Source organism: Engystomops pustulosus, chromosome 6 (genome assembly GCF_040894005.1).
Source record: "Engystomops pustulosus chromosome 6, aEngPut4.maternal, whole genome shotgun sequence".
NCBI classification, from domain to species: Eukaryota; Metazoa; Chordata; class Amphibia; order Anura; family Leptodactylidae; genus Engystomops; species Engystomops pustulosus.
The window spans coordinates 117121284-117233410 of NC_092416.1; the positions used below are offsets into that span (position 1 = coordinate 117121284).

The 112127-nt window shown below is 43.7% G+C and overlaps 2 protein-coding genes and 2 long non-coding RNA genes across 5 annotated transcripts; 2 read left to right on the plus strand and 2 right to left on the minus strand.

Moving 5' to 3' along the window:
* The first annotated feature begins 322 nt into the window (after positions 1–322).
* LOC140066046 (uncharacterized) lies at positions 323–60613 on the plus strand. Its single transcript, XR_011848083.1, has 3 exons — positions 323–473; positions 60004–60142; positions 60434–60613. It is a non-coding gene; the product is annotated as an uncharacterized lncRNA (long non-coding RNA).
* Positions 13027–24588, minus strand: CYP24A1 (cytochrome P450 family 24 subfamily A member 1). Its single transcript, XM_072110667.1, has 12 exons — positions 24095–24588; positions 22920–23110; positions 20199–20292; positions 19290–19386; positions 18322–18413; positions 17962–18073; positions 17586–17731; positions 17253–17419; positions 16811–16889; positions 15358–15555; positions 15104–15220; positions 13027–14214 (listed from the first exon to the last, which is right to left on the minus strand). Exons 1-12 carry the CDS (start codon positions 24326–24328, stop codon positions 14191–14193), a joined length of 1551 nt encoding a protein of 516 aa, XP_071966768.1. The 5' UTR covers positions 24329–24588; the 3' UTR covers positions 13027–14190.
* Positions 60614–61899: 1286 nt separating the features above from the next.
* On the minus strand, positions 61900–64512 carry LOC140066045 (uncharacterized). Its single transcript, XR_011848081.1, has 3 exons — positions 64377–64512; positions 63897–63933; positions 61900–62495 (listed from the first exon to the last, which is right to left on the minus strand). It is a non-coding gene; the product is annotated as an uncharacterized lncRNA (long non-coding RNA).
* A 27393-nt stretch (positions 64513–91905) lies between these two features.
* On the plus strand, positions 91906–110663 carry PFDN4 (prefoldin subunit 4). Of its 2 annotated transcripts, none has more exons than XM_072110668.1 (4): positions 91906–92055; positions 96061–96168; positions 107343–107480; positions 110216–110663. In XM_072110668.1, the coding sequence occupies exons 1-4, from the start codon at positions 92032–92034 to the stop codon at positions 110345–110347; spliced, it is 402 nt and encodes a 133-aa protein (XP_071966769.1). In that variant the 5' UTR covers positions 91906–92031; the 3' UTR covers positions 110348–110663. The 2 variants fall into 2 exon arrangements, with proteins under 2 accessions (XP_071966769.1, XP_071966770.1); XM_072110669.1 differs by lacking the exon at positions 91906–92055 and adding an exon at positions 94879–94899.
* Positions 110664–112127: the final 1464 nt, after the last annotated feature.

Below are 112127 nucleotides of genomic sequence, written 5' to 3' on the forward strand. Positions count from 1 at the left end.
GCTGAATAAAAACACATTTGGAGAGAAAAGTCTTAACATTTAGATTTTTTCATTGATTGTGCTGTATTAGGGCTTGTTTTATTGCGGAATGAGATTTATTTTTTATTGGAATCATTATAAATGTGACATTTTGATAACTTATTACTTTTTTGTTTGGTTGGATACGCAAAAATCCTAATTTTTGGTATGTATTTTATTATATATTTTTAAGGCATTCAACGTACACGTCCGGCAATACCATATATGTGCGGATTGCTTAGTGACTTTTACTTTTTCATTGTATGTGTGAGTTTTACATATTTGCGGCTGCATATACGTGCCCATGGACGGCAATGGCGGCCCAGCGGAGGTACGGTACCACACATGTATGGCACCGATCCGGCATGATCTTTCTGCAAGTGTGCGGCCGTGCGACCCACTGTTTCCTATGAAGGGAGGAGGGGTAACCTCCTGCTCAACTCCAGCACACGGCGGTATGCACTATGGTTTTGAGTTTTGTTGAAAGCTTAGATTTTTAGTATCACAACTGTAAATGCTAATATTAATCTTAATTATTGGGTGCTGTGACACAGTATATGCTATAGTGTTGGGCAGTCTCACTCTTCTTAGTTAGCTGAATCATTAGGCTCAGCCCATACAAAAGAGCCAGCACTCCAAAGCACCAACTCCGCTTTTAACCTTATTATAAGTGAGTTGTCAGCTCTCAGTAAAGAGACACAACCGATCACTAATATGCGGTGTGTAAGGTATTGTTTTGTATATGATTGTAAACTACAAGCTCGTTTAATAAATCTTTTGCTGTATGGTAATAAGTTATTATGACTAAGCTTATGATGTTCAGACAGTGTTAATCTATTATGTGTGGACACCTTAAGAGCACTGCCCCTCTCATTCTCATACCTAGCCACTTCTCCCCTCCTCCGATGTCATCTCCTGCTGTATTCTCACCCCTGCTCAAAAAATTTTGGGCATTGAGTATGAGAACCCACTATGCCGCTCACTGTGCATAAAAATTGCTGAAAGAAGACCTTTTTGAGAAGACCTGTTGGATCTCACAGGACGGGGGCAGCAGTTTGACTCTTATTCTCTCCTCATTCTGGCAAGCTGCCAGGTAACATTAAAAAGAAATTTGAATAAAAATTGTTTCAGCCCCCAAAATAGAATTCTTAAAAAAACTCATATCCTAAAAATATACCACTCCATACACAGTAGTTTTTAAATTCTATGGGTGTCAGAATGTGGCAATCCAAATACTTTTTTTCTAAGTTTTAAAAACACTTCTTAGGGTTATTAAAACATTACAAAACTATATATAATTAGTATCTATTGTCAGGATTCAGAGTCTGTGGACCCTCTGGACCACCGCCAGAGACAGTACTAGCCAACACCTGGGACCAGAGTCGGAGGAACCTGGTCTTCACCAGAGCCTGCCACAAAGCGGGATGGTCTGGATCATTGATGGCAAACCTTTTAAACATCGAGTGCCCAAACTACAACCAAAACCTGCATATTTTTCGCAAAGTGCCAATGCGACAATTTAAGCGGTAACTTATTACTTCCTGCTCTGTCACATGTTTAAATTGTATAGGCACCTGAGGATACCAATACAGTAGAAAGAAGGAGAACAAGTTTGGATTATCATTGTAGCTTCCTTCTAGGGTCTTGGGCTGCCTGGGACTGTAAGAGGCCTTGAGTCCTGTTTGGCAAACACTACCCTGGGGTGATGGCACAGGTGCCCATAGAGGGGGCTATAGGAGAGTCTGATCAAAAATGTTCTCTTCGGGCTCCCAAGATCTCTCCTCAGACACAAACCCCTTCCAGTCTACAAGGAAGAACCACTTACCCCTCACGATCTTCATGTCCAGATTGCTGAGAGAAGCGGTTCAAGAAGACTGGCTTCAAGAGGGAGACATGGAACGAGTTTGGGATGCGCATAGAAGAAGGAAGGCGGAGCTTGTAGGTTACTTGATTTCTGCACTTGTTTACCCCAAAGGGACCCAGGAACCGGGGACCAAGTTTGTAGCTGGGTATCTTAAGCTGCACGTATCTGGAGGATAACCACACCTTGGTAGTAGATCAGCCCCGTTATCTTGACGGGCTGAGACGAAGTGGTGAGATAACAGCCCAAAGTATGGTTCACCCTCTCTACTTGACCATTCGACTGAGGGTCGTAGGCTGAAGAAAAGTCAAGGTTGACTTCCAGCTGGTTACACAAGGAACGCCAGAATTTGGACACAAACTGGACTGCTCGATCAGACACAATGGGGCATATTTATCAAGTCAGAATATTTCTAATTGCCCATGGTAACATTGGTAACATGGTAACATTTCTAGTTGCCCAATCACAGCTCAGCTTTCATTTTACCAGTGTTCATGAATATTTTAAAGTGGAGCTGTGATTGGTTGCCACGGGCAACTAGAAATATTCTGACTTTGAGACAGCTTGATAAATCTGCCTCATGTGTAGTGGAAGACCATGCAGCCGGAAGATGTGTTTGAAGAACAAACTGGCAAGCCAGGGGGAAGACGGAAGACCTGGAAGGGGAACAAAATGGGACATGCTCGATAACCGGTTGGTCACCACCCAGATGACAGTACTGACCAAAGAGACAGGCAGATCGGTGATAAAGTCCATTGCAACTTGAGACCACAGGCGACTGGGTATAGGCAACGGAAGTAACAGTCCAGCCGGTTTGAGACGAGAGGCTTTGTTGCGGGAACAGGAGGAGCAGGATCCCACAAGCTCCCGGACATCTTTTACCATGTCTGGCCACCGGTTGTAGCAGGAGATGAGGGCCATGGAACGTTGCACCCCTGGGTACCCTGCCACACGTGAAGAATGTCCCCAAGACAGAATCCTATTCCGGAGAGCAGGTCTAACACACATCTTGCCGGGAGGTAGCTGCCGAAGCTGCAACAACAGAGCTGCAACAACGAAGCTGCAACACCAGAGCTGCAACAACAAGCTGGTCAGGAGAATTAATGTGCCGAGGGGCTCAACATCTGAAGCACGGGATAAAGCATCAGCCTTGACATTCTTGTCAGCCGGACGAAAATAAATCAGCAGGTTGAAGTGAGAGAAAAACAATGACCACCAGGCTGGGCTGTCTGGAGGTATAACATGTTCTTGTGGTCAGATTACACACTAACGGGATGGAGAGCTCCTTCCAGAAGATGCCGCCATTCTTCCAGAGCAAGTTTGATGGCTAACAGCTCTCTGTCTCCAATCGAATAAGGGAAAAAGTCTTAGAAAAGAAGATACATTTGAAAGTTTGGCTCTTGGGCCCTTTCTGGGTGAGTACCGTTCCAGCTCCAACGGAGGAAGCATCCACCTCATGATACAAGGGTTTGTTTGGGTCAGGCCTAGAGAGCACAGGAGCCGGGGCAAAAGTGGACTTCAACTTGGAGAAGGCCTCTTCAGCCGCAGGAGACCAGGCACGTGGATTGACACCCTTCTTGGTGAGTGCCACGATGGGAGACACCAGAGTGGAGAGATGTGGAATAAACTGCCGGTAATAGTTTGCAAAACTAAGGAACCTCTCTATGGCTCTTAGGCCTTCTGAGCGTGGCCACTGAAGAAATGTAGACAGGTTTGCGGGATCCATCTTAAGGCCTCTGTCAGAAATAATGTAGCTAAGAAATGGAAGGCTGTGCTGGTGAAACTGGCATTTTTCCAGAATTTTTGGTATAGAGATGATTGCCACAAAGTCGACCAAGAACTTGGCGTACGTGTGCCTGGTGGGTCTCAAGTTCTGGAGAGTACACCAAGGTGTCATCTAGGTAGACCATGACACACGTATAGAGAAGGTCCCGAAAAATGTCATTCACAAATTCCTGAAAGAAAGCAGGGGTATTACACAATTCAAAGGGCATCACTAAATATTCAAAGTGCCTATCACAGGTATTAAACGCAGCCTTCCAATCGTCACCTTTGCGGATGAGATTGTAAGCATCATTGAGATCCAGCTTGGAGAACACCCTGGAACCGCGCATGCGATCAAAGTGTTCTGTAATTAACGGCAGGGGGTAGCGTTTTTTAACCGTGATCTTTTTCAGCCCGCTTTAGTCTATGCATGGACGTAAGGAGCCTTCCTTCTTGGTGACAAAGAAGAACCCTGCGCCAGCCGGAGAGGAGGATTTGCATATGAAACCCCTTTGCAGGTTCTCCATGATGGATTCGGACATGGCAGCGGTCTTGGGAACAGAAAGAGGATAAACATGACCTCTGGGAAGAGAGGCACCCGGTAGGAGAGCCACAGGGCAATCATTCGGACGATGCAGTGGCAAAGTCTCTGCTTGTTTTTTTAGAAAAAACATCTGCAAAGTCCCGGTAACAAGTTGGCAGACCCTCTAGAGACTTGGAAGACACAGAAGAAGTCAGGACCGGAAGTGGTGCCACCATGCATCGAGATTGGCATTCAGGGCCCCAATGCAGGATCTCACCAGGGGCGGACCGGAGCATGGAGTTGCAGCCATGCAAGACCCAGAAGAAGAGATGATGTGGAGCGAGGTAAGACAAAGAAGACGAGTCTTTTTTGGTGTAGGACTCCAACTTGAAGATGGATAAGTTCAGTGCGGTACCGGACTGGATCAAAAAGAGGCTGTCTGCTTACTGAGGAAATAACAAGGGGTTGCTTGAGGGGAACCACTGAATTGTGATGCTGGGAGACCAGCGCGGCATCCACAAAGTTCCCAGTGGAACCAGAGTCCAGAGACTTGCACGGGAGCGCTGGCACCGACACTGAGGACCACTGGAACAGTCAGGCATGGAGAAGTTGAATTCACACCTAGGGACGCTTCTCCTAGAAGCCCTAGGTGCCGTACGTTTGCCGTAGATAAAGAAATAAGCCGACATCTGGGACCAAAATCTAAGTGGTGCCCGGTTTTCACCTGAGCCTGTGCAAAGCGGGTTGGACTTGCAGCTGCATGGTACCACCAGATCGTTCCACAGATGCGACTTTGTCCGCGGTGGCAGCCAAGGCGAGGTACAAAGATGACAGAATTGTGGTCAGGGACAGGCAGGAGGTCGAGACAGGCAACACAGGATCAATGTCAGGAACAAAGGAGGTAAGGGCAGGCGGAACAGGATCGAAGTAAAGTACAGAACCAGGGTCACCAGGGAAATCCAAACATGGACACAGGGCAGGGACACAAGCTTTCTCAACGGCATAAGCATGATGATCTGACAGGGAATGCTGGGAGAGGTGGCTTTTAACAATTTCCTGGAAATGGCCCTCACCAATCAGCAGTACTTTGCGAGCCGGCACGCGCATGCCCTAGGAGTCAGGGATACACACACACAGGCGTGGGAACAGGAACAGGGACAGGTGAGTGGCGCGGGCGCTGAGCTGGCGGGACACAAGGGGCACGGGTGAGCCCGCGATATGGGTCGTGGGAGCACCCGTGACATTTACTCAGTTTTACTGCTGTTTTAGCTCCTATCACTCCCTAGGCTAGTCAGTGTAAGTTTCCAGAGTGTGGCCGGGGACTCTCTAAGTAGACACTTCATGATTTTTTTGAGTGCTGTGAGATGTGATGTGCTTGGATTATCAGTGTCCAGGTTTATATACACTTTCAATTAGCTTCTGAACATTCACTGGTATTTGACACATAGAAAAAAACAGAGATGAGACTGATCAGATATGAGAAATGATGAAATCCTTGAGATGCATATAACACACAATGACATTCTCAGTTCTGCTATCTCATCCATAACATACACTGTGAGCACTGCTGTGCCTCCCTAGATGAGGACCTTTTCTGCCTGTGGCTTGTAAATTTAATAACAGAGTTATAATTAGAGAATGTGTTATTTTGTTATCCTGAGTATATTTAAGAATCTTGTCTTCATGGGAATAAAAAGTAAAAACTGACAAAAACAACAAAAACAAGCCCCCAAAACATAATAAATATAGAAGTACCATGTGAAGCACCATGGAGTCTGGCAAAGAAAAGGTACCAAGAATCAGAACAACAGAAACGCTTGGCAGTGATGGCGTCAAATAACAACGTCCAGATCAGAAACAGAAATTGGATAACAGCTAAGTTGAATACTTTTACATACAACTACCACACCATTCTGTGCACAAGTACTGCCTTTGTGTGGCGAAAGGTACATTTGGTAACCAAGGAGGGACAGGGATTGAGAACTGTTTTAAAATAAGGGACTAGCTCATTTAATGTAAATAGTTCCTTGTCCCAAGTCACCTTCAAGAGGTTTTGTCTTTTTTTGGTGAACCATTATTATGTGTACGTGGCTTGTTTTGAATAAACTAGGACCAGTTCTGGACAAAATTTTAGTTTTAAGGTTTATGGTTTCATCCATACATGCAAAAAGCATATATAGTTCTCAAATAAAATAAATATTCCAGTACTAAATATTGCTGCGCCATTAACCCTACTCAGGGATTGTATCTGCTGCCACCAAGTCATAGGTTGTAATACTTTCTTAAAGGGGCTTAATGAAGTAGTGGAATTTGTTTGAAATATTAGCTTCAAAGATAAGCTATTTTGATCCATTATCTTTTAAAGGACTAGAATGATAAGTATTGGCACTTGTATTGCCTGATGGATTGGCGGAGCATTCTCCTAAATTTGACTTCTACTATGCTTTGACCTTGTGAACTTTGTGTTACTGCTTGATAGAACAGGTTCTGCTTGGTATCCTCGATGCTGTAGGCAGGTAGAAGTGAATTATGAGGGTCACACCAGGTGAGATCACCTGTAGTCGAGAAGGTGTGTTTGCACTTAATCTGTTATGCAGGTTCTTGGATTTGGTGATCCCTTGGAGTCTTCTGCCTCTAGTGTATTTTTCTCTGGTCAATTTGCCAGACTGTGGGTTCTGAAGAGACAGGGCTCCTCTCTTTTCCATTTGGGGACAGTTACCAAATGATTGGTGGTCTCAAATGCAACTACCTACAAAAGAGGACTTTCAAATCCTAGCCTCTGAGGTTACAGAAGCATGCAAATCAGCCATAACTAAGCTCAGTGGTTTGACATGTTTGAAAATGACCACACACATTAATATAATGTGCTTAAATTACTTTGTGAAGGAGTTTCTACTCAAGAAACTGAAGGAAGACTAGCCAGTTGCGCCCCCCCCCCCCCCGAGGTTTTTAAAATATATACAATGAGCCCTGATATTCAGCATAAACAGCAACCCACAAATTAAACATATTAGAGACGTGCGTTTATGTATGGATTCTAAAATATAGTTAATAGATTATAGTATATGATGCACTATCCCATTAATTTAGTTATAAATTGATCCCCCATTCTGGAAGAAAACCTGATGGATTCTGCAAAAGACCTGAGACTGGGACGGAGATTTTTCTTCCAACAAGACAATGATCCCAAACATGAGGCAGAATCTACAATGGAATGGTTCACAAATAAACGTATCCAGGTGTTAGAATGGCCAAATTCAATCGAGAATCTGTTTGAGAGCTCATTTGAGAAATCATTTGAGCTCGAGCTGTTTTCCAAGGAAGAATGGGCAAGAATTTCAGTCTCTCTGATAGAGACATGCCCCAAGTGATTGCAGCAAAAGGTAGCGCTACAAAGTATTAACTTAAAGTAGCAGAATAATATTGCATGCCCCACTTTTCAGTTTATTATTTTTTTACAAAAGTTTAAAATATCCAATACATTTTGTTCCATTTGCTATGGTCCTATCCTGAGATATTTATATCTCTAGACCCAAGAATGCTAGAACCTAATTAGACATATGAATATGATACCCTGGTGATACAGGTTCCAAAACTGTATTTGCCCTTGGGCTGAGTGGACCATAACTCCATAACCAACATATTGGTCTGAGTTTTATGACTCATTGTCTCCTGTTTAAGAAATAGGGGGAGATCCATGGAGGAATCACTGTGGCTGCAGAAATCTTTTGAAGCTACCTGTCCTGGAGTGAGAGTTAACACCCTAGCTATCTCAATTAGACGTTTTAAGCTGTGGCTGGGGGAAGTAAGAGATATGGGTGGCTTGACGAACGGGACAATATCTGGCATGTGGATCTCCCTAGCTCATCACAGCTTGTATGAACGACATTAGGAATATGGAACATCTTACAGCCCTACTTGGAAGCACAATGGAAAAGTTTGACTCTGGACATGGTGGGATGCATCTCAGGCCCATTTCTTAAATGGGATTAATTCTTCATGACGGACTTACACTTTTGACCTATACTGCCCACACATGCCTATAGGCTTACCATACTACTATTTTACTATGCATAATCTGAATAGTATCCAGGTTAATTTTTTCCTATTTTAATATACACTCACCAGCCACTTTATTAGGTACACCATGCTAGTAACGGGTTGGACCCCCTTTTGCCTTCAGAACTGCCTCAATTCTTCGTGGCATGGATTCAACAAGGTGCTGGAAGAATTCCTCAGAGATTTTGGTCCATATTGACATGATGGCATCACACAGTTGCCACAGATTTGTCGGCTGCACATCCATGATGCGAATATCCCGTTCCACCACATCCCAAAGATGCTCTATTGGATTGAGATCTGGTGACTGTGGAGGCCATTTGAGTACAGTGAACTCATTGTCATGTTCAAGAAACCAGTCTGAGATGATTCCAGCTTTATGACATGGCGCATTATCCTGCTGAAAGTAGCCATCAGATGTTGGGTACATTGTGGTCATAAAGGGATGGACATGGTCAGCAACAATACTCAGGTAGGCTGTGGCGTTGCAACAATGCTCAATTGGTACCAAGGGGCCCAAAGAGTGCCAAGAAAATAATCCCCACACCATGACACCACCACCACCAGCCTGAACCGTTGATACAAGGCAGGATGGATCCATGCTTTCATGTTGTTGACGCCAAATTCTGACCCTACCATCCGAATGTCGCAGCAGAAATTGAGACTCATCAGACCAGGCAACGTTTTTCCAATCTTCTACTGTCCAATTTTGATGAGCTTGTGCAAATTGTAGCCTCAGTTTCCTGTTCTTAGCTGAAAGGAGTGGCACCCAGTGTGGTCTTCTGCTGCTGTAGTCCATCTGCCTCAAAGTTCGATGTACTGTGCATTCAGAGATGCTCTTCTGCCTACCTTGGTTGTAACGGGTGGCGATTTGAGTCACTGTTGCCTTTCTATCAGCTCGAACCAGTCTGCCCATTCTCCTCTGACTTCTGGCATCAACAAGGCATTTCCGCCCACAGAACTGCAGCTCACTGGATGTTTTTTCTTTTTCGGACCATTCTCTGTAAACCCTAGAGATGGTTGTGCGTGAAAATCCCAGTAGATCAGCAGTTTCTGAAATACTCAGACCAGCGCTTCTGGCACCAACAACCACGCCACGTTCAAAGGCACTCAAATCACCTTTCTTCCTCATACTGATGCTCGGTTTGAACTGCAGGAGATTGTCTTGACCATGTCTACATGCCTAAATGCACTGAGTTGCTGCCATGTGATTGGCTGATTAGAAATTAAGTGTTAACGAGCAGTTGGACAGGTGTACCTAATAAAGTGGTCGGTGAGTGTATATTTATTGTTTTGACACATTATTTTACAGCTTAACATGTTGGGTGTTTATATAAAACTATTAAAAATGAAAAATAAAAAGTAAAAAAAAAATTCAAAAACTTTAAACAGCCCTTTGACACAGTGTAAGAGACACTGTACAGAAGGTCTGTATCATGGAGAGCAGTGAAGTACAGGAGCTCAAAGCTCCTGTGCTCCACTGCCTCAAGTATGGGGATAGGAGCGGGTACTTTGGTTGGATCCCTCCCACTGTAATGTGTGGGGCAGATATACATGGAGAATTTTTTTTTAATTTTAAAAATTCTCTACCCACCAGGAAGCCCTAGGCACTGTGCCCGCTATGACTAGCAGCAAATGTGGCCCCGGTGAGCAGTATATATTGTTTAGGAGGACAATGTTATTCTCCAGGTGACTTTATACTCTAAAATGCCCATGGGATTTGTAGGGGCACAGTGTGGAGTTGTGCTGCACAGAGCTGATAACATCTGGCTGTGAACTCAACTGTGATAATTCATGGATCAGTGTAGTAGTAATGAAGAGCTCTTCAAGATGGAGAAGATTGTCAACTACTAGATGCTACCAATACTCTTCAGAATGTGTCAGTCGTTGAGCAAGCCTGCCTATGGTGTTTTTAAGATTGTGAATGTCTAATTTTATTGTCCCCCTCATAATCTGTAAATGACTAGGTATGATGGTGCTATATAAATAAAGATTATTATTGTTATGAGGCTGCGTGGTGGAGAGCTTGACTGCATGGTTGAGCCCCCCGTCTCCTTGACATCATATCAGAAATATGAGAAGATGAATAAAAGTTGATTTTTTAGCAAGGTGAAACAAAGAGGATTCATACACATGTACAGAAATGGATGAGGATCTTTACATAACTACCCTAAATCCCAACAAGTGAGTTTAGTGTTGAGGAACAAAGTTCAGTAGAAGGAGAAAGGTTGACCATAGAGAATGTTGTTACGGCCTCTCTACTCTCCTGATATGCATCAACCTCAGTGAAGCACTATGGTATATTTCAGGATAACTAGCAGCTGAGCTCCAGGGGTAGTCAGCATTAGTGACCTCCTTTGTAGCTAGAAGATACAAAGCCAATAGGCAGTAGGACAATTCTGATTAAAGGCAGAGAGATGCCTTGGTGTTCTTCAAACTTTACTTGTACCTTCTGTGTTTGAGCTATAGTAAAAGCCAGTGCCATGTTGGGAGACCACAGAGGGAATGTTTTGTGCTTTGGTAGCAGATGCCTTTCAAGATCAATACAAAATTAGTGTTGTGAGTTGGAGAATAACCTAGCCAAGATTGTTGTTCTTTATTATACTTCTTGCATCAGAGAAGCTTATTGTGCTTTTTTGCCATAAAAAGAACTAAAATAGAACAGTTTGAAAGTATGCAAGTTTTAGAACCTGTTTTTATACCCCAATCTTTTCATGATACAGCCCCTTTAAATTTTTTTTTTCACTCCTCCCCTTCTAAAAGCCATATTTTTCTTTCTACATAGCAGTATGAAAGCTTTATATTCTGCTGCACAGTTTGGACCTTTTGTGGCACTTTTGCTTATCCAATTTAATGAGATAAAAAAAAAATCCAAATGCATTGAAGCTCTTTTCTTTAATGAAACAAAAGTGAAATATAATCAAAAAGAAACATCCAAATAACAATACAGGAGACAGTAATAATACATTTATGTACACATGTGCAAAAACATCAATAAATCCCCAAAACTATGTACATAGAAGTATATACAGACAATCTGTGGGTTACATACTTTTGGTTTGTTCTTAAGTTGACTTTGTATGCAAGTCGGAACAGTAGCTCTGGACAAAAATTTTTGTCTATCTTTGTGCCAGTTTTTGTCTTGCGAACAAGCATTATCACTAAATCTTTATTATAGACTAAAGGCTATAGACAAATAAAGCATACACAGAGCTTCACCAGAGAACACAGTGGGCAGAGAGGTCCGTCTGTAACTAGGGGTCGTCAGCAAGTTGGGTGTCCTTAATTCGACAACTGCCTGTATAGAAGAACCCAAACTTTATCACAAGCAGTTTGTGGCTAGAATTTGTTATTGCAATCTGCACTGTATGGTGATCAACCTATAGAAACTTACAACTTAAGATATATCGGAAAGCTGGTAGTTCTTGGTGCCTAAAGTATCAACGTGGGATTCACCAAGTTAAAATTGCATTGATTAATAGAACTGGTTATAATAGTAATAACTTTACCTATATACCAATATACCTCGTCTCTTTACCTTGTCTCTTTTGTACCCGCTTTTAGCAGGGTGTATAAAACTGCTTTCCCTCCCATATGGACATAGAAAGAACAGTAGAAGGAGATTTGAGGTTTCTAATGACTTAACAGTCACTTGATTGATTTATTGGCTTCAAGTGAATTATGAAAAGGGTTAATCTGCAGATGTGTACAGAACACTTTCAGAAACACTGGTCTCTGCAGGAGAAGAAAGGAGCACGGACTTTGCACTGTATCCAACAAGACAAAAATGTGCACCAAAAGGGGCGTGTTACTGCCAAGTCGCACCATGTGCCACAATTTTATCCATGTGCGTCATAATCGTGTCTGCGCGACAATTCTACAGCATGAACTAAGTGCACAAAAAAGAAAACGGTACACTCGGTCGAAGGAGTGCAGGGGGTGTCATATTTATGAAGAACGTGCACCACAATTCATGAATCTGGTGCACCCTGCCACTCCACATAGCATAGTTCGCAGTGTTTTTGATAAATGTGGGCCAAAGTGCAATAATGATTTACTGCATTGCCTACATGCGTTGGTATTGCCTGTTATCAGAGATAAACCTTGCTATACACATTGAATCCTTGACCTACAAATAGCAAAACAATATATATTCTGTAAATATTATGTTTCATGCTGGCTCAGAATCCATTTTCCGCCACTGAAGGCATCGAACTTTGCAGATTTCATAGATTTGTCTACAGCAGGGGTCGGGAACCTATGGCTCGCGAGCCAGATGTGGCTCTTTTGATGGCCGCATCTGGCTCGCAGCCAGGGCCAGGGCCGCATCTAGAACTTGGATTTTTAAAAAAGCCTGGCTTCCCCCCTCCCTCCCGCGCTGCAGACATAACATTACATAACATTAGCTGATGGCCCGATGCATGGTCATGTGACCGGAGCCCAGTAACTGCGTACATACCAATGACGCTCCGGTCACATGACCAAACACTAAGTCTGCCGGGACCTCGTGCTGCTGGAGCTGTGCCTGACCCTCTCCTGCAGCATCCGACTGTGTGAGGAGGGGGGAGGGGCTGCAGCTCATGTCTGCCGGGATCCAGCACAGAGAGCAGAGCCTGAGCTTCCTGTGCAGCCTCTGTACAGACCCCTGCACTGATATCCTGGGGGATCTCCACCACAGGCTGTAAGTGTATAAAATTAACTGTTAGTGGGTCATATGTATTTTACTGTATGTATGTATGTGTGTGCAGTATCAGTGGGTCATATGTATTTTACTGTATGTATGTATGTATGTTTGTGTGCAGTATCAGTGGGTCATATGTATTGTACTGTATGTATGTGTGTGTGTGTGTGTGCAGTATCAGTGGGTCATATGTATTGTACTGTATGTATGTGTGTGTGTGTGTGTGCAGTATCAGTGGGTCATATGTATTGTACTGTATGTATGTATGTGTGTGTGTGTGTGTGCAGTATCAGTGGGTCATATGTATTGTACTGTATGTATGTGTGTGTGTGTGTGCAGTATCAGTGGGTCATATGTATTGTACTGTATGTATGTATGTGTGTGTGTGCAGTATCAGTGGGTCATATGTATTGTACTGTATGTATGTATGTGTGTGCAGTATCAGTGTGTCGTGTGTGTGTGTGTGCGTGTGCAGTATCAGCGTGTCATGTGTATTGTACTGTGTGTGTGTGTGTGTGTGTGTGTGTGCAATATTAGGCCACATGCACATTAACATGGGGGCATTTTGCAGGCCACAAACAATGGGCTTTGTCCCATTGTCTACGACCCATCTGATAACGGTGGGGTGAGTGGTACTCTTCTCGTAAATGTCCATAGTAAATGACTGTGCGGGATACTAAGACGGCAGGTCTTACTCCTGTCGTCTTTGCATGTATGAGGAGGTTCTGCAGAAGCTGAGGCTTGTGTGTAACAGTGTCTCTCCATGCTGTACTAAGCCACCACTGGACTGAAACAATGGTAATTCCCTGTAAAATAAAAACTAGATAATTTATATTGGAGCTTGTGATGCATGTTTCTTCTGCGCAGGCCTGATAGCTGCCCCTCTCTCATCATCGGGTGGGAAGAAGACAGATCCAGTCATGCACATTAAAAAGAAGCCAGAGTGCTGGACGAGATGTTATGGATTGCAAGCTCGAATGTAAATTCTCTAGTTTTTATTTTACAGCAAATTACCATTGTTTCAGTCCAGTTGTGGCTTAGTACAGCAGTACTAGTCAGTGTCCCTTTAAACATATTGTACGGCTCTCGCCAAATTATATTTTAAAATATGTGGCGCTTATGGCTCTCTCAGCCAAAAAGGTTCCTGACCCCTGGTCTACAGGCTTGAATGTAAACATCTGCATCTCATCTTATCTGTGGTTCAAGGACTATCAGTTTATGCTGATGCCAGTTTTGCAGCTGAAGCCAGTAGAGACCAGTTTGTTCATCTTCTTCATGCGTCATTTAGAGCTGGGAACACACAGAAACCTGTTGAGATAACAGGGATGTTATCAGTAACCTTACATATGGAAAGTTTAATGTTATATCCCCTTCTACTTGTTATTTTGTTTCCCCATTACATTCATTTTTGGCTCTGGCGGGCAGGCTGCACATATCATCTCTGAACATGGTGAAGTACTCCATGATGATAAATCTCATTTGGGATTAACAACAAAATTTCCACAAACTCTGAATGACATGTAAACTTACTCCAAAAATTGCTGTGAAAATTTCAATAACCAGATAATGAAAAGATATTTAAAAAAACATATGCAATATACTGTAGAGTTTCTTTGGGAACCTATCCCCAGCTAAAAATGACCCTCTGGAGGAATAATTTTTTTAAATTATTTATTCTGTAAGAAGATTTAGTAATTCCAATATTAAGTTATGATAAGTTGGCCATATATTGCAGAAAATGTCCCTTCAATTCCAGGTTCTATTTATTTAAGTAGGGATTAGGCCACTCTCTTCCACAGTCTTAGGCCTCTTTCACAAGAACGTATGAAAACGTGCCCGGTAAACACTATGGTATGGGATACGGCCACATTAATTTTACATGCACTTATGGATTCATAAGGCACAGAAATACAGGACTGGAGAAATCATAGGTCCATGAGAAAGAGGCTTTAGCTGGGAGAGCTCTTTCATCCTCCAGCAGTTTGTTGAGCATGTGGATGCAAATGTCGATTTCCAGTAAGTGCATGAACTTGAATGATCTGTTTTATAACTCAGATGAGTCACAATTTTTCTATGTTATTTAAAACTAGGATCATGTAGTTCCTTGGACTAGCATTATACATGTCTAATGATGCATGGAAGGTGACCCAAAAACTACAACCTCCATAGTTGTCTTGAATACACAGTGCAGACTCACCTTGGGCTGTCTCCTGAGGAACGCCACTGGTAAATCTCTGCTGGGCATCAGTGTTCCTGAGTGAATGGTTTCCACAGGTTTGTCATCGGTGGCTATAATGTTATATCTTCGGACAAGCTGCATCACAATGATCAGACATAAGTGGTTGATGCAGAATGGCAAAAATGTACAACAGAAGCACTGACAATAGGATCCTGACAAATGACACACTGACATTTGGGGCTAAAAACAGTGGCACACAGACTGACACTCACCCAGCAGAGACCAAGTTGCAGCTGCAATTCCGCTAAGCGTCTGCCAATGCACATCCTTTTCCCAATTCCAAAAGGAACGTAAGCAAAAGGGTTGATTGTGTTCTTATTCTGTAGCCACCTCTCTGGGCGAAACTCATTCCACTCATCAAAACATTCTTCATTGAATCCCAACACATGGTTATTGATGGTGAGGACAGTCTGTGTGAGGGGACAACATTCTTGTTTTTAATGCACTGTACACAAGAACCATTAGAATTGGGAGGAACATTTACCACAAGTCAGGTGCACTCTAAGAGACCAGTTGTAGAGCCATGCAGTGTCATTGTAGGTGATAGCATGGGAGAGGTAAATGAAACTATGTAGTATGATAAGGAGAACACTGAAGATATCAGGGTAATAGTGAAGTGCATTGTGCCATATTAATAGCTATAGTATGCAGGGTACAATGTAGTACGTGAGGTAAAAGAGCAGATAGAGTACAGTTTCAAGGTGTAACATGCAGAGTCCGATAAAGTCAGATTGCAGTGTAGGGTGATAGATTGTGGTGCAGTATTTTTTTTTATATAAAAGGCAGCAGTGACGTTGGGGATAGAGTTTAACAGGAAGCGGTGTAGTGATTTAGTGAGAAGATTAGTGCTAGTATAGGTTGTGGTGAAATATAGTGACTAGTGATGTTAAAAAAGTATATTGACCCAACTAATAGATTCAGGCTTGGTGTGGTGACCTTGGTTATGGAGTAGTGTAGTATGCTGGGCGCAGATGTTGCATAGTGTCTTGGGTGACAGAGGAGCATGCAGTGTAGTGTCCTGGGTGATAGGTACAGGGTACTATTTGGTTATCTAGGTGATAAAAAAAAAGCTTCAGTTTAGTATAGTATGTTGGGTAAAAATCATTCTCAAAAACATGTCTAAAACAATTGTTAAATAACAACTCCCTGTTCTGTTTAGATTGGAATAAAGTCTTTGTAAATTGTTCAACTTCATGTGCCAAGAGATGTGGCAACAGAGGCATGTCATTACTGTATCAATCCTTTGTGGTTGTCAGATCTCTGCTCGTTATCAATGAAAGGTATGGTTTAGCACAGTGATGAGAAACCTTTGAGTGCCCAAACTGCAACCCAGGATCACCTTATTAATCGCACGGTGCTAACTCTACAATTAAAGCAGCAATTTATTTCTCCTTGATCTACCACAGTATTGGCTTACTAAGGAGAGGAAATCTGTATTATTTTTGTAGCTTCCCTCCAAGGCTCCTCATCCAGTCCGAAGCAGCCAAGGATATGTTGCTTTAAAATAGTACCGTGCATAGCACATCCTGGGCTGCCTGGGACTGCAAACCTGTCTAGTGGTCTTGTGCTGAGGCAATGTCAACAGAGAGGGCTATGAGTGCCACCTCTGCCATAACCTCTCCTTAGGATATGTGACCAATTTATCAAATTGATGGGAATACTCACGTCTTTGGGTAAAACATATTCTCCCAGGACAGTCTCTTTATCCAGAGTGCGGGTGGTGAATGGAACAGAAGGATTTATCCTTAAAGAAATATATTAACATTACTACAATGTGACATCATTACAATATGTCTCAGGTTATAATGTAAAGCCTACTCTTGAGAAGTTCCTAGCAACAGAAACAATAACACAAGTCAAACAACGACCACTTTCTTCTTGGATGGAAAATAATAAGACAAGTGATTTTCTTTTCAGTCTAAGATGGCAAACTCATGTGCAATGTGTCACCTGTTAGTTTTTTGCAAGTCTTATTGTAGTCATTTTACACCCTAAAGATGCAATTTCCCAATTTTTAAGTCACACAACACGTCTTATTGTTTTGTCCCAGGATATCAGGCTGTGAATGGAGAATAATAACTAATTAAAGAAATAAAGTGACTTATACCTCATTGATTCCTTTAAGCATGCCTTCAGATATGGCATATTCTTTATATCTTCTGCTGTCGGCACTTGGTCTGGTGATAGTACACTCTGAATCTCTTCGTGAAGTTTTTTCTGGATGGTTGGATGACGGGAGATATTAAAAATGGCCCAGAGTAAACTGTTAGCTGTCTGTTAAAGAAACAATGGAAGAAATGTATGTTTCATTCATGTATAATAAGAATAATAAGCTGTTTGTAAAACTTTTCCACCTTTATATTTTACTTTCATGGCAAGCAGGTGTCCCATTAATTCACATAAAAGTGCAAAAATTCAAAAACACAAAAATACTTCATACCGTTTCGACGGCTCCTATCAGCATCTCAGTGATGGTTGCATACATCTCTTTCTTGGAGAGTTTACTGTCCTTGTAGATGGTGCAAAGGAAGTCTTCATCATCCTTGCATGACAGCTTCATTAATCTTCTGTCTATGTGACATTTGGCTATAACAAGAAGCAACATAAATTGGAATATAGAAAGGAGATCTATATTTCATCCAGGCATGAAGAGCTAGACTGGTAGGAAAAAACATAACCTCCATTATATATATGTACAGCTGTCCACTAAGCAACTGTATTTAAGCCACCTATTATTTGTTATCCAGTCTCAGAAGACAAAACTGTATAGCACATAATATGTGACACAGTAGGAGACGTTTGGATCTAAAACATACCCGTTCTGAAGATACTGTCCCAAGCCTGGGTATGACTTTTCCAGATCTTTGTGTTGAAGCTTTTGTGTAATTCCACTGGTGTCACCATCATCAACCCAAACGTGCTCATCATCTGCCAAATTGTACATTAATCAATACAAACATAATAATATAAAAGGTAAGCATGCCACTTTAGACTGCTGTATATAATATCTGTTATACATCCTTGACAACAGGATTTCATGTAGGAGGTTTGATGAGATGAGACAAATCTGGCATAAAATATATTATTGAGTTTATATATTCTCATGTACAAGTACCCCTTCTGTCCACCCATGAGGTCTAAGTGGAGCCTGTTATAATTGAGGATGTACAACTTACTGTTTTTATAGCTGTTATAAAGTTCAATGCTTCCTCTCCTAGATTTGGCTGTAAAAATCCAAATCTCTTCTCATAGAGAACAAGAGAGATACCTGAAAAAAAAGCAACAAGGGTTAATAATTTTTGATAAATTTATATTACAATAGTAATAGAAAATATATGTAAATATATATGTAACATATAGACCCACATTTACTAAGGGCCCTGCAACAATTTTCTGGAAGACTTCACACATTTTAGTGCAGACTGCTTGCACAGGTATTTAATAAGTGTCTGAAACACAATTGTGGCGCACGCTGCACTAGACATCACGCAACACAAAGTAGAGGGCGTTCCAGATTTATCATTCAGACATAAGTATCAAGTCAGACATAAGTGTTTGCAAGCCTTTTGTTGAAGGTACACCACAAAAAAGTAGGTGAACTCTGTCGGGCGAGTGCAGGGAAGCCACAGATTCATGATTTCTGGTGTTCGTTCTTCATGAATCTGGCGCACCCTGCATTACACACAGGCAAACACACTTTTAGTGCAGTTTCCACTACTCTTAGTAAGTGTGCCCCATAGTATAGAAATATAATAATGATTTGGCATTTATGTATACAAAATGGGGATATTTATTGGGTTTTCATGCTAGAAAGCTGGTGTAGAAGCCCCAAAATAATTGCAATGCCTGGCAGTTCTTTTATTATCCCCTTTACGGCAGCTGCTCGCCTTGAGCCAGCTAGTAGCTGGCATAGTTTTGGCCACTGGACGAGTGCCGGCATATGATAAATCTTCCTCACTGTATATTATTTCTACTGATTAGAAATAATATATAGTACAATGAATAAATATGATCTACAGTTTATTAAAGCTGAGGAAAATAGAAAATGGCAATGGTTTTATAATAATCTTGTCCAGGTTTCCTGAGAAATCTGGGATGCTACTGATTATCCAATTACAATTTCCATGAAAACAAAATGACTCACTCTCAAGGGACCACTTGTTCAGCTCACAATACAAATCTGTTATGTTTCCGTCCTCTGTGCAGACACTGTCAAGTCTCCGAATAAAATCTTCCATAACCTGTAAGAGAACAGATGAAATCTATGAGAACTTTATGCTCTTCTACTGGAGTATGTTATAACTGGTATCACTACTACAGCTAGTAAGATGTTATCATGGAGGCCTATTAACTAAATGACACCCCATCTACTCCTCCCCATACCTTATGCCTCCTCACCATTTAGCACTTCATGTCATGTGACCAGGGGGATGTAATATAAGGTTCTTTTTCACCTAAAATTCTCTATCCCTTTTATGTATCTGATCACATAAAATCACAGAATACCTCTATGGACTTCTGGTTCTCCCCATCCTCCATGGAGGCATGCTGTGATTTCAGATGAATACGGTAGATACAGACATGAAGCAAATTTTAAGGGGAGAAGGACCATCACCCTGGTCACATGACATGAATGTAACACAAGGCACTGCGTATAAAATTTGAAACCATATTCCGATAAGTAAACAGAGCTTTATAATGTCAGTAGTCGAATGTTGGTAGACGGTCCCTTAGCACTAGTTCCATACTGCAGCGTGTCCTAGCAATGAGGCATATAAATGTATTATAATGTTCTGTAGCAGCTGAGGTTTACATACTGATGTTGTACAGTAGTTAAGGTGAGTATTTGAAGGTTCTGCAGCAGTGGAGTTGATGAGGTTCTGTAGTCAATAAATTGTGATTTTTATTCCGTTTACAGGCAATTCTGTTATCTAGGTTTTCATTATATCTAGGAAGCATTATTTCTTCCAGGGAAATTTACTTTATTGAAGTTAAATGTGGAATGGACCCTCACGACTCTCAGACCCTTCTATAAATAAAGTCCATTTCTCACCTCATTAATTTTTGTGTCCAATTTCCCAACTTCTGATGGCTTCATCAGCTTCTGCTGGAAGGCACTGCGTACCCTTTGCCAGTCTTTACCTTCTCTAGACAGGGAACAAATATAGGAAAATGTTGAATCCCAATCCATTGAAAATTTATCATTCAGCCAGCCAAAATCTGGAAATGCCTACTTTGTAATCGATCCCATGGTTTCTATGCAAATATAGCTGAAATTCATCAACTTTATAAATATTCCCTATGTTTCAAATTGTAATCAATTTCATGACAATGGCTTGCTGTCAGTGCATTATTGAGGCTGACAATATTTCCTACTATCATTATTTCACAGTTTATAACTAGCCCATACAATCCTCTGTGAAATTAGCAGCCAGGAGACCACTTTAAATTATCCTACTGGGAGGAGATCTGGGCAGCTAATATGTTTTACTCCCAAAATAATCCCTTAATGAGCGTTCTACAAAATAACAGACGTCATTTATGGGGTTTATGAAGCCGTGTAGTAAAATTCCATCTCTGCCATCTCCCAGCTGCGCTTGACTTTTATCTGTTACCACAGATTTGGTTTTCCTGTCTTCATGTACATAATTCATCTTAGATGACAAGATAGGAAAATATGTGGAATAGTCTCCACAGTTTATACAGACTGAACTCCTTGAAATATGTTCTCATCCCTACAATGTGGAATGTGTGATGCACAAGAGACGATCACCTCCCTGGAAGCCGAGTTGGAAAATAACATGCATGGCACAGACAGCAGGGCCAAGTGTCGCCTAAGACACTTTTATAAGACTGATGAGCACAAGGGCCATGTACATGAAAGCTGGGGCAATACTATTCAGTCCCGCTGATAAGAGCAATGCAAACCCAACTAGAACATGTGGACATCTCTGGATTTATCTACAGGGACCCAGAGAATGCTATGTCATATGGATTTGTTTGTTTGTAAATCATTCCGTATATAAACAATTTTGCAATGTAGACACACCATCTTCACACCATCAGAAATATATCATTAAAAAACCAGGAACTCATAGGCCCAGGCACCATGACTGTGGTAATCTTCTTAGATTTGATATCCATGGTTTACTTCCTTCTAAAATCAACCCTTAAAAGTATGCTAATTGGCCTGAAGGGCTCCTGGGGCTGTTACCAGAGCTGCTCAGTGCTGCTGCTTCCCCCTATTCTTTCCCTCCATCTGCCTAATGTATTCTCACTGCAGCAGAGGAAGTTTTAGTACATAGTGGGGGGAAAAGTGCTCTTTGAAAACTGTTAACAGCCTTTGAATATGCAGCATGGAGAGGCTCTGGAAACAGAGCGATTTGAGAAGGAAGAAGGTTGTAGATAACAAATATAAGACACTCAAAGATCCAGTAACTGTGACTATGGTTAAGTGCCCCTGGTTTATCAGGTTTGATTTTGATGGTAGAATTTCCTTTAAGATTTTCTGCTCCCTGTGAACTTTTACTGTGCACAGTTTTAGAAAAGTTTATCTAGAATCATTACATTTTTTTTGAAGGTGTACCTAAAAGGTAAATATGTTGTTATGATATAAATAATATATGCGAGTAAGAATGTTTGTAATATATCTTATTCAAGAATTATTCTCTCTCCTCATTTCCCTCATCCAGCCTCTTATCTGTAATAGTATCAGTATTCAGACTCACAGAAAGAAGTCTATGCATAAGAGCGTGAACAAAAGGCAGATTCCAGTAAGGGATTTATTTTCTCTTAGTAGATGCATTAGGTTTTAAAATGCATTTCAAGTTCATTGAGAGTCACTCCTTGCCAAATGCATATATACATTTGGATCAAAATCCCAGCCTTTGGTAAGTCACAACATGTTTTGTCTGTGTTTTACTATACAATAAAGTATTGGATTTCCCTCCAAAAGCTTCTAAAAATGAAAATTCCAGAAAAACACTTATGGAGAAAGAGCTGTTGGATGATCCTCTGGATGAGTCAGTTCGAGATGGATCACATGCAGACAAGAATCCAATATAATAATGGCAGTACATCCATAAATCTTGGCAAACCTACTGTTAAAAACTCTGCTCAGTTTTTGGTAAGGTAAAAGCTATTAAAGCTTTGGCATAGACTGTCTCCGGTACCTGACCATATCTGACCAGAGATGGACATACAATGGGTACAACCTTGTGTAGGAGCTAAGAGGGCCCAATGTAATGTAGTGTTCCTACGGTCTTATAGATTTATGTAAATACCTGAGCCCATAGGTTTCATGACTAACAAGTACTAAAAAAATTCCCTTTGGGATGGTATGAATAATAACATATTGGATGACAAGGAGCCTGTATTCTGTTATTGTTATGGACCACTCTACTGCCCATGTCCACCACTGTACCCATTATATAGCAAGGTACGGAAAGATCCCCCTGTAAATGCACAGGCTTGCCATTCACTGGAAAGCTAGATGATAACATCTGTAGGAGCTTTAATAATGACCAATGTTCTGTTAGTAAGTATGTATTCATTTGGATAGAAGTGTTGCAGGCAGAAATAAATGGGCACCATACGTACAGCAGCATAGTTTTCAGTCTATTGGACCCCTGACAATGAGCTTTGGGAAAACTTACATTGGTATATGCATGTGCCTAAACTTGGAACACTGTAATCTTCTTACATCATCTTTTACCTGTGTAATAATGTCTTTAAACGGGGAATTATATAGGTTGAAACTTCCAAACTGACTTACAGTATAAGGAGTCCATAGGCTTCATCCCGATAGTCTCTGTATGCCTTCCATGGCTTGATCTCCAGCCTCTTGGGATAATTACTTTCTTCCCTAAACAGAGCTTCCAGCAAACAAGGGGCCCCAATGTGTACTGAGTCAAAGGAGCCAAGTTTCATGCGGAATATTTTCCCAAACTGCTTGTGGTATCCAGCCTGAGGGGACAGGAGACTCATTAGAAGACACAATATTCATATATTAAATGCAGCAGTGACACAGTATGAAGGGTGACAAGAAGCCAGAACATACAATCCATGTTAGAAAGGATGGAGGAGGAGGAAGAGCATTTCTTAGTTAAAGATCTGTAATACAGAAGTTAGGTCTTTTTTACTGAATCTGTTTTCCTTGATTTTCTGATGAAAATTAAATAACTTTTTCTTCTGCTCATTTCCTTTTATTCCATGTACATCACCTTCATCATTTTTTATTTTTCTTTATCTCCACCTTCATTATTATTATCTTTACCTTACCCTTGGTCTTATTATTTTCTCTCATTAATATTTTTGTTTTTTAATTGCATCTCCTTTTTATCTTCCTTATTTTTTCTCTTTCCTTTATGTGTTTTCCTTGCTCTTGTTCACATGCCTCTTCTCAAACTTTGGCATTTTCTCCATCCCTGCATATCTTTTCGTCCTTCTCCTTACTTATTACTATGTTATGTTACTCCTATTTTGTTACGTTACCCTTAGATACCACAAGCATCTCATCTGCTTATAGAATCACTTATAGAAATGAAAAAAAGACATTTGGAAAAATGTGTACAAGTAATAAAAGGCAAAAATATAATTTTATCTAGTATAATAGAACAATATAATGTATTATAGAACATAAGGTGGCATAGCATAATGATAAAATTAGTATGATCTGTGAGATTAGATTATATCACATTACATGAGAACACATCATATGATTAATTTGAACATAGAAATGATATATTGCTATAATGTATCATATTCTTCACATCATATTGTATTACATTATAAGAGGTCACATTTCATTACATTATTCTTCATTGATAATCCTGCATATTTTCATTCTTCTGTATAGTATTTACCATTGACTATAATACTAATTATTTATTGCATGAGATTACTTGTCACAATATTTCCTATTATATGATGTTGCACAGTCATATTTACCAATGCCTGGTGTTGCCTCTTGAGTCCTCCTTTCCTCAGGATGTCCACCAGGCTTCCCAGGAGAGGCCAGTTGGTTGGGCCAGGCAGTGCAGACAAGGAGTGTGGGCAGGAGCCTGGGGTGACAGGGAGCCCCTGGGTTTTCAGGTCACAGGTCACTGTAGAATTAGGAATATTGTGATGGACACTTATGCCTCTGGTCTTCATCATCATCCACATTTTTAATCTTGATGCCATGGTGCAGGGACGTGCTGGGTGTATGCCTGGCTGTGATGGCAGCTTTTGCTAGAGTAGATGTATAAGGCTGCATCTTGTTTTGGAATATATATATGTAGCTGGTGTGTCAGAGAAATGTGCCGGTATACAACCCCCAACCAATGGGAGAGGCCAAGCAGCGTCAGAAGCCGGTCTAGTACTTTGAGTTCATTAAAGGGCTGTTTTCCTGGCAGGAGTAATTCCAGCTGCAGCCAAGTCCCAGGATCAAGGCGTTCTCCAGCAGCTCTTTCCTCAATGGTCAGCACGCACTGGCCCCACCCTTCTAGCCCTGAAAAGTTCACTTTCCTTCATCTGTTTGTGAATGTGACAATAGTGAGAATCTGACATGTGTCATATGTATATAATGCCTGCACTCAGTCACCGGCCTCCCACTCCACAGAGAAAGATTAACCCATAGTGCACAGAACAAATTACACCCGCGAGTGCGTGGTGTGTGGGAAGAGAAGTAGCAGCCAAACTTGTCATGTAACTCTTGGGGCTGCATTTGGTTCCCTTACAATACAATATAAAGGGATATAATTTACTGTGATAAATGCTACCTGCAGTCCTATGCAACAACACAAATAGCACAAAAACCCATCAAAAAACGTGACGCGCCCTGATGCCGGTGACAAATGTGGCATTTTTGTTGCCTTTTTTTTCATTGCGTTTTTGCATCCTTGAAAAACGAACAATATTTGCATATTGGCTTTTTCAATGGGCTTTCATCGCACGTTTTAGAGCGGTTGTGTTTTTGAAAATGCATGCACAAACAGTATAGAGAACAAGATCACTGCGTTTTTACAAATTCCAAGAGACACAGATGCCTGCAATTACTGCACATTAAGCATTATGCAAACGCAAGCAAACATTTTAAAAAATCATGCACAAGAATGCATCAATTTCCAATGCATTTGAAATCATGTCAGAGGGCGTGTTCACACATTGGGGAACATTTACATAAAGTGTCGGTGTCTGCATTGGCTTTGTTACCGACCTGCTCTCGGAAAGAAGATACATATTTAATATTGTGGAGCTGTGCACATACATTTCTTGCGCCGAGACTATTTTCTGTCCCTGGGACCAAAATCTGTCCCGAGCACCAGAAATGTGTCCAACAGTCCCTGCTAGACTAGTTTTCTTTTGGTCTACTTTCCGCCAGTTTTCAGCGCCCAAAGGGTGAAGACACACATGGCGTTTTTGGTCCGTTTTTATTAAGTGCGTTTTCAGATTGTTAAAAACGCATGCGTTAAAAAAGGCATCCGTTTTTTAAAAACGCACACGTTTTTGAAAACGCATCCGTTTTTGTCCGTTTTTCATTGCGCAATTTCGGAAAAACTGACAAAAACGCATGCGTTTTCAAAAAACGCATGCGTTTTTAAAAAACGGATGCGTTTTTTAACGCATGCGTTTTTTACGATCTGAAAACGCACTTAGTAGAAACGGCCCAAAAACGACCCAAAAACGCCATGTGTGTCTTCACCCAAAAAGGGCTGCGACACATATTAATTGTGTCTGAGTTTCCACTCCGCCAAAGCCACGCCCCTTTTAGGAGAAGAGTCGGAGCAGGCGGAAAAAGGCATTTTTTCTGGCGCCGCCAGCTAATAAATAGGTCTGAGAGCAGAACATGTGGTGAGAGCGCCACAAAACTGGCGGAAACGCCATAGTAAATGTCCCCCATTGCGTTTTGGTTGCATTTTACATACGCATTACAGCAGCTAAGGGGAGGTAATTTACCTAATTACATTTACTATTTACATGTGTGGACGGGATGTTAACAAAATACATATGTTAACACATTGTTAACACTTCTGTTAAAAGCGCATTTACATTGCATTTTCTAAACACAAATCTTAACCATAATGTAATTAGGCAAATCACCTCTCTTCAGCTGTTGTATTGCGTTTCAAAACACATGCATTTAAGGGTGATGTCACACATGGTGTTTTTAGGGTGATGTCAGACGTGGCACTTTGTCTGGCAAACGCAAACGCAGACAAAGCCACGCCCACCGGGGTGGCCCGATTGCATCTGCGGTTCTATGGAAACGCCTGCGATTGGGAACGAGCCGCCGGTGTTTTGCGCTAATGTAACGCAAAACACCGGCGGCTAGTTCCCAATTGCAGGTGTTTCCATAGAAACGCCGATGCGATCGGGCCACGGGCATGGCTTTGTCTGCGTTTACAAGCGCAGACAAAGCTCCACGTCTGACATCACCCTTAGGGCGCGTTCACACGTTGCGTTTTGACCTGCGTTTTCATTGCGTTTGAAACGCATATACAACAGCATGCGTTTTGTTAACGGTAATGTAATTAGGCAAATTACCTCACATCAGCTGTTGTATATGCGTTTCAAACGCAATGTGTGAACGCCCCCTCATGGTGAAGACACACGTGGCGTTTTTAGGCCGTTTTTGGGACGTTTTTAGTTTAGTGTGTTTTCAGATCGTAAAAAAACGCTTGCGTTGAAAAACACATGCTTTTTTTGAAAACGCATGCGTTTTTGACAGGTTTGACCAATTGTCTTAATTCAAACTGCACAAAAACGCAAGTGTTTTTCTCCGATCTAAAAACGCTCTACTAAAAACGGCCTAAAAACGCCACTTGTGTCTTCACCCTAGTGAAGTGTGTTCGTGTGTTTTCATATCGTAAAAATCGCATCCGTTTTTATCGTTTTTTAATTACGTTTTTTAATGCATGCGTTTTTTACGATCTGAAAACGCACTAACTAAAAACGGCCCAAAAACGCCACGTGTGACATCACCCTGAGGGCGCGTTCACACGTTGCGTTTTGGTCGCGTTTTCATTGCGTTTGAAACGCATATACAACAGCTGATGAGAGGTGATTTGCCTAATTACATTACCGTTTATGTTTATAAATGCAATGTTAACGCAAGCGTTAACAAAACGCATGCGTTAACATCGCGTTTACGATGCGTTTTGTAAACGGAAATGTTAGCAGCGATGTAATTATTCAAATCACCTCTCCTCAGCTGTTGTGTATGCGCTTCAAACGCAATGAAAACGCAGGTCAAAACGCAACGTGTGAACGCGCCCTGAGGGTGATGGCACACGTGGCGTTTTGAACACATTTTTTGGCCGTTTTTAGGGCGCTGTCCCACGTTGCGTTAGCAAACGCAGACAAAACCGCGCCCACCTGGGCGGTCCGCGGTCCGATCGCATCGGCGTTTCTATGGAAACGTCTGCGATGGGGTACGAGCCGCCGGTGTTTTGCGTTAAATTAATGCAAAACACCAGTGGCTCGTTCCCGATCGCAGGTGGGCGCGGATTTGTCTGCGTCTGCGTTTGCAAACGCAACATGGGACAGCGCCCTTAAGCAGTCCATCAAAAAACGCATGCATTTTTGAAAACGCATCCGTTTTTGACAGGTTTGACCAATTATATTTATTCAAACTGGTCAAAGGCCGCGGTCACACGATCCACTAGGCGTCCGTTCATAAAGCGACGCTAGCGCACATGGGGCGGTCCTCGGCCCGACCGCACATGCGTTAACAGGGAAACGCATGCGATTGATAAGCCGATCGCATGCGTTTCCCTATTAACGCATGTGCGTTTGGGCCGAGGACCGCCCCCTGTGCGCTAGCGTCGTGTTATGAACGGACGCCTAGCGGATCGTGTGACCGCGGCCAAAAACGCATTCGTTTTTTTACATACTGCATAAAAACGGCCCAAAAACGGGTTCAAAACGCCACATGTGCCATCACCCTGAGGGCGCGTTCACACGTTGCGTTTTGACCTGCGTTTTCATTGCGTTTGAAACGCATATACAACAGCTGAGGAGAGGTGATTTGCCTAATTTCATCACTGTTAACGCATGCGTTAACAAAACGCATCGTAAACGCGATGTTAACGCATGCGTTAACAACGCGTTAACGCATGCGTTTTGTTAACGCATGCGTTAACATTGCGTTTACAAACGTAAACGGTAATGTAATTAGGCAAATTACCTCACATCAGCTGTTGTATATACGTTCCAAACGCAATGAAAACGCAACCAAAACGCAACGTGTGAACGCGCCCTGACACATGCGTTTAAAAAAATGCATTGCAACAACTGCGGGAAATGCATATGCGATCGCCCCGAACACCGCCCACTGTGCACTAGCGTCATGTTATGAACGCGACGCTAGCGGATAGTGTGAACGCACCCTGAGGGCACGTTCACACGTTGCATTTTGGTTGCGTTTTCATTGCGTTTGAAACGCACATACAACAGCTGATGAGAGGTAATTTGTCTAATTACATTACCGTTTACGTTTGTAAACGCAATGGTAACGCATGCGTTAACAAAACGCATGCATTTACGCTTTGTTATCATTTGTGTTAACATCGCGTTTACAATTCGTTTTGTAAACAGAAATGTTAACAGTGATGTCATTAGGCAAATCACCTCTCCTCAGCTGTTGTATAAAACGTTCGTGTGTCATTACCCTTAAGCAGTCCTTCAAAAAAAGCATGTGTAAAAAGACGCATGCGTTTTTGACCACTATCAATTAAGTCAAAAATGGCTGCGTTTTCAAATGGATGCATTTTTTTGACGGACTGCCTAAAAAATGGGCCAAAAACGCCTTAGGTGATGGCACAAGTGGCGTTTTTAAACCATTTTTGGGCGTTTTTTTAAGCAGTCCTTTAAAAGATGGGCTGCTTAAAACAGGCAAAAACGAGTGTAAAATGCCTCATGTGCCGCCGGCCTTAGGGTGAAGACACACATGGCGTGTTTGGGCCGTTTTTGGGCCGTTTTTACTAAGTGCGTTTTCAGATCGTTAAAAACACATGCGTTAAAAAACGCATCATTTTTTAAAAACGCATGCGTTTTTTGAAAACGCATGCATTTTTGTCCGTTTTTCATTGCGCAATTTCAGAAAAACAGACAAAAACGCATGCGTTTTCAAAAAACGCATGCGTTTTTAAAAACGGATGCGTTTTTTAACGCATGCGTTTTTAATGATGTGAAAACGCACTTAGTAAAAACGGCCTAAAAACGGCCCAAAAACGCCATGTGTGTCTTCACCCTTAGGCCAGTGATACATGTGGCGTTTTTGTCCCGTTTCTGCCGTGATTTGGAATGCGTTGAAAACGCATGCATGTTTGCAAAAACGCAGTGATCTTCTCCCTGTTGTTTATGCATGTAACCGCAACAGGCACAAAACGCAGACCGCAAATGTATGTCTTCTAAAACGCAACCGATTTTAAAAAAGCAATGAAAATGCACCTCAAAAGCTGCATTAAAAAAACGCAGGGAAGAAAAAGCTAATTAAAGACGCGTTTTGGTTGCGTTTTTATTGCGTTTGAAACGCATATACAACAGCTTACCTGTGAGGTAATTTGCCTAATTACATTACCGTTTACGTTTGTAAACACAATGTTAACACATGTGTTAACAAAATGCATATGTTAACGCTTTGTTAACACATGTGTTAACATCGCGTTTACGATGCGTTTTGTAAACGGAAACGTTAACAGTGATGTAATTAGGCAAATCACCTCTCCTCAGCTGTTGTATATGCGTTTCAAATGCAATGAAAACGCAGGTCAAAACGCAACGTGTGAACGCGCCCTGAGGGCCTGGCCACACACTGCGTTTTGGTAGCATTTTCATTGCGTTTTAAAGCGCATTAGAACAGCTGAGATTAGGTGATTTGCCTAATTACATTATTATCATTTGAGTTTACAAAACAAAGTGTAAACTCTGCATTAACGCATGCGTTAACATTGCATTGACACTGTGTTTTGTAAACGCAAATGTTGACAGTAATGTTATTAGGCAAATCACCTCATCTAAGCTGATAAAAATGCAACGAAAACGCACTGTGTGACCGTGCCCTTAACCCCCTCACACTCTGCGACTGATAAATCCGCCGCAGAGCTATGAAGGGTGTATGAAGAGGGCTGATTGGCTCAGTGTAATGAATCATATGCAAAAATGCCATAAACTGCAATACAGTTGTATTGCAGTATATGGTAGGAACGATCTGACCATCTAGGGTTAATGTACCTTAGAGGGTCTAAGAAATAGTGAGGAAAAAAAAGTTTAAAAAATGTAAAAATTAATAAAATATGAAAAATTCAAATCACCCCCCTTTCCCTAGAGCTGATATAAAAGATAATTAACAGTAAAAATCACAAACACATTAGGTATTGGCGCGTCCCAAAATGATCTATCAAATTATAAAAACAGTTATTGCCAACGGTTACCTCCAAGACAGGAAATGGCGCCAAAATGTCCGAAATGCGACTTTTACACCTTTTTACATAACATAAAAAATGTAATGAAAAGTGATCAAAATGTCGCACAGTCCTCAAATGGTAGCAATTAAAATGTCGGCACATTTCGGAAAAAAAATCACATATCACAGAGCTCCATGCACCAAAGTAAGAAAAAGTTATTAGCGTCAGAAGATGGCAAAAAAATTATTTTCTTTTTCATACACATTTGTTTAATTTTGAAAACGTATTAAAACGCAATAAAACCGATATTAGTTTGGTATCACCACGATCGCACAGAACCAAAGAATAAAGTAGAGGTGTTATTTGGAGTGAAGAGTGAAAGTCGTAAAAACTGAGCCCACAAGAACGTGACGCATGTGCATTTTTTTTTCAATTTTTCCACATTTGGAATTTTTTTCCAGCTTCCCAGTACACCACATAGCATAATAAATAGGATCACGGGAAAGTAAAATTTGGTACGCACAAAATAAGCCCTCACACAGCTCTGTACATGGAAAAATTAAAAAGTTATGGATTTTTGAAGGTGGAGAGCAAGAAATGATGCATTGCGTGGAACACATGCTTAAGTAACATTGTGTTTTAGCAAATACAATGAAAACGCAATGTCTCTCAGCATGTGATAAAGGCTGAAGCCTTTGGAACGCGTCAAAAAGCGTGACGTAACGCATCGTGTGAACGTGCCAGTTCAGTCTTTCAGATGCAATTTTTGATGTCCAAACCAGAAATTTAAAAATAGCTGTAGTAGTCTCTTAATTATATGTTGTCATCCATTAGGGTAATGCCACAAGTGGGGTTTTCAACCCGTTTTTGGGCCCTTTTTACGCAGTCCGTCAATAAACGCATGCATTAAAAAATGTATGCGTTTTTGAAAAAAGCATAAATTTTTTGAATACACATCCGTTTTTGACAGGTTTGACCAATTGTCTTAATTGAAACTGGTCAGAAAGGCATGCGGGCCAAAAACGGGTTCAAAACACTATGTGTGGCATCACCCTAAGGGTGTTGGCACATGTGGCGTTTTGAACCCGTTTTTAGGTAGTTTTTAAGCAGTCCGTTAAAAAACGCATCCGGTTTTGACCGTTTTTTCCCAATTATCGGGCAGGCGCGGACCCCGCAGCCATCGGGCAGGCGCGGCCCCAGCAGCCATCGGGCAGGCGTGGCCTCAGCAGCCATCGGGCAGGCGTGGCCTCAGCAGCCATCGGGCAGGCGCGGCCCCCGCAGCCATCGGGCAAGCGTGGCTCCCGCAGCCATCGGGCAGGCACTGCCCCGTAGGCATTGGGCGCCGCGGCACAGCAGGCGCCGGGGCCCACCGGAGGATTCTCCGGTACTCCGGTGGGCCAGTCCGACGCTGCTTGTGTCCGTATCGCTACACCCAAGCTGACACACCTCCTCATCTGCCAGCGTGGCAAACTGACTGGGGTGAACCAGGCCAGGACCTGCTACTGTTCCCTTTTGTTTTGTTCTCTATATGTTTGATGTAGGCCTTTTTTAGGTGTTTTGCCTGTGTTACCTCTTCTGTTCTCCTCTGATAATTTTTTCCTGCTGTGTTTATGAACCTGGGATTTAAACTCTGTTGCTTTATGTGATTTGCAAGGTTTATAAAGAGACTCGGCAAAGGGTCAAACTTGTTAACCATTATAAGAATCCAAAACAAACGACCTCATTACGTGGGGCTTTTGTCATATCTAATAGTGTTCAGGGTCATTTGGGTGCGTAACTGCTACTTTGCATAGTAAATTTCTGAGATTGGAGGAATGTTCTTAGAAAGATAGCACTGCTAAATAAGGTATTACAAATTGATTGTATTCTGAACTTTATGTACAGAGAACAATCTTTTTTGATTACCTTTGATTTTTTTTCATTTTGTGGCCACAAAAAGAATGGAAACATTTGCGAAATACATGAGTAGTTATTGCCGGGTTTACAAAGTGCACTTGTGTGAGAATTGCATACGAAAACTGTGAAACTTTCAGTGATAGATGTAGTGCCAATAAACAAACCCACATGCACTCTTGTTATATGACTCATATGTTTTAGGCCTTGCTGGTACAGAGGCAAACAAAACTTTATCAAGAGGCCAAAGAGTTTATCACTTGTAATATGTGAATGTGTGAATCTGCTGTTTAGTGGTAGGTTATCAATTTTTTCTTCTGAAGTAAAAAAAGCTATCTCTGTGGGACACGGTGGACACCTAAGCAAGAAGCAGCAGGAAGATGGGCCAGATAACACTTTGTGTTTGCCACCCGTGCTTTAGGATCTGCATTATTATTTGTCTACCTTGAAGTCATAATTTTTATTTATTCTATGGCCTGAGGTGTACTGTTTCGGATCTGGGGGTTGTATTATTAATAATTAAAGTGGTTGGCTAGTTTTCAATAAATCTCTTCCATTAGACATGTCTCTGCATGTATATGTACCTGTGTCTTTGCCTCTTATGAAAGTTTCAGCCTTTCCCTGTGTACTTTACATATATATACATACATATATATGCAACATCCCCCACCGGGGCCTAGCCCTTGCGGTGAGGCCTAGAGACAGCCGGAGCCCGCGGTACCGGAGTGGCTGGCGGTTGCAGCCTAAGCACGCTATTGTCACGGTGCTTGGTACGGGGGGAACCGGAGGGCTGTCCTACAGCCTGGCAGGTCTCCAGCAGGGTGGTGTTGGCAAGAAAAGATGAGGGAGAGGCTGCTATAGCGGATCTCCCTGGGGCAACCCCTTAATGTCCCAAGTGTGAGTCTCTGGGTGATGGACAGGGTGCCGGTGATGAAGGCAGCCGTATTAGCAGGGACCAGACGGAGACAGAAGTTGAAGAAAACAACTTACAGTTCTTTATTTGAACCGCAGGAACCGCAGCAAACGTGCCTTTAACAGGTAGGTAGGATGCCGAGATGTGAGTTGGAGGGAGCCTCAGGAGATAGTTCACCAGCCTGGATGTAGAGGGCAGGCTGGGAGGCAGCTGTGTCCTGGTAGGAAGCTTCAGCTTGTCCTGTAGGGCTTCAGGTATCACCTTCAAAGGTAAGATGATACCCCTTTTCCTCACTACACTAACTCTAGTCTAATGCTCCACTCTTCAGAGGCAGGGGGTAGGCTCTTCCTGCTCTGGTATGGGCTAGACAGAGATTTCTCACTCACTCACTGATTCTCCTAGGATTCCACACTAGAATAATCATCTAATGTTCTGATCTGAGCTGAGCTCAGACTAAACTGTTCTCCAGAACATTCCTGGCCAGAGGTTCCATTACCTTCCTTTGGTCAGGTGGTGGCTGCTCCTCCAATCACATCTCAGCTTACAGAGCACAGGATGTAACACATATCATTGGACAACAGCATCTTGCATCATACAAAATACTTAACCTCTGCCTTGCCAGGCAGGATTCACCACTGCAATATCCCTATGTCCTATCAGAACCATGTTGTGTAATGGGATTACATGCAGGTGGGACGTATTCGCAAACCCTCTCTCGCCATTGCATCGGCGAGGGTGTTGCATACCCCGGGGGCAATTGAAAGAGCCGCCCTCGGCTCGACTACAGATGGTTTGGGGCACAGAGGGGGCTAAGGGCACTTCTGGGAAGTGCAGGCTATGTGAGGTGTAGGGACAAACCGCCCATGGTCCTGGAGACAGGCACCTGGGTTGGTGTCGGACTAAGACAAAAATATGTAGCTGTATGACAGTTGGTCGCTGACGCCATTAAACCGAACTGTACAGTAGGAAAGGTGTGGTGTCATGTCCTGTAATCCACTCCTTGCACCAAGGCCTGTATATTTGTTTTGTAAACACTTCTTCCCTGGCGGCAATTATATAAGGTGTCTATCTGCATTGCGTTAGCATATGCGACACAAGTACCTCCTGACTGGCATCCTTACCCATGTATGGGTGGCATCCAGGTGCTAACTGTGTAACACCCCCGGTCCCCTAAAGACCCGCAGTTTACGGACTACCCCCATGTGCAAACCTCAGTTTGAGGGATCAGGTAGTGGTCAGTGTTTTACATAAAAGACGGTCCGACACAGCCACACTACAACCTGTAAAGCCTATGAAAGGGTTAATGCAGACTACTGGCAGATATGACAGTGTGCAACAGGTTAATTCACATTGGCTTAGGAGCCCAATGGGTACACATCTTAAACGTTACAAACGTTACAGAGGTAGATAGGCTACTCAGGGTAGCACGGTAGTAAATGTCTCTTTCCTGCAAAGAAAAGGCATAAAAAGTGCAAACAGAATGTCCATACCTAAAAAGGAAGGCATTAAGTGCAAAATAATAAGTCAATAGACATAGCAACTTTTCCCTGGAGTATCTGGCAAAAGTCTCTCAGAAGGTCTCTACTGACAAAGTCCATCTTCTGGGTACAGCCCTTGATGTGGGGAAAAGTGCACTGAGAAGCAAAGGGTCTCCTCTATGTGTAGAGGGACAGAGTCCTTTGAAGAAATCTCTGCTGTGGCAGAGGAAGGGTGCTATCATAGCACATGACAGTGTATAATCTCTTGACTGAGATAAATAAGGGTAAGAGTCTCAGGAAAGTCTCTGGCTCTTTGGGGTAAGGACAGAAATATACAATATGTACACAGTACAGTACCTGAAGTGGGCTACCGCCCTTCAGGGGTTAATATTGCTGCTCAAGAGCAATGGCTGCAGGCATGGAAGCAGGAACTGCAGCAGGGACATCATCAGCCTGGGTGAAGAAAGCAGTGTTGAGATCTGTCACCTGAAGACATCTGGTGGTAGACACTGGAACTGCTGACCTGGAACACCCAGAAGCTGGAGCTGGGACAGCAGGGATGTCATCTGCGGCGGCAGGCATCTCAGCAAAGGAAGGAGACAGGCACTTCTCTGGCTGACCTTCTGTAGCTGGGGGCGCTGTGGAGCGCATGATGATGACCGCAGGAGCTGTAACTTCTTCACTGCTGACAGCTGAAGGATGGTTGTTCCTGGACTGACCTGTAGCTCTTGGGGGCGCTGTTGCGCTGGCGGTGGTAACCTCTGTAGCTGGCAGGGCGTTCTCACCGGACAGCCTGGGCCTCTTAGCAGGTGGTCCTGGATACTCCGCAGGACGATCAGCAGCATTAGATAAGGGGTAAGGCCCCTTTAAGAGAGTCCCTTTTGTAGCCGGGCCTCCTATGGGGAGATGTTGACCCTCTGCAGGGAGGCCGGACTGTACCCCAGCCGGGGCTAAGGGAGATATAGTCACAGTCACTGTGATATAGGCCCTGGGGGCCATGGTACTCACATCCGCGGTGGTCCTCAGGAGGTCCGGAATCGGAGGAGGCAGCCGCTGTGGAGAGTCCGCCATTGGAGACTGTGTACGGGAGACAGCAGTAAGCGGTGCAGCAGAGGAAGGGGCCCGAGGCTCGTGGGCAAGCCATGCGACACTTGGTTCTTCATCTCGGAGGCTGTGCGGCATGTCAGCAGGACAGGAGACAGCACGTGGAGAAATCCAAGATGGCCGATTAACCTCTCTGATGCTGGATGGCGGCTGCGCTGACTCTGAGGTACCTCGTGGGCTCTCACTGGCGTTGCAGCGCGGGAGAGTTTCGCGCCAGAGGGCGGAGCTTGAGTCTTTCCTGCCCGGAGTTGTGGCGGGCTGAATTTTCTGCTGCGCCACAGCGCGCTGAGGCAGGATTCGCGCCATACGTGCAGGGGGCGGAGCTTAGCGATGTCTCTGGGTTTCCCGCCAGTGAAAGTTTTGGCGGGCTGGAATTACTTGCTGCGCCACAGTTTCTGAGGTAAAAATCTTCAGGCGCGGCAGCGCCGGATGTAGCAGAGCTGGTACAGTTCTTGCAGGGATTAACCTCTTGAGTGCTGGAGCGGCGCTCGACAGCACGTGGCAGCAGTATAACACAGTTCAGTCCAGAAACACACAATTACTTGGGCCTAACCCGGATGGCAGCAGGGTTAGGCAGCACAGTCTTTTTAATAAAGGAAAGTCTTTAATGCCGGAATAAGGCACAGAAGTATCAATCCTGTTCGTGACGCCACTTGCAACATCCCCCACCGGGGCCTAGCCCTTGCGGTGAGGCCTAGAGACAGCCGGAGCCCGCGGTACCGGAGTGGCTGGCGGTTGCGGCCTAAGCACGCTATTGTCACGGTGCTTGGTAAGGGGGGAACCGGAGGGCTGTCCTACAGCCTGGCAGGTCTCCAGCAGGGTGGTGTTGGCAAGAAAAGATGAGGGAGAGGCTGCTATAGCGGATCTCCCTGGGGCAACCCCTTAATGTCCCAAGTGTGAGTCTCTGGGTGATGGACAGGGTGCCGGTGATGAAGGCAGCCGTATTAGCAGGGACCAGACGGAGACAGAAGTTGAAGAAAACAACTTACAGTTCTTTATTTGAACCGCAGGAACCGCAGCAAACGTGCCTTTAACAGGTAGGTAGGATGCCGAGATGTGAGTTGGAGGGAGCCTCAGGAGATAGTTCACCAGCCTGGATGTAGAGGGCAGGCTGGGAGGCAGCTGTGTCCTGGTAGGAAGCTTCAGCTTGTCCTGTAGGGCTTCAGGTATCACCTTCAAAGGTAAGATGATACCCCTTTTCCTCACTACACTAACTCTAGTCTAATGCTCCACTCTTCAGAGGCAGGGGGTAGGCTCTTCCTGCTCTGGTATGGGCTAGACAGAGATTTCTCACTCACTCACTGATTCTCCTAGGATTCCACACTAGAATAATCATCTAATGTTCTGATCTGAGCTGAGCTCAGACTAAACTGTTCTCCAGAACATTCCTGGCCAGAGGTTCCATTACCTTCCTTTGGTCAGGTGGTGGCTGCTCCTCCAATCACATCTCAGCTTACAGAGCACAGGATGTAACACATATCATTGGACAACAGCATCTTGCATCATACAAAATACTTAACCTCTGCCTTGCCAGGCAGGATTCACCACTGCAATATCCCTATGTCCTATCAGAACCATGTTGTGTAATGGGATTACATGCAGGTGGGACGTATTCGCAAACCCTCTCTCGCCATTGCATCGGCGAGGGTGTTGCATATACACAGCTTTCTCTATCTCACTGCTCTGGGCTGTCCTCATGGCATCACCCACTTTGTCTCTCTTTTCACTAATCATCCTTACTGATGGAGAATGGGTAAGGGGAGGGGGGAGGGAGCAAGATGAGTTATAACTCTGCTGCTACAACTCCTTCTATTCATCAGAGCTCAGGCTTGTAGACAAAGAATCCCGGAGAGTCTGCACACAGTGCAAAAGTAATTAGCAAGACTGCTGAATCACTTCATGATCACTCAGGGATTAGGCAGTAAAGAGACGGTGAAAATTATGGCCAGGCACTTTAATATTCATTGTGTGGTTTGGGTTCTGTATTTGTACTTGGGTAGTTGGTACTTGTACGGTAATGGTTACCAAGGTGTCTCCTTGAAGTTAAAAAGTATGATGTTGCAGCCCTCAGGCTGAGCACCTTTAACCTTAAGGAACACAGTAAGTAGCAGACAAGGAGGAACAGGATGCAGTTGCAATTTCTTTTTTTTTATAAAACAGCATGAGAGAGAAGAGAACAGAAGCAGTAGCTTGTCTTTGTCTTCCAAATGATACTGGTTCATCTCTCAAAGGAAATCTTTCCTCAGTAAGTAATTTACTTACATAGTAGATCTTGATGATAAATTCTCCAAGTCTACTAATCCCTAATCACCTTTTATTATTTTCTAAATCCTAACCTATATGATTTTATACTTTACTTTTAAGAAAACTACATGCAAAATCTTCTGGAGCGTGGAGTAGCCTCTGTTAGGCCCCAAGTACCCTCAACAGAATAAAACAACCCCCAACCCCCTGCCTGTGCCTGTGAACGCAGTGACACGGCCCACGCAGGAGGGAGACAATAATAAAAGGCGAGTCTTTGCCTTTTCATTTTTCCCCAGCCTCTGCAATGGTATATATCTGTTAAAGGAGTATTCCCACAAAGACAAGTTTCTTAAATGTACTCAGGATAACAAAATAACACATTCTCTAATTCAATATTAACAAAAATACAGCATTTCACAGATATAAGTCCAACCTGTCTCTATCAGAAGTGGTGTACATAATTACAGTTGCCCCTAGACACGACCCTGTAACTTCTGTCGGGGAAGCCATCTTGGATTTCTGTGTGACAGCTGTGCAGCTGAGATTTCTGTATCTCTCTGCTCCCGGCACTCTAGCCCAGCCCCCCTGCAGTCCAGGACTAGCTCACATACACATTCACTGACATCCTGCCGGCAGCAGCATGAGGAGAACTACAAGCTACAGACAGATACGTTTTTTCTCTGGGGTGGAGGAGACAGGCACATTAGATCTAGTGTGTTGTTGAAAAGCAGAGATGTAGGTGAGCTGACTGTGTCATTGTGTACAATAGGCATCTCATGGATCTCATCATCTCTGATCTCAACCATCTCTGCTCATGAATATTTTAAAGGGGAGCTGTGATTGGTTGCCATGGGCAACTAAGAATATGACTTTCAGACAGCTTGCTAAATCTGCCCCAATGTGTCCCTAGATTAATTGTTTTATGAACTAAATGAGGGCCCTGTCTCGTCTCTGGGTATATATTTAGTGGTAGTATGGGATGTTTGAATTCTTAGATGCTTTCATTCTGTGATTGTTTGCATAGCATAACATTCTGACAAGTATGCAGTTATACATTGTAGTTAGACAGGTAAGATGGCAAAGAAAAACAAACAATTATGTTTGTTTAAAAATCTTTTCTGTTTTCATGCTAATGTTTGCTATGGTTGTTTTTGTTTCCTATCGTCCATCTGTTCCACAACTACCAACTATCCACCCCATCCCTCACACCACGTACAGTCGGTCTACCCAGCAGTCACTTCTCACCTTACTAAAATCTTCAACCTCTCTCTCTTCTTTCAATCATACAATATTTGTTACCCCACTACTAAAGAAACCATCCATGGATCCATCCAGTGCTACTAACTCCCTTTCATCTCTAAAATCCTGAAATGCCTTGTCTATTCTCGACTAACCCGGTATCTCTTAGCTGACTCCCTCCTTGACCCACTACAATCTCGTTTTCTACCTATGCACTAAAGCTGATTGGTTTCCATGGGCAACTAGAACAGTTTTACCTCAGAAACTTGATGATAAATCTACCCCATTATATGTTCATTTAGTCAGTTACAATACTTCCTGCCAATTAATTTCTTTGGTTTAAAGGAGTTCACGGAAAAATGGCACCATTTTATGAAAGAAAGCAGCATGATTATGAACGCATGAATGTTATATCTGGACACTTTCACTCGATCTGTTCTTAATCCAAACAAAAATTCTGCCTACACCACAAACTGATGTTTTTTTTCCATGGCTCAGTGCTGTCTGGAATACCATCCGTGATTATTTTTTGAGTTTTGGATTCAATGGGGACCATTTATCTTTAGTCTGGGACTTTTCATCTATTTTTTTCTTTGGGGCTTTCTAAATTTATCTTAGGGGGTGATATATTTGGCATCTGCGTTTGTTGGCTTTTGAAGACATATTAGGCGCTACTATGAAAAAACTTTGCTGGTGAAAGAGTCATACAATTTTGCACAAATATTCAAACAAACCAAAAATATGCATAAAATAGATAAGATAAATGGTGAGATAAAAAAAGAAAAATGGAATCAAAATAACATTCCATTGAATCCTGTAAAACAAACGTTGTAGTATACAGATTGCTAGAAACTTAGATAGTCAGCGGCAGACTGTCCATTTAACCTACTAGCAACTTTCCAGGTGGCTGACTGGTCATGGGTTCTCTGTTATTATTCTGAACCCATTCCTAAATTTGCAGCCAATTCAGAGAACCAAGGCGAAGCTGGACTATGGCACTATGATCCAGATCCACCCATAGAGAGTGGCAAAGCAGAATTATGGCTCCCTGTTTTGCTGTTCACCATCTCTCAGGCCACAGTGGGCCTTCAGCCTGTAAGATATTGGAAGTAGAGAGCCTCTTCTTGAGCAGGTGGCTAAATAACATCCTGACCCCCTGCACAAGGTTACAGGTTACACAAGTCATAGGCTTTAATAGTCCTTTGACCTGGGCAATGCCTGTGACTTTGCACAGGTGGATGCAATGACATTATTGCAATGCCACAAGGTTATTATCAGGACCTGGGATCATGGTCTCAGTGGCTACTGTGAAGGCACCATTACTACAGTAAATGGTTGCTGTGGGGGACACTGTGACTCAGTCCACCCAAGTCATGTCACTAGGTTACTCGAAAGTGAGGTATTGATCCTATTCTGATAAACAGGGTACCTTCAGCCACCATGTCCAGCCACGCTCCAGCTCCCTTAGGGGGCTTCTGTCTCTTTCTCAAAAGGAGCAGGGCATTACCCAGCTCAACATGTCCTGCTCCCCACACCTGAGCAAAATGTCTTCCTGCTTTTACCCCAGTCTGTTCTCTGACTCTGTTCATATTCTATGCTTCCTGGTATCTGATCCTGTGCTGCCTGCCACAATGTTCTGCCTCTCCCTGACTCTACTCATATGCCGCCTGCCAAGGACCCGGACCCACCTTGAGTACCCACTCTGCCTGACCCATTGGTACCACGTACCAGTGTCTCTGGGCCAGCTGCTGTCTATAATGTGACCACCACAAGAGGTAGTGGCTGCGCAATCTCTCTGCGTATCCCTGTGTAGGGATGAAAGGGTGAATATCGGAGAGGTCCAGGGATAACGCCCTTAGTGTTAGGCCCAAAGTCAAACCAGTTAGATAGCACAGTGGCTTCACAACCCACTGCTTGTCACAGGGGGTAAGCTGGAAGTAAGAAAACAAAGCCAAAGGGAAGGCAAATCAAATCAAGGTCAGGCAGAATACACACACAGATAGGTAAACCAAGAAAAAGGTTTGTGAAATTCAGCCTGAATGAAGCTTTTTAACTGACTAATAAGCTAACTGATCGCAGCTTAACAAGGTTTTAACCCTCACCTTCCTCTCAGCCAGTACAGCAAATAGAAGATGTGACACTAAAGCTTTGCAGTGGAGGAGAAAGCAAGGGTGAGAATGGGTAGTATTCTATACTTCTGCCTTTCTTGCAAACAAGAATTTTTTTTCTTACCACCAAATGATCCATTTTAAAACATTTGTTGAGACATTTCTATGCAAGTATTCAGGCTGTGTATGGCCTGAAAATATGAAATTGAGAAGATTCATCTATCCCACACAAGAACTTATATCTTATTGTGTAACAGTGATGCCCAGAACAACTTATTCTCATAGTGTAAACATGTGGCCAAAGTAAAAAGTCTCTTAGATACTGTAGATATTGTAACATAATCTAAGCGATGGGTTAAACATTTTGTATCTGGATTTGTGGTTTTGACAAACTGTAAACAGAACTTTCAACAATTTTTTTATATTATATTTTTATGATTTGAAGAATAAACCTTTATGTGCTGTGCATGCAGTTACATCATTATATTACTATAACTGCCCCATTGTACCTTATGTTTTCAATTATAAACTTTTTTCCATATTAACCGGGCCCTTTCCTGTTTTTTCATGTCCATTTTTCACTCACCACCTTCAAAAATCTATAACTTTTTTATTTTTACACGTAAAGAGCTGTGTGATGGCTTGTTTTCTGCGTAACAAATTGCACTTCATAGTGATTGTATTAAATATTCCATGCCATGTACTCGGAAGCGGAAAAAAAATTCCAAATGCAGTGAAAATGGTGAAAAAACGCATTTGCACCATTTTCTTGTGGGCTTGGATATTACGTCTTTCACTGAGCGCCCCAAATGACATGTCTACTTTATTCTTTGGGTCGGTACGATTAAGGAGATACCAAATTTATATAGGTTTTATAATGTTTTCATACATTTACAAAAATTAAAACCTCCTGTACAAAAATAATATTTTTGATTTTGCCAAATTCTGGCGCTAATAACTTTTTTATACTTTGGTGAGCTGTGGGTGGTGTCATTTTTTGAGAAATTTGATAATATTTTCAATGATATCATTTTTAGGAATGTACGACCTTTTGATCACTTTTTATAGATTTTTTTATATTTTTCAAAATGGCAAAAAAGTGCCATTTTCGACTTTGGGCGCTATTTTCCGTTACGGGGTTAAACACATTGAAAAACCGTTATCATATTTTGATAGATCGGGCATTTTCGAACGCGTCGATACCTAATGTGTTTATGATTTTTACTGTTTATTTATATTTATATCAGTTCTAGGGAAAGGGGGGTGATTTGAAGTTTTAGGTTTTTTTATTATAATTTTTTTTTTTAACTTTTTTTTATTTTTATTTTTACTATTTTTCAGACTCCCTAGGGTACTTTCACCCTAGGTTGTCTGATCGATCCTATCATATACTTCCATACTACAGTATGGCAGTATATGGGGATTTTCCTCCTCATTCATTAGAATGTGCTATCAGCACATTGTAATGAAGGGGTTAAAACGAAATAGCCCCGGGTCTTCGGAAGACCCGAGGCTACCATGGAGACGGATCGCTCCATGCGCTGCTATCTTTTTGAGGCTGCCAGCAGCTTTGCCGGCAGCCATCGCTGTGATAACACCCGCGATCGGTGCTAGCAATATGCAGCAAAGACTTACCGGCTATGGAGAGGGCTCAGCCCGTGAGCCCTCTCCATGCAGCGCGAACTGGTTAAGCAAAAATGAAGCATGAACTAAGTTTCCAAAGTTAATATTTTTTCACTTAAAATTCTAAATAATGAAACCGTGCCTTGAAAAAGAAGGTGGATGATACTATGCCACCACCACTAAAGCTTCTGATGCCACTACCACAAGGCCAGCACATCCCTCACTTTGGAGTCTCTACAAACCCTAAATGACAGGCTTCCCTAGTCAGAGAGGAGAAGGAGCTGGAGGCCTGTTTTTCTGACTCCCGTCTACAAGGTATGATGTTCCCTACACTGTGCTGAAGAGATGCAACCATCTAGAAACATTGCTGTCTACAGTTGTCAAATCTGGTTATTCTGGAATAGATATACTGGTTTAATTGGAATCCTAGCTCATGCCATTAAGTCATGCTTGATGGTAGGGGGGCTGCCTTATAAGGTAGCAAACGACGTGTGGTTTTCCTTGTCTGATCCTTATTTGTATATTTCCCAGAATCTCCTAGTGTAGCATCAATGGCTAGAAGTCTCCACTCGCCTGCATGGCCGCCTTAATTGGCTAAACATTGGCAAAATTGGAAAACACCTTGGAAAACGTTTTTGCATACTTCCCAGAATTCCCTAGTGGAGCATCTATGGCTTTAAGTCTCCACATGCCTTTAAGGTGGCCTTAATTGGCAATCTCTCCATAAGGAGAACACCTACTGTCTGACCCAGACTCATTATCCTGCTGTCAATAAGAGGAGTGACTCATCCAATCCAGAATCTAAAACATATTATTTTCCTGTATACAGGCAGTCCCCGGGCTACGTACAAGATAGGGTCTGGAGGTTTGTTCTTAAGTTGAATTAGTATGTAAATTGAAACTGTATATTTTATAATTGTAGATCCAGACAAAAAAAAATTGGCCCCAGTGACAATTGGAGTTTAAACATTTTTTGCTATAATGGGACTAAGGATTATCAATAAATCTTCATTACAGACACCTTACAGCTGATTATTGCAATCTGGGACTATAGTAAAGTATTCAGAAAGCTTCACCAGAGGTCAGAGGGGTCTGTCTATAACTATGGGTTGTCTGTAAGTTGGATGTCCTTAAGTAGGGGACCACCTGTAAAAATGTTGTGTCTTTTGAAAGTCTGGGGAACCTTTGGCGTACTATTACTATTGTTGTTACTACTACTAGCAGGGCATATCTGACTTTGGCCACTGGTGCCTGCCAAGTTTTTACATTTTGAGGACAAGGTCTGAGTCTTAATTTTAGAAGTTGGGCCTTTCTCATATGCACACATTAGATGATTAAGATGAGAAAAACACTAGAACTGTAAATTATGTAAGGGTATCAGTGGGCACACTGTGTACAACTAAATGGGCATAGCACCAACAAAATAAATGTTTTTTTTGTCCTGTAAATTGCAGCCTCATCCTCTTGCACTATCAATAATGATGTGGTGCTCAAAGAATAGGGTTCTCAGTCCATTTATGACAATTAAAGACAGATTCTTTGGCACACACTTGAAGATTTGCTTGAATTTTCTTTTTTATTTTGCATCTTAGCCTTCACATTTATATGACTTTACATGACAAATTAAGTAGATCAGTAGCAGTAGAAGTAGATCAAAAGTAGCACACGCCGTTTCGGTCATCACGACCTTTGTCAAGTATGATCTATTCTGTAAACAAAATAATTGTAAATGATTAGAAGGCTAATAAAGTGAGGATGAGTATAAGTAAGGAAAAATAATAGGGTAAGTATTACGCTAAGTATATCAGTAAACAAAGAGTTTTACAATTATAATTGAAAATAAAAATAAGGAGATCATACAGAATAGATCATACTTGACAAAGGTCGTGACGACCGAAACGTTGTGTGCTACTTTTGATCTACTTTCTTAATTTGTCATGTAAAGTCATATAAAGGTGAAGGCTAAGATGTTGTGAAAAAATATTTTCATTGCAAAATAAAAAAGAAAATTCAAGCAAATCTTCAAGTGTGTGTCAAAGAATCTTTCTTTAATCATCCTCTTTCCTGTCTGGCACTGGTGACTGGTAGCAAAACACTAGACATCTTATCCCTGCCTCCAACTGTCCCTAATAAAATAAACTGCTGGCGTTATATCCATACTACTACTATCCCTGACCCCTAACACTAAAGTACAGTATGCAGATTGAAGAGATATCACTGAATCGCTCTGCTCCAGAGACACAGATCTGAGCAGCTATCAAGATGGGCACAGAATAGGGATCTGCTAAGTGTTTTCAGGTTTCTCCTTGCAGTAGTATACACTGGGGGAAATTACTAAGATTGGCACATGCTTTGAAATTCTTAATAATCCCCAACCTGACACAAGATTTCCTGGAATTATTAACTTCCGGCCTTTAGGTAATTCTGGCGCAGAGATGAAATCTACGCCAGGTCCAGCCTAGGAAAGATTTCAGCTATAACCAGCTATAACCGTTGCCACTTCACAAAAAGGTGTTGTGAGGAATGGAAAACCTGAAAAAAGTCACAATTACTTCCCTGTGCCAAAATTTGTATGCCTTGTTTTTATGCCTGGTATACCAGAATACTGTATGATAACTGCCCTCCATATGTTGGCTTATAGAAGCTGTCATTTTGCCTATGAGCCAATGAGGGCATCCCCTGACCCCTGTTCCTATCTTAGTTATGTGATATGGTCCTGACCTCATCCATGCTGCTTTTTGCTATGCTTCAAATTTCTCTCTTAGCAAAATAATAAATGGTGTTGACACCTATTGTGGTAGGTAGAGTAGTGGCAGTAGCTGGTAGAATATGAAAGGGGTTGTCTAGTCACAACTTCACAGGATTGAAGATAATATGCTACTGAGTAAGGGGCTCTGTGGTAGGTTCTCCATGAATAATGAGAAGAGGGGTCAGTTGAACCTCCAAATAAGCGACTGATCAGATATGCACCCTGCTGCTCTACTCTTCTCTATGGCACTGATGGACATAATCAAGCGCTGCCTTAAGATCACATTAAAAAGGGGCGGACCAGGCAGGACAGTACATGTGACCTTTACTTGGACCTCTTAGTGAGCTAGTAGTAGGCACTTCCTTATGATCCAACTCACTGGCATACATGCTTGATCAATGGTCCCTACAAAAAAATATGTCTGAAATCAATTACAGCGACGGGGGCAAGTGAAGTGGGGCAAGGAAGCAGAGAGAAAGAGGAAAGGTTGGGGAATTCATAGGCCTAATCCTTTGTTGAAAGTCAGGCACAAACAGTGGAGAAGGAAGAAGGAGAAAGTTCACATTTAGTACCTGGTTTCAGCAATTTTCATATGTATTCAAATAAGAATCCCGCAATCCCCAGCAAAGTCCAAAATAAGCCCATAATAAATCCAAAACAACACCAGTGGAGAGCACTCACTGGTGTCTGGGAGTAAGAGTCCTCCTTACAAGGAGATTGCCAGTTAAGGCTGCATTGCAGGTGCTTGGAGACTTATAGCCATTGATGCTTCACTAGGACAAGGAAAACCATGCCTCTTTTGCTACCTTGTAAGGCAGCCCCCTTACCATCAAGCATGACACACTGTAAGTAAGATTCTGTGGTCTACAGTTTGAACTGAACAGGCACAGAAGTGTTTCATCCTGGTAGGGGCATCTGTACGGAGGTGCCCCTACCAGGAGTAGGGAGCATCTCTCAGGTTGTGAGCATGCATGAATGACCTGAGAGGCAAGCCCCTTTGAATGGCTTGTATCAGGCTAGAGCCAAGAGGAGATAAATTTAATGACCGGATGATTGGTCAGTCCAGATGAAGTCAGTTAAAACTAGTTATAGTTTAAACTGCTGATTCTATTGGCAAATTGGTAATCACCATGTAATGGAATACTAGCATCTGGTCCACCTGGGAGATGGAACCAATCATACATCCATCAGTTCACATCTCTGTGAGCGTGCGTTCACATGTTGAAGTTATAACTGCATCGCAATCAGCTTTGAGGGGGTTTTAGGTGCAGTTTTGTCAATTGAACAGGTGAAAGACACGAACTAAACAAGTGAATGACATTTGTGGAGCAGGTTTCCCCTTCAAAATGAAATTCACTTGTTCAGTTCATGTCCCTCACCTGTGACCAATTGACAAAACTGCACCTAAAACCACCTCAAAGCTGATTGTGATGCAGTTTTAACTGCAACGTGTGAACACACCCTTAGGTCTTTTTTGTGAGCCAAAACCAGGTGAGGCAGATAGGTACAATGGAGAGACTGTGGGATAAGGTATGGGAAATGCCAGGGTCAAACCAGATGATATCAGGAACAGTGAGCAAGTAACTTAATATATTTTAGCCTTCATGAACTTTCTTTGCAGGAATTGTACTGTTCAACAGAGAATTGTGTTTTTCCTCCACTGTGATCCTTTTTACCTGATAAGGAATACTTTTAGAGATTTCAGCTTAAACCTCAGCACCTTCTGTTCTGCCCTGTGTCACTCACATTAGCAAACATATACCAACTATGCAATAGTATCAGGCACTTGTAAGCTGCAGTAGTGAAGGAGTTACTGGGAAAGTACCCACACATCCTTTGTAGCAATGGTCAAGGTTACTCATGCTGACAGGCTGTAAATATGGTGTGTGTGTCATCACAGGGCACTCTCCTTTTTTCATTTCTGGGAAAATAATTTGGTAAAGTCTCATTAAAAAATGTTGCATCCTCGGTCTAACCTGCAAGACTTTTTATATTAAAGATATTGGCAAGTGCTCTCATAAGATCAGTGTTGCTGTCAGACATTTAGAATTCAAAAAATTATCTTAGAACATTTGTCTTGGGTATACTTTGTGTTGTTAAGAGGCAACCCTTGCACAGGGCTTTTAGATTTAGGCTTATGGCAAATAATTGAAATCTTGCCAGTGGAAGAATTAACTTGCTGCAACACTGGTCACGCTCACAAATAGGACTGTACCAAAGAACGTTTTGGGCTTGTATATACTCACTGACAAAAATATGAATGAAAAAAACATGAAAAAAAATGCTTCAAGGATTTGTCGCATTGAATAAAACTTAAAATGGGGATGTGTACTAAAAGTGGCACCTGCCTCTGCATAAAGGATGGTAACCCTCTGGGAGCAGTCCATTCTTAATAGCTATGTCACTTTGGTTTAGATAGCGGACAATTCAACAAAATTAGAAAGATTCTCCCCTCATAAAATCCTTCAACTAGGCTTAATGTCATTGAGTGTATTGTAGATTTGTGGCTAGTACTTAACACTTTCCAAAAGTGGCTTCTTAGCATTTGTAGATTAAAGGCTCATACCCACAACAGTTTAAAAAGGACAACTGAGGCACTAAATGCATTATTTTTAATGGAGCAATTCAGATGTCTGTTTTTTTAGTGGACTATGTATCTGTTTCATTAAAAAGTAGAGCACGTCTGAATGGTTTTCATTGACCATTTGTTAATATAGAGGTCAATTTATCACCACATTAGTCCACATTTATCAAAACCAGTGCAAACTGTACTATGTGTAGTTTGCCTGTGGAGTGTGCAGGGTGCGCCAGATTAATCAAATGAGGCGCGTGATATTCATTCATTTGCACTGCCCTTCAAGTGTTGATGCCCTGAAGTTTTTGGTTCTCTTTGTTCATGCTGTAGAAATGTGGCCATATCAGAAACAAATGTGGTGCAAACTCCCACTAGGCACTAAGAAACCTTTTTAGGTGCACATTTTTTCTGTCTTGTCAGAGAGAGTGCAGCACGACAAAATATTGGTTTGCATATTCCTTTCAGTGCAAAGTCAGTCAGAAAACTGGTGCAAACCCTTTAATAATTGAGGGCCATTGTCTGGTTTCTAGAACTACTTTTTGAATCTTTTTTTGTCACATAAAACTGAGACTTTTTTTGTTGAGATTAATAAGATGTATCTGAGAGCAAAAGTTTTCTAGTTGCTTATGGCAACCAATCAGAGCTCAGCTTTGAGCAATCAGAACAGTTTTGATAAATCACTCCTAAAAAGTCTCAAACTGAGACGTAAAAGTCCCAACTTGAAAGATGTAATAAAAAAGTCTATTTGTTGATCCTCCCAGTGGGTTTAGTGAAAAAAAAAACCTATAGCACCAGGTGGCATCCAAGTAAATGCAGATGAGCCATATTTGCTGCAGATTTTCTACATGGATTTGTGGGAATGTGAACAGGATTTCTTGTTCTACCCAAACAGCTTCACCAAAAAAGCACTATTGCAGAAAATGTTTGTATGCAGTGTGATTAAGGGAGCACAGTACATAGCGTAGGCTCTATCTGCCACTAAAATCACTGGTTACCACAACATGACCTTACAACTTTATTTACACAATTACACAATTTACCTGCTCATTTTACAAGAACAAGGCATGTTTTTTGTTGTCTTCCTGATAACACTATATGTAATGGAAAGTGAACATAGGAGTCAAAGATAAGCTTCACCAGAAAAGTTGTTATATACACGTACTGTATAATCTTTCACCTACTGTATTTGAAGACAATATACATTTCTTATATGTATTGATGACAAAACAGTATGAATCTCAGCTCAGTATAAAATGCACCTAAGACTACTGATTTCCAGAGGCACCGACCAAAACAATGAGCTTTACCCTTTACACATACCTCCCAACTTTTGGGAAAGAGAAAGAGGGACACAAAGCCCCTCCCCCTTTTTTAAACCACGCCCATTGTCCCACCCACAGGCATAGTATAATATCGAACTTGATGGTCCCCACATGGTACAACGCCCCTTAATTTGCCCCCCTCCTTCCCGTGGACCAATATAATAACCCCTAATGCAACTCTGCAACATGTAAAACATATAAGACCCCCTAATTTTATCCTGCCTTTACATTTGGTTTTCAGCTTTAATTTTTCTCCCCAAACTTAAACATAATGCTATCTGTACTCCTACCCCCACCCCTACTCACATGGTGTGGTCCCTGTTCTCTATCCTCCTCCTCTAGTCTCCTGTCCTCCATCCTCCTCCAGTATCATCCTGTCCTCCATTCTCCTCCTCTAGTCTCCTGTCCTCCATTCTCCTCCTCTAGTCTCCTGTCCTCCAGCCTCATCATCCTGTGGCCTCCTGTCCTCCAGCCTCCGCATCCTGTGGCCTCCTGTCCTCCAGCCTCGTCCTCCTGTCTTCCAGCCTCCTCCTCCTGTCCCCCAGCCTCCTCCAGCATCATCCTGTCTTCCAGCCTCCTCATCCTGTGGCCTCCTGTCTTAAAGCCTCCTCATCCTGTGGCCTCCTGTCCTCCAGCCTCCTCCTCCTGTCCCCCAGCATCCTCCTTCATCTCCCCAGCCTGCTCCAGCATCCTCCTGTCCCCCAGCCTCCTCCAGTATCATCCTGTCCTCCAGCCTCCTCCAGTATCATCCTGTCCTCCAGCCTCCTCCAGTATCATCCTGTCCTCCAGCCTCCTCCAGTATCATCCTGTCCTCCAGCCTCCTCCAGCATCATCCTGTCCTCCAGCCTCCTCCAGCATCATCCTCTCCTCCAGCCTCCTCCAGCATCATCCTGTCCTCCAGCCTCCTCCAGCATCATCCTGTCCTCCAGCCTCCTCCAGCATCATCATGTCCTCCAGCCTCCTCCAGCATCATCATGTCCTCCAGCCTCCTCCAGCATCATCATGTCCTCCAGCCTCCTCCAGTCCTCCAGCCTCCTCCTCCTGTCCCCCTCCTTCTCATCCTGTGGCCTCCTGTCTTCCAGCCTCCTCATCATGTGGCCTCCTGTCTTCCAGCCTCCTGTCTTCAAGCCTCCTGTGGCCTCCTGTCCCCTCCAGCCTCCTCCTGTTCTCCAGCCTCCTCCTTCTGCTCCCCAGCCTGCTCCAGCATCCTCCCGTCCTCCAGCCCCCTCCTCCTGTCCCCCAGCCTCCTCCAGTATCATCCTGTCCTCCAGCCTCCTCCAGCATCATCCTGTCTTCCAGCCTCCTGTCCCCCAGCCTCCTCCAGCATCATCCTGTCCCCCAGCCTCCTCCTCCTGTCCACCGCCTTCTCATCCTGTGGCCTCCTGTCTTCCAGCCTCCTCATCATGTGGCCTCCTGTCTTCAAGCCTCCTGTGGCCTCCTGTCCCCTCCAGCCTCCTCCTGTTCTCCTGCCTCCTCCTTCTGCTCCCCAGCCTGCTCCAGCATCCTCCCGTCTTCCAGCCCCCTCCTCCTGTCCCCCAGCCTCCTCCAGCATCATCCTGTCCTCCAGCCTCCTCCAGCATCATCCTGTCTTCCAGCCTCCTGTCCCCCAGCCTCCTCCAGCATCATCCTGTCCTCCAGCCTCCTCCAGTATCATCCTGTCCTCCAGCCTCCTCCAGCATCATCCTGTCCTCCAGCCTCCTCCAGCATCATCCTGTCCTCCAGCCTCCTCCAGCATCATCCTGTCCTCCAGCCTCCTCCAGCATCATCCTGTCCTCCAGCCTCCTCCAGCATCATCATGTCCTCCAGCCTCCTCCAGCATCATCATGTCCTCCAGCCCCCTCCTCCTGTCCCCCAGCCTCCTCCAGTATCATCCTGTCCTCCAGCCTCCTCCAGCATCATCCTGTCTTCCAGCCTCCTGTCCCCCAGCCTCCTCCAGCATCATCCTGTCCCCCAGCCTCCTCCTCCTGTCCACCGCCTTCTCATCCTGTGGCCTCCTGTCTTCCAGCCTCCTCATCATGTGGCCTCCTGTCTTCAAGCCTCCTGTGGCCTCCTGTCCCCTCCAGCCTCCTCCTGTTCTCCTGCCTCCTCCTTCTGCTCCCCAGCCTGCTCCAGCATCCTCCCGTCTTCCAGCCCCCTCCTCCTGTCCCCCAGCCTCCTCCAGTATCATCCTGTCCTCCAGCCTCCTCCAGCATCATCCTGTCTTCCAGCCTCCTGTCCCCCAGCCTCCTCCAGCATCATCCTGTCCTCCAGCCTCCTCCAGCATCATCCTGTCCCCCAGCCTCCTCCAGCATCATCCTGTCCCCCAGCCTCCTCCAGCATCATCCTGTCCCCCAGCCTCCTCCAGCATCATCCTGTCCCCCAGCCTCCTCCAGCATCATCCTGTCCCCCAGCCTCCTCCAGTCTCCTGCTCCTATCCCCAAGAATGCCAAAATTACAGGTTTTATAATGTTTTTATACTTTTACAAAAATTAAAACCTCCTCTTCATTTTGTCATCTTCTGATGCTAATAACCTTTTCATACTTCAGTGTACGGAGCTGTGTTTGGTGTCATTTTTCGCGAGATCAGATGACATTTTCAATGTTACCATTTTTAGGACAGTACGGCCTTTTAAACAATTTTTATTACACTTTATAGCTTTTATATTTAGCAAAATGGCAAAAAAGTGTAATTTTCACTTTGGGCGCTATTTTCCGGCTTTAAATTCTGGGAATAACCGTTATTATATTTTGATAGATTTCAGACATGGTGATACCTAACATGTTTGTGATTTTTACTGTTTATTTCGTTTTATATCAGTTCTAGGGAAAAGGGGGGATTTGAATTTTTAATATTTTATTTTTTTAACTACGGGCACCAATCAAGGGGTTAACTTCTGTGATTGGTGCAAGCAACAATCACAGCTGTTAGTGATGGGTGATTGCAGCAAACCCCATGTCTGTATGAAGAGGGCTTAGCCCATGAGCCCCAGTCATACACCCTTGGCCGTAGAAGCCACTTTTCACCTTCCTCACACGGCTGTTTTTTCAGATCTTCCCTCACTATAAGTCACTATAAGTGGTATAACTTTGGAGCTTCATGTTGATTAAAAAATTTGCTGCTATGTTTTGCGGATATTTGGTTTATTGATGCGGCGATATCAAATATGTGGGTTTTTTCATGATTTATCAAGATGTGTTTTTGTACTTTATTTGGTATACGGAATGTTTGTGTTTAGGGGACTTTCACTTAAAGAGAACCTACCACCACGAATCTACCTATAAAGGTAGATCGGTTGGTAGGTGGATGTAAGGGACGTGAGGATAGCTCTTTTTAGAGCTAATCCTCACGTCCCCGCTAACTTTTGGTACACTTTATTCCCCTAATATGTAAATTTCGTTATGCGGCTACTGGGGCGTGGAGTAGCCGGCACGAGGCTACACAGCGCGGCTACTCCACGCCCCAGTAGCCACATTACTCCTCCTACCCTGTTGTGTACGGGCGCAGCTCCTCGTAGCTGCGCGCCCTCGTCTGACAAGCCGGCTACTGCGCATGCGCAGTAGCTCGGAGCTGGGACTGCTCAGCCGGCTCAGCCGGCATGCGCAGAACGCCATCATGACGGACGAGGGCATGCACGCAACAGGGTAGGAGGAGTAATGTGGCTACTGGGGCGTGGAGTAGCCGTGCTGTGCAGCCTCGTGCCGGCTACTCCACGCCCCAGTAGCCGCATAACGAAATTTACATATTAGGGGAATAAAGTGTACCAAAAGTTAGCGGGGACGTGAGGATTAGCTCTAAAAAGACCTATCCTCACGTCCCTTACATCCACCTACCACCCGATCTACCTTTATAGGTAGATTCGTGGTGGTAGGTTCCCTTTAATAAAAACACTTTTTAATAAAAAGTTAAAGTGTTTTAAACTTTTTTTTTTACGATGCTCTGATCACTTGTTCAAGCTCTTCTTCTTATAACGCAGTGTGATACAGTACAGATGTATTAGACTGTGTTAAAGCCGAGTCCTGCTAGGAGGCAGAACCCAGCTCCAGGAGAGGAGTATGCAACCATCGGAGCGGCACACCCTGGACACTTGTTCCGCTAGCGTTGTGTTATGCCTTGGCACGATCGCATATGCATTTCCAGAGACAAGTATGCGATCGGGTTATCGATTGCATCAGTTTCTCAGGAAACGCATATGCGATCGGGTTGAGATCCCCCTGTGCGCTAGCGGCGTGTTATGAATGCGACACTAGCAGAACGTGTGACCGTGGCCTGAGGGGTTAACACCCGCTATCGTAGGAATCTCCGATCGCGGGTGTTAGTGATCTGCTGACAAAAGCGGGATGTAGTACTACGTCAGGCTGCAGAAAGTCCTTGCCGCCCGTGACGTTGTACGTCAATGTTGGAAAGGGTTTAACCCCTTCAGGACTCAGCCTATTTTGGCCTCTAGGACGCCCCATTTTTAAGAAGTTTGTTAACCTTTTAGGTGTTTTATAGGGGTTAAAACAAAATGGAGGTGCAGTCTACAAATTGTAATATTTTTTGACAATGCAATCATTTTGGGTGGAAAATCAAACATTTGTAATGGGTTAAATGAAAAAATGGTGCACAAAGTGTGATACCCAATTTTTCCTCCCCGAGTACACGGATACTCTATATGTGGTGGTGTCCTGCTGTATGGGCGCACGGCCGGGCATAGAAGGGAAGGAGGCGCCATCCAAAGCAGATTTTCTATGTCACATTGTACAGGCTATTTCTTTTGCCACATGAGATGCACTATTCTGGTACATAATTTTGGGGCATCTATAGCTAATTGGGGAGATTTTATTAACTCTTTGTTGGTGGAGGAAATGAAAATCATCAATTTTTAGGAAGATTTTTTTTGTGGTTTTTTTTTGGCCGTTTACCATACTGTAAACACAGTATATTATTTTTATTCTATGGGTCACCACGATTACAAATATACTTCATTTATATATTTCTTTTATTTTTTTTCCCATTTTTACTGAATAAAAAGTAATTTGGCGAAAATGTTGATAATTTTAACATCAGCGTCTTTCATATGAATAACTTTTTTATTTTTTACCTCACAAATCTGGTTAAGGACTTATTTTTTGCGAGAATGATTGTTCTTTTTAGCGGTCTTATTTTAGAGTACATAACATTTTTTAATCACTTTTTAGCTTTTTAGCTTTTTTATATGGTATTAATTAAAAATTATCTCTTTTTTGGAGCAGTTTGGGGTTTTTTTTACGGGGTTCACTTTGCATATCTAATAACAATTCAGTTTTATTATGCAGATTGTCACGGATGCAGCGTTACCAAATAAGTGGGGGTTTTGTGTATTTTATTCAATTTTACTGAATAAAAAACAATTTGGAGAAAATCTTGTTTATTTTAGCATCACCATCTTTTCATATGCATAACTTTTTTATTTTTCGACTGACAAATCTGGTTAGGGGCTTATTTTTTGCGAGAAGAGTTGTTCTTTTTAGTGGTCTCATTTTAGAGTGCAGTACATTTTTTTATCACTTTTTAAAGCATTTTTTAAAGGTATTAATTAAAAATGTTTTTTTTTTTTGGAAATTTTTTAGCGTTTTTTTCACCGGCGTTTACCGTGCAGGTCCAGTAATGATTCTGTTTTATTATACAGATTGTTACGGACGTGGCAATACCAAATATGCGCGGGGGGGGGGGCTGTATGTGTGTTTTATACTTTATTAAGTGTTTTTATGGGAAAGTGACTTTAGGGGCTTATATTTTTATGTATTTATTTTTTATTTATTCTAATGTGTAAACGTTAGTGTTTATACATGCTATTACTTTTCCATACTTGAACCAGCGATGCTCTGATCGCTGGTTCAAGTCCAGTACACTGCTATACAGTACTTCTTCATTGTAGAGCAGTGTACAAAGTCTGGCGGTGCAGACGCATGCTCAGACAGTTTACAGTCAGACCCGGAAGGGATCTGACTGGCTGGGACATCGGGCAGCCCCGGAGCACTCGGCAGTCCTTGGGGCTGCCCAGAAGAGGAACACCCTTACACACCGCGGTCATGCTTGACAGCGGCATGTAAGGGGTTAACACCCGCGATCGGAGCCGGCTCCGATCGTGGGTGTTACAGCGCGGCGTCAGCTGTAATAGACAGTTGACAGCTGCTGCTTCTGGTGCCGGCTCCGCTCGTGAGCCGGTGCCAGAAGCGGGACGTTATACTACGTTCCAGTGCGCTAAGTATATAGCCGCAGGGACGTAGTATATATCGTCCAAGTGCGCCTAGGGGTTAATAGCTCGCTGGCTATATCCCTCTTGGTGTGGAGAAGGGCAAAATAATCGCAATGTCTGGCGGTTGGCAAGACATTGCGATTATTTCAGGGCTTGTATGTCACAAAGCTGCCATACAAGCCCTGATAGATGTGTCCTGTCACACACTGACCTGTACTTGTGCATGATGTCTTTTGACTTTCCTACCTCTTCCCTGCTGTGCAGATGTCTGTGGCTGCTGGAGGAGGGGCACATCATACAAGGTGCTGCTATTCTCCTCTGTGCTGCTCCCTGCACCTCCACAGCTTCAGGAGAAGCAGCAGAGGAGTCTGCAGGGTCTATGGCCGGGTCACACAGCAGCCGCTCTCCAGGTGACCATCCCCCCTGATGATTCCATCTCACACACTGCAGCTCACATAGGGGGGAGAGGGGGCTCTGCTGTTCTGTTCTGTGCTCTGCTGTGCAGAGCTGGAAGCTCAGACAGCAGCCGCTCTCCTGGTGACTCCCCCCCCCTGATGATTCCTCCTCACATGCGGCAGCACACACAGGGGGAGGAGGGGCTGCACTGGGGAAGAGGAGGAGGGGCTGTGCAGAGCTGGGAGCTTACGTTGTTTCCTGTGTCTCTACAGTCAGTGTCCCGGGACCAGGAGACGGGACAAAGTCTCTTGATCCGGGAAAATACGTAACAAATCGTGACAACCTCTTAACCTCCCGGGGCGGCGAGACAGGGTTAAAAAATCGTGAAACCGGGACGGTTGGGAGATATGCCTTTACATTTTCCTTATGATAATAACAAACTATTAGAGTCCCAGCAGAAGGTCCACTCCACCTCGTGACCAGTAAATAAAAAGCGATTGTTTTGTTAAACTCCTTTACTTCTGGCACTATGAAATCGTTGCTTGGAGTAGAATAGCCATAATAAGGAATTGATTAACCCCTTACCGCTCCGCGCCGTAGCTGTACTGCGCTGGGTCCCGCTAATAGCGCTCGGCGCAGTACAGCTACTGCACAGAGACAATGCCGGTTCAGCGCTGCACAGCCGAACCGGCGTCGTTAGCCGCGGGATTTCAACGGTAATCTACCGCTGACATCCCCGGCATTTAACATGCCTTCCGGGGGTCTTTACCCCACGATCGACCCATATCCCCCCCCCCCCCCCGCGACGTTTTCAGGGGGGGGGGGCGATCGCTGCTATGGCACCGATCGGGACCCCAGAGAAGCCTGAAGGCAGTGCCTTTAAGATGGCGTCTGTGACGTCCTCTTAAAGGCAAAGTGTCAGCCTATGCATCTGCATAGGCTGGCACTGCTAATACCCTGCAATACATCAGTATTGCAGAGTATTACCATGAACAAGTAATCAGATGATTGCTTGTTCATATCCCATGGTGGATCAAGTAAAAAATGTAAAAAAAAAATGTTTTTCAATAAAAAATAACTTTATAAATCACTAAAAATGGCCATAAGCCCCAAAACATATAAAGAGACATATAACGCTAAAAAAAAGTCTAAATCATAACACAAACCCCACATGTATAGTATCACCGCGTCCGTAACAATCCATAGAATAAAACTAAATAACTATTGAACCCATATGATGAACGCCGTAAAAAAAAAACGTTAAAAGCCCGCCAAAAATTATGATTTTTAACTATTATAGCCCACTAAAAATGCAATAAAAAGTGATTAGCAAAACATATGTACTCCAGAATGATACTGTTGCAAAGAACAACATGTCCCGCAAAAAACAAGCCATCAACCAGCTCTGTAGCCAAAAACGTAACAATGTTATGCCACTTGGAAGACGGCAATGCAAAAATGATCCCCACATTAGGGTTTTATTTGGCAAATTTAGTAAAACGTAAGGAAAAATATTCATGTCTGGTATCCCCGTAATCGTATCGACCCATAGAATAAAGATAACATGATTATTAGGCTATACAGTGAACACGAAAAAAAAAAGTTAAAAATCCAGTACAGAATTGACGCTTTTCTACTCATGACCTCAAAAAAAGTTCCTAAATTTTCAACAATAGGTGATACCAACCCCAAAATGGTAACACTGGAAAAACCATCTCATCACGCAAAAAAAATGCTGTCACATGGCCCAAATAACGGAAAAGCGAAAATTTTATAGCCTTCAAAAGGGGGCAACGAGAAAACTAAAATCCTGGCAGCTGCAGGGTGCTCCTTCCCTTCTGCGCCTCGCTGTGCGCCCATAAAACAAGTCATGGCCACATGTGGGGGGTCGCTGCACTCAGGAGAAATTATAGAACAAATTTTATGGTGGGTTTTCTCTTTTATCTTTTGGAAATGTGTAAATTTTAGGGCTAAATGAACGTATAACCGACAAAATTTGACCATTCTAAATTTCACCGCCATTTTGATTCAATTACTATGAAGATCTCAAGGGGTTAACAATCTTTGTAAATGCTGTTTCTGATAGTTTGAGGGGTGCAGATTTGAAAATAGGTACATTATATAGGGGGTTTTTGATGCTAAATATGTAAAATTTTATTTCAAACAGTATTTATCCCCAAAATAGTCAATTCTGAAAATACGGAAAATCGCTATTCGATTTGTAGGCCGCGTGACGTCAAAATAAATTACCGGTATCCAAACATTTCAAAAATTAAGGAAAATGTAAAGTAGACAAATGGTAAATGTTATTCGGCAAGTTATTTAGGTGGTAAATCGATCTGCCTGAAAACACAGTCATTTTGAATTCCGAAAATGGCAAATTTTTCTAAAAATTCATAATTCTTTTCTTTTTTTTGTAAATAAACGCAAAACTTATCAGCCAAAATTTACCACTAAAATGAAGTACAATATGTGGGGAAAAACTATCTCAGAATCACTTTGATAAGTAACAGTGTTCAAAAGTTATAACCATATAAAGAGACACAAGTCAGAATCCAAAAAATGGGACTGAGCCTTAACCTGCAAACAGGCTGCGTCCTTAGGGGGTTAAAGTTATCATCACAAACATAGTAGTTTAAGGTTTCTGAGCTGTTGGCTTTTGGCTGATGGAGTGATTGGGACAGTTTTATCAAACACTAGCACTAAATGCGCCTGCACATGGGGACTTATTTACTAAGGGTCCGGCGGCCGCATTTTTGTCGGACCGGCTTTCACATGACAAATCGAGGGGCGGGCCATCAGATGATCTGACGGATTCGGACTATGTGCGGGATTTAACATTTAAATTTGTCTCGCAAGCCAAGCACTTACATGCAGCAGGAAGAAGAAGGTGAACTCCTGCGGACCTGATCGGGGAAGCGACACATGCAGGAAATCGGGCGCACGATCATCATGAATCGTGGCAGATTTCATCCTCACCAGACATTCAGGATCGGGGATCGCACAGGGACCGGGTAAGTAAATGTGCCCCATGACGTTTACCATGCTACGTCAGGGGGCTGTTATATTGAATTGCACAATAGCCTAGGTCCAGGCTATAGCTTGCACGCCAGTGCTGGGTATGTCGTGCTGCTCTGCTGTTGCCTGCACCCCCCTTCACCCCCATTTGCTGGTGAGGTGGCATAAGAGCATAAATAGGCACAGTATTCAGGCATACAAGCCCCGATAAATGTTCCCTAGTGGGTAGGAAACGTGGTGCAGTAACACTTGTAACTGCTCATTGTCCATGATCAATGCAATAATGCTGGAGACCTGTCATTTTCAGACTTCACCGCCTGGCTTTTATATTTAGACATCACACAAAAATTGACTGATGATAAAATAAAACTGCATCCCCACATTATCAGGATAAAGGGCCATTGTTATCTGTACCCCACACTATCAATGGGATCATAGTAAAACAGTCTGTGTCACAGCTATATATATTCTGAGGCATGTTATTGTAAATGTCAGATTGCTAATGTAGTTAATAGTGGTGATCTAAAGTCATTGTTTTCATACATATTTTGTGTGTATTTTGAATATTTTTTTAAAAAAACCTATTTAACCTGTTTTTGGATTGTTTCAGGCTTTTTAGAACAATTATAATGTGAGCAAAGTTTCTGACTAAGTATAGCACTATAAACAGGAATGGACTGCACTATAAAACTGATGTCTGTGATGGAAAAGTGATAGAAGTCATCCAAGATTCCAATGCTTTATACATTGTAAGATCAATAAAGAGTAAAGTTCATGCGGTGATAACCTGATTCATTTATGTGTTGCTATTTAACTCCATATTATAGCAGGTTACAGCCCACTACATAAATTGAAGTCCTGGCATGTCATTTGGTGGTCACAGCTTTCCCAGAAACAAATATAACAAACTGACAGCTGGATTATTTTTTTTTAATAATGCAACAGATGAGGACAATTTATTGGACATTACATTCTACTACATATCCTTCTGACTCAGCCTCCTGTCTTCTAACCTTCTTCCCTGTCACATCTTTTGCCAGGCTGCCATCAGTGCCCATCAGACACAGTTTGCATAGACCAGAAACCAAACAGCGGAAACTACCATGACGAGTTTCTGAGAATCAATCACTGACCTCAGATAGAGCTGCAGGCGTTTTCATACAGAAAATATCATGCCCTTATTTATATGGTGGGTGGCAAAGCAAAGCTCAGATGGAAATGGCATGGTAAGCTCATCTGGGAACCAGATATTTTTTATGAAGTATACATACAGTACATACATATACAATACTGGGCATTTACAGATTAAGGGAAATACTATGAAAGCTTTAATTTCTCTAAAAACTACTATGAAATGATTAGTTGTTCATAGTCTTTAGCCTTTCTCCAGGATTTCCAGGCACAAACGCAGCACTTTCCAAAAGAAATTACATCTGTATTTGAATATTTTCAAAGTGGTATGAGCATTTTTTACTTATAATTATACTTATACTTCCTAGTGGCACAATATTACTGTATATTCCATTTTAAGAAAAAAAAAAAAAAAAAAAAAAAAAAATCGGTGGGGAAAAATACATTTATTTTGCCATGCCTGTAAAATGTGTCCTTACATGGACTTCTATCTTTTTATTTTGCAGAACTAGCTGATTTTTTTCATTGATACGAATTGGATGGGAAATATTCACATCAAAAACAATTCAATATGAAGATTCAACAATTATTGACTTCTGCATTACTTCCACAATTAAAAGAGTGTAGAAAAAAGAAGCAACATGCCATATACTGTATTCTGTCAGAATTTGTGTCAGAAAGCTCAACAGCAGATTTTGATCTGTATTTTTTTGGAAAATGTGGGTCAGCATGTGAACTAGTTATTGCTCATTTGGCTTTACAACTGTTGACTCATGACAGGATCAGAAGTGTCTGAGAGCAAAACTGTTCTAGTTGCCCAGCCTTCATTTTCCCAAAGCTGTTTGTTAATTGAAAGCTGAGATCTCATTGGTTGCCTGTCAAGGGTGCTCCTGCGACCCATCTCCCGGGTCTCAGACACACCCGTGTCCCTCTCCGCTGCTCTGGTCCCCCGGTGATCCACTCACCTCACCTGGATCCAGCGTTGACTCCAGTAGCGCAGCGCATGCGGCAGCTTCGAGAAATTTAAAGGGCTAACAAGGATATAAACATTGAAGTGATAGTTCAGGAACTATACTAACAATTAAAGCAGATTCAAGGGTCTAGATGCCTTTTTACACCTATATAACATTGATTGTTATGTTATATAGAATTGTTTCCCCTAAATCCCTTCCTCATCCAATCCCTACCCTTCCTTGGTTGAACTTGATGGACAAGTGTCTTTTTTCAACCGTATAAACTATGAAAGATGCCACACCTTGGGGATAATATACATTAATCATATCATAGATCAGGGATAATACAAAAAAGGAATGCTGCAGCGAATAGATAATTGATTTACAAATGTACAAAATTAAAGTTAGTAGAGCTTGGTAAGATTTTGCACGTTTAATAAGCATTGTGTCTACGGCAGAGCAAGGGAACAATATGCTTCCTGCTCTGCCATAGACCACAGATAACACAGGGCTTCACGTAGGAGTGGCTTGTGGTTAAGCTTCTGCAGTGAGGGTCGGGGCTCCTTGTCAGTGACGGCAGGTGGCCGGAGAGGTAGCTGATATTGCCCCGGGTAAGGAGCTGCATTCGGTCACCGACCTGAGGTAAATGTCTGTGACAAGTCATGCCTTGATGCAGTCAATGAGCAACCGTTTCACAGGTTTCAAGGAACTATGGTCTCTCTTCTTCGTCATCTTGAAGTATCTTGAGTCACTCAAGACTCCCTATTGACTGCTGTGCTGAGGTCATCTAGAATAGTTTTGCGCCAGTTGGGCAGGTTGAGCTCTTCCTACCAGAAGTTTTAGTGGGCTGTGCCACTCGTACAAGGATGTAGCTCAGTGACTGCAGACTGGGTTTCTTGCCAGTGATTTTTCTGCTTCGTAGCAAAGTTTCTCAAGGGGGTTGACGCTTTCCGCAATGGAGCTGAACTCCCACGGCACCACAGGGCAGTCTGATACACACTTCAAGTACAGTGGAGGCCTTATGGGTTAGGCAACAAAGCAGGGTTAGGCAACAAAGTTCAATAACATATAGCTCAGTAATGCTTGTATAAGGCACAGTATTAAATATCCTAGGGGGGAGGCCATAGTATGATAAAGGCTCCCCCCTGCGGCGCTCCAAGTGTATGCGTGTTAGGCATCCCCAGATAAAGTGGAGGCCCATGACGTTAGCAGCAGCCAGAGATCATGCATAGAGACAATGGGGGTCATTTACTAAGGGCCCGATTCGCTTTTTCCCGACGTGTTACCCGAATATTTCCGATTTGCGCCGATTGTACCTGAATTGCCCAGGGATTGTGGCGCACGCGATCGGATTGTGGCGCATCGGCGCCGGCATGCGCGTGACGGAAATCGGGGGGCATGGCCGAACGAAAACCTGACGTATTCGGAAAAACCGCCGCATTTAAAAACCGAAAAAGTGTCGCTTGGGGAGCACTTACCTTCACCTGGTCCGAGGTGGTGCTTTCCGGCGCGATGAGATGACTTTCAGCGCAGCAGCGCCACCTGGTGGACGGCGGAAGAACTACATTCATAAATCCCGGCCGGACCCAAATCCAGAGCAGAGAACGCGCCGCTGGATCGCGACTGGACCGGGTAAGTAAATGTGCCCCAATATGTAGAACACAACTTACAGTTTCTTTATTCCAGAACTTCAACATAGAAATCTTAACAGGCTGAGGTAGTTACCTATCTGACAATATCTGAGGAAGCTGGTTAGTATCAGTCTGGTATGAGAAGTTCATAGCTCAGGTTAGGGAACTTGGGGCTGGAGAAGGTAGAAGCTGCTTTGGCAACAATCTTAGGCAGACTCTGTAATAGCTGCAGCAGGCGTCATAGGGTTGGATTACCATCAGATAGAAGACAGCAGCAGAAGGCTGATGTCTGCAGGCCGTGCATCCTCTAGCAAGAATCAATAAGAAGTCTCTGGAGCATCCGCTAGCGATGGGTCGTTCGCGACCGAGCCGGCACAGAGTGTCAGCTTTTTTCAGTGATTGATGGGAGCCAGCTCCCAGGTAAGAGCTGATCCAGTGAGCAGTTTCCATCAAATTATACTAATGAGAGTTGGGCCAGGCAGGAGGACAGGACATCTGAGGTTTATTGGGGTCTTTCCTCCACCTGACCAGTCACTCTACCTGTTTGTAGTGAAATCACCCTGCACTAGTCAGTTTCGGGTGGGGAGCTGATGGCTCAGTTATCGCCACCCCTTACTGCCTGCCTCTGCCCCTGAACAGAGGCTCCTTCTATTATGTTTAATAGGGAGCCATTCAGAAACCATAAGAGACAACACTTATCAGTGAATGGAGCCTAATGATTCAGCTCACTGAAAAGAGCCAGAATCCACCTCACTAACATCAGCAAGAGGGTGTATAAGTTAACTTACCTCTGAGTGTGCCTGCAGTCATCCACCAATGACAAACCTGGAGGCAGAGCAGGATTGGCATTAATTAAACATTACTTCCTAATGGTTAACATGTAAACTCTCTCTTCCCAGGCACACATTATGCAGCTGCATTACCAAATATGGTCAGTAGATGTATCAATACCAAGAAATAAATATATAATTAAAAAGGAATGCATATATCATGACCGTGGCAATGTCGACTTAGTTACGTCACTTGCCAATCGCAATATGACCCTACTATTCCTCATCTCCCCACCCTGTCCCATTAAACACACAAAACACAATTCCGTTTGTTGGATAATTTTGGCCACAGCACATTACAGACATAACATAAACATTACATATTACATCAATTAACATGTTATATCCCTTATCAGCTCCCTCGAGGGTCTTTTCCCCTAATTATTCCCCCCCAAATGCAAAAATAAAATATCAGGAGGCTTATCCATTCTTGCAAACCTGTGGAACTCTGGCAGCATCTTCTCCACACCATACCCAACGAACAGTCGCCGATTCCCTTTAGGCCGGATATCTGCCCTCTGTGCTCCTCAGTACACGTAAAAAAGTGGCCTAAAATCCAGACCAGTCGGCCCTTGCCACCTGCAAAAAACCATAACATTAAACCGAATAAAAATACACCAGCACACACCTAGACCCCCTCACAACTCCATTCGCTCTCTCCATACTGCCGACACTCACCGCACCAACACACCCAAAATTCTACTCCCCTGCTTACCAGGTTCACGTCTTCCTCAAGAATGCCAGCCACCCTAGTCTTACTAGGCGCCATTAACTCCCAAATCTTCAATGCCCCAAAAAATGCCCATGAAAACGCCAATTTAAACAGCCTCAATTCAAACTCTGACTTACAAATCTGCTTCAGTGCATCACCTAGCTTCTCATGTAACGCAAACAACACTCGCCTTCTCTTATCCACTCAAACCTTCCCCCTTCTAAAAACCTTCAACGCTTGACGGACCAAAAAATTCTTGGTAACATCCCTTACGTGATGGTCAAAACAGACATGTAACGATTCACCTTCGTCACAAACCACCTCAAACGCGAGGCTCTACCCAACCAACATAACACTACAACGACCCGGTACACGTCCCCCCGATACCCCACCCAATCCTATACTATCATCCTCCATTCCTCTGAAACTCTGCCATATAGTGCCCAACTACCCTCTCCCAAGGATGCCCGAATTAACGCCCTGGCTTACCCAATACCGTCTCCCACATCTGTGCTTCTGGCACCAGCTGCCGGAACCGCTTCCACTACAATTGAGAGAGAGAGTCCGCTATTGAGTTATCCACTCCTGAAACATGAACTGTCACCACACATGAATTCAAATGCAAGCATTGCAGGACCATCCACTGTAACAACTTGACAACCAGCGGAGAGGAAGCAGACAATTGATTGCCCCCAACTATTTCCTCATTGTCGAAATGGAAACGCACGTTTTTGGACCGAAAATGATGCCCCCAGATTTCATTAGCCGCCAACTCCAAGAGGGCTAGATTCCTCACCAAACCCTCCTCAACCCACTCCTCAGGCCAGCTGCCCAAACACCATTTCCTTCGACAGTATGCCCCAAAATCTACACTGCCCCCAATCGAAATTCTCCACCCCTTCCCCCAGCATCAAAGAACGGCACTACAGCATCAAACAACGTTGTCAGGCATTGCTCTGCTATTACCCATCTAGTTTGTCCTCAGTTAAGATGGTGGATGTTGTCTCAACTGGGAGCCATCTTACTTCCTGTTTGATATATATTTCCTGTCCTGCTCAGTAGACATTGCTTGAGTATTGTGTTTAGCTCCTGCTTGGACAGTCCTCTTGCTTGGAACTCCTTCTCCGGATCTTTCCTCCCTTCTGCGATTTACCTTGCTGAACTACTGCTCCCAGACTGCTCACCTGGCTTTTGCAAGTCCTGCTTACCTGCTTGTTGTAGAACTACTGTTCCCAGCCTGCACGCTGCACCTACTGTGTCCACCCTTGGTGCTTCCAGTGTCCTGTCTAGTCCCTGTTATTGGATTCCAGCAATATATCACCAGTATTGTGACAGGATACTCAAGCCTTAAAGATGGAGTCCGCCGGGACTGGAAATTTGGAGGTTCATATTAAACAACTCCAAACTACTGTGACTAATATGCATACTGAGATGCAGACTTTTAAAAATGCATATGATGCCTTTATAGGACAGTCCAATCACACCCAGGTTTATGGACAAGCAATTCAAGACCTACGCAATACTGTGCAGACGCTGTCTGATAGGATAGCCCATTTGGAGAATCAGACTACACCACAGATTCCAGCAGCTACAACAGTGCCAAAATTGCCACCATTCAGATTTGGTGGAGATTGCGACAAATTCCGGGGATTCCTCAACCAGTGTCACTTATACTTTGTTGCAAATCCTACTCTGTTTCCTACGGACAAATCTAAAGTCTTGTGTATAATTATGTTGTTGACACATAAAGCCATCGCTTGGGCAAATCCATTAATTGAGACTGAAGATGCCCGACTGAACAACTTAGGGGACTTCATCGATGCTATGAGTCAGATGTTTGATGACCCCAATCGTGCTGCCACAGCTGAAGCATCATTACTAGCCTTGCACCAGGGCAGACGCCCAGTCACTGAATACGCAATGGATTTCAAAAGGTGGGCTGTCGACACTGATTGGAATGATGCAGCAAAATTATCTTTTTTCAGAAAAGGGCTGTCTAGCACCTTAAAAGATGAACTTGCTCGTGCAGAGGCCCCCGTAGAATTGGATGCCTTTATTAACCATTGCATTCGAATTGACACTCGACTGTCTGAACAAAGACAAGAGAGATGGGCTACCTGGAATCATGATATTAATCAACCTTCCTCTCTCCCTGTCTCTATCTCCAGGGAACCCCAAAGGAAAAATTCCCGGGAACCAGTGAGCGAGCCAATGCAAGTGGATTCCGTATCTCGAAGGGAAAGCAGTGACTGAAGGGAGCGTAGGCTGCGAGAGAACTTGTGCCTTTACTGTGGGAAGTCGGACCACTTCCTTATCAACTGCCCTAGCCGCCTACGGAAGTTTGTAGCAGCCCTTGCTGATCCTGACTTTTCTGAGGTAGAATCAACTGCTTCCGAAGCGGAATTACCTGAGAAGACCATTATCCATTCTATTTCTTCAGTGGCTCCTCATATTAAGAAGGAAAATAAAAACTCCCATTGCTTTCTGCAAATCAAGCTTCTGATTAATTCTCAGTGGATACCCACCTCTGCTATGGTGGATTCCGGAGCTAGTGGCAACTTCATGGACCTCTCTTTTGCTCTGAAGCATGGGGTAAAATGTTGTAAAAAACTCTCACCCATGGTAATGGAGACTGTGGATGGTTCTCCATTGAGTTCAGGGTCAGTGGATCAAGAAACAGAGCCACTTGAAGTCATTATAACACCCCATCACCGTGAAGTTCTACCATTCTTATTGATTTCATCTCCACATTTTCCAGTTATCCTAGGTTTGCCCTGGTTACAGGCACAGAATCCTGTTATCAACTGGGAAACTAAGGAAGTAAGCTTCCCAAAAGGTGATGCTCCTCTGGCACTCCAGTCTGAACAAAGTCTTGAGAAGTCAGTACAGGATGTCAAGACAAAAGAATTACCTCTTGTATACAAGGAATTTGCAGATGTCTGTGATAAACAAAATGCAGATAAGCTCCCTCCACATAGACCATAAGATTGCCGCATTGAGTTGCTTCCTGGTGCATCTATACCTTTTGGAAACATCTACCCCTTGGCAGGCCCAGAACTGCAGGCCCTTTAGGACTATATAGAAGAGAATCGAGCTAAAGGGTTCATCCGTCCATCTTCCTCGCCAGCCGGGGCTCCCATATTCTTTGTAAAGAAAAAAGATGGCTCACTAAGACCGTGCATCGACTACCGTGAACTAAATAAAATTACTATTAAAAACCGTTATCCTTTACCACTGATCACCGAGCTTCTAGAGAGAGTACGACATGCAAAGATCTTCACCAAATTAGACCTAAGTGGCGCCTATAATTTAGTCTGCATAAGACCCGGGGATGAATGGAAGACAGCTTTCAGATCACGTTATGAACATTTTGAATATCTCGTTACGCCATTTGGCCTATGTAATGCCCCAGCCACCTTCCAACATCTTGTCAATGATATTTTCAGAGATCTCCTGGACCAGTTTGTAGTCATCTATCTGGACGATATCTTGATCTTTTCCAACTCGGTGGAAGAACATCAACGTCATGTTATGCTCATTTTAGAAATATTAAGAAAGAATCATCTCTACATTAAGATTGAAAAATGTGAATTTCATCAAACTGAGATCCAATTCCTTGGCTACATAATTTCGCCTCACGGATTACATATGGACCCCAGCAAGATCAAAGCATTTAATGACTGGCCTACTCCTAAGAACTTGAAGGCGGTACAATGTTTTATAGGTTTGGCCAATTTTTATAGAGGTTTTATTAAGAATTTCTCAGAAGTAATTGTCCCTATCACACAGCTGACTAAGAAAAAGTCATGGTCTTTGGAAGCACAGGAATCCTTTTCTCGCCTGAAATCCAAATTTACAGCTCCTATATTAGTTCATCCCGATCCAGAACTTGCTTTCATCGTAGAAGTAGATGCTTCAGACTGCGCCATAGGAGCTATTCTGTCACAGAGAAGAGGAGAGAAAAGCTTATTGCACCCCTGTGCTTATTTTTCCCAACACTTATCACCTGCTGAGAAGAATTATGATGTGGGGAACAAAGAATTGCTAGCCATCATTGCAGCCTTTAAGGAATGGAGACATCTTCTTCAGGGAGCCTCACAGCAAATAATAGTTATGACTGACCACCGCAACTTGGAATTCATGAGATCTGCCAAGTGTTTGTCCCCTCGTCAAGCCCGTTGGAGTCTGTTTCTCAATCAATTTAATTTTGTGATCTCATATAGGCCTGGTTCCCGTAATGGTAAAGCTGATGCGTTGTCCAGAATATTTTCCAATGACTCTTCCACAGTTCCACCAAAGACCATCCTTCCTGAATCTAATTTTGTTGGAGTAATTCATAATAAAGACTTGCTTGAAGAAATACGAGTAGCCTATTACACTGACACTTTGTTATCTCGACCACCAGATGACTTACATTTAATGCTTAAAAACAAAATGTGGACTCATGGGCAACAGCTGTATGTACCCGAAACAGTAAGATTAAAGATTCTAAAATTAGTCCACGATTCAAAATTAGCTGGTCACAGAGGAGTACAGAAGACACAAGAATTCTTGTCCCATTTCTTCTGGTGGCCCAGTTATAAAGGGGATGTAAGAAAATATGTCACGTCCTTTGATATTTGCGCCAGATGCAAGACACCACGTTCCTCACCCACAGGCCTATTACAGCCTTTGGCAGTCCCCTCTCGTCCCTGGGGTTCTATATCTATGGACTTCATTGTAGACCTACCCCCCTCTAAAGGTAAAGATACAATCCTGGTAGTAGTGGACCGGCTCACCAAAGTTGCACATTTCATTCCATGTACGGGTCTACCTTCTGCGAAACATACCGCTGATTTAGTAGTCCATAATGTGTTCTGTCTTCATGGAGTTCCTGATGAAGTCGTCTCGGATCGGGGAGTGCAATTTACATCAAAATTTTGGCAAAGTTTCTGCAAGGCACTTGATATCAGGATCAATTTATCAACCGCATTTCATCCTCAGTCTAACGGGCAGACGGAACGCACAAATCAGACTCTTGAACAGTATCTCCGGTGTTATATTTGCCACTTGCAAGATGACTGGATAGATCTGCTCCCGATTGCTGAGTTTTCCTACAATAACACTCAAAACGCTTCCACCAAACAAACTCCCTTTTTTGCAAATGTAGGCTATCATCCAAATATCCTTCCAAAATTTCCCACCATGGCATCTATTCCTGCAGTAGAGGAAAGGATTTCTATGCTACAGCAGAATTTGGAGTTATTGAAAGGAACACTAGAGACCCCCCATTACAAGAAGACTGCAGATAAGCACCGTAGACCAGCACCAGTTTTTAAGATTGGGGATAAGGTATGGCTGTCCACCAGAAATCTGAAACTTAAGGTTCCTTCATCAAAACTGGGACAGAAATTTGTCGGACCTTACAAGATTATGGGGATAATTAGTCCAGTAGCTGTTCGACTCAGACTCCCACAATCTATGAAGATCCATCCTGTTTTCCATGTATCTCTTTTAAAGCCTGTCAAACCCAATCCTTTCCCGGAACGAGAAATTCCTCCTCCCAATACTGTGGAAAGGGGGCCATTGCAGGAAGACTCACCGGCGTCATTCCCCCTCCTTTCTTCCCCTTTCCTTTCCTTTAGCATTTTGCAACTCTATGGGAGGCCCCCCACATCCCGAACAGGCATGCTTGAATTTACATTGGCCATAGTTAAACAACCAACATAGGCCAGATTTTTTTCCCGTGGACCACTCCCCAGTCCCGTGCCCATCCTTGACCTGAGAGGACTGACATTCCATCCCGCCCCCCCTTAAAGGGCTGCCCAAATCCGCACCATCTGCACAATCACCCACAACCACAACCCAATGTCCTTTTGATCCCATTTTAAACTGGGACACACTGCTTTTCTCTGCCTGAACTGTTCATTGTACCTGAGCCACCTCTGCCTCACTCATAGAGTCCTGGTAGCAGAATAGGCCTGAACAATTCTCTGGCGCCTTTTCTCCAATGACGCTAGCCAAAATGGAAAAAGCTTGTGACCAATTCGCGGACGTCTGAGGTATCAACCGCCACCTCCACTTTTCCTCTTCCTCCTTTTTGCTGCCGCCCCTTTTCACTTTATCCAAGTTAAATTTGGCTAGCGGCCACAAGGAAAAAATTTCAATATACTTGTCGGGCCATATTTTTTCCTTTACCTCTTGTTTCAGATGCGCTGCCAAATCTCCTTTGTAGAACTCCGGAATCCACAAGTCACATCCCAGACTTTGCTTTCACCTCCAGCACCGAATCTTCCACATCAGGTCCCACTCCGAAAGACCGGCCAGTGCTACTGCAGCATGACGGACACCCCGAACCTGCTACCATGAAATTCTGTCCACACTGCTGGACATCTGCTCCCACCAACCCATCCTGGAAACTGCCGTGCATGTGGCCACCATTCTTCAGAACTACGCCCGGCAGCAGACTGCTGCCTGCATGCAGCACCTGGCTCTTCACTGCATTTGTCTCCTTCCACTGGACAGCAGGCCCCTCTCCTGACCGGCATATTGCCAGGAGACACAGCTGCAGTTCCCTCTGCATCCATCAGCGAAGGACAGGGTGAAGAGCACCTCCTCCCTGTAGCCCAGAAACATTGGCCTCTCACACCCGCTGCACTTTACTCGTGCTGTGGATTCCTCCCGTGGAAGGAGCCCGAGCCCCTGATGGTGGTGTTGAGCCCCGCGCCTGAAGGGATTCCTGGGCCTGCGCCAAGTGCGTGGGGCAGAATCGGGGCTTAATCTCGCCAGAGGCTGCAACCGCGTGGCTGGCCGGCCGTTTCCTATGGCCTTTCGCTCACCGCTGCTGCTCTGACCTGCAGCCCCTCTCGCTGCGCTGGCCTCCACTTGCCCTAACACAGCAGCTTAGTTTCTGTGGACCCGCTCTCTTTTTGTGCCCACTGTTGCCGCCCGGAGCTACTCCAGAAGCGCTGCCACATTCAGCTCTCCAGAGCTGCCTTTCTTGCTGCCCGATCTACTCATGGCGGCAACCATTATAAAATGGCGGCATTCGCTGTGGGCGCATTATTTTCATTTCCTCCCCCCTGGAGACCTATGCTGGCCCCATGGCAATGGACTCCACCCTCCATGCCCCGGCCTACCCCTCCACTCTGTTCCATGTCCAGCCTATCTTTTAAAGGAAACCTACATCACAGATCTACCATGAGGTAGATCTGGTGGAAGGTCTATCTATTGGATTGCAGCCCTATCCTAATTTTATAATACTTTAGTGCCCCCAAACTTTGTAAAACTTTTACCTTAGAAATGTGTTAATTATCTGAGCGGCAATCATCTGCGATGCTGGAGTTCTGTGCAAGCACGGTAGCTCTGGACTCGGAGCCGAGACCGCGCAGCATATATATATATTAACCCTATGCTATCCTTGCTATGCTCCCACCAATACTACTAACGAAACCACTGGCAACCAATGTATCGTACAGGCATCTCTCTCTATATATATGTTTATAAATATATATATTAACCCCTGCTATGCTCCCACCTGTGCTACTAACGAACAAACCACTGCCACCAACTAACAGCTTGCAGTCACCCCAGTTCCTGACCATCTATAGATTCTATATATTCTACCCGTCTCTTGCCGGTACTCTTGGTGGCTGTGGGTACCGGAGTAATGGTATTGGCCTAGGTATAAATTTGCCAAAAAAAAGGCAAACACTAAGGCCAGCCCTTAGAAATGAAGACTGACAGCACCACTGCAAATTATACAAAGTGACACAAAAAACACACTTTTTTTCTCCAATTTTTAAAACACAGTTGTTAACTATTTTATTTATTTATTTTTTTAAATGTGGGTCATCAACGGAGTCCATCAAATCCGAATTAGTCCACAGTGCGGTCCTCGAAGACAAAAATCACTTAGATTCTAGGATCTAGTTGGCCGTTCTTCACCTACATATCTAAGAATACCCGAAGTGTAACAGTAGCAGATTAAGTGTCCCATGAGCCCTGGGCTGTTCACACAAATAGGGCCCCCCCAGCGTTCAAAAAACATCTGCCCAGATGTTAGGACTTAAGCTATTACGCGACCGTGGCATTTAACTTGGCTGACAGGGGTCTCTCCCCCACGATCACCCCCCCCCCCACGCTGTCTTCGGGGGTGCTGATCGCTGTCATGGAAGCCCTGTGGTGACGGGATCTTTACTCGTTTACAACGTGCGCCGTAATAGTACAGCGCACATCGGGTGTGGGTGCATGCAGAGGGATCACGGGCAGACCCCTCTCTATAGCTGGTAAGTCTTTGCTGCACATTGCAGCAAAGACTTATTGGTAACACCTGCGATCGGTGCTAGCGAGTGTTATCCCATCGTTTGCCTCCGGAAAAGCTTCCGGCAGCTTCAAAAGGATGGCGGCGCCCAAATTTGGTATCGCCGTGATCGCACCGACCCAAAGAATATAGTAAACATGTCATTTGGGGCGCACAGTGTAAGCCATAAAAATCCAAGCCCACAAGGGTGCAGATGCGGTTTTTCACCATTTTCACTGTATTTGGAATTTTTTCCCACTTCCCATGGAATTTTGAGTACTGTCACTATGAAGTGCAATTTTGTTACACAGAAAAAAAGCTCTCACAGAGCTCTTTACGTATAAAAATAAAAAAGTGATAGATTTTTGAAGGTGGGGAGTGAAAAATGGAAATGAAAAAACAAAAAAGATTCAGGTCGTTAGGTGTTAAGGGCACAGTGTCAGCCTATGCACATGCATAGGCTAACAAAACGAATAGCCTGATATACATCAGTATTGCAGGGTATTATCATGAAATGCAATCAGATGATTGCTTGTTCGTGTCCCCTTGTGGAACTGATAAAAAGTAAAAAATAAAATTGTTTTGACGATCGGTCGCTACGACAGCCTCGGACCTTCCAAAGACCCGAGGCTGTCTCGTTTTAACCATTTTATTATAATCTGCGATTTGCTCATTGTAATGAATAAGGAAGAAAATCCCCATATACTGCCATACTGTAGTCTGGCAGTGTATGGTAGGATCAATCAGACAACCTAGGGTTAAAGTACCCTTTGGGGTCTGAAAAATAGTAAAAGTAAAAAAAAAGAATAGTTTAAAAAAAATTATAATAAAAAAACCTAAAAATTCAAATCACCCCCTTTCCCTAGAACTGATATAAATAAACAGTAAAAATCATAAACACATTAGAAATCACCGCAACCGAAAATGCCTGATCTATCAAAATATAATAACGTTTTTTCACTTTATTTAACCCTGTAACGGAATATAGCACCCAAAGTTGAAAATGGCACCTTTTTGCCATTTTGAAAAATATTTAAAAATTTAATAAAAAGTGATCAAAAGGTAGTACAGTCTGAAAAGGTGGTAGCATTGAAAATGTCATCAAAAGTTGCAAAAAAAATCACACGACCTACAACTCCGTACACTGAAGTATGAAAAAGTTATTAGTTCCAGAAGATGGCAAAATCACCCCCAAATTTTTTGTACAGGAGGTTTTAATTTTTGTAAATGTATGAAAACATTATAAAAGTGTGAGACACTGAAGGGGTTAACTGTGGATGTGCGGTATGTTTCCCCTAGGTTTTGCTATTATGCAAGGCCTTAGTGCTGAGATTGGGTTGTCCAGCACCTTGGACACAGGTGGTGGGAACAGCCCCAATCAGCCTAATAAAGCCGCTCAGCAGAGCTGGAAGGGTTGTCTCTCTGGAAGGAGGCTGGAGAGCACACAGCCTTGACCTCTGTGCCTGGAGCAGCAAAAGTGTTTTTGTTAGTGGTGAGTCAGAGAACCATTGTTTAGTTAGCACCCTGACGGGTAGGATATTATTTTGTTTTGATGCCTGAATGTGAAGGCTGTTTTATTTTGTTCCTGCTGAAATAAACACAGGCTAGACCTGTTTTGGACTGTACTTTGGTGTCACTGTCGTGAACTGCATCACAGCACCCCGCTACCACGGTCTCTACTGTGCCAAATCCTTCACATATGGTGCTTCGGATTGCGGGCAGTTCAAAAGACACACACCTGAAAGGCTCGCTACATCCTGCAACATTGCATGGCCTGCAAGAGGAGGCCAGAGCTAATCGGCAGCAGCAGCAGGAAGAGTCCCAGGCTAATCGCAGCTGCAGCAAGCCATGCTCCAGCAGCAGGAGGAGAGGTCCCGCCAGCAGCAAGCCATGTTCCAGCTGCAGGAGGAGAGGTCCCGCCAGCAGCAGGAGGAGAGGTCCCGCCAGCAGCAAGCCATGTTCCAGCTGCAGGAGGAGAGGTCCCGCCAGCAGCAGGAAGAGTCCCGAGCCATGTTCCAGCTGATGATGGAAAAGTTTTCTGGCATTATGGCAGCACCGCAAGCGACGACCGACGACGTGGAGGCGTATCTCACTGTGTTCGAGCGAGTAGCTGAGAGAGAGGAGTTACCGGCTGAGCAGTGGGCAGATGTCCTGGCACCGTTCCTGACCGGCGAGTCGCAGAAGGCTTACTACAACCTGAGTGAAACGGAGGCCCGTGAGTACCCCCAGCTAAAGGCGGAGATTCTGGCTCGTCTTGGGGTCACCATTCAAGTTCGCTCCAGCCGGGTCCACCAGTGGGCTTACTCAGAAAAACTACCCCCACGCTCCCAAATGCATGACCTGATCCATCTTGTCCGGAAGTGGCTACAACCAGAGGACTGCACCCCAGCACAGATGGTAGAGAGAGTGGTTCTCGACAAGTTCACCCGTTCTCTGCCCTCTCGGCTCCAGCGGTGGGTTGGACAGGCCGGTCTCACAAAAGCTGAGGAGCTCGTGTCCCTAGTAGAGAGGTATCGGGCTACGGAGGACCTTCTACTTACCTCTCCCACACGAAGCAGTGCCAGTGACAGGGTCACCAAACCATCTGGTAAGACTGCTACTGCGGAAAAGGGGAGACATGTCAGGTTGGGAGGGGGTTCATTGGGGGGCGTGGATACCCAGAAACCCATTGAGGCTCGTGACAGAGGTCATGGCCGTATCCAGTGCTGGCGGTGCCATGAAATGGGCCATATTGCTGCCAACTGTCCACTGTCAGTGGAGCCAATGGACTGCAACCAGACCCGGCGAGTGTCACTGTTTGCCCGGCCGGTTCTGGCGGCCGAGTCAGTCACGGATGCAGAACCCCAAGTGTGCATGGTCACAATCGGTGGTCACACAGTGGAAGCCTTGCTAGACTCAGGGAGTCTGGTCACCCTGGTACGGGGAACTTTGGTTGATCCTGGACTATACAGTGGGCGGAGAGTGGGAGTGTTCTGTATACATGGGGACACTCGCGAATATCCCACTGCTGTCATCAACCTACATACCCCTTGTGGTACTATTGCCCATGAAGTGGGGGTGGTGGGGACCCTGTTTCATGAGGCTATTATTGGCAGAGACTTGCCGGTGTTTTGGGACCTCTGGAGACGAAGACCCACCTCAGGTGCTGTTGCAGATAATGGACATCAGGTATGTCCGGCCTTGGCCCCTGAACCCTTTGAGGCCGATGTACCCACACCAGCAGTAGGGGTGACCCCATGTGATGAATTCTCTCCCCTAGAGGTCCTAGTTGGTGAGGTCGAGGGCCACGAGGAGGTGGCCGACATGCCGGACCTTGAGGTTTCCCGTGAAAATTTTGGGGCTGCACAGCTACAGGACCCTACCTTATTTAAAGCACGGGAGAATGTTAAGGTGATAAATGGGGTACTCCAAATACCAGGGGCTGACAAAATATACCCCCGAATGGTGATTGTTGGGGAACTGTTGTACAGGGTTGACCAGGTACGGGGTGAGGAGGTTGAGCAACTTGTAGTACCCCAATCTCACCGTAGGCTGGTGCTAGATTTGGCACACAAACATGTGCTGGGAGGGCACTTAGGTGCTGAGAAGACCCGAGAGAAGATCCTGCAGAGATTTTTCTGGCCCGGGGTGTGGGAGGAGGTAAGCCGGTATTGTAGCTCCTGCCCTGAGTGCCAACTTACTGCCCCGGTGTCCCACTTTAGGAGTCCTCTGGTACCGTTACCAATCATAGAGGTACCGTTTGAACGGGTTGCGATGGATTTGGTTGGCCCCATAGTCAAGTCCACAAGGGGGCACCAGTACATCCTGGTTATCCTGGACTATGCTACGCGGTACCCGGAGGCAATCCAGTTAAGGAACACCTCCTCCAAAAACATTGCTAGGGAGCTGTTCCAGGTATTCTCCCGTACAGGCCTCCCCAAGGAAATCTTGACTGACCAGGGAACCCCATTCATGTCTAGAGTAATGAAGGAGATGTGTAAATGACTCCAGGTTAAACAGCTCTGCACCTCTGTGCATCATCCTCAGACAGATGGCCTGGTCGCGAGGTTTAACAAGACCTTGAAGGGGATGCTAAAGAGGGTGGTCAGCAAAGATGGGAAGGACTGGGATTGTTTGTTGCCCTATTTGATGTTTGCCATACGTGAAGTTCCCCAGTCCTCCACAGGTTTCTCACCCTTTGAGCTGTTATATGGCCGTTCCCCACGTGGGCTTTTGGATGTAGCCAAGGAGACCTGGGAACAGGAGAGGACCCCCCACTGTAGTGTGATAGAACACGTCTCCCTTATGCAGGACCGCATAGAGACGGTAATGCCCCTTGTAAAGGAGCACATGACAAGGGCACAAGAGGCCCAGTCTAGGGTCTACAATAGGTTAAGCCAGACTCAGGACCTTTAACCCAGGCGACAGAGTGCTAGTTCTGGTGCCCACCGTTGAGAGCAAGTTCTTGGCAAAATGGCAAGGACCATATGAGGTCATGGAGAAAGTGGGGGAGGTAAACTACAAGGTATCTCAGCCGGGGAGGAGGAAACCCGAACAGATATACCACGTGAACCTCCTAAAGCCATGGAGGGAAAGAGAGTCCCTGATGGCCGTGGGAGTAGGAAAAGTGTCTGTCCCCAAGAAGGGGACACCGGAGGTAGGTGTACCCGATGCCAAGTTGCCTGAAGTACGGATCTCGGAGTCCCTCTCCAGGGCCCAGATTCAGGAAGCGAAGGAGTTTGTGCTCCGAAACGTGGATGTTGTAATGATGGCTCGGGGATACAGGGACAACAAACCAGACAGTGAGCCCTAAGTCTGAGCCCCCCAATGCTGTCACCTGCCTACTTGCCTCCGGTATCCTATTGATACGGGACAACCACGAAGACGATCCCTTCCTAGGTCACAGTGCAGACAAAGAACACGACAAACAAACAATACACAAAGGTAGCGAAGTCAGGTAAACCGGGTCACAACGGAGAGAGCAATATATAAGCAGAATCAGAAAGCGAGAGCCGAGGTAAGTAACGAAAGCCAAAGTCAGAATGCCAGAGAAGTCAATATAAGAACAAAACGCTGAAAGGACTGGGGAGCTGAAAATACGAATATTACCAGCGCTGGGGAACCTGTGCTGGGAAGTAATATAGGTGACTGGGGAACCTCCCTTCAAGGTGACTGGAGGAGAGATCTGTCATTCACAGCAGGTTAACTGTTGCTAGACTGCAGGGAAGCGGGTGTGGTGCAACAATCAACCCTGCAGCAATCTCAGTCTCAGTTCACACACAGGAACACTGAACAACCTCAACGCCTTCTAAGCCGCATACCGCGGACAGAAGACGATACAGGCAAAGACGTAACAGTACCCCCCCTTTTACGAGGGGCCACTGGACCCTCATTATTCCCACCTGGTTTAGAAGGATTTTGGCGGTGGTATATGTTGAGGAGACGTGGAGCATGGAGATCTTTACCAGAGACCCAGGTACGATGTTCCGGGCCATAACCCTTCCAATGGACCAGATATTGGACAGAGTTTTGTACCCTGCGGGAATCCAAAATCTTTTCTACCTCAAACTCTAGTTCACCTTGGACCACCACAGGAGCTGGTGGTTTAGTCACGGGTAACACGGGAGGGATATATTTTTTCAGAAGAGATTTGTGAAAAACATTATGAATGCGAAGAGAGCTAGGTAATTGTAACCTAAAAGAGACGGGATTAATAATTTCATTAATCGTGTATGGCCCAATAAATCGAGGAGCAAATTTCCCAGATGGCACTCTGAGACGCAAATTTCTTGTAGATAGCCACACTCGTTCCCCCACATTATATTCAGGACCGGGAGATCGTTTTTTATTAGCCTGACGCCGTTGGGTATCTTGGGCTTTCACCAGGTTCGACAGAACCCGTTCCCAGACTGAGCTCAGCCTTTGGAACGTTGCTTCAGCGGAAGGGTTAACAGACTCAATGTCTTGGCAGGACGAAAACTTTGGGTTGAACCCGTAATTACAAAAGAACGGCGACATTTTAGATGAGGTACTAACCCTGTTGTTTAAGGCAAATTCGGCGAGCGGGAGGAAGGATCTCCATTTCTCCTGGTTATCGGAAATAAAGCATCTTAAAAACTGTTCAAGCGATTGGTTGAGTCTCTCTGTCTGCCCATTAGTCTCAGGATGGAAAGCGGAAGAAAACGAAAGAGAGATTCCCAATTGACCACAAAATTCTCTCCAGAATTTAGAGACAAACTGTACCCCCCGACAATATTTTCTGGTATACCATGAAGACGCAAAATATTGTTTATGAACAATGAGGCCAATAATTTAGCACTGGGTAATTTCCTGAGGGGTACTAAATGACACATTTTCGAGAATCGGTCACAAACCACCCAAATGACAGTTTTCCCTTGAGAGACAGGCAAGTCAGTTATGAAGTCCATGGAGATATGAGTCCAGGGTTTTTTAGGCAGAGGGAGAGGTTGGAGAAGTCCCTCTGGTACTCTTCTGGGCACCTTAGACCTGGCACATATATCACATGCTGCTACGAACTCCTGAACGTCACGTGACCACGAGGGCCACCAGTACAGCCTTTCTAAGAGATACTTAGTGCCGGCAATACCAGGATGTCCGGCGAGCACAGAGCAATGGATCTCTTCCAAGACCCGGAGCCGAAGATTATGTGGCACAAACAATTTACCCATAGGAAGATTACTAGGCGCAAGATCTTGAGAGTTCGAGATAGCGGTGGCGAGGTCATGGTCAATAACAGATAACACAATACCAGGCGATAGAATCTTATCTGGGACAACCTCTGGGGTATTGTCGTTACCAAAGCTACGTGATAGAGCATCAGCTTTGATATTCTTAGTGCCTGGACGGTAAGTAACAACAAAATTAAAACGAGTAAAGAAGAGTGCCCAGCGAGCTTGTCTGGGGGACAGTCGTTTAGCATTATCTAAGTATAACAGGTTTTTATGGTCAGTAATCACAGTTATGGGATGTTTAGCTCCTTCTAGGAAGTGTCTCCATTCCTCGAATGCCCATTTTATGGCCAAAAGCTCTCTGTTACCCACATCATAATTATGTTCGGCAGAGGAGAACTTCCTGGAGAAGAACGCTACAGGTTTTAGGTTAGTGAGAGACTTTGATCCCTGAGATAACACTGCTCCCACCCCTACTTCGGATGCATCAACTTCAACTACAAAAGGGTGATTCAAATCAGGTTGAGTCAAAACTGGCGCGGTTACAAAACATCTTTTAAGCTGTGCAAATGCTTGCTCCGCCTCTGGAGTCCAATTGGTCAGATCAGCACCCTTTTTAGTGAGATCCGTCAACGGCTTAGCCACAACAGAAAAATTCTTAATAAATTTGCGGTAATAGTTGGCAAACCCTAAAAACCGCTGAAGGGCTTTAAGAGTGTTGGGATGTTCCCATTTCTCGATAGCCGTGACCTTGAGTGGATCCATACAAAAAGATTTAGGGGTGATGATATAACCCAAAAAAGTAATCTTTTGGACCCCAAACAGACACTTAGACAACTTGGCACATAAGGAATTCTTACGTAATCTAGAGAGAACATCCCTGATCTGTCGGATATGGGTTGACCAGTCAGGGGAAAAAATCAGAATATCATCCAGATAGACTACCACATATTGACCCAGGATATCACGAAAAATATCATTCACAAATTCTTGAAATACTGCTGGTGCATTACACAACCCGAAGGGCATCACACAATATTCAAAGTGTCCTTCGGGGGTATTAAAAGCAGTTTTCCACTCGTCCCCCTTTTTGATGCGAATCAGGTTGTAGGCACCACGGAGGTCAATTTTGGAGAACCAGCGGGCACCCACCACCTGGTTAAGCAAATCAGGGATAAGAGGAAGTGGGTATTGGTTTTTGACAGTGATGTTATTAAGTTCACGGTAATCAATACAGGGTCTAAGTCCACCATCTTTTTTCCCCACAAAGAAAAAACCAGCCCCCATAGGGGAATTCGAGGGTCGTATATGACCCTTTTGAAGGCTCTCTTGTATATACTCTCGCATAGCCTCTCGTTCTGGGGAAGACAAATTAAAAATCCTTCCCTTGGGATATTTAGACCCGGGAATGAGATCGATCCCACAGTCATAAGGCCTATGTGGAGGCAGGGACTCGGCAGTCTTTTTATCAAAAACATCAGAGAAATCAGAGATAAATTCAGGCAGAGTTTCTTCCTCTGACTGACATTCAGAGAGGGACAGCGTATTACAATGGGAGGAACACAGCGGATCCCATTTAACCAGTTCTCCAGTGGTCCAATTAAATACAGGATTGTGTACAGATAACCATGGAAACCCCAAAATGACATCAGCAGACAAGTTTTTTAAAACAAAAAACACTACCCGTTCGGTGTGGATTGCACCAACCTGCATGGTTATCTGTGGAGTTCTGAAACAAACTCTACCCCCCCTTAAAGGGGTAGAATCTGCCCCCACAACCAGGACAGGAGGATTCTGGTTAACCAACTCCAGCCCTAGGGCTGAAACAAAAGCAGAGTCAATAAAATTAGCAACGGATCCAGAATCAACCATAGCTTGTCCAGATATAGACTTATCATTAGCAAACAGAGACACTGGCAACAAAATTTTAGATACAGAGTCGGAAGATACCTGTGCGCCTGAGTGACACTCCCGAATACCACTCAGGCGCTGAAGTTTTCCGCCTGTGGCCTGGGTCTGGTAGGGCAGCCTCTCAGGAAGTGTCCAGATTCACCGCAGTAAAAGCAAAGACGATTCTTCTGGCGATGCTCTTTCTGGGTTTTGGCTCTCGCCGTGCCCAACTGCATAGGTTCTTGTTCAGATATAGGAGAGACAGAGTTTTTAGGAGAAAGTAAAGGTGACCCGGAGGAGTGACTCGCATCTACTCTATCTTTTCGTCTGTCCCGTAGGCGACGATCAATGCGGACTGCTAAGGCCATGGTTTGCTCCAGTGAGTTAGGATCAGGATGACCAATCCAGGCATCCTTTACAGGTTCTGACAGGCCTTTTCTAAAAAGGGCTTTCAAGGACGGTTCACACCAGTTCAAGGTTACGCAGTGTTTGCGGAATTCCATGCAGTATTCCTCCGCAGAGCGGGTACCCTGCGAAATAGACAGCAAACTGGACTCCGCAAGCCCAACATGATCGGGTTCTGAGTATATGGCCCCCAAGGATTGAAAAAAGCGTTCCAAAGAGGACCACTCCTCTGCGGCTGGAGGTAGTTTCAGGGCCCATGCCTGGGGATCCCCCTGGAGTAATGAAATAACCACCCCCACCATTTGAGTTTGGGAGTATAACGGGTTAACCCGAAAATAAAGCAAACAGGATTCCCTGAAAGTCTCAAATTTCTCTCTATCACCTGAGAATCGATCCGGGAGTAACATTTTTACCTTGTTAATACTGGGGAGTGGAGGTTGCGGAGCAGCAGGAGACGTGGCAGGGGTCTCTGCTCTAAACTGAGTTAGAACATGGACCTGGTTAGCCAGATCAGCCACAATGCCTGCTAGGCCTTCCATGCGATGCACAAGATCCGGGATGGAGCTCATCCTGGCGGATCCGGAAGACGTAGCAAACTAAGGATTTTTAAAGGGCTGGTAATAATGTAATGATGGCTCGGGGATACAGGGACAACAAACCAGACAGTGAGCCCTAAGTCTGAGCCCCCCAATGCTGTCACCTGCCTACTTGCCTCCGGTATCCTATTGATACGGGACAACCACGAAGACGATCCCTTCCTAGGTCACAGTGCAGACAAAGAACACGACAAACAAACAATACACAAAGGTAGCGAAGTCAGGTAAACCGGGTCACAACGGAGAGAGCAATATATAAGCAGAATCAGAAAGCGAGAGCCGAGGTAAGTAACGAAAGCCAAAGTCAGAATGCCAGAGAAGTCAATATAAGAACAAAACGCTGAAAGGACTGGGGAGCTGAAAATACGAATATTACCAGCGCTGGGGAACCGGTGCTGGGAAGTAATATAGGTGACTGGGGAACCTCCCCTCAAGGTGACTGGAGGAGAGATCTGTCATTCACAGCAGGTTAACTGTTGCTAGACTGCAGGGAAGCGGGTGTGGTGCAACAATCAACCCTGCAGCAATCTCAGTCTCAGTTCACACACAGGAACACTGAACAACCTCAACGCCTTCTAAGCCGCATACCGCGGACAGAAGACGATACAGGCAAAGACGTAACAGATGTGTTCTCTAAGTTACCGGGACGTACTGCAGTCATCAAGCAGGACATCATAACCCAACCCCACATCCGGGTTCACCAAAAACCCTACCGGGTCCCTGAAGCACGCCGGCTTGCCATATCCGAAGAAGTCAGGCAGATGTTAGACCTGGGGGTTATCGAGGAGACTAAAAGTGACTGGTCGAGTCCTTTTGCGTTGATTCCCAAACCTGATGGTTCCCTACGGTTCTGCAATGACTTTAGGAAGTTGAACGAGGTGTCCAAATTTGATTCTTATCCCATGCCCAGGGTTGACGAGTTGATAGAACGACTTGGACAGGCTAGGTTTTTCTCCACCCTTGACCTGACGAAAGGGTATTGGCAGGTACCCCTTACTGACAGGGCCAAAGAGAAGACCGCTTTTGTTACTCCTGATGGGCTTTTTCAGTATGTGGTACTCCCCTTTGGGCTACATGGGGCTCCCGCCACATTCCAGAGGTTAATGGATCTCGTGCTAAAACCTCACCGGAGATATGCCTCGGCCTACCTGGATGACATCATAGTTTATAGTAACGATTGGGAGAGTCACCTGGCCAAGGTGCAAGCAGTGGTAGACTCCCTGAGGGCAGCAGGGTTGACAGCGAACCCCCAAAAATGTGCACTGGGTCTGGAAGAGGCCCGTTACCTGGGGTACCGTATTGGGCGAGGTGTTATCAAACCCCAAGTAAATAAAGTAGAGGCGATCCAGCAGTGGCCACGACCTATGAGCAAGAAGCAAGTGAGGGCTTTCCTAGGCATAGTGGGCTATTATCGCCGATTTATCCTCGATTTTGCTACCATAGCGGTACCCCTGACTGACCTGACCAAGGGTAGCAGGGCGGTGATGGTAAAGTGGAGTGAAGAGGCTGAGGGGGCGTTTCAGCGACTTAAGACGGTTTTGTGTGAGGGACCGGTACTGATCACCCCTAACTTCACCATGACCTTTATTGTGCAGACTGACGCTTCTGACGTAGGCTTAGGGGCTGTCCTGTCCCAAGTAGTGGAGGGTGAGGAACATCCTGTGACATTCCTGAGCCGCAAGCTCACACCTCCTGAAAAGAACTATAGCATAGTTGAGAGGGAGTGCTTGGCGATAAAATGGGCTCTGGAATCCCTGAGATATTACTACTACTGACGGGTAGGATATTATTTTGTTTTGATGCCTGAATGTGAAGGCTGTTTTATTTTGTTCCTGCTAAAATAAACACAGGCTAGACCTGTTTTGGACTGTACTTTGGTGTCACTGTCGTGAACTGCATCACAGCACCCCGCTACCACGGTCTCTACTGGGCCAAATCCTCCACAAAAGCTATACAAATTTGGTATCCCCGTGATCAAACCGACCCAAAGAATAAGGAGATATCGTATATACTCGTGTATAAGACGAGTTTTTCAGCACAAAAAATGCTTTTACACAAGCCAAGTAAAAAATAAAAAACTTAATACTCACCCTCCGGTGTCCGGATCGTTGGCGCAGGTCCCGATGTTCAGCGTGAGGCTCCCGATCTTCGGCGCGGGTCCCAGCAGCTCCTCTTCTTTCTTCTCTGCTCTGTCGCCATCAGAGTCGCATCCATGCAATCTGTGGCGGGCGCACACTATGATGCGGCGGTGTCGCCGCTGATGACGGCATCATAGTGTGTGCCCGCCGCAGTTCGTATACTACATCGGGGGGGGGGTTGCTGCCTGGCTGTATACTATATTGGGGGGGGGGGCTCTCTAGCTGTATACTACATTGGGGGGGCTGCCTGGCTGTATACTACATTGGGGGGGGGCTGCCTGGCTGTATACTACATTGGGGGGGGGGCTGCCTACCTGTATACTACATTGGGGGGGCTGTCTGGCTGTATACTACATTGGGGGGGCTGCCTGGCTGTAAACTATATTGGGGGGGGGCTTCCTGGCTGTATACTACATTGGGGGGCTGGCTGTATGCTGCATTGGGGGGGCTGGCTGGCTGTATGCTACATGGGGCTGGCTGTATACTACACCCTCGGCTTATACTCGAGTCAATAGGTTTCCCCAGTTTTTGGTGGTAAAATTAGGGGTCTCGGCTTATACTCGGGTCGGCTTATACTCGAGTATATACGGTATGTCATTTGGGGCACACAGTAAAAGCCGTAAAATCCAAATGCACAAGAAAAGGGCGCAAATGCGTTTTTTCATCATTATTTACTTTATCTGTAATTTTTTTCCCACTTCCCAGTGCATGGCATGGAATATTGAGTACTGTCACTATAAAGTGCAATTCATTATGCAGAAAAGCACTCATAGAGCTCTTTACGTATAAAAATAAAAAAGTGATAGATTTTTGAAGGTGGGGAGTGAAAAATGGAAATGATAAAACAAAAAAGGGTCAAGTCGTTAGGGGTTAAGGGCACAGCGTCAGCCTATGCTCATGCATAGGCTGACAAAACTAATAGCCTAATATACATCAGTATTGCAGGGTATTATCATGACGTGTAATCAGATGATTGTTTGTTCGTGTCCCCTGGTGAAACTGATAAAAAGTAAAAAATAAAATTGTTTTTAAAAATTAGTTAATTAATAAAAAATGCCTATAAGCCCTATAAACATATAGAGACATACAACACAAAAAGTCTTACTCACAACACAAACATATTTAGCATCACCACGTCCGTAACGACCCATAAATTTAAACTGATCGATGAACGCCATAGAAAAAAAAAAAGGTTAAAAACCCACCAAAAGATATGATTTTTACCTACTTCATCCTACAAAAATATGCAATAAAAAATTATCAAAAAACATACCGTATATTGCTGCAATATGCAGCAAAGACTTACCGGCTATGGAGAGGGCTCAGCCCGTGAGCCCTCTCCATGCAGCGCGATCCGACCGCGATCGTCTTATACGCCGTCATTACCGGCGTATAAGACGATTACCGGCGTATAAGACGAACCCAGAGAAGACAGAAGATTTTTCTGTCTTCAAAAGTCGTCTTATACGACGGTATATACGGTGTGTACTCATAATGATATAATGATACTGGTACAAAGTACAACATGTCCCTCAAAAAACAAGCCATCAACCAGCTCCAGGGCCAAAAAAGTAAAAATGTTATGCCACTTGAAAGATGGCGATGCAAAAATGATAGATTTTTCCCCACATTAGGGTTTTATTTGGCAAATGTAGTAAAACGTAAGAAAAAATATCTAAGTATGGTATCCCCATAATAGTATCAACCCATAGAATAAAGATAACATGATTATTAGGTTATACTGTGAAAACTAAGCTAAGCTTTTACAAGCTAACCTGTAAAAGTAAATAAAAAAAAGTTAAAAACATTAAATAAAAACATTTTTTAATAAAAATAATTAATTAAATAAAGTTAAAGTCCCCTAAACACAAATATTCCCTATAAACATGCAATAAAGTGAAAAAAACCCCACAAAATCGCCAAAAAACCCCACATATTCGGTATTGCCGGGTCCGTAACAATCCATACAATAACTCAGAAACATTATCGGACCCGCTCGGCGAACGCCGTAAAAACAAATCCCGAAAAAAACTTGCCAAAAATGTACATTTTTCATAAAATCTCCATACAAAAATGTTCTAAAAAGGGTTCAAAAAAATGTATGTGCGCCAAAATGGTACCACTGAAAAGAACAACTCAACACGTAAAAAATAAGCCCTAAACTAGCTCTGTCAACCAAAAAATATTAAAGTTACGTCTCCGAAAATATGGCAATGCAAAAACAAATGAGATTTGCTCTATGTTAGTTTTTATCCAGTAAAATTGTAAAAATAAATGAAAAACTATATAAATGAGGTATCACTGTAATCATAGTGACCCATAGAATAAAGATAATATAGTATTTTTAGCGTACGGTGTACGACCCACAAAATATACGAAAAGAAAGTAAACCAAAATTGGCAATTTTCTTTTCACCCATACATTCAAGAGTTAAAGGGAACCTGTCACCAGGAGACCCACATTTAGCACTCCCCCAGTCCCCACAGAGCATAGTACATACACTGCCAAAGTGTTTTTGTATAAAAAATAGGTTTCTACAGAAAAAAAGATACCGTATATTCCGGCGTATAAGACGACCTGGTGTATAAGACGACCCCCCTACTTTCCTGTTTAAAATATAGAGTTTAAGATATATTCGTCGTATAAGACTACCCCTTTTCCAACGCATACAAAACACCGGTAAAAATTAAAAAAAAAAAACAGATTTGAATTTAACATGGTCCTTTTTTTAATTTAAATTCTTATGACATGCAGGTATATAGCAGGAAAACTGTCGCTCATAAACATACGGCATACAACAACAACATTACCATTACAGCACAGCCCCCAGTAGTATACAGCCCTGCCCAGCCCAGCATTAAAAAAAAACAAAAAAAACTTATATACTCACCCTCCGGTGGCCCCGATGAGCTGCGCTGCTACCCCGATGTCCGCGCGGCTCGTCTTCAGTGTTCCGCGCCGTCTTCTTTCTTCTGCTGGGCGCCGCCATTGATCTTCCCCGGCAGGCGCCTAGTATGACGCGCCGCTGCTGGGAAAAACATGGCGGCGCCCAGCAGAAGAAAGAAGACGGCGCGGAAGACTGAAGACGAGCCGCGCAGACATCGGGTGGGTGAGTATGCGCCCCGATGTCTTTTTGAGGCTGCCGGCAGCTTTTTGAGGCTAGCACCGATCGCGGGTGTTACCGGTAAGCCTTTGCTGCAATATGCAGCAAAGACTTACCGGCTATGGAGAGGGCTCAGCCCGTGAGCCCTCTCCATGCACCGGGACCCGACCGCCGCCGTGAATACACGGCGGGCAGGCGGGATTGCCGGCGTATAAGACGACCCCAGAGAAGACAGAAGATTTTTCTGTCTTCAAAAGTCGTCTTATACGCCGGAATATACGGTATGTCATATTGTACCTTTCATTAGCATCTGCTCTGTGACTAGGCAGTTGCCAAAAAGGAGGGACTGGAAAGGAGCAGTTCCCCCCACCCTTGGGAAACATGTGACCATTTAAAATATATGAATAACTCCCCTCACTCGGGACTGGCAGAAGAGGAGCAGGGGGCGTCACTAAGCCCAGTGATGGGTGTTTTCATATATTTGAAAAGGTCATGGAGAAGCTGTTCCCCAAGGGTGGGGGGGAACTGCTCCTTTCCAGTCCCTCCCATTTGGCAACTGCCTAGTCACACAGCAGATGCTAATGAAATGTACAATATAACATATCTTTTTTTCTGTAAAACCTATTTTTAATACAAAAACACTTTGGCAGTGTATGTACTATGCTCTGTGGGGACTGAGGGAGTGCTAAAAATGGATCTCCTGGTGAAAGGTTCCCTTTAATAAAATCGCATCAATAAGCTAATGACCCACTTAAATGAAGTATTTGTAAAGTACATCTTATGTCGCAAAATATAAGCCCTTATATGTCCAAATTGCCAAAAAAATAAAGATTGTATAGCCAATAAAAAGTGACAATGCATAATTGTCACTAATTTAAGGGGTTTTACCTTTATTTAGGCCTCTCAAAGTGATTTGAAACCTGAGCAGGTCCCTCAATAGCAGAATTTTGCGTTTTTTATGGAAATGTGAAAAACCACACCTAACGTTCAAAGCCCCATAACATCCTACAGAAATAAAAGTATGCATAAAAATCCATGTCCACAAAAAGAAGACATTTAGTGAATGTTAGTTATCAAGTAATTTTGCGGTTATGACTACCGTATATACTCGTGTATAAGCCGAGTTTTTCAGCACAAAAAATGTGCTGAAAAACGTCCCCTCGGCTTATACACGAGTCAATACTTGTAAAAAATAATTAAAAATGGACTAAAAAAAAAATAAACTTATTTACTCACCCTCCGATGGCCCCGATGCGCAGCGCTGCTCCTCCGATGTCATCGCGGCTCCTCTTCTGGCTTCCCGGCTCCTCTTCTTGCTTCCGCGCCGTCTTCTGTCTTCTTTAACATCGTGCTGGGCGCCGCCATTGTTCTTCTTCCATGCGGCGCTTGGAATGACGTCAGCAGCGGCGCGTCATACTAGGCGCAGCACGGGAGAGAACAGTGGCGGCGCCCAACACGATGTTAAAGAAGACAGAAGTCGTGGGGAAGCAAGAGGAGGAGTCGGGAAGCCAGAAGAGGAGCCGCAATGACATCGGGGGAGCAGCGCTGCGCATCGGGGCCACCGGAGGGTGAGTAAATAATTTTTTTTTTTAATTCTGGGCTGACTGTATACTACTGGGGGCACGCTGTATACTACTGGGGGCACACTGTATACTACTGGGGGGCAGGCTGGGGTGGCTGTATACTACTGGGGGCAGGCTGGGGTGGCTGTATACTACTGGGTGCAGGCTGGGGTGGCTGTATACTACTGGGGGCAGGCTAGGGTGGCTGTATACTACTGGGGGCAGGCTGGGGTGGCTGTATACTACTGGGGACAGGCTGTATACTACTGGGGGCAGGCTGGGGCAGGCTGTATACTACTGGGGGCAGGCTGTATACTACTGGGGGCACGCTGTATACTACTGGGGGGCAGGCTGGGGTGGCTGTATACTACTGGGGGCAGGCTGTGGTGGCTGTATACTACTGGGGGCAGGCTGGGGTGGCTGTATACTACTGGGGGCAGGCGCGTCATACTAGGCGCCGCACGGGAGAGAACAGTGGCGGCGCCCAACACGATGTTAAAGGAGACAGAAGACGGTGCGGAAGCAAGAAGAGGAGCCGGGAAGCCAGAAGAGGAGCCGGGATGACATCGGGGGAGCAGCGCTGCACATCGGGGCCACCGGAGGGTGAGTAAATAAGTTTTTTTAAAATTCTGGGCTTACTGTATACTACTGGGGGCACGCTGTATACTACTGGGGGTCAGGCTGGGGTGGCTGTATACTACTGGGGGCAGACTGGGGTGGCTGTATACTACTGGGGGCAGGCTGGGGTGGCTGTATACTACTGGGGGCAGGCTGGGGTGGCTGTATACTACTGGGGGCAGGCTGTATACTACTGGGGGCAGGCTGTATACTACTAGGGGCAGGCTGGGGTGGCTGTATACTACTGGGGGGCAGGCTGAGGTGGCTGTATACTATTGGGGGCAGGCTGGGGTGGCTGTATACTACTGGGGGCAGGCTGGGGTGGCTGTATACTACTGGGCGCAGGCTGGGGTGGCTGTATACTACTGGGGGGCAGGCTGGGGTGGCTGTATACTACTGGGGGCAGGCTGGGGTGGCTGTATACTACTGGGGGCAGGCTGGGGTGGCTGTATACTACTGGGGGCAGGCTAGGGTGGCTGTATACTACTGGGGGCAGGCTGGGGTGGCTGTACACTACTGGGGGCAGGCTGTATACTACTGGGGACAAGCTGTATATTATAGGGGGCTGGCTGGCTATATACTTGGCTGGGTCTGTGACCAATGCATTTCCCACCCTCGGCTTATACTCGAGTCAATAGGTTTTCCCAGTTTTTGGTGGTAAAATTAGGGGTCTCGGCTTATACTCGGGTCGGCTTATACTCGAGTATATACGGTATGTATGGAAAAAGAAGAACATTTTGAAGTTCGAAAATCAAGAATGCAAAACATACCACCAAAATTTTTCAACTAACATGAAGTACAAAGTGTCACGAGAAAACAATTTTAAAATCACTTGGATATGTTTAAGCGTTTCAAAGTTATAACCATTTAAAGTGACACAGGGCAGATTTGAAAAAATGGGCCGTGTCAGGAAGGTGAAGAGTGGCTTCTATGTTAAGGGGTTAATGGGTTTTCCCACGAATACAAGTTGGGCCCTATCCACAGGATAAGGCCTAACTTGCTGATCCGAGGGCGTCTTAGTGATGAGACCCCCACAGATCCCGAAAACGAGGGGTCCATTGGGTTATTACGTACTTCCATTGGACCCCTCGTCGCTCCATAAAAGTAAGGGCTTATTCACATGGCCGTCTGCGGGGACGTACATGTGGCCGCAAATTTCGATACGATTCGAGCCGCACACCTCAAAAAGATAGAGCATGCTCTATCTTTCTGCAAGTGTGCTGCCATGTGCCGCTGTTCTCTATGGAGGGAGGAGGTGTCACCTCCTCCTCACCTCCAGCACATGGCGGTATGCCCGCATACCGCGTGTGTATGTACCCTAATGGAGCAATTGGAGATCTCCGTCAGCTTCATAGACATGAATGGAGCAGAACAGTCATGCACGGTCGTCTGCTCCATTACTCCGTCGGAGGTACGTGAGACCCCATCAGACTCAGTACTAAGACCTCCACCGATCAGCAAGTTAGGCCCTATCGTGTGGATAGGGACTAACTTGAATTTGTGGTAAATCCCCTTTAATGCTTATGTATGCATGTTCATTTTTTCTGTTTTCATGCAGATTTCACATCAGGGCAGCTCAGTGCTACACGTAACATTAAAATAGCTTCATAATTCATTAATAAAATGCAAAAAAAAAACCTTATGGAACTAAGAAATGGAAAGTAACTTCAGCATGGTCACACCTGTATTATTTTTACGTTTTGTTCGGAGCACTTCACATAGTCTTTAACACTACACCTAATGATGCATTTAGAGCCGAGATGTCACTTGCAGCCTGCCCCTCCCTCTGTACTGTCCCTAAAGACATAGCCGGGGCGATACCGGATATTCTGTCTCATGCGGCGTTCATAGTACACAGCGCCATCTAGTGCACAATACGCGCACAACGTCGCCATCTCCGAGTACAGATCGTTATTTGGACCGTACCATTCTTTCTCCAATACATTGTATTTTCACGACGTATTTATCTCAAATAGTACTTTTAAACCTCTGTGAACAGTATTTTATACTTGCATTACTATTACTGCTTCACCTAAAAATATTTCTACTTCAGAATCCCATGTCTACATATAGTGAAGTGGTGAGGTACGCCCCCCTGCTGAGAATGGTTCAGTTCCAAGATGGCGGCCACCATGAAGAAAACGGTGAGGCAGTTTGGGGTGGCGGTATTTGAGGTGCAGGGGCTGCTATACTAGTGAAGGACGGAATGTGAGGGTGGGGAGGAGTTGGGGCGCCATTTAACAGCGTAGTAATGTTTGTAACCTAGTGTGAAGACTCCTCTCCCGCTATTACTGCTATGCGCAGCCTTTGGCATCTCTGTGGTTACATGAGACTCCTGAGGTTCAGGACAGAGGACAAGTGTCAGGGACAGATGCTGGGACTTGTAGTTCCCCATAGTGTTTGTAATGGTGGTGGACTGGCTTCTGAACTGGATATATGCAGAGTTGCTTTTGCTGCTTATCGCCAAGTAGCTTTATAGTTGATGTTTTACCCCTTGCAGGAAGCTGCCAGTTGTGGGCTGTAAAAGATCTATATCTGGGGCTCAAACAGCTGTTCAGTTGTAATTGAGTTGAAATTAACTCTTTTAGCCAAAAAATACTTCCCGGGATGAGAGCAAACGCAAAGACACACCAGTCTTTTAGAAAATGCAGACTCACAATCTTTATTAGCGCGCAGCCGTATATATAAAAGACAGTAAATCATCTCCATAGGGGCATGAAAAAGTGATAAAATACTGCAATGCTATAGGCCAGCTTGAATATCTCCCCATAAATTCAATTTCCCATAACATGCAGATGAACTTTACATATTATTTCTCACACAGAGCACCAGGGAGACAGTTAAGGCTCCGATGGCTCGTCCATGAGGCCAAAACATGAGATAAGCAGGTGCTGAAGCAAAAATATATGACATAACTGTCTCTCTGCTGATTAAACAAAATTATGTTTGAATCATGAGACGAATAGACATTTAACAATATGGCTTGCAGTGGTCAGCATGACCCCCGGGCTTAAGACAAAATGGCGTCTTGTAGAGAAATATATCTCTCACATGGGCTTAAGTACACTGGTCCAGTAACGTTTTTATATTTTTTATGCAGGTCACTGAAGAATAGTTATTTTGGTTGGACTTTTTATGGTTTCTATTTGGGATGCCCAAATGTATAATGGCTGAGACAAATATAATGCAGCAAACACCTGAAAATATATGGAGAGAACTCAGCCTGTGAGCCCTCTCCATACCTCCTTAACAGAGCTATGACAGATTAGTACATCCCGGGTCATTAAACGGTAACGTTTATGTGTAAGTAAAATACCCCAATAGGTTCACCCATACTGTACTTTATACTTTTAAACCATGTCACTAGATCAGTAATGGCTAACCTATGACACGCGTGTCAGTGCTGACACACGTAGCCATTTTCACTGACACGCGGCTGCCTGAGAATTAAGTTTCATCCTACATGATCAGGTGCAGTAGCCGGGAGGCTGAGAGATTGCACTGAGCTTCCAGCACTCCCCCCTCCTCCTCCTCCTCCCCCGGGCCGGCCCCTCCCCATGTGTGAGCTGTGCCTAGTGTCTCCAGTCAGCACAGGTATCAGCACAGGGCACAGCAGGAGAGGTGACCCGGCCATACACCCAGGAGGCTCCTCTGCAGCTCCTGATATTTGTGGTGGGGGTAGGATGGCATCACAGTCAGAGGTCACATTGCTGCTGCCTTGTGTGATGTCCCAGCAGCTGCCACCTCTACACTGACCAGCTCCAGAGCAGGGATGAGGGAGGACAACCACTCCCATCATACAGTGAGTAAGGTCAGTGCACTGTATGATAGAAGACATTTATCAAGGCTTGTGTGTCAGTTTTGTGACATACAAGCCCTGAAATAATCGCAACGCCTTGCAAATCGCCAGACATTGCGATTACTTTGCTCCGCACACCTTCTCCATGCCAAGAGGGCAATAAGGAAATGCGGACAGCGGTGCCTGCGCCCTCGCTATAACCTGTGAACTTTCATGACTGAAAGTTTGCAGGTTACTAAGCAATTTCACACCTGTCTGATTGTATGGCAGTACATGGTAGGATCAATCAGACAATCCACGGTTAAAGTACCCTAGAAGTTAAATAGTATACATATTTGTTATTTGAACTATAAATATCAAAAAAATATGTTTTTTTTGTCAAGGTGACACACCACCCGAGTTATGCTTGTTTTTTTGGCGAATTTTGACACACCAAGCTCAAAAGGTTGCCCATCACTGCACTAGATGGAGGGTGTGTGGATCTCCTTAGCACTTCCCTAAAACCTGTGTCATCTTTCTAGGTGGAGACTGTTGTTCAGGGAGAAGCTGTACTATAGTATTAGTATAGGTTAGTACTGCAGGACATTGGACGTCCTTAAAGGGCACCTACCACCACGAATCTACCTATAAAGGTAGATCGGGTGGTAGGTGGATGTATGGGACGTGAGGATAGCCCTTTTTAGAGCTAATCCTCACGTCCCCGCTAGCATGGCATAAACTTTATTGCCCTAATATGTAAATTTTATTAAGCGGCTACTGGGGCGTGGAGTAGCCGGACACGAGGCTACACGGCGCGGCTACTCCACGCCCCAGTAGCCGCTTTCCCCGCCTACCCTGTGATCTTCGGCGTGCAGCTCCTGGCAGCTGCGCGCCCTCGTCCGAGAAGCCGGAGTTCTGCGCATGCGCAGTAACTCCGGCCTCGTTCCCGAGATCGCGCATCCTCGGGCTCCGAGCGCAGGTAGATTCGTGGTGGTAGGTTCCCTTTAAAGTCCCCAAAGGTGACTGCTGGTGCCTCGCCTGAAAAAGCATTGCTCTGGCAGGAGGCCTAAGTTTATCAGTGTAGGGCCCCACGCACACGACTTAGTGCCGAGGCATTGAGCTAGCCGTTCAAAATGTGGCTCAGCAAACACAACCTTCTATTGTTCATGGAGCATTTCCCATCACACTGACCAAGCAGAGTATTTTAATGGTAATCAACTGCTGATGTCCTTTGCACTAAGTACAGTATGGGGATTGTACTTGCATTGATAAACTTTGATACTTGTGGCTAACCCATTCAAAAACTTAAAGGGGTATTATCAACTGGACATTTACAATGAATTTAATTCATCTGCCACATGCATACATTTTTTTCAATTGGATGGGATTAAAAATATAAATGCAGTCATATCGTCCCTTAGAAACGGAGTAAAAGCTGCCATTACCAACAGCTGTCCATGGTAATAAGCTTTGAATCCAGGCAGTCGGCCTCAGCGGATGCATGAATATCACTGCTCTAGGTTGTATCCTCAGACTGCTACATTTATGGGAAATTAAAAAAACCTAATAATTCAAATCATCCCCTTTCCTTAGAAGTCATATAAATATAAACAGTAAAAATCATAATCAAGTTAGGCATCACCACGTCCAAAAATGGCAGATCTATCAAAATATAATAATGGTTTTTCACTGTGTAAAAATAGCGGCCAAAGTCGAAAATGGCACTTTTTTGCCATTTTGAAAAATATAAAAAAAATTCAATAAAAAGTGTTCAGAAGGTCTCACAGTCCTAAAAATAGTCGCAAAAAATGACACCACCCAAAGCTCCGTACACCAAATTATGAAAAAGTTATTAGTGCAAGAAGATGGAAAAAATAAAAAAATACAAAAATTTGTACAGGAGGTTTTAATTTTTGTAAATGTGTGAAATAAAGTAAACGTGTCATTTGGGGCGCACAGTGAAAGCCGTAAAATCCTAGCCCACAAGAATACAGGGAAAATGTGTTTCTTCACCAATTTTATTGCATTTGAATTTTTTTTTTCTGCCTCCCAGTATACGACATAGAATATTACCAGATTACCATATTATCAGAATGAATATTGACCAAGGGCGTTGTTTCAGTGCTCCAGGGATCCTGATGTAAACAAGACCAACTATTATCTGGTCTATTGGATGACTCCACAGTCCTAAACTACTCCAGCATGATTTATCTGTGGCCTCTAACTCTGCACTAGCTCACTCCTAAACCTGTGTAAGCAGCATAACATTACTGAACTTCATCTTTATTTTTTAATAAATCCCTGTATCTTTCTGCAAGAGATGTACAGGAATATAGCAATCAGCAGCTATCCTCTCCTTTTTTTTTTGTAGGTTGCCGAAGATGTCAATGTCACCTTTGAGGACCAGCAAAAAATTAATATCTTTGCAAGAAATACAAGCAGAATAACAGAGCTGAAAGATGAGATTGAACTGAAAAAGGTAATATACTGATCATTGCATGAGAAACTGGGTTTGCTATGCAATCAGTCCCCATTGGCTATAATGTACAGACCTAAGAGTGCTCCCCACCACTCCTGTACTATAAATAGTGTAAACCTGGAGATAGTATTTTTATGATTTGTGGTAGAGGTTATGTTGGTCCTTCAGCTGCTGCTTTAAGAGAATTGCCACATGCGCAGTAGCTTTTTTAAAAATGTATTTATTTTTATTGGCACGTTCAACTTTAATGCAAGGAAAGTTGGCTGCTAATTGTATCTGTAGATACGGGTATCGTTAAGAAAATGCTTAAAGGACACCTGTCATCAGGTCTGTGTCACTTGTCCTGTCACCACTACCTGTTGGAGCAGCTCACAAGGATCCCATCCCAGCCTTTATCTAGTCAATTCATAAATCTGGGAGAGTCCCTTGTTGAGAAGGACCTGGGGGTACTAGTAGATCATAAATTGAGTAACAGCATGCAATGTCAAGCAGCTGCCTCTAAAGCTAGTTGGATCTTGTCATGTATCAAAAGTGGTGTGGATTCTCGTGATAGGGATGTAATATTACCACTATACAAGGCACTTGTTCGGCCTCACCTGGAATATGCTGTCCAGTTCTGGGCACCGGTCCATAAAAAGGATGCCCTGGAGCTGGAGAGGGTTCAACGTAGAGCCACAAAAATGATAAGGGGCATGCAGGGTCTTAGTTATGAGGAAAGATTAAAACAAGTAGATTTATTTAGTCTGGAAAAGAGACGACTACGAGGGGACATGATTAATTTATTTAAATATATGAATGGTCCATACAAAAAATATGGTGGTAAGTTGTTTCAGATTAAATCAAATCAAAAGACGAGGGGGCACTGTCTCCGTTTGGAGAAATCAAGGTTTAATCACCGGAGACGACAGGGCTTTTTTACTATGAGAACGGTCAATCTGTGGAATAGCCTGCCTCAGGCGCTGGTCACAGCAGGGACAGCAGGGACTCTAGATGCCTTTTTAAACCTAAATAACATTGATGGTTATGTTATATAGAATTGTTTCCCCTAAATCCCTTCCTCATCCAATCCCTACCCTTCCTTGGTTGAACTTGATGGACAAGTGTCTTTTCAACCGTATAAACTATGAAACTATGAAATTAATCATTATAAAATCATCTTTTCTTTATTATGTAAATCAGGCTGGTCACATGGTCAGAGGCAGTGATGTCACCCCTGTTCTCCCTCCCCTCTCCTCCCCCTGCTCATGTCTGTGTGTAATGTATAGTAAAGCATGGCTAGTGTGTGTGCTGCATCTATTGACATGCTGCATCCTCCTAATACACAGACATCAGCTTCACAAGTACCTGACATGTTCTGCTATAACATGGCTGCATCCTGGAGCTGTTGTATCTCCTATACACACACAGGCTGCAGGGGGTGCCAGCACCAGGAAGCACATCATTATACAGCCTCACATCATTACACAGGCTGTCAGTCAAGCACTGGGGGTTGTGGCTGTGCCTCCCACTCATGAATAAGCTGGACAACTTGAATATGCTAATGACTCATTGGACATTTCACAGGTCATTTGCATACAGCTTTTGGTTAAGTTTACAGGCATGTAGAGGGACAATTAAGGGATAGAGACAATGCTCTCTAATGGCAGTTTATGAAAATATATTTAGTTTAGAGGGTTATTTTGCCTGACGGTTCTCTTTAATGTCTTAACCCCCTAGCACTCAGCACTGTACTAGCACAGCACGGGGTCTCAGCGGTAATCTACTGCTGACATCCCCGAGTGACCTCCGTGGTCGGAGTAGACTCAGCGTGGCCGTGGCATTTAACTCTGTCCCACGATCGCACCGCCTACTCCTACACTTTTGATATATACAGTTTCCATGTTCTGACACTTGCTTTTGAAGTGCACAGTGATGGCTCCTGCATCGTTTTCTTTAAAGCTATGGCCCATAATTTAGCTTCCAGGGGTGCCTGTGGGAATGCTTCATTTTCAATCTGGATCCAATGTTTTCCCTCAATACCCGTAATACTTTGGCGTGCCTGTTCCAAAATTGCTGCGTTGTAATAGCTTATTATATGCGGTATACCCAACCCTCCTTTTGCAGTTGGGAGATATAGCATTTTAGCATTAGTGCGGGGTTTCTTGTTCAGCCATATAAACTTATTAACCCTTTTTTGCAATTTCCCAATATAATGTTTATTTACTGCTATAGGGACATTGCTTAAAATATAAATGATCTTTGGTAGAGTCATCATTTTAAATAACCCGACTCTTCCTACCCACGATATGTTATAGGACTCATATTTTTTAAGTTCTGCTTCCACCTGCTCAAAAAGTGGTACATAGTTTTCTTTAAATAGTTTAGAAATCGGAAAGGTTAGTTTTACCCCTAAATACGGGATATAATTATCTGCCCATGTAAACGGGTAAGCTGACTGTAAGAATTCCTTTTCTTTTGGTATTATTCCCATGTCTAATATTAGGGATTTGCCTGCGTTTAGTTTATAATATGAAACTCACCCAAATCGGTTCAGCAAAAGACTTACCGCTGCCATAGATTTTATTGGCTTAGTCAATGCTATAATAACATCGTCAGCAAATAGTCCAATTTTGTGCTTGGTTTTCCCTACCTGTATCCCTGATATTGCTGCTGATGACCTGATGGCTTGGGCCAAAGGCTCCATCATTAGGGTGAAAATTAGAGGAGATAATGGACACCCCTGACGAGTTCCGTTAGATATCGAGAATTGTTTGGACATGTAACCTCCGGTTAGTACCCATGCTGGGATGTGTATAAAGCCATAAAGCTTCTTAGAGCTCCCTCTCTAAATCCAAATTTAAGTAACACCTCCTTTAGATATCCCCAATGAACCCTGCGCCTTCTCCGCATCCAATGATAGAAGCAGAGAAGGCGTCCGACGTCTGTTCACATAGTCAATCTCCTTGTGCCATCTGATGATAGCCTACTCTATACAAAACCGACCTGGTCATGATGAATTAAGCCAGATAAAAATACAGCCAATCTTTCCGCTAGTATTTTAGAATATAGTTTTAAGTCGGAATTTAGTAAAGATATGGGTCTGAAATTGCCAGGTCTATCAGGTGTTTTACCTGGCTTTGGTAATGTTACTACTGTGGCCTTGAGCATTTCAATTGGTATATATCCTGTCTCTTGTATTGTATTAAACACCACTTTTAGTTGCGGTACCAGTATGTCTGCAAACGTTTTGAAATATTCATTAGTTAGAACGTCCGGCCCTGGTGCCTTATTCCTTTTGAGAGATTTTATAGCTGAGGAGATCTCCTGACTTGTAATAGGTGCTTCTAATTGATCAGATTGCTCTCTCGTTAGACATGGGATTTAGACTTTAAAAAATTATTTATGTTAATTATTTATGTCTTCTTTTTTGGGTTGTGATTAGCACATAAAGATTCCTATCTAGATGTATGGAGACTGAAGAATCCTACTGAGAGGGATTACTCATTTTTTTTCCCATCCTCACAAATTGTACTCGAGGATAGACATGTTTTTGGCAGATAAATCGCTATATGATAGGGGTGCATCCTCTAAAATTGGCATCATTAGCTGGTCGGATCACGCCCCAATATACAGGAGTATATCAGAGCAATATAATAAACCTAGAGCATCGACATGGCGGTTAAGCAATTACCATTTACTTGCTTCAAAGTTTTTACCCAAAAATATAAATGTGTTAAAGGAATTTTTCTCAGTTAACAGTACTAATGAAGTGAACAACACGGTGGTATGGTGTACTCATAAGGCCTTCATGCAAGGGCACTTTACTGGTATAGCAATTTCTGATTCAAAGGCAAGGAAGGAAAACAGATTTCACATTATATCTTTGTTAACGCATCTAAATGCACTTAACAAAGTTAAGTACTGTTCACACAGAGCAGATATGATTAAAAATCGCGAAAATCAATTACACCAGTTAGACCTACATAAATATGAAAAAGCTTTGCGAAAGCGTAAAGCTAAATATTATGGAATGGGGAATAGAGCAGGGAAAGTATTAGCGGAACAGGTCAAAAAGAGAGAAACTCAAAGTAAAATACCATACCTGTTAAATGACAAGAATGAGAAGGTGTTTGATCCCCAAGACATAGCTAATGAAATGGCAAATTATTATGCTGCATTATACAATCTGAAGGCAGATGCTTTTCTACTCTTGAACTGAAAACAAAGTTCATAAATTTTCAACAATAGGGGATACCAACCCCAAAATGGTAACACTGGAAAAAGCATCTTATCCCGCAAAAAAATGCCATCACATGGCCCCAATAACGAAAAAGCTAAAATTCTATAGCCTACAAAAGGGGCCAATGAGGAAACTAAAATCCCTGGCAGCTGCAGGGCGCTCCTTCCTTTCTGTGCCTCGCTGTGCGCCCATAAAACAAGTAACGGCCACATGTGGGGGGTCTCTGTACTCAAGAGAAAAAATTTGACCATTCTAAATTCCATTTTAATAACTATGAAGATCTCAAGGGGTTACGTAAAACCGATATTCGATTTGTAAGCCGGGTGACATCAAAATAAAGCCTTACGTTTCAAAAATGTGGCAAAAGTTTTCATTGTTTGTTTGATCGTTTGCTTTGCTGTATCTTTAACCCCTTAAGGACGCAGCCATTTTACAGCTTAAGGCTCAGCCCGATTTTTTGGATTCTGACTTGCTTCGCTTTATATGGTTATAACTTTTGAACACTGTTACTTATCAAAACGATTCTGAGATTGTTTTTTCCCCACATGTTGTACTTCATTTTAGTGGTAAATTTTGGCAGATAAGTTTTGCGTTTATTTACAAAAAAAAGAAAATATGATGAATTTTTTGAAAAATTTGCCATTTTCGAAATTCTAAATCATCACGTTTTCAGGCAGATAGATTTACCAGCTAAATAAGTTGCTGAATAACATTTCCCATTTGTCTACTTTACATTTTCATAATTTCTGAAATATCTGGATAATTTATTTTGACGTCACGCGGCTTACAAATAGAATATCGCTTTTCCGGATTTTCAGAATTGACTATTTTGGGGATAAATACAGTTTTGAATGAAATTTTACATATTTAGCATCAAAACCCCCTATATAATCTACCCATTTTCAAATCTGCACCCCTCAAGCTATCAGAAACAGCTTTTACGAAGATTGTTAACCCCTTGAGATCTTCATAGTAATTGAATCAAAATGGAGGTGAAATTTAGAATGGTCATATTGTTCCCTTATACGTTCATTTAGCACCAAAATTTACACATTTCCAAAATATAAAAAGAGAAAACCCACCATACAATTTGTTCTGCAATTTCTCCTGAGTACAAAGACCCCCCACATGTGGCCGTTACTTGTTTTATGGGGGCACAGCGAGGCGCAGAAGGGAAGGAGGGCGCTGCAGCTGCCAGGATTTTAGTTTCCTCATTGGCCCCTTTTGAAGGCTATAAAATTTTCGCTTTTTCGTTATTGGGGCCATGTGACGGCATTTTTTTTGCGGGATGAGATGCTTTTTCCATTGTTACCATTTTGGGGTTGGTATCACCTATTGTTGAAAATTTAGGAACTTTTTTTGAGGGCAGGAGTAGAAAAGCATCAATTCTGTACTGGATTTTTGACTTTTTTTTTTTTGGTGTTCACCGTATAGACTAATAGTCATGTTATCTTTATTCTATGGGTTGATACGATTACGGGGATACCAGACATGAATATATTTTCTTACGTTTTACTAAATTTGTCAAACAAAACCCTAATGTGGGGAAAAATCTATAATTTTTGTATTGCCGTCTTCCAAGTGGCATAACTTTGTTACGTTTTTGGCTACGGAGCTGGTTGATGGCTTGTTTTTTGCGGGACATGTTGTACTTTGCACCAGTATCATGTCTGAGTACATATGGTTTTTTGGTCGCATTTTATATCATTTTTTGTGGGATTGAAAAGGTAAAAATCATAATTTTTGGAGGGTTTATAACAGTTTTTTTTTACGGCGTTTATCGTGGGGGTTCAATAATGATTTACTTTTATTCTACGGGTTGTTACGGACGCGGTGATACTATATATGTGGGGTTTGTGTTATGATTTAGACTTTTTTTTTGAGTTATATGTCTCTTTATATGTTTTGGGGGTTTGGGGCATTTTTAGTGATTTATGACTTTATTTTTTTATTGAATAACTTTTTTTTTTACTTTTTCACTGTTATACCATGGGATATGAACAAGCAATCTTCTGATTGCTTCTTCATGATAATATTCTGCAATACTCATGTATTGCAGAGTATTATCAGTGTCAGCCTATGCACTTGCATAGGCTGGCACTTTGCCAGTAAGATGACGTCACAGACGCCATCTTACTGGCAATTCTTGCTAGTAACTCTGGGGTCCAGATCGGACCCCAGAGTTACCATAGCAACGATCGGCGCCCCCCGAAAACGGTTCGGGGGGGCCGATCGTGGGGGAAAGACCCCCCAGATACTTGTTAGATGCCGCGGTCGCGCTGACCGCGGCATCTAACGGGTTAAGCACCCGCGATCGGAGACAACTCCGATCGCGGGTGTTACACTGGGGTGCCGGCTATTAGTTACAGCCGGCACCCCGTGTTTCCCGATGCCGGTTCGGCTCTGATCCAGAGCCGAGCCGGCATAGGAGCCGTGGCGGATATATCCGCCACTGAGCGCTAAGTCACTGCGCTCCGTGGCGGATATATCCGCCGCGGAGCGTGAAGGGGTTAATCTAGCTATCCCATTATGGTAAAGGGTTGGCTGTTTGACATTTTATCATTGCTGTCCCTCCTAGAGGGTACTTTGAGGTGATAACAAAACTTTGAGGTGATATTTGCAACCAACAGAAGTTGCTCAGGTAGTGCAGCTCATCCAGGATGGCATATCGATGTGAGTTGTGGCAGGAAGGTTAGCTGTCTCTTTCAGCACAGTGTATAGAGTATACAGCTGATATTGGGAGACTTGGAAGAGCCTGTAGGTGACAGATCAGCAGCAGGACCACTACCTCCACCTGTTTTTTTGAAGGAGGAGCAGTGACAAAGCCCTGCAAAATGACATCCTGTAGACCAGTGATTTTCAACCTTTTTTAAGCCGCGGCACACTTTTTATACTTAGAAAATCCTGGGGCACACCACCAACCAAAATAGCACAAAATGACACTAAAAACCCCCTAGCGACCTCCCTTTACTAATAAAAACCTCTAGTGGCCTCCCTTTACTAATTAAGAGCCCCTAGCGGCCTCCCTTTACTAATTAAGAGCCCCTAGCGGCCTCCCTTTACTAATTAAGAGCCCCTAGCGGCCTCCCTTTACTTATTAAGAGCCCCTAGCGGCCTCCCTTTACTTATTAAGAGCCCCTAGCGGCCTCCCTTTACTAATTAAGAGCCCCTAGCGGCCCCCCTTTACTAATTAAGAGCCCCTAGCGGCCCCCCTTTACTAATTAAGAGCCCCTAGCGGCCCCCCTTTACTAATTAAGAGCCCCTAGCGGCCCCCCTTTACTAATTAAGAGCCCCTAGCGGCCCCCCTTTACTAATTAAGAGCCCCTAGCGGCCCCCCTTTACTAATTAAGAGCCCCTAGCGGCCCCCCTTTACTAATTAAGAGCCCCTAGCGGCCCCCCTTTACTAATTAAGAGCCCCTAGCGGCCCCCCTTTACTAATAAAAAAAAAAAAGATACAAATAATAACCTTATATACTTACCCTTGATGTCTTCTGCTTATCTTCACTCCTAATGGCGATCCGCCCACCTTCTGTAGCTCCTGCACCGCGCGCCTCTGGTCACGTGACTTAGGCGACCTGACGTCAGGTCGCGTCAGTCACGTGACATGGGCCGCGCGGTGCAGGAGCTACAGAAGATGGGCGGATCGCCGTCGCGGGGCTTGTAGGTAAGTATGGGGGCAGAAACACGAGGGCGCGGCGGCAGCGCTACACAGGGGCACCATAGTTCAGGGAATTTCCCCCGCTGCACACTCAACTATGTGTCGCGGCACACAGGTTGAAAATCAATGCTGTAGACAATATGTATCTGCTGACTCCATGAGGGTGGTATGAGGGCTTGCCATGCACAAGTCAGCATTGTGCTTCCAGCCTAACTCTGTGAAGGATGATCGGCATTTGTCAGAGAACACCAAGTTTGGCAGATTTGACGTTGCTGTCTTGTGTTCTTCACAAATGAGATTGGGATTACACTGAGTTCATATGACATGTGAAAGTCTGGAGATGACGTGGCGAACATTCTGCTTCTGAAACATCTTCCATCATGAACAGTTTGGCAGTGGGTCAGTAATGGTGGAGAGGGGGGAATTTCTTTGGAGGGCTGCAGAGATTTGTCATTAGGTAGTGCAATGAGAACCTCAGACCCATTGTGAGACAGTATGCAGGTGCAGTGGGCCCTGGGTTCCTTCTGATGCATGTGGGCCTCGTGTGGCTGTAATATGTCAGCGGTCCCTCCACGAAACAGGCAGTGATGCAATAGAGTGGTCTGTCTGTTTCTCAGACCTGAATCCAATATAGGCTATCAAGGGCCAGTGAAAGAGGAGAATCTCTTCTTTCTAATGAATCTTGAATTGTGTTTCTAGGTGCTATGGATCCAAAGATGTTGAGGTTTAAAGTGAGAATTTCTGGTGCGATTTTTATATATAAAAATCACTCCCGACGGAGGTTAAACAGATAATATCTCAGTTTTCCTCACTCTTAGAAACATAAATTTAGATTCATATAAAATAGGAGACTCTCTTCTTTCATAGGAAAAAAAGAAGTCAGGTTCTATGTGTCGCAGAGCCAGAGATACAGCCCTCTGAAATGTACCTGTCCCCCTCCAGATTCTTAGCCATCAGGCTACAGGGAAAATTTGCTGCACCTCACAGATAATGGAAATATTCACTTTATATTTTACTACATTTTGAGAAGGGATAATATCAACTATTATTCATGTTTTTAACCCTTCTCTATACAGAACTATCTAAGAACACACTTTCTCTCCTATTGCCTTTTATTGCTAAAAAATTGATTTGATCCTAATCGCCTAATGCCGCTATTATATATTAACTCTGCGACCCAGAACATGTCCATAAAGCTAAACACACACATGTTCTGGAATAAAGTTTTTATTTCCCACCATCCTCCATTATTTACACCTATGTTATGACATTCTCACTCAAATTCTTATGAATCACGGAGGATTCTGTTATTGTGCGGCTAATACATTGGCGCACATCTAAATGTGACTTTTATTATCTCATTAGCTTGGTTTATGGATATACAGGTGGTCCCCTACTTAAGAACACTCGACTTACATACGACCCCTAGTTACAAACGGACCACTGGATATTGGTAATTTATTGTACTTTAGTCCTAGGCAACAATAAGCAGCTATAACAGTTATCACAGGTGTCTGTAATGAAGCTTTAGTGTTAATATTGATTCTTATGACAACCCAACATTTTTAAAATCGAATTGTCACAGAGACCAAAAATGTCCTGTCTGGGATTACAATGATAAAATATACAGGTCCGACTTACATACAAATTCAACTTAAGAACAAACCTACAGACCCTATCTTGTATGTAACCCGGGGACTGCCTACCCATGTCTGTCTATCTATTACATTTAGGAGATGTGAAGGTAAATATTTTCTGTTTGGAGCACATTGCCATTGAAGTCAAAATTTAGGTATTTTTTTATCAAATGTTTCAGTTTGAATCAAAACTGCATGAAGGCGCCTATGTCTATAAACTCTTTAAAAAAGACCTGTCACCGCGGAAAACCCACAGACCAAAAGCGCCCCCCATAATCCTTCCCCCAGCAGTTTTTTTTTTTTTTTTTTAAATTTATGTGCAGTAAATTGATTTAAAACTATCCGACCGTTTTAGATCAATTTACTGCACATAAATTTAAGAAAAAAACGGCTGGGGGAGGATTATGGGGGGCACATGTGGTCTGTGGGTTGTCCGTGGTGACAGGTCCTCTTTAATTCAATTTTGAAAATGGGTTAAGTGTCTGCTTTCAGAAAATATGTGGTTTGTTGGGTTTTTCTTTTAATTCTTTTTGATGTAATTTCGTCAAACGTAAACGTCAAAATTTGAAAAAATTCTCTGGTCAATAATGCAACAAAATATCCAGAAATGCCGGGCGGTGAAAGGGTTAATACTCCTTGGTTGAATTCCCAGGTGAAGATGCTTATCTTCTATCTGTCTAGTTATCATCTCCTATAATCTGACCATATATATATATATATATATATATATATATATATATATATATATATATATATCTTTTTCTCAATTTATAAATCAATCTTCTATTTCTCTTCATCTTTCATATTTATCATAATAATTATAATTAATAATTCTTTATTTATATAGTGCACACAGATTACGCAGCACTGCACAGATATTGCCAAGTCAGTCCCTGTCCCCATGGGGCTCACAATCTATTCAAACTACCAGTAATTTTTGGAGGCTGGAAGGGCATCTGGAGGAAACCCACACAAACACCGATAGAACATGCAAACTCTTTGCAGATGTTGACCAATGTTGCAAGGCTGTAGTGCTAACCACTGAGCCACCACCCTCTATCTCCTATAAAATTCTCCCCTATTACAGTTTGTTTTACCATACAAAAGGGAGCCTCTTGCTGACTTTGACTAGTTATAAAATAGTTTTATTTTGGGGCCCCACTTTTAGTTTTGCCGAGGGCCCCACTATCATTGGGCTATCATGTCTCCCATCCATGAATGTCACGTTGCACCACAGACTGTCCAGGAGTTGGCTGATCATTTAGGGTGGAGACTGCACGCAACAAAAGAGCCTCATTTGCTTGTCCTGAGGCATTTCCACTGACATTGGATCAGCCTGAAATTTGATTTTCCACTTTTCATCATTCTATCAGACCTCCATGGGATATTAATTTTGATTTTTATTGACCATTTTTATGTTTTATTATTCTCAACACATTCCATTATGTAATGAATAAAGAATTGCAGCTGGAATATTTCATTAATTGAGATCTAGGATGTGGTATTTTAGCATTCCCCTTAATTTAATTTATGTATTTTAATATATGATGGGTCTTTTTAGTGGAACTAAGCATTACTTTGTGTTTATATATAGATGGCCTCTTTTTATGGGTATGTCATCATTGAATTCATTGTAGGCTATGTATTTCTCATTTAATAGAAAGAGCTCCAGAACCTCGAAGATGCTTGTGATGACATCTTAATGCTAGAAGATTCTTTACTTATTCCTTATCAGATTGGGGATGTTTTTATAAGTCACTCCCAAGAGGAGACTCAAGATATGCTTGAAGCTGCAAAGGTTAGTAACAAGATATATGTAATGCTACCTGTGTACAAGAATATTAGTAACCTAACACTCGCCTTATTATACTACTAGACTATACACTCACCGGCCACTTTATTAGGTACACCTGTCCAACTGCTCGTTAACACTTAATTTCTAATCAGCCAATCACATGGCGGCAACTCAGTGCATTTAGGCATGTAGACATGGTCAAGACAATCTCCTGCAGTTCAAACCGAGCATCAGTATGGGGAAGAAAGGTGATTTGAGTGCCTTTGAACGTGGCATGGTTGTTGGTGCCAGAAGGGCTGGTCTGAGTATTTCAGAAACTGCTGATCTACTGGGATTTTTACGCACAACCATCTCTAAGGTTTACAGAGAATGGTCCAAAAAAGAAAAAAACATCCAGTGAGCGTCAGTACTGTGGGCAGAAATGCCTTGTTGAGGTCAGAGGAGAATGGGCAGACTGGTTCGAGCTGATAGAAAGGCAACAGTGACTCAAATTGCCACCCGTTACAACCAAGGTAGGCAGAAGAGCATCTCTGAATGCACAGTACATTGAACTTTGAGGCAGATGGGCTACAGCAGCAGAAGACCACACCGGGTGCCACTCCTTTCAGCTAAGAACAGGAAACTGAGGCTACAATTTTCACAAGCTCATCGAAATTGGACAGTAGAAGATTGGAAAAACTTTGCCTGGTCTGATGAGTCTCGATTTCTGCTGCGACATTCGGATGGTAGTGTCAGAATTTGGCGTCAACAACATGAAAGCATGGATCCATCCTGCCTTGTATCAACGGTTCAGGCTGGTGGTGGTGGTTTCATGGTGTGGGGAATATTTTCTTGGCACTCTTTAGGCCCCTTGGTACCAATTGAGCATCGTTGCAACGCCCCAGCCTACCTGACTATTGTTACTGACCATGTCCATCCCTTTATGACCACAATGTACCCAACATCTGATGGCTACTTTCAGCAGGATAATGCGCCATGTCATAAAGCTGGAATCATCTCAGACTGGTTTCTTGAACATGACAATGAGTTCACTGTACTCAAATGGCCTCCACAGTCACCAGATCTCAATCCAATAGAGCATCTTTGGGATGTGGTTAAACGGGAGATTCGCATCATGGATGTGCAGCCGACAAATCTGCGGCAACTGTGTGATGCCATCATGTCAATATGTGAAAACAGCAGAATCTGACCCCTGAATCAATTGTGATGAGGGATATGTAAGGCTATACATATGCAAATACCATATGAGAAAAGCGCAAGGAACATATGTCAAGCAGCCAAAAATTAGTAGTCTCAATATTTATTAATTACAATACAAAAAACAGGAAACTCAATTGGACAAACAGTATAAAAACATTTAAAACACGAAAGTACAGATCAACTGTCTTCGTGAAAGGACGTAGCAGGTGCTGACATGCGATGGTGTCAACCCACCTGCAACAGGGCCCCCCAGAATACACCAGAAAAGATGTACCGATTAGATATCACAAACAACACTCTAGCTACAACAAAAAATAATAATGAATAAATTATCACATGACCTATACAATGTAAGGGTCTAGGCAAGAGAGGACCCGGTGATGGTCGACTCCATACGTCAGGGCCTTTATTTTCTTCATGCCCTGGTGGCGACGTATGGAGTCGACCATCACCGGGTCCTCTCTTGCCTAGACCCTTACATTGTATAGGTCATGTGATAATTTATTCATTATTATTTTTTGTTGTAGCTAGAGTGTTGTTTGTGATATCTAATCGGTACATCTTTTCTGGTGTATTCTGGGGGGCCCTGTTGCAGGTTGGTTGACACCATCGCATGTCAGCACCTGCTACGTCCTTTCACGAAGACAGTTGATCTGTACTTTCGTGTTTTAAATGTTTTTATACTGTTTGTCCAATTGAGTTTCCTGTTTTTTGTATTGTAATTAATAAATATTGAGACTACTAATTTTTGGCTGCTTGACATATGTTCCTTGCGCTTTTCTCATCATGTCAATATGGACCAAAATCTCTGAGGAATGCTTCCAGCACCTTGTTGAATCTATGCCACGAAGAATTGAGGCAGTTCTGAAGGCAAAAGGGGGTCCAACCCGTTACTAGCATGGTGTACCTAATAAAGTGGCCGGTGAGTGTATAACCCCTGTGTACAAAATTATAACTACTATATCACTGCTTACCCCTTCTACCACAGTACAACTACAGTAATATTGTCTCTACTGCACAAGAATATAACTACAGTACCCCCTTACATACACAAGTGTAACCACTGTAATGCTGCCTCCTCTGACCTACATAGTTTTATGGCCCCTAATGTTGTATATGTGTATCTATATTTCAAGCGGCTCAGTTGACTTTTGGTCTAATGTCAAGCTGATAATTTTATATGCTGGCTCAGTATCTGAGTATCTGCTGGATTTAACACATGTATATTATTAGAGAGTAGTCCTAGTTTATTGGACGGTGAGTCTATGTGTCATATGCGAATGATCTGTATAGTTACACTAGTTTTTCAGTAGCCCCTTTACAAATATTTCCCTTCACCCAAGACTGAAAATGCTTTTAGAAGATAATGCTAAAATAAATTCAAAAATGTATTTGACCCAATAAGATTCATTGCTGGGGAAGGAAGTAGTGACACTTCAGTAAGAAGGGCAAAAATACTAATGCTAGAGAAAGGTAACCAACCAACTTTTATCAATTTTTTTTCCTTAAATAAAATGTTGTTTTTTTCCCCCATATAGAAAGGATTACAGGATGAAATTGATTCTTTACAGTCAAGTGTAGAATCCATCCAACAAGTCCTTGGTGATCTCAAAGTCCAACTTTATGCCAAGTTTGGAAACAATATCAACCTGGAGGCAGACGACAGCTAAATCCTCTGACTTATTTTGTCTTTATTTGATTCTTCTTTTTTTATTATTATTATTATTATCAAAAGACGTATTAAATATTATGCCAGGCAGCATCTTAAGGCTATCTCACTTTACTGTCACCAAATAGTATCAGTCTTTATGGCTAATTATTTTACTCTGAAAGAGCTCCACTGAACTGGCAATACAACTAAAGATTTTGCTTTACAATTGAAGAGGTATGTACCTCACCTTGTTCTGCTGTGACACATTTATCATATTCTCATAGTTTGGAAAAAAAAATTACATGTCAAAACAAAAATAAAGTGACGTTCTGCCATGCGGTGGTCTATTTTTTTTATTTTTTTTTTTACTCATTTAGTGGTAGATTTCCTTTAAAGGGGACTTGTCACCACAGTTCTCTACCATAAACCGTAGCTACTAGTGGAGTGTAATTGTTTCCTAATGGTGCTCTCATGTATTTTATTTCTGCCACCACTCAGAAAAATTATTTTATTTCCATATCGTCCCCCATGACGGCCCACCTGGAGGTTGCTTCCCCTTCCTCTGTAGGGACAGGAAATTGAGAGTATTAAAAGGCCCCACCCTCAACCTCCCACCAGTGTTTTTCCTGTCCCTAAGGGGATAGGATTGAGAGTAAACCTTTCTCTCCTCCAGGGGGGGGGGTGGAGGTGGAATCTCGTACCCCTCGTGGGTGCCTGTTCCCCCGGGGCTTCCCTCGTCCGGCCTCTTTAGGGAGTCCTACTTGGGGTCCTCAGGCTCCGGTTGCCATCGGGCAGGTGCCGGCGGCTCTACGGCACGTCCGCGGCAGTCTGCACATAGCGCCTCCTAAGTGCGCGACGTCACTTCCGGTTTTGCCGGAACTGACGTCAAAGGCCTTAGCGTCACGGCCTGGGGGACGGGCCGCGGAAGAGGACGTCAGACGCTGGCAGCATGTATAAGACCGCGGTGTAGTCGCTGTCTGCTGAGGTCTATGGGAACAAGATGGCTGAGGAGGCTGAAAATCGTTCCATATCCCTGGGCTTTTTAATTAAACATCACTCCTGTGTTTTGTATGAGAAACAGTAGAATGGCACTCACCCAAAACTTCTTTTTTCAATCCGGTTTATTGAGATATACTCACACAAGAATGGACGTATCAAAAAACATGAGGAAGGGAGGGATGGACGTAGGGACTCACGATACAACAAGGTGCATGACAGCTGTTTCACGCCGCAGCGCTCCGTCTGACTTGCCTGTTTGTACAATTGTAGGCATCTGACCTTTTAAACCTCCCGGGGGATCCGCCCCCATACATTGCGGGCATCCTATTGGTGCTCGTGGAACCATATGGTTCCTATGTTTAGTAACATACTGCCTTAAAGAGTCTAATGAGGCGAAAGTGGGCATCAAATATAAGTACTTACCTCGGGCTAGTCGCGTTTCGGCAGTCTCCTCGCCACTAATAATCAGTGACACAAAAACATGGGATGGCGTCTCTACAATGTAGACATACTTTTCTGTGAGACGCTCCCATTTGAAGAACAAATACACAAAGCAACTATGTTCAATTGATTATGAATAAATGGTTTAAGAGGAACTGCATCAACGTTTAAGGTGTCGTGGCTCGGTAGGAAGTGGACTGTTTGTGTAGGGTATATTAAAGGAAGACACTCATATCTATTCTATCATTTGGCCCTATTGGTCCTAGGGCCCCTGTCTGTAAGATCCATCTCCCTTCTTTTTGCAGCAGGAGACGCTGTCTGTCATCGCCTCCTCGTGGGATAGGGACCCGTTCAATACC

What these genes read in the sequence shown, in the direction of transcription:
- PFDN4 (XM_072110668.1), top strand. Translation starts at nt 92,032, where the DNA reads ATGGCGGCCACCATGAAGAAAACG. An exon ending in ATGAGATTGAACTGAAAAAG is followed by an intron (nt 96,169 to 107,342) that starts GTAATATACTGA and finishes CTCATTTAATAG; the next exon opens with AAAGAGCTCCAGAACCTCGA. An exon ending in ATATGCTTGAAGCTGCAAAG is followed by an intron (nt 107,481 to 110,215) that starts GTTAGTAACAAG and finishes TCCCCCATATAG; the next exon opens with AAAGGATTACAGGATGAAAT.
- CYP24A1 (XM_072110667.1), bottom strand. Translation starts at nt 24,328, where the DNA reads ATGGCATCAAGATTAAAAATGTGGATGATGATGAAGACCAGAGGCATA. An exon ending in TGATAGGAGCCGTCGAAACG is followed by an intron (nt 17,420 to 17,585) that starts GTATGAAGTATT and finishes TTTCTTTAACAG; the next exon opens with ACAGCTAACAGTTTACTCTG. An exon ending in AATATGTTTTACCCAAAGAC is followed by an intron (nt 15,556 to 16,810) that starts GTGAGTATTCCC and finishes CCCCTCACACAG; the next exon opens with ACTGTCCTCACCATCAATAA.